The sequence below is a fragment of the Elephas maximus genome, chromosome 15 (assembly GCF_024166365.1).
Source record: "Elephas maximus indicus isolate mEleMax1 chromosome 15, mEleMax1 primary haplotype, whole genome shotgun sequence".
NCBI lineage: Eukaryota > Metazoa > Chordata > Mammalia > Proboscidea > Elephantidae > Elephas > Elephas maximus.
Window position 1 is genome coordinate 39,440,582 of NC_064833.1, and position 121,896 is coordinate 39,562,477.

General features: G+C 41.3%; 1 protein-coding gene and 2 long non-coding RNA genes across 3 annotated transcripts in view; 2 read left to right on the plus strand and 1 right to left on the minus strand.

Annotated features, from left to right (window-relative positions):
• ODF1 (outer dense fiber of sperm tails 1) overlaps positions 1–11,946 on the minus strand; it is a 13,053-nt gene extending 1,107 nt beyond the window's left edge. The window contains exon 1 of the mRNA XM_049854278.1: positions 9,741–11,946. Within this exon, the coding sequence (XP_049710235.1) occupies positions 9,741–10,060 (320 nt within the window). The 5' untranslated portion in view covers positions 10,061–11,946. The remainder of the gene's footprint in view (positions 1–9,740) is intronic.
• A 17,825-nt stretch (positions 11,947–29,771) lies between these two features.
• LOC126059042 (uncharacterized) lies at positions 29,772–32,460 on the plus strand. Its single transcript, XR_007513351.1, has 3 exons — positions 29,772–29,824; positions 32,014–32,146; positions 32,308–32,460. It is a non-coding gene; the product is annotated as an uncharacterized LOC126059042 (long non-coding RNA).
• Positions 32,461–80,151: 47,691 nt separating this feature from the next.
• LOC126058911 (uncharacterized) lies at positions 80,152–113,615 on the plus strand. The gene is made up of 3 exons (XR_007513323.1): positions 80,152–80,204; positions 91,457–91,541; positions 113,535–113,615. It is a non-coding gene; the product is annotated as an uncharacterized LOC126058911 (long non-coding RNA).
• The last annotated feature ends 8,281 nt before the right edge of the window (positions 113,616–121,896 follow it).

Genomic DNA, 121,896 nt, shown 5'->3' on the forward strand with positions numbered 1-121,896 from the left:
TAGATCTATTGGGAGGATTAGGTGAGATGATGTATTTTACTTAACACTGTACTTGGCATATTGTAAGTCCCATTTAGTTATCGTCATTATCATTATTACTGTAATTACTACTATCATGCAGATGCTTAAAGCTTCATTAAAAGAAAAATGCTATCCGCTAATAGAAACCATTTGAAAGCTGCAATTTAAAGACGGCCATCAGCCTTAGAGCTGGCCCTGGGCAACCATACAGGGACTCCGCCTAAAGCTCCATCAACAAACAGCATGACGGGGTGTGCTGGGTCTGGCTCTGCCCACCAGTCCTAGTGCTGCTCTCCTTCAGCTGTGAGGCTGCTCCAGATTGCTGTTGGCTGACACCAGCAGGGATCCAGTCCATTTAGAGGGGCTGTGTTGGTCAGATATGGGATGGCCCACAAGTGGTGTGTTCGATTGGGATCTTACCAGCTAGCAAAAAACTGATTGTTTATATCTCTTCCCAACCCCTCATTCAGTGATTCGTAGCTTGGAATTGATCATGGTGGGAGTATTTACACCACGAAAATTGGAAAATGCTACAAATTAGAGCTTACCCCCCACCCCTTTATAGTTAAAAAATGAAGCTATAAGCGTCTACATGATAGTAGTAATAACAGTAATAATAATAATAATCACTTCAACAGCAAGCTCTGACCCCCCTGGAGCAGCAAACATGAATTCACGGTTCTTCAGAGCTGCCTTGCTGCTACTCAGTGGTCCTACCATGTGGATTCTTAATAATAGTAATAAATCACAGCAGCTCGCACTAATGGATTACTTGTGATACACCAAGAGATGGGAACCCTGGTGGTGTAGTGGTTAAGTACTCCGGCTGCTAACCAAGAGGTCAGCAGTTTGAATCTGCCAGGCACTCCTTGGAAATTCTATTGGGCAGTTCTACTCTGTCCTATAGGGTTGCTATGAGTTGGAATCAACTCAACGGCGGTGGGTCTTTATACCAAGAGGTAGTGAAGGGGTGTGCCTAAGAGCACAGAAGCTGGAGCCGGATAATCTGGGTTCAAATCTTGGCTCTGCCATGTATCGGCTGTATGACCTTGGGCAAGTTACTTAACCAACTTGTGCTTTAGTTTCCACACCTGTAAAATCGAGATAATAGCAATAACCTATCTCATAGGGTTGTTTTGAGAAGCAAATTAGTTAATACTGAAAAGTGTTTAGAATAATGCTTGGCACTTGGTTAGGATTCAACAGGTGTTAAAAACCAAAAGGAAAAAAACAAAAACAAAAAAACTCATTGCCATCAAGGCAGTCGAGTCTGACTCATAGTGACCCTATAGGACAGAGTAGAACTGCCCCACTGGGTTTCCAAGGTTGTAATCTTTACAGAAGCATACTGCCATATTTTTCTCCTGAAAAGCGACTGGTGGGTTCAAACTGCTGACCTTTTGGTTAGCAGCCGAGCACTTAACCATGCGCCAGCAGGGCTCCTTCAATGGATGTTAGGGTTTGTTTTTTCTTTTTTTACATTGTGCATGGAAAGCTCTAAGCACATTAAAAACATTACTTTGTGTAATCTTCACAATAACCCTGTGACGTAGATATAATTATCACCATTTTACTGATGAGGGGTTGGTATAGGTAGTGAATGGCAGAGCCTAGACTCAAATTCAGGCCTGTTTCATGTCAACTTTAAAGTTTAAATCATCAAGTAGACTGAGTCCTTGAAATAAAAGCCCCTAATTCGGTCACTGCCTTCTGGCATTAGCCCTGCATTGTCTGGCCCTACTTAGGGACCATTTTCTTTCAATTTGCCTAACCCAAAAACCTGTTGCCTTAGAGTCAATTCCCACCCATAGCAACCCTATAGGACAGAGTAGAACTGCCCCATAGAGTTTCCAAGGAGTGCCTGGTAGATTCAAACTGCTGACCTTTTGGTTAGCAGCCATAGGGCTTAACCACTAAGCCACGAGGCATAACAATGACTGTAAGGATGGTGCAGGACCAGGCAGTGTTTTGTTCTGTGGTACATAGGGTCAATATGAGTCGGCACGGACTCGACGGCACCTAACAACGATAACTAACAGTCCAAAAACATTCTAATGTTCTAAAATGATCCTCTTTTTTCTTTTCAGTCACTTAGAACTATTTTTGAAAAGAACTAAATATGTTCTAAGAGACACTCCTGACAAATCATCTTGCATCTCTTAGCCTTCCAAGGAACGTCTTGGAGGGTGTGATTTCTATAACTTCTTTTAGTTGGTGGGGTCTGGACTCTATGATTAAGTGATTGGTTTGAGATACATTTTCAACTCTTACTTTTTACGCTGAATTTTTTTTATTTATCTACTTATTTTTGTTACATAATTTATAAAGGTTCAGTATAGAAAACTCAAAAAATACAGATCAAAACAAAAAGATATTTTAAAAATACACATAATCCCAAATAATACTTAACATCTTTTTATTAATCTGTGTTTTCCACTGATAAACCCTAACCTGATTGCTTGAACAACAGTATGACACCTTTTTCTGAAGGATACAAACCAAGACTCTTGTCTGGGGGGCTATTTACAATGTGAGCAAAGAGAAGTCATTCCTAGAAGACACCAAGGCAAATAGGAACGAACAACCTGTGCAAGTCCTCTGGATAGAGGACTGTATGGACATTCAGCTCTATTGCCAGGCCTGGCGCCAGTCCTGGGTATGGCCTGGGTTACGGCCGCCTTGTTGTTTTGGGTAAGCCAAGACACCTGTGGGCCATACGAAGGAAAAAGGAAGAGATTTGGACCCTCTTTAGAGTCTTTGTGTCTATGAGATAAACAGGAGACCAAGCACTGCTTCCCTAGATGGTCAGGTAATAGCTAAAAGGAGCAGCAGGAAACCAGCCCCAACTCTGTTCACTATGCTCTCTCTGAATGGACCACAGCCTTGAAGCGGGAATAGCCAAGGCCAAGAGTAGAGCAGAGGGCAGAATGAGCACTTGGTGAGTCTCTCAAGAATCTCCCACAGTGACCTTTCTCATCAGGGCTACAATAGATGGGCCTGGATAGAAGGGGAGAAAAACGCAGGACAGAGCTCAAATCCTTAGAAAGTCCACACTTACTGGACCAGTTAAGACTGGAGGACTCCCTGAGACTATTGCCCTGAAATGCTCTTTAAACCTTCAAACAAAACTATCCCCTGAGGTCACCTTTTAGTGAAATGGCAGATTGGCACACAAAATTAAGACTATTACCTGTGAGTATGGGGCTCCATTAAAAAAAAAAGCATCTACATGAGACCAAAAAGTCAACAATTACTCTAAAGCAAAGATGAGAAGACAAGGGGTGCAGGACACTAGAGTACTGGAAATGGGACGACCGGAATGCAGTTAATGAGAAGGTTGACACATTGTGGAAAATGTAACTAATGTCACTGAATAACTTGTGCAAAAATTGTCAGATGAGAACCTAATATGCTGTGTAAACTTTCACTAAAAACACAATAAAATATTATTTTAAAAAAAGAGTCTCCCACAGCATGTGCATAGGCTGAGAGTCAAAGGTCTCTCACTCAGCTCAGATATTTCCATACAAGATGAGAAACATCTGAACCTGCCATGAAGATGGGGCCGTGCCTCACAAAGAAGGGGCAAGGACACCGAGCAGGACTGCTAGGTGTCTAGGATTTACTACCATAGTTGATTCCACCAGACCAAGCCACCCTGGCCTCCAGAAGACATGGATCTGGGAGCCAGATTTATAAGCCAAAGTTGGCTCCCAGTTCCATATCTTCAAAAATATATGGTATCTCTTAGGAAAGATGTCACTTTGGGAACTAAGGTACACCTGACTCAAGCCATGGTATTTCCAGTCACCTCATACACATATGAAAGCATGACAATGAATAAGGAAGACGAAAGAAGAACTGACACCTTTGCATTATGGCATTGGCAAAGAATATTGAATATACCATGGACTGCCAGAAGAGTGAACAATTGTCTCTTGGAAGAAATACAGCCAGAATGCTCCTTAGAAGCAAGAATGGTGAGATTTCTGTTTCACGTACTTTGGACAGAGGGACCAGTCCCTAGAGGACATCATGCTTGGTAAAGTAAAGGGTCAATGATAAAGAGGAAGGCCTTCAATGACATGGATTGACACAGTGGCTTCAACAACGGGCTCAAGCATAACAACAATTGTGAGGATGGCGCAGGACTGGGCAGTGTTTTGTTCTGTTGTACATAGGGTCGCTATGAATATGAACCAACTCAATGGCACATAACAAAAGCAATAGCAATCTCTGAGTCCAAGGGTACAAATTTCATGTATTTTATTGTCTTGGGTTCCCCATTTTTCTCTACTCCTAAGTCACTTTGCCTCCCTTTGTCCTTGTAGCAGCTGCACCCCAAACCCATTACTTTCGAGTCAATTCTGACTCATAGCAACACCTATAGGACAGAGGAGAACTGTGCCATAGGGTTTCCAAGGCTGTAATCTTTACAGAAGTAGATGTCACATCTTTCTCTTGTGGAGTGGCTGGTGGGTTCAAACCACCAACATTTTGGTTAGCAGACAAGCACTTAACCACTGTGCCACGAAGTCTCTTTGCAGCAGCTCTACAGGGGCCCCAAAATTGTGTGTGTTTATGAAATTACCTAAAAAGTCTTGGTAGGTCAGGTTTCTCCTTCCTCTTTTACTGTCTGGATCCTCACTGGGAATGTGTGGTCTTAGGGGAAATTGCAGGAGCCACATTTTATTCATCATGCTCAACTCTGAACTTGTGACTTGAATCCTGCCTGCCAATGTCCTCATCACCCACATGGAATTTTCCATGACTCCATGGCCTTCTGGGTAAAGGGAGATTACTTCCTATACTTCTGTTATCAAGAGGGTGAAGCTTAGCCACAGTAAAGTTACAGAAACCAGCCCCTTTGATTCTTTGCAGAAGGGCCTTAGGAAAGCTGGGGAAAAGTTAGCGGTAGCCTTGTCTGGGTCTGCCTCTCTTCTCCCTGTTGAAGCTGACTTTCACCTGCACGTACAACCAAGCTCCTGAAAGTAAAACACACTGCCCACAGCAATGCTGAGCTGTCTATTCAGCCATTTTCACAATCATGTAAATCAGCTTCAGCCTGATGATGAATAAAGTCATGAAGATGTGAAAAATGCCTACCTAGGCCCGAGAGAAAAGGGAGGCAGGCCTCCCTCTAATCTTCCTTGGAGCTCTTCACTTTATCTCCCTGAATTTAAACCCATTCCAAAGGCCCATTGAGCCTCCATTCCTCCTTTGCAACCCATCTTTCCTGCTTTCTTCTTCTTACTTCTTCCCTTCTTTTTTCGCCATCCCTTTCTTCCATAAATTCTAAAGTGGTGTTCGGGCAGGATGACCTTTGGATTGATCCCAGAGAACAATGTCACTCGGCAGGGAGCAGGGTGTCCTAGGACTTGTGCATCTGAATCCTCCCCTCCCCGTCACCCATCACCCAAGCCTTGTTAAACACAGGTGGCTGGACCCCACCGCTGGAGTTTCTGATTCAGTAGATCTGGGGTGGAGCTTGAGAATTTGCATTTCTAACAAGTTCCAGGTGTTGCTGCTGCTGCTGCTGGTCCAAGGACCATTCTGAGAACCCCTGATCTGGTGGTTAAGCATATGGATTCCAGACTCAGGCAGACCTGGCTTCAGGTCTCAGTTCTGCCACCTCCTAGTAACTGAAAATGTTGCCCCTAAATCTGTCTCATCATCTTTAAGATGACTGATAAAATAATATCGCCAAACAGAGATGTTACAAGGATTAAATGAAGATGCAGTGTTAGGCACGTAGTTTTTACTCTATAAAGAGTATCATTTATCAGGCTGTATCAGTCTTCACCTTACACAAAAGTGTCCTGAATCTGAGGCTTTAAATGAGCAAGTCTCAAGCCCTGAATCATTAAACAATAAGGGTGAACCAGATCATAAGAATACATTTGGTTTTGATGGGCAGCAGCCCCTTCCCATGTAGCCACAGGGTAACGGGCTCTGAGACATGCAGGTGGGAAGAGATTGTGATGAGAGGGGACCGAGGGGATTAGCTTGTTTCCACCTCGGCTGGGAATACAGAGCAAGGGAAGCCAGGAAGCTCTCCTCTCAGAGGGGAAGCCATCCTTTCACCAGCCATGAAGCTCTCAGAGTTCCTCTCCAAGGGCTCTCAACTGTGCCCTGAACTCTGGGTCAGGGAGTTGGGAAATGAAGAGATTTTTCTGAGAGGATAGACCCAGGCGAGGCACTTGTTCACCCAGAAGGAATTCACCATGAGGGCTGACAATCATCAGCCTCACAGAAAAAGGCTGGATTCAAGGAAAATCTCACATTCAGCACAACGGGGTAAACAGGGGAAGAAACAAGAAGGCAGAGTCTTGAAGTTTAAGAAGATGGTGCGGGAATCTTTAGGAGAATTTCTCACTGAGATTTAAGGCCAACCACAGTTAAGTGAGTGGAAGGGAACCTGGTCTTGGGATTAGATTTAGGGTGCAAAGTGGAGCACCCTCTCCAATGGTACAGATGCATATGAAGATTTGTACACAAGGACCAGTGTCAGATGTTAGGGCACAAGGGACTCAGTAATCAGGTGATGAACGGAGAACAGGGAAGCCCACAGTGTGGTAGTGAATCAGGTTCAAACTTAAGCTGCTGGCATGACATCTTACAAAAGAAACCAAATTCAGTGACCTCTGTGCCTCTATACCCAGAACAGGGAGGAAGAGTCAGGGGAACCACTAGTGCTTGGTCAAAAGATAATTTACGGAGGAATGAAAAATATCAAAGAAGCTAAAGAAGAAAAGTGCTTACTTGGGTCTCCACTAGGGAGGACAATAGAGTCCCCGCTGCCAAGCTATCTTTTGAAGCAGCTGCTCAGAAAATGATGGAAATGGGATGGAACTTCTATGCTTGGTCAAAAAACCACACACACATTAATCAGATAATGTGCACTCAAGAATGCTAAAGAAACTTACAGGGAAAACTGAGAAATTGTTAGCCAAGACTTCTTACTAGTTACTAAAGGAGTACCCAGAGACAGAACAGAGTGACTCCACACAGAAAAACATCTCAGAGGGGTTGTGGCAACTACAGTTCAGGAAGCATCACTTTCCTGTTGGGCGAAGAACGCTCTCAACAACACAACCTGGCAGCCAAAAGGATATGTCATTCCTAACCAGACCACTAGCATTCAAGGAGTAAAAGACCGGGTGAATACACTTTCTGAACTCAAAAAGCCTCGGGCGAGGTTTCAGGCCAAAGACTGTTAAAAAAGAAAATTGAATCAACATGATATTTCAGGATCTAGTTAGTTGTGAGACTGGAGCTGACTTAGAGGTAAGAAAAAAATAAAGGGGCATTTGACTGGAAGAAAAATACCAACAGTAGGAGTCCCTTGGGACTAGGGCTGGGATCAGGGCTTAACATTTCCATCCATACTCTGTAAAATCAAATATTTAGGTCTGTAGGTGACACTAAGCCCTTCTGGGCAGTGAAATGTCAAGCCGTCAGAAATAGGCCATAGGAGGTGTTGTGACTAGAAAGAAAAGTGACCCTGAGGAGATATAAGAGGGCAAGCCTGGGATTACTTCTAAAATGAACTGAGAGTCATCAGTTAAGAACTCTGGGAATCATTGTAAAGACGCCTGCAGTTTCATATACTTCTGTGGGCACAGGAAAAAAAAAAAAAGAAAGAAATCAGCAAAGCCTGACAGGAAAAGTATCACAAACTAAAGAAAGCATTACCACTTGTATAAACTACACCGTGGAGAATTAAACTTGAAGTGGTGTCTATGGCACACCAAGAAAGTGAGCCTCCTGGAGAAGGTGGAGAGAGCCCAATTAGAAAAGGAGGAAAGTCATCCTCAAAAGGAGAGTCTGGGAGCAAGGACACAGCCAGGAGACAAAGGCTGAAAGGTCTTGGATCAAGAGTATTCAATATCTCCATGAACTACTACTTCTTTTGCCATGAGACCAAAAGAAATGGATGGTGCCCTGAACATTTTGATCAAGGAGCCAATGGATGGATCTTGATCAAAAGGAGGAAAAAATGTGAAACAGAACTTCAAATTCTTATTGAAAACCGGACTTACTGGATACTTTGACATTGGAGGAACCCTCGAATCTATTGCCTAGGAACAATTTTAAGCCTTGAACTGAAACTAACCCATGAAGTCATCTTTAAACTAAATAACAATTTAGCTCATTTAATAAAGAATGTTCACCTTGAGCATTGTGCTCTTTTAAAGAATTATCTATGTGAGAGTAAATGGACAACCAAAAAAAAAAACCAAACCTGTTGCCATCGAGAGTTGCTTTTGACTCATAGCAACCATGGTAACTCTAAAACACAATATGGGCAGAGACAGGGAGAATGGCGACACAATGCGAAGAATGTAACCAATGTCAATGAGCTGTACGTGTAAAAATAGCTGAATGGATGTGTGTTTTGTTGTGTACATTTTCACCGAAATTTTTTTTAAAGAAAAAAAAAAAGAGTATTCAGGTATTCAAAAGCACAGGGAAAGAGTACATGAACCTGCGCACAAATAACCCTTCGTTTGGAGCAAGTATTATAAAAGAATCCCTGCTTCACAGAGTAAACAATTTCTGTAACTTGACACTCTTAAGGAGTAAAAATACAAATTGGTTCAAAGACAGTGTAGATGAATTGATAGGTCAGATCCCTACCCCACACTGTTGAGGGAGGTCCATTCCTGACGTTTGGTGGTTGATGACCTGGACAATAATTGCCTTATTGCCCTTTCCAGTGAAACGTCCCTGTCACTGTTGTCAAGGGAGTATTCTTACCTATCTGCCAATCATCTGAATATGCCCCTCCTTTTAAAAATAAATATTACCATAATATTTTTTTGCACCTTGCTTTTTTCACTTAATAATACATCAACATGTAAAAGGTTTCATCAATCCTTTTTACATCTATGTAGCATTCCAATGTATGGATGTACCATAAATTATTTAACCATGGAAACAGTCCTTTCAACCATCTTTTTTATCAACGGTAACAGCCTAAATGGTATATGTAGAAAGTTAGAAGAGAAAGGCTTTCTCCAGGCAAAAAAGAAAATGTAATAAGAAACAAAAACATTTTTAAATTACCTAGTTCAGTTAAAACCTTTTTAAAAGTCTACTCAGAAAGTCATGACTCTCAGTTCTGTCATTGCATGGCATTTTCTAGAGTTGAATGGGGAGGCCAACATAACAGACACAACTCCAGATGCATTTTAAGTCTTTGTCTGGAATTGGGGGATGGGAGAAAGGTTTTCCTATAAAACATAGGAAATGCCTCTATTGTTCAATTTCCTCCCCTGCTTGTAAAGCCTCTGGCAAACATTAAGGATTTGATCAATTATTATTACTTTTCCTGTAGTCATTTCTGTAAGTCCAAATATACTCAATTCACTTTACGCATAACCAGAAAAAAATGTTTCATTTGCTGCTTCCAATAGCTTTTTAATGACACCCCCTGTTTCTTTCCCTCATTAAAGCCAGGTTATTTATCATGTTGGCATTCCTGCTATAAACCACCAACAACCTTGGCAATTGACATCGTTATAGTGCCTTTTGAGAATCTTACAATTCCCATCATGGACCCATTTACTCTTCTTTTCTTAAATCTTTGTTAAGTCACCAGAGTCATTAGCTTGAACCCTTTTCATCTTTGTTCAAGTATTGTCAAAAATTTTTCCTTATTCCAACTTATAAGGCTAATATACGAACTATAAAAGTCTAAAAATAAGTTCCTTTACTTGGCAAGCTCTCTCTTTTCATCCTCTATGGCTCTTATGGCTTTCCTCTCCAAACTTCTGAGAGATGGTCGAAGACAGTAAAGCTTGTAATCACACAGGCAACATGGATAGATATCACACAGGCCACAAGAACGTGATCGCTTTGAATAGCACAGGCAGTACGGATACGGGTGCAAGTCACAACAGCAATACGGGTGCATGTATAAGTCGCACAGGCATCGTGAGCTAAGTTCGTCGATGCATCTCAGTTGCCTCAGTTCTCTGTCCACCTTCTTTATGTCCCTTCTAACGCTGTCCAAAAGACAACTCAGTGCAGCCATTACAGTCACACCTTATTGTTCTGTGAGTACCTTTGGGAAATGGCACTCAGGGGAAAAAAATTGTTCTAAGCTCTTCTCAGGAGTTTCTTTTAAAATTAAATGAAGCACACATGATTCACTTATTTTAAAGCTTGTGTTCTATGACCTCACCACCCTCTAAGTATGTCATAGTCTTTTGGTTACCATGTGAACTGTAAACAGTCATGGTCTCCAGAGACCTTCCTGGGGTTAGAAAGCTACTCTCAGAACCATGCTAATGTTGAGATTTCGTTCACCTTGAGGTTGGGCAGGCCCCCCGCCAAGCAGTCACAACTCTTTGGTGCTCTTGGGAGCAACTTTTAATGTCTGACTTGTATATGCTCCAAGGACTAGCCCTGGCTGTGACTGTGTGTTTGTTGATTTTCATGTGGGTTATGGAAGGAGCTGCATGGCTCCTTTATCTGTGCCCTTCTGGCTCCAGCCCTGGCTTGAGGCTTAGATTTGCCCATTATACTCTAGAACTCATTCTGGCTTGAGGCAGGTAGAATACAAAGAACTATATCCCATGATTCGCCTAACCAAGTCATCCTCGAGTCAGTGTTTGTCTTTGATCTTCCAAGCTCCCAAATTGCTGGAATCCTGCCCATTTTTTACTAGCTGGGATCCTGGCTATTCAGTAACCTCAGTTGTCCAGTAGCAGAGGTCCTGCTCTTAAGCTCTAATCTCTCAGTGGTCAGGGTCTTGCTCTCCATCACCACTTTACAGCAGTTATACCTCTGGTCTTGTTCCAAGCCTTCAAATGCCTCATCCCAACCCCAGTTGCTTCCCAAGTGTTGCTCGTTGATACACGTTGTATGTTGTACAACTGCTTGTCGAACATTGTAGACAACTGCTTGAAGTTTCTTGGAGACAACTGTTTGACACCCCAACTTCTGTCAGTTTCTTGTGTTTTCAGTTGGATCACCATGCTGAACCTTGGACTCAGCTTCAGCCTTGGCTCATGGTATTTCTGTTCCTCTCAATCTGCTACATAACTCTCAAATCCTCTTTTTTTAGACTGAATCACACTTGAGGGGAAGTGGTTGGATATGACACCGGAGAGGGAGAACAAGGGCCATGTAGTGAAGAGATTTATAGATCAGACTAAAGAGTCTGAACTTTATTTTGAGCACAGTGAATAATCACCCATTTCTTTCTATTGAGGGGAAGTTGAAGGGTAACTAAGAAAGCCACACTGAAGCTTCATTTTAAGGAGACAACACTGAAAGTGTCTTCTGTTGGAAGGAAAGAAACAGTGAAAGTCTGGACTGGGGACTGTGGCTGTAGGGATGGCAAGGAGGAAGCCAATGGGATTGCCCTTTCCCCACATCTACTCAAGCCCCATCCAATCAGTTCTCCACATTGCAGCCAGAGATATTTTCAAATATAAGTGTCATCCCTTGATTTAAAACACTTCAAAATCTTCTCTGTTCTCTTAGAAGACAACCAAAATCTTTACAAGGCTGAAGAAGAGGACTCCTGCCTACCTCTTCAGTCTCATCTTCTACCATTATTACTTTAATTCATTATAGTCCAGCTACAATGGCCTTCTGTGAAGTCTTACCTCTTTCACTTCATTCATGACTTATACACACACTGTTCTATCTGCTTAAAAATCTAACTCCCCACCACATGTCCTTGGCCTAGTTAACTCCTAACTCATCCTTTGTATCTTTTCTTTAAACATCCCTTCCTCTGGAAAGTTTTCCCTGCCCCTCAGACTAAGGCCCCATAACTATGCACATTTCTTTCATAACTTCTTCTGTTTCCCCCACTAGCTTGTAAGCTCCATGAGGGCAGGGACCTTGTCTATTTTTGCTCACCTTAGATATCTAACACAAAGCACTTTGTAGGTGCTTAAAATTTATTTATTGAGTGACTGAATGAATAAATACAGCCTAGTCAATGGAATGAGGATGGAATGAGGGAGGAATCAGTAATGACGCCTAGATTTCTAGCTTGGCATAATCGTGGTACCACTGACTGACATAAAAAATACAGAAGGAAGAGTAACAATGTTAAGATAGAAATGTGGAGTAGGCTGTGGTTAAGTGGGTCTAGAACTCAAGAGAACGCTGGGCTAGAGATATAAATGTAGGAGCCACAATATCACAGGTAGTTGGAACCCTAAGAGTGGATAAGATCATTCAGGCTAAGGAATAGCTTGAGAAAAGAAGAAGGCTGTGGCAGGATCCTGGGGAATAATAACAAAAAATAGGGGAAATAAAGGAGCTCATAAAAGGTTCACAGAAAAAGGAGTAATCAGAGATGTAAGAGCCCCCTAAGCTGAAGTCCTTGTGTATCACTAAACCAAGCTTAGCATTCCCCAACTGCTCAATGTTCCCCAGTCCTGACCTAGGAGGCCCACTTCTGTGTAGATGAAGTGTATCAGCAAGGAAAACAAATTTCCTTGGAGGTTTTATAATGGGTGAATGGCCCCTTTGCCTCATGTGGGATGAGTCAGAATGAAAAGTTGAAAAACACTCTTCTAAGGACAAATGCTGAAGTTTTTGAAGAGTGAGTCCACCCAGTTCTGAGAGGTGGACTCTTATTAGGAATGTGGCCTACCCTTTCCTGACGATAAATTGCAGGAGTTTTATAGATTTCTCTAGCTCCAAGTAATAGACTTCTGAACGCATGTCACCATGAATTTCATCCCTTAGCAAATGTCAGCAAAGGTTAAAGCAGGCAAGCTCTTCATTTTAGATTGTTAAATACACAGCTTAAGGAATTTAAATACACACATCTGTGTATACATGGTACAATATTAAGATTGTAATAGCTGTATTTCAACTAGGATTCTCCCATTATCCAATCTTTCTAGTGATTTCATTCCTCATCATGAAGCATATTCCTGACATCATTTTGAATGAATGAAACAAGGTTGTGTCTTTTTTAGAGATCAGATGGAAATGTGATCTATTTGTGTTAGAAGGTCAATGTTGAAATTCATTAGAACTCACTGAAACCCACAGGAATAATCTAAGGTCACAGTTCCCTTGAAGCATAAACACAAGCATCTTCCTTGGCTCTAGTGTGGAGATGGGGGCCTTCTTTACACTGAACTATGTCTGCAGAAACTCCTATCTACTACTGTTGGTGTCCATACGGAGCCTCTCCTGAGACAGAGGGCAGACCTTGGCAACTTCCCAGGCTGGGCAATGTGGATGTGTGGCTGCCAGGGTTGACAGAACTGTGAGCCAAAGAGGTTCTCTTCTGCCTCTTCCACCAGGTAGGACAGCCACAGGTCAAGTTCATTCTCTGGACCAATGTTACAAAGATACTCCTCCGGCAGTTGTTGCATCAATATGCAGAGCTTAAATATCAAATACTAAATCATACACACAATGTGGCCTCAACTATGTTAAAAGAATACACAGAATGAAGGAAACACCCTGAAAATTTAACAGTGGTTATCTGTGAGTAGTGGGATTATAGATGATTTTTTAAAATTTTCTTTTGTAAACTTTTCTGTGATTTTTAAGTTTCTTCAATAAGCATGTTACCAATTTTATAACAGAACACTTTTTTAAAAAGGTTTGTTGTCCAAACCAATGACTGCTCTGACAGGGAACACAACAGGAAACACCTGAGGGAGCAGGAGAACAGTGGGATGCAGACCCCAAATTAGCAGGAGAACAGTGGGATGCAGACCCCAAATTCTGATAAAGAGACCAGACTAATGGTCTGACTGAGACTAGAAGGACCCCGGTGGTCATGGCCCCCAGACCTTCTGTTGGCCCAGGACAGGAACCATTCCCGAAGCCAACTTGTCAGACGTGGATTGGACTGGACAATGGGTTGGAGAGGGATGCTGGTGAGGTTTGAACTACTTGTATCAGGTGGATCCTTGAGACTGTGTTGGCATCTTCTGCCTGGAGGGAAGATGGGAGGGTAGAGGGGGTTAGAAGCTGGCACAATGGTCAGGAAAAGATAGAGTGGAAGGAGGGAGTGGGCTGTCTCATTGAGGGGAGTGTAGCAAGGTGTATATAAGTTTTTATGTGAGAGACTGATTTGATTTGTAAACTTTCACATAAAGCACAATAAAAATTATTTAAAAAAAAAGGCTTGTTATCCAGTACACTATCAGCTTTGCACTAAATTGCTAAGCCAACCTCTAGCCCTGTCTCCAAAAGCCAGATGGGCTTCAGGGCTATCCCTCTGAGTAGGTTTGTCGATGGAGAAGTCTTCCTGTCACGAACAGCTGCTGTTTGGCCTGCCCGTCACCCATGGCACATATTTTTGATAAAATAACTATCTCCCCCACCCACACCCACCCTTCCCCATTAGGTATTACCAGCAGAGTTGCTCAACCCTGTCCTGGCCAAGGAGCAGGCACAGAACCAAAGAACCAAAGCTGATCGATCTGGCTATCTTCTCAAAATTTGGTCTCCAGAAAAGAAATATAAAGCCTGAAGATGGTCAGGGCCGATTTATCCTTACTTTAATGCCTCGATTCTGTCGTTTTCAAGTTGGTTCTTCAGTTTTCTTTCGGGTGTGCGAGCTCCTCCACACCACTCCAGTAAAGTCCCGCTCTTCTCAAGTTCACTATGAGTTGGAATCAACTCGAGTTTTGTTTTTTGGTTCTTAAGTTACCCAGTCAGTTTCTGTTACTTGTAACTAAAGAGGCTGTTGGCAGTGCTTCCTAAGTGCTTCTTCAGTGATTGAAACCTTCTCTTTCTCTCCTTGACAACTGGCGTTTTCATTTCTCACAAAGAATATTGCTTACCAGGAATTCTTTCCCTCACGTGGCATGGATCACTTATTTTGTAGAAGAGCATGAACTGCCTCTGTCAATTTACACCAGAGAAGGTGCATTCAGAATAAAACATTCCCACAGAGGAAATTCTTTCTAGCAGGGTTCTCTGCATAGGGAGCGAATTTTTTTTATCTGAGTTTTCTACCTCCAGCTGGGCTTGTATTTAACCAGAGAACATGAAGTACCAAATCCTTTCTTTACCTGATGTTCTGTTTGATTCAGCTTTCTAGGGAAAGCTCCAAGGAGCTGAAGTACATTCAGATCCCTGACTCTTTCTTAACTTCCGCCAGGGGCCCAGGAGAGGGAACAAGGCGGGACTCCTGATGCTAGAAGCTGGAAAGGAGCCAAGATCCAGGTCCCTTCGAGCCGTGAGACAGGATGGTCCAAAGAGCAGGAGAATAGAAAATAGGAAGAGAGAGGACCCTGGAATCTGTCTTTCTGCTCTCATTCAGCTGTTCTCAAACTTTACACTCTTAAAAATTATTGAAGACCCCTACCACGGTCCCGGGGAACATCTCGCTCAATTGGCATAACATAGTTTATAAAGAAAATGGTCTACATTCTACTTTAATGAGTAGTGTCTGGGGTCTTAAAATCCTGTGAGTGGCCATCTAAGATACTCCACTGGCCTCACCCCTTTGGGGGCAAGAAAGAATGACAAAAACTGAAGATACAAGGGAAAGATTAGCCCAAAGGACTAATGAACCACAACTACCACAGTCTCCACCAGACTGAGTCTAGTACAACTACATGGTGCCTGGGTATCGCCATTGATTGCTCTGATAGGGATCACAGTAGAGGGTCCCAGACAGAGCTGGAGAAAAATGTAGAACAAAATTCTAACTCACACAAAAAAGACCAGTCTTACTGGCCTGACAGAGACTGGAGAAATCCTGAGAGTATGGCCCCTGAATACCTTTTTAGCTCAGTAATGAAGTTACTCCTGACGTTCACCCTTCGACCAAAAATTAGACTCGCCCATAAAACAAAAGAAGACTAAACGGGCACACCAACCCAGGGGCAAGGACTAGAAGGCAGGAGGGGACAGGAAAGCCGGTAATAGGGAACCCAAGATTGAGAAGGGTGAGCATTGACATGTTGTGGGGTTGTTAACCAATGTCATAAAACAATACGTGTACTAAGTGTTTAATGAGAATCTAGTTTGTTCTGTAAACCATCTAAAGTATAATAAAATTTTTTTTAAACATGTTGAAAATCCCAAAGAGCATATGTGGGTTTTCTCTGTCTATACGTACCATATTCAAAATGAAAACAGAAATTTATAAAATATGTATTCATTTCCAAATAAAAATGGTAAACTCATTACATGTTAATGTAATTTTTTTTAATGGAAACTTTATTTTCTAAAACAAAAAAGAGTTTGAGAAAAGTCATATTGTTTTATATTTTTACAAATCTCCCTAATGTCTGGCTTCATAGAGGACACCTGAAATATCTCCTTCTGTCTTCAATCTGTTGCAGTATATTGTTTGAGTTTAAGTATAAAAGGAAATACAGCCTTATAGAGATTTGTTGTTGGAAAAGGAAGGACCTCTAGGAGCATATCAACATTATTAGGGAATCATATGTTGAGAATCATTGCTCTAATTTATATTTCTAGAGGTTACACAGGACTACCCAAACCCACTGCCATCAAATCAGTTTCAGTTCATAGCGACCTCATGGGATTTCCAAGACTACAAATCTTTAGGAAAACAGATTGACACATCTTTCTCCCCTGGAGCCACTGGTGGTTTTGAACTGCTGATCCTTTGGTTAGCAGTTGACTGCTTTAACCACTGTGCCACCAGGGCTCTTACATGGTACCACAGCACTTCAGAACGACAATAACTAAACTTTTCCTAAAACATTTTATTCAGCCTTACATTGCAGAACTTTGTTATAGAGCTTTTTATGTTTTACGTGCCTAATCTTTGATACCCTTCTCTACGAACTCAATCCTACCCCACCCCATGATGGGGGCAGGGGGAGGTTGGAGAGGGATTCTGGCAGAATCCTTCTAAGACATGATGTGTCTTCTACCCTGGGTGTAGATTCTGCACCGAGAGAACCCTAACTCAGTCAGCCAGGTTCTTTTTTCTAGGGATTTGGCATTGGGTGACATGAACTGAGGGAGCTTGAACTTGGAAGTTGAGGCTGCCACTTGAGGCTGCTGTTAGGTCCTGCTTCAAATCTCTCCTGAGGCCTAACAGCTTCCTACTCTCAGACTTGTGAGATACCCTAGAAGCCTTTAGAAAGGCAGTTCAAATCCACCAGCTTCTCTGTGAAAACCCTATTGGGCAGTTCTACTCTGTCCTATAGGGTCACTATGAGTTGGAATTGACTTGATGACAATGGATTTGGCTTGGTTTTGGTGTTTAATATGGCTTGAGTAAGTTTCTATTCTTTGCCATCAAAGTAGTTGTGGCCAAGACACAAAGAAAAATTTGATGTTTGTCATGGATTGAATTGTGTCCCCCGAAAATATGTGTCTACTTGGCTAGGCCATGATTCCCAGTACTGTGATTGTACACCATTTTGTCATCTGATGCGATTTTCCTACTTATTGTAAATCCTACCTCTACGATGTTAATGAGGCAGGATTAGAGGCAGTTATGTTAATGAGGCAGGACTCAATCTACAACATTAGGTTGTGTCTTAAACCAATCTCTTCTGAGATACCAGAGAAAGAAGCTAGCAGACAGGCAGGGGGACTTTCTATCACCAAGAAAGCGGAGCCGTGAGCAGAGTGTGTCTTTGGACCTGGGGTCCCCATGCTGAGATACTTCTAGGCAAGGAGAAGATTGACCACAAGGACCTTCCCCCAGAGTCCACAGGGAGAGAAAGCCTTCCCCTGGAACTAGTACTTTGAATATGGACTTCTAGCCTCCTAGATTGTGAGAGAATAAATTTCTCTTTGTTAAAGCCATCCACTTGTGGTATTTCCATTATAGCAGCACTAGATATCTAACACGATGTTAAAAACTGTTTACAGAAAAATCACTAGATGATGACCTTCTTGGGAATCAAAGGGGTTATGTAGCAAATTAAGTCAGTCCCTTTCCAAAATCAGCTTATACTAAAACAATAACAAAACCAAAACCAAACTAAACTCATTGCCTTTGAGTCAATTCCAACTCATGGCGACCCTACGGGACAGAGCGAACTGCCTCATAGGGTTTCCAAGGACTGCCTGGAAGATTTGAACTGCCAGCCTTTTGGTTAGCAGCCCTAGCTCTAACCACTATGCCACTACAGACTGGAAAAATTTTTGGCTATGATACATCTAATAAAGTTCTAATCTCTAAAATCTATAGGAAAACCCAACGCCTATAATAAAAAGACAGATAATTCAATGAAAAAATAGGCAAAGATATGAACAGATATTCACCAAAGAAGACACTCAGGCAGCTAACAGACAACATGAGGAAATACTCTCGGTCACTAGCCATTAAAGACTCACTCAGTGCCGTCAAGTCGATTCACTAGCCATTAGAGAAACGCAAATCAAAACTACAATGAGATACAGTCTCACCCCAACAATACTGGCACTAATAAAAAAAGCAGAAAGCAACAAATGCTGGAGAGGTTGTGGGGAGATTGGAATTCTTATGCACTACTAGTGGGAATGCAAAATGGTACAACAATTTTGGAAATAGCTATGGGGGTTCCTTATAAATGTAGAGATAGAAATATCATATGATCCAGCAATCCCACTCCTAGCAATATATCCTAGAGAAACAAGAACCATCACACAAATAGACATATGCACACTCAGGTTCATTGCAGCATTATTCACAATAGCAAAAAGTTGGAAACAACCTAGATGACCATCAACAGATGAATGGATAAACAAGCTATGGTACGTACACACAATGGTATACTATGCAATGATAAAGAACAATGATGAATCTGTGAAACATCTCACAATGTGGATGAATCTGGAGGACATTAGGCTGAGTGAAACAAGTCAATCGCAAAAGGACAAATACTGTATGAAACCTCTATTATAAAAACACACGAAAATGTTCCCACAAAAAAAGAAACAATCTTTGATGGTTATGAGGGAGGGAAGAGTGGGGAGGAAAAAACATCAACTAGATAGTAAATAAGTGGTAACTTAGGTGAAGGCTAAGATGTACACAATACTGGTGAAGTCAGCACAACTCGACCAGGGCAAAGTCATAGAAGCTTCACAGACAGATCCGAGCACCCTGAGGGACCCAGCTACTACTGCCACTGGGCTGAGGGCTGGGGACTATGGTCTCAGGGAACATCTAGTTTGATTGCATAGCATAGTCTATAGACAAAATGTTCCACATCTGATTGTGGTGAGCATCGACTGGGGTCTTAAAAGCCTTCAAGCAGGCATCTAAAATACATCTACTGATCGCATCCCCACCGAAGCAAAGGAGAATGAAGAAAACCGAAAACACAAAGGAAAGATTAGTCCAAAGGACTGATGGACCACAACTCCACAACCTCTACCTGACTGAGCCCAGAACGACTAGATGGTGCCCAGCTACCACCACCGACTGCACTGGCAGGAATCACAATAGAGGGTCCCAGAAAGAGTGGGAGAAAAATGTTGGACAAAATTCAAATTCACACACATACACACACAAAGACTAGGCTTGCTGGTCTGACAGAGACTGGAGAAACCCCGAGAATATTGTCCCCGGACACCCTTTTGACTCAGTAATGAAGTCACCCCTGAAGTTCACCCTTCAGCCAGAGATTAGAAAGGTCTATGAGGCCAACTATAGGGTCGCTATGAGTCGGAATTGACTCGATGGCACTTGGTTTGGTTTCTTTTTTTTTTTTTTTTTGGTATAAGGCCAACAATAACACGCATGAGGGATGTGCTTCATAGTCCAATCGTGTATATAAGACTATTGGGCACAGTAGCCCAAAAGCACAGACGAGAAGGTGGGAAGGGACAGAAAAACTGGACAAATGGAAACAAACCCAGGGTGCAGAAGGCGAGAGTGTTGACACATTGCAGGGTTGGCAACCAATGTCATAAAACAATTTGTGTGTTAATTGTTTAATGAGAAACTAATTTGCTCTGTAAACTTTCACCTATTAAAAAAAAAATTCTGTTAAGACAGGAGTTCAAAACAGCAACGATAGCTCTATAAGCAGGCAATATTCTAGGTGCTGCTTATGTATTTATGCATTTGATCCTCACTGCCAGCACTTCGAGGTAGGTTGTTTGACAAGTGAGGAATGTAAAGCACAGAGAAGGAAAGTAACTTTTCCACGGCTTTCCAGCTGGTAAGTACCAGAGGCAGAAAGTGCACTGGCATTTGGCCCTGCAGCTCCAGGGGTAACTACCACACAGAGCTGCCACAGCCTGCTCTGTTGTTGTTGTGAGGTACCCTAGAGTAGATTCTGACCCTTAGTGATGCCATGTGACAGAGTAGAACTGCCCTGCAGGGGTTCCTAGCCTGTAATCATTATGAAAGCAGACTGTCACATCTTTCTCCCACAGAGCAGCTGGTGGGTTCAAACCACCAACTTTTCATTTAGCAGGAAAGCACCTAACCACTGTGCTACCAGGGCTCCTTATCCCTAAACACAGTGGGGTGCAATTTTATTTTTAAAAGATGACACAAAAAATTTCTCTTCTGAAGGGTACTGTCTTTATTCAAGAAGGGAAGGTGGAGAGTGGATCCTGGAGGAGTGAACCCCAAGGGGACAGGAGCAAGGTGAGGACCACTCACCTCCTGTGTTTTAAAAATAAATACAAAGAGGGAGGGGCTCAAGGAAGTGAGTGGAGAGGGAGGAGGATGAGGGTGTGGACTAACATGGCCAGTGGAAAATCCCTCAGTGGCAAGAGAGCTTTCTTTTATTTAATGTACATTTAATTGAAGAATAGTATACACACAGAAAAGTACACAAATCTAAGTGCACAGCTTGGTGAATTTTCACAAAATAAACATACCCATGCAACCAACACCTAGATCAAGAGACTGAACTTCATTGTTTGGAAAGCATTAAGGAAGGGAGGGAGGGAGGGAGGAAAGAAAGAAGGAAGGAAGGAATGAAGGAAGGGAGGGAGGGAGGAGAGAAGGAAAAGAAAAGACGGAAAGAAAGAAGAGAGGAAGAAAGAACATTCTCAGTATCCCAGAAGCCCCACTCATACCCTTTTCCAGGCAGGCATTAGCCTCTCCCCAAAGGTGTACTATCTTATATTCTAATGCCCAAAATTAGTTTTGCCTGTATTTGAACTTTATGTTAATGGACATATGCAAAAATATACTCTTTTGGGTCTTCTTTTACTCAACATCGTAGTTGTAAGTCATCTGTTATTGCCTGTATTGGTATTTTATTCATTTTCATTGCTGTATAGTATTCTATTACATAACCGTATCACAATTGTTTAATGTCTTCTATTGTAAATGGACATTGGGTTGTTTTCCATTTGATGCTGTTATTAGGTTTAGGGCTGTTATTGGTCACTTTTGTACATGTCTTGGTGGACATACATATTTTTTGTGGAATGGAATTTCTGCATCATAGGGTTTAACTACACTGTTGTTGAGGCGGTCCCAATGGTCCTTTCACACATACCTAGAAGCACTGCTGCTCCAGGAAAGATACTAAGGGCAGCACCAGCACCAGAAGCTCCAGGAGATGGCACCCTCTGCAAGCATGTCGAATTGTCAGCATACAACCAGCCCAGGAAAAGTAGTGGGAAAACTTTGAGTGACTTCTAGGCTAGAGGACCAGGAACCTCAGTAAAGTGAACTGGAGCAGGAGATGAGCAAAGTGGTGGGCTCTGGGTGGGGCCAGAGAGGGCTGTTGATGAGCTCCCAGAAATAACTGGTAAGAATTAGCAGAAGGCTGGGCTGCTCCACCACGGCTGGAAGTCACCCAAAACCTTAATACTGTTGAAGTTACCCCTCCATCCAGTGGCCAGGAACCCCATGATACAGTCAGAATACTACTAATACTTGGCTTTTGTTTCTTTAAAAAAAAAAAAACAAAAAAACTCTTTTACTCCTACTTTTGCAAACCAATGTTTGTCTCATATAAATAAAACTGGAGTGTTGTTTTCCTGATGTATCTCAAAATTCTATCCTCAAATCCCAGCCTTTACCATAGTCCTACCTCTACCACCCCACTGCAGTATCAGTCACCACTGGAGGCAGAAAAACTGGGGAAGGAGCAAGGTCCAGAGAAGGTAAAAACTTCCTTTAGAGCTTTCCCATGGTCTTAAATGGTGATGGTGAGGCCAAAGAGGGGCTGTAGTATTGAACACAGTCTTATTACCCAGCTCTTCCACTCTCTCCTCTGTGCGTTTATTTTGCTGGCTCTGTCTTCCTCTCCCCACTATCTGGCAACTACCAGGCAGGTATCAGTCTAGGTTCTTGATTTCTTAACTTCCTTGCCTTGAGGTACCTTCATCCTCATTCCACTTTATGGTCCCTCCAGCCTCTAGAACTGTTATATCTTCCAAACCTTAAATTTGAAACTTCTACTCTCTGATCACAGTCTTCTACTGTCCAGCTTTTTTACTCCCTTAATACCAGACTTTTTTTTTTTTTTTTAAGATTATCAAGGCCTTTGGTCTCTTAAAAATAGTCCCCACCCCTATCCTTTTTCCACTTTTCTCCTAGTCTGTGAGCTCTTCCTTGAACCACCTTGCTCATCCATGTTAGAGAGAAATTCCCAAGAAGGAGAGTTCTGATTGCAGAAGGTAGAACACACCTCACTGTTCACCTCAGGGCCTTTGCAAAGCTATTTGCTCTTCCTTCCCCCCATCCTTCACTCCCCTTTCTACTTAGCTAACCCTACTCATTGGTCAGCTCTCTGCTTAAATACCACTTCCCTGGAGTTGGACTCTTCTGTCCACCTGTAACATGCTCCTAAGCACTGTGCTAAGCACTGTGCACACATCGTGGTTGTAATGATTTGTTCACCTGTCTGCCCTCCTCTGTAGACAGGGTGCCTCGTCCCATGCAAACTTTCATGCCCGTACCTCCTAGCTCAGCGACTGTTATACAGCAGACACTCAGCAAAGACTGATGGCACGAGTGGATTGGCCGAGAACAGATAGCTACCTAGGCAAGAGGCTGTAGCTCATGGCAGAGAAGCAGAGGGTGGTGCACAGGGGGGTCCAACCCATAAGTCACCAGGGTCGGGTGACCTCAGTTGACTTTTAGATCACTCACAAGAGGGGAAATAGCCTCCCTACTTTAACATGAAAATTTTGGGAAGGATTTCATGGGGTGGCTTTGATGCATCAAGAGATCCAGAGATCATAGCAAAACTCTGACATCTTCTGCCCTTCAACACGTCAGTAGTGGTCCTGGTGGGGTGAGCGAGGTGTCTATCAGAATCAAAACAGAGACTTATGCTCCTGGGCTTCCAGAGCAGTCTGTTTGCTTCACTGATCTTCACCACTACAAGACCATCCAGCCAGTGACACTTCAAGGGATCACATTAGGTATAGGAGCACACCTTCCTTCTCTTTCTGCACCACCTCCTCCCCTAACATTTAGCTTTTCTATTCCCTTTTTGCTGTTGGCTGCTCCACCACAGAAAGGGACTACTTTCTTCCCACCCACCTCCTGACTCTGAGCAAGGACACATCCTTCTGAAGGTTCCTAACACGTGATCGAACAGAACATGGAAATTATCGAACAATATCATTAATATCACACACAAGTAAAATTTTGCTGAAGATTATTCAAAGGTGGTTCCAACAGTACACCAACAGGGAACTGTCAGAAATTCAAGTCAAATTCTGAAGAAGTTGTGGAACGAGGGATATCATTACTGAAGTCAGATGGATCTCGGCTGAAAGTGGAGAATACCAGAAAGACGTTTACCTGTGTTTTATTGACTATGCAATAAAGATGTTTACCTGTGTTTTAATGATCCACTGTGTGGATCATAACAAATTATGGATAACATTATAAAGAATGGGAATTCCAGAACACTTAATAGTGCTCTTGCGGAGCTTGTACATAGACCAAAAGGTAGTTGTTTGAACAGAACAAGGATATACTGCATGGTTTAAAATCAGGAAAGGTGTGTGTCAGAGTCGTATCCTTTCACCATACTTATTCAATCTGTATGCTGAGCAAATAACCCGAGAAGCTGGACTATATGAAGAAGAATGCGGCATCTGAATTGGAGGAAGCTCATTAACAATCTGTGATATGCAGATGACATGACCTTGCTTGCTGAAAGTGAAGAGGACTTGGAGCATTTACTGATGAAGATCAAAGATCACAGCCTTCAGTATGGACAATACCTCAACATAAAGAAAACAGAAATTCTCACAACTGGACCAATAAGTGTAATGGAAAAAAAAAAAACTTTTTGTTTCCATTACATAATGATAAATGGAGATGTTAAAGATTTCATTTTACTTGGATCCACAATCAACACCCATGGAAGCAGCAATAAAAAAATCAAATGACACACTGCATTGGGCAAATCTGCCGCAAAAGACCTCTATAAAGTGTTGAAAAACAAAGAGGTCACTTTAAGGACTAAGGTGCACTTGACCCAAGCCATGGGGCTTTCAATTGCCTCATATGCATATGAAAGCTGGACAATGAATAAAGAAGACTGAAGAAGGCTTGATGCCTTTAAATAGTGATGTTGGCTAAGAACATGGACTATACCATGGGCTGCCAGAAGAACAAACATGTCTGTCTTGGAAAAAGTACAGCCAGAATGCTCCTTAGAAGCAAGGATAGTGAGACTTTGACTCACATACTTTGGACATGTTATGAGGAGGGACCAGTCCCTGAAGAAGGACTTCACGCTTGGTACAGTAGAAGGTCATCAAAAAAGAGGAATATCCTCAATGAGATGGATGGACGCAGTGGCTACAATAACGGGCTCAAGCATAACAATTGTGAGGATAGCGCAGGACAAGGCAGTGTTTCGTTCTGTTGCATATAGGGTCGCCGTGAGCTGGAATCGACTCAACGGTACCTAACAGCAACAACAAAGGGTTCTCACACCTACTAGTACCTTCAAGGAGGTAACTGAAGAGGTAGTCCTTACAGTTCTATCTCTGTAGACCCTGTCCTAGGTAGAACTTTCCCAGCCTTTTCTTGCACCCATTCCTACTTCTCTATTCATGTTGACATGTGAACTGTTAGTTGGCCAAGATAGGGGCAGTAAGCTATTTGATGCATGATAGTATCACTGAAGTGTTGAACCAGTGTATCCAAAAAACCAAACCAAACCCAGTGCCATCGAGTCCATTCTGACCCATAGCGACCCTATAGGTCAGAGTAGAACTGCCCCATAGAGTTTCCATGGAGCGCCTGGCGGATTGAACTGCCAACTCTTTGGTTAGCAGCCATAGCACTTAGTCACTATGCCACCAGGGTTAGAATTACATAAATCCTCCAGTACTGCCTCCTCCCCGCCATGGCACTCTTGTATTATCATCTCTAACAGGATTATTTTGATTGTAAGTAATAGAAAATCCAGTGAAAACTAGAGTAGACAATAAAAGGAACTTAGTTATTTATATAATTAACATGTATAACCTGCTTATGTAGACATCAAGGTTGCAGGATTGCAGGCATGGTTTGATCAAGACTCTAGCTCCTTGGAAACAAGGATGGTGAGACTTTGGGCATTGTTACTTTGGACATTGTTATGGATTGAATTGTGTCCCCTTAAAAAAGTGTGTCAACTTAGCTAGTCTGTGATTCCCAATATTGTGTGATTGCCCACCATTTTGTCATCTGATGTGACTTTCCGATGTATTGTAAATCTTACTTCTACGTTAATGAGGCAGGATTAGGGGTAGTTATGTTAATGAGGCAGGACTCAATCTACAAGATTAGGCTGTGTCTTAAGCCAATGTCTTGAGATAAAAAGAAAGAAGTTAGCAGAGAGACAGGAGACCTCATACCATCAAGAAACAAGACCTATGAGAATAGTGCATCCTTTGGATCCTGGGTCCCTGCACCGAGAAGTTCCTTGACCAGGAAAGATTGAAGACAAGGAGATTCCCCCAGAGCCAACAGAGAGGGAAATCCCTCCTCTGGAGCTGGCACCCTGAATTCATACTTCTAGCCTCCCAGGCTATGAGAGAATAAATTTCTCTTTGTTAAAGCCATACACTTGTGGTATTTCTGTTATGCAGCACTAGATAACTAAGACAGACCTGTTATCAGGAGAGATCAGTCCCTGAAGAAGGACATCATGGTTGGTAAAGTAGAACATAAGCAAAAAAGAGGAAGACCCTCAAGGAGATGGATTGACACAGTGGCTGCAACAATGGGTTCAAACAGAGCAACAATTGTGAGGATGGCACAGGACCGGGCACTATTTCGTTGTTGTGCATAGGGTTGCCATGAGTTGGAACCAACTCAAAGGCACCAAGTAACAACTTACCCCCGGTAATCACTAATATGCTTTGGTCTCTATACATTTTCCTATTCCAGATATTTTGTATAATTGGGATCATACAATATTTGTCCTTTTGTAACTAACTTATTTCACTCAGCATAATGTTTTCAAGGTTCATCCACGCTGTAACATATATCTATCGGGCCTTCAGTTCTCTTTATGGCTGAGTAATACTCCATTGTATGTTTATCTATTCATCTGTTAATGGACATTTAGGTTGTTTCCACCTTTTGGTTATTGTGAATAGTGCTGCAGTGAACATTAGTGTACAAGTATCTGTTTGCATTCTTGCTTTCAAGTCTACTGAGTAGATACCTAGGAGTGGAATTGCTGGATTGTATGGTAATTCTATGTTTAACTTTTTGAGGGACCACCATACTGTTTTCCACAATGGCTATACCTATTTACAGCCCCAAGCAAGATGAGGGTTAAATTTTTCCACATCCTCTCTAACACCTGTTGTTTTCTGTTTGCTGGTTTTTGAGTTTTTTTAAATCACAGTCACACTAGCGGGTGTGACATGGTTTATCTCATTGTGGTTTTGATTTGCATTTCCGTAATGACTAGTGACATTGATCATCTTTCATGTACTGTTTGGCCATTTGTATTTCATCTTTGGTGAAATGTCTATTCAAATTGCTTGTTTCTTAATATGATGGCATTTTCCTAGCCTACCCCCACCCCCATCCCAAACGCACACACAATTGCTCCTACATACTCTGGGCCAGGGTTCTCAGAACAGGAAGAGGCTTGGAAACGTAGCAGTGAGTGTGTCCTATAGTCCCTCAACTCCCCACCCTTCATTCCTGAATCTGTCTGACACAGGAACGGGACACAGCAACAGAGCGGGGCGTACAGAGCCGCTGGCTTTTGTTGCAGAGCCCGCAGCTTTCGGTGAGGGCCGAGGGTGGGAGAGGTTTTCCCAGCAAGCTCTGGATCTGAGCTTTGAAGTTCTCCCCGTGCTTTCTCCACTCAGGCAAGTGAGGTAATTCCCAGAAACCTTGTCTTTCTTTCCCATAATTTACTAACACATTTTAACCTACTTGGGAAAATATGTGCTGATTTTATATCCATCACGGGTTTCACATCTCTCCCCAGAGCAGATTTTTAAAGTACTTGAAATTCATAACTGAGCATCATGGTTCCTTAGACAAACATTTGAATGATTAATTGGACATTTTCCATTCCACTCCAATTCAGGTTGTGCAGAATGTGCTAGACAGGCCTCTCCCCCTTCTGCCTTTGGCTGCAGCTGACTTTGAAAAATCTGCTTGTCTGAACACCAGAGCTGCAGGCAACATCTCCATTTCCTTTATTGTGAACTCTTTGTCTTTTTTTTTTTTTTTTGAGTGATTACTGGCAGAATTAAAAAAAGAGGCCCTTTCCCTCAGCTGAAATTCTTAGTTACTGTTTCCTCTGCCTGTCTCCAATTGTTGGTGAACAAGGCTCTGTCTTAGGCAGGCTGCTGGCTTTTTGTTCAGGGAGTGTGTGGTGCCCCTGATCTCCCTGGGCCTGTCAAGAAGCCAGGTCTGAGTGGCGCAGTTGGTGGCCCTCTGGCCCAGTGACTCTGCCTATGCCTGTCCCACAGGGATTGCTACAAATACAGATTTCAGGGCCCAGGCTCAGGGCCACTCAATCAGTGGCTCTGGGTTGGGCCCCAGGAATCTGTATTTTTCAGAAACTCTCCAGGTGGCTCTGGTATAACCAGACCAGCTCCAGGCCCTGGGTTGGGCTGGCATTTTGAAACCATGGCTACACTGTCTTCGAATATGCTAAGCTCCTTGCAGCAGCAGGGTAAAGACTCACTGGGCCTGTCCTCCTGTTCTTGGGGGTTGACAGATAACATCTAAGAGCTTCTTCTCTGTCATCATTCAGCCCACAGGCATCAGGAATCTCGGTGGCGACTTTCCTGATTACTCAGGGACACAAAGGCTGGCTGAGGTACAAGAGGGGGTAAGCTAATTAACTGCCTTGTGAAAAGCTTAATTACACATCCTTTCGAAAAGAAGCGCCAAGACTGCTCGGGAGAGCTCAGGGCACCCAATCGAAGGTCAGGCCCCATCAGTCTCTGGGTGACTCATGGAGACACCCCAGCCCCACAGTGACAAGTGGGTGTCTCCCATCTCAGTGGCTCCCGAATTTTGAGATGCTAATGAGTCACCTGGGGAGCTTGTTAAAAGCAAATCACTGGGCCCCTGCCCAAGCTCCCGTTTTTGGTAGTTTCAGGGTGGGGTCTGGTTATTTCCCCTTTATTAACAAGCTCCCCTGGCAAATTTATTTAGCTTTACTGAAGGCGAAAAGTGTTGCCTGAAATGTCTGCTCTTAAGGAATTCCCCTGAAGGAACAATGAATCAGCTTTTTCTTTCGCTCTTTTTAAAAATAAATACTGAGTTTCAGAAACCAAACCAACCAAACCATGCATTTCAGCAGAGAAAAGTGAGTAATGCTGGGGGCATCTGGCTGGCCACACTGCCACTCAGAGTGCTGGAGTATGGAGAGTGGCAGGGAACATCCCCAAGCAGGTGGGCTGCTCCCTTCAAGGAAAGGAGGGTGGGTCTCTGGGCAGCAAGTCTCCCTCTCCCACAACAGCTGGAAGGAGTGTTGTACCACCTTCATTCCAGTGGTTTCTTTTTGTGGAGTAATCACCAAATTAAATGTTTTAGTTACCGAAATTACCCATGCATTTCTTCTGAGACACGAGCATGGTCAGAACACAGTATTCACTCCTCAGAGGGGAGACCTCCTTTCCTGCCAGGAAAGGAGGGTCAGGAGGAGTCCATTTTCATTTTCTCATAAAACTAGCTTGAGAAATAAAGGAATAGGATTGACACGTATTCCCACCCAGCTGTGACTTAATGAGCACAATTCAAAACTTGGAACCTGCTAGCCACATCCATATTAATATGTCTGTGGAGAAAAATAAAATAAACACAACAACACAGAAAGAAAGTGACAAACTGCTATTCCTAGTATTTGAAATGAATTTTAAATGACTGTTAAAATGGCTGAGGCGGGTGCGCAGCACTTTGAGGCAGCCCAGCTGTCGGACCCCTTCCCGTCAACAATGCCCTTTGCAGCAGAGACAGGCTGGCCCGGGGAGGGAAGAAAATATTTTCACACAGATCAGCAGTGTCCTGTGAGTCCTGAGTCCTGGGAGACAGGTCAGCAGGTTTAGCAGCCGAGGTGTGTCTTCGTTCTGCTCCTAATTCTCAGATAGATCCATTCCCCTCAGCCCTGGTGCCAGGCAGGCCCTCTCCCTCTCCAGGGCTTTTATCTTGAATTGTTGCATAACCATCAAAGTCATCATGATCATAATAGTCTTTGTGATTTCGATTTCCCCAGTCATGAGCTCATGAAAGAATCAAAATGTCTTGTTAGAACATTTTGAGAGCCTAAAAATAAAAGGGGCTGGGTAAGCTTGTGGTGTTCATAAGTAGAAGGCAAGAGGTAGGCGGATGGCTCGAGGGACAAAGGAAATGACGCCCAAAGAGAAACCTTGATGTGTGTATTTTGGCATTCAATATGAAATTGCCACCTGGTCCAGCAGGGGAAGAGGGCCCTGGGCAGATGAACCATTCCTGTAGTACAAGGTGGGTGGAGGTCAGGCCTCTTCTTAGTTCCGGAGAACAGTGTGTGAATAATCTCAAAAAGAAGGTTTTTCATCCCCCTGAACTTGAACTCTGTTGAGTGTTTGTTGCTCTGTGTGTGAGGAGCAGGGTGGGGGGAGTGGGGGGTGGGGGATGGGGGGGTGGGGAGGGGGTAGGGGTTTAGCTGGGAGGAGGTCAGGATTCAGAGCCTGGACACTCAGATCAGACAAATCCTGCCTCCTCCACTTACAACAGATTCAGCTGGACAATGGGTCTCAATTTCTTTGTCTGGAAAATGGGGATACAATACCAACCTCACTGGGCATCTTTTGAGAGTTAAATGAGAAAATGCATGTAAGTGCTTAGACATGGGTACCTGGCACGGGATAATCCTTTGGTTAGTTTGTGTTACCATCCCTGACACATTGCTTGGTGGTGTGGTTTTTCCAGGCTATTCTCAGCTAAAAACATCTCTCAGCATATGTTGGGCACTTGGAAATCTGCATTTCAACTCATACCTTGTCTTAAAATTCTGACAGTTGTGACACCTTCGGGGGAAAAGGGCAAAATATTTCACTTTCGGTTTCATATAATACTCATGACCCAGGGGGTCATGTCTAAAGCCTGGAGAGGGCACTGATTGTCACCATCATCACGGACTAAATTATAAACCATAAACCTACCCAACAGGCCAGGAATAAAGAGGGAGCGGAGGTGACACAGTCCTGAATGTGAATGTAAATATCACCTTCTGTAGTAGGATACAGCCAGAATCGCAGATTGATCAAATCCTAGCCTATTGACCTCACTGGACCTCAGTTTCTTCATCTGTAAAATGATCACAGTAACATTTGCATCACAAGGGGATAGTGTGGATTTAGCAGAGTGATATTTGTGATGTGACTAATACATTGCATGGTGGTGGTGGTAATGTTGGGATGTGGGGAGGGCCAGACACCATGCGAGAAATGTCTACAAGCCAAGGAACCAAGAGACACCCTTCTAAGAGGAAGGAATCAACACAGCTGAGACACTGATTTGACTTTGTAACTTCCAAAACTGTGAGAAAATAAATTTCTGTTCTTTAATGACACCCATTTGGCATATTTATGTTACAGCGGCCCTAGGAAGCTATTTCTTTCCCATACTTTACTTATTTTATCAGCTTTAAATAGCAAGCCTTCATGACTTTGGTTGGGTTTTCTGTTGTTGTTTTGTTTTGTTTTTTTATGAATAGCTCATTTGGTCCTCCCTCACAACAGCCCTATGAAGTGGTGCTATTATTTATCCTCATTTTACGGATGAGACACCTAAGGCACAGAGAAGTCAAGCAATTTGCCCAAGGCCACATAGCTAATAAATGGCAGAGCTGGGATTCAAATCCAAGGAATCTGGCTCCAGGGCCTTTGTCCATAACTACTTCATTAAATTGTCTATAAAAACTATAACACACAAACATAAACAAGCACTCTCAAATGTCATATCAGATTTTAACACAGTGGAGACCACTACAGCACAAACTTGTGCTTCCAGATTAACATTTTTGGATAGAAAACCTCATTCATACAATTAAGAAATGTTTACTGAGTATGTACTACAGTAAAACCTGCGAAAACTAGAACGGGTGTAAAGTGGAAAACTGTCAGAGAAAGAAAACTCAAATATTTTCCACTAAAGCCAGCAATAGAAAAGTGATAAGATGGTACCCTGTCAAAGGTGGAAAATTTGCAAGACCCACAAAACAAGGCATTCCTACTGAGTTCCAGTTCTCATTGGTTACACGACATATACTTCTATGACCTTTTTGTAAAGACGATGATTAGGACTATCATAGCTCTACCCTTGGCTCTTAAGAAAATTCACCTCTGTGCATTTTTTCAGGTCTGATCGTTATATTCTACTAAGCACAAAGTGGGTGGTAGGCCGTCCATTTAGTTAAAACCTAACCCTAAACAGTGGTTTAGGAGAAAATGAGCCTAAGCGTGAGTTGTCCAGTAAGTGACGAATGCGATGCAAAGCACTTCAGGTGGTAAAAATACTGTGTGATTAATCATTTTATTGTTTATTATATGTTTGGGAGCTGTTTGATGGACTTTCATATGCGTGATAAGAAATGCCAGCAGTTATAAGAGAATGCTAGTGATTCAATTTTGAAACGAAACTTTTCTACTACTCTTCTTTCAATCTTTTAGGTCGGTTTAATTGAAGAGTATCCTGAGGTTGTAAGGCAAACTGTTAAACACTATTAGCATTTACAATCGCACGTATATGGATCTAGATTGATTCCACGCAAGCGAAGCATAATACAGCAGGACAAACTTCATGGTGAGGTTGCTCTAAACCCAACTTTAAAATCCTGTTTTTATCAGAACAGCCCCATTTCCCTTGTTTAATTACTATCCCCAGTTGCCATCAAGTCAATTCTGGCTTTATGGTGTCAGAATAGAACTGTGCTTCAAAGGTTTTCTTGGCTGTAATCTTTACAGGAAGCAGACTGCCGCATCCTTCTCCTGTGAAGCCACTGGGTGCTTTCAAACCACCAACCTTTCACTTAACAATTCGCGCCACGAAAAAATCAAACCAAACCTGTTGCCATTGAGTTGTTGCTGACACCACAGGACCCTGTAGGACAGGGTATAGCTGCCCCATAGGGTTTCCCAAGAGCAGCTGGTGGATTCAAACTGCCAGCCTTTTGGTTAGCAGCTGTAGCTTACCGAAGCTCTTAACCACTGTGCCAATTTTTCTTTTACATGTATAATTATATGTTATATGTACATACATAATACATTTCTGTGAAAATTATTTAATGGGAAAAAAGATAAAAATCGTATATATATTAATGTCACATTTTAATAAAAATTATATATTTTTGCATGTTATATATAAAACATATGTATTTGTTATATAATCATATTCTATAATTATATGATATCATGTCACATTTTTGTAAAGAATTATACACATATCTGCTTGTACATGATTTATGTTGTGTGTATGTTGTCTATAACACAACATATAACTAATATTTTATATACAGACATACCTTGGAGACATGGCGGGTTCAGTTCCAGACCACTGCAATAAAGCAAATATCACAATAAAGTGAGTCATATGAATTTTTTGGTTTCCCAGGGCATATAAAAGTTATGTTTACACTATACTGTAGTCTATTAAGTATGCCAAAACCTTATATCTGAAAAAACTATGTACACACCTAAATTAAAAAATACTTTATTGCTAAAAAATGCGATCTATCACCTGAGCCTTCAGCAAGTTGCAATCTTTTTGCTGGTGGAAGATCTTGTTGATGGCTGCTGACTGATCAAGGTGGCGGTTGCTGAAGGTTGGGATGACTGTGGCAATTTCTTAAAATAAGAGAGCAAGGAAGTTGGCCTCACTGGTTAACTCTTCCTTTCATGAAAGATTTCCCTGTGGCATGCAATGCTGTTTAATAGCATTTTACCCACAGTGGAACTTCTTTCAAAATTGAAGTCAATCCTTTCAAACCCTACTGCTGCTTTATCAACTAAGTTTACATAATATTTGAAATCCTTTGTTGTCATTCCAACGACGTTCACAGCAGCTTCACCAGGAGTAAATTCCATCTCAAGAAACCACTGTCTTTGCTCATCCACAAGAAGCAACTCCTCATCTGTTAAAGTTTTATCATGAGATTGCAGCAATTCAGCCACATCCTCAGACTCCACTTCTAATTCTAGTTGTCTTGCTATTTCCCCCATATCTGAACTCCTCAAAGTCAACCGTGAGGGTTGGAATCAACTTCCGAACTCCCGTTAATGTTGATATTTTGAACTCCTCCCATGAATCATGAATGCTCATGATGGCATCTAGATCAGTGAATCCTTTCCAGAAGGTTTTCAATTTACTTTGCCCAGATCCATCAGAGGAATCACTACCTATGGCAGCTATAAACAATCAAAAACCAAACCCAGTGCCGTCGAGTCGATTCTGACTCATAGCGACCCTATAGGACAGAGTAGAGCCGCCCCATAGAGTTTCCAAGGAGTGCCTGGCGGATTTGAACTGCCAACCCTTTGGTTAGAAGCCGTAGCACTTAACCACTATGCCACCAGGGTTTCCAGGGCAGCTATAGCCTTACTAAATGTATTTCTTAAATAATAAGACTTGAAAATCAAAACTACTCCTTGATCCATGAGCTGCAGAACGGATGTTGTGTTAGCAGGCATGAAAACAACACTAATCTCCTGTACATCTCCCTCATCTCCACAGAGCTCTTGGGGGACCAGGTGCACTGTCAATGAGCAGTAATAGTTTGAAAGGAATCTTTTTTTTTTTTTTTGAGCAGTGGGCCTCGATGGTGGGCTTTAAGTATTCAGTAAACCGTGCTGTAAACAGATGTGCTGTCATCCTGGCTTTGTTCCATTTCTAGAGCACAGGCAGAGTAGATTTAGCATAATTCTGAAGGTCCCTAGGATTTTTGGAATGGTAGATGAGCAATGGCTTCAACTTAAAGGTGTCAGCTGCATTCGTCCCTAACGAGAGAGTCAGCCTGTCCTCTGAAGCTTCCAAGCCAGGCATTGTCCTCTCCTCTCTAGCTCTGGAACTCCTGTATAGGGCTGTTTCAGCTGCACTGAGAATCCGCTGTCCAGTGCAGGTCCTTCATCCAGGACCTCAGCTAGAGCTTCTGGAGAACCTGCTGCAGCTTCTACATCAGCGCTCGCTGCTTCACCTGGCACTTTTATGCTATGGAGGCGGCTTCTTTCCTTAAACCTCATGAACCAACCTCTGCCAGCTTCAAACTCTTTTTCTGCAGTGTCCTCACCTCTCTCAGCCCTCATAGAATTTAAGGGAGTTAGGGCTTTGCTCTGGATTAGGCTTTGGCTTAAGGGAATGTTATGGCTGGTTTGGTCTTCCATCCAGACCACTAAAACCTTCTCCATGTCACCAATGGGACTGTTTTGCTTTCCTGTCAGTTGTGTGTTCACTGGAGTAGCAGTTTGAATTTCTTTCTAGAGCTTTTCCTTTACATTCACAACTTGACTAACGGTTTGGCCCAAGAGGCCTAGCTTTTGGCCTATCTTGGCTTTTGACATGCCCTTCTCACTAAGCTTAATCATTTCTAGCTTTTGATTTATTGTGAGAGATGCACTACTCTTCCTTTCACTTGAACATTTAGAGGCCACGGTAGACATATTAATTGGCCCAATTTCAATGTTGTTGTGTCTCAGGGAATAGGGACGCTCGAGGAGAGGGAGAGAGAAGGGGAATAGCCAGTTGGTGGAAGAGTAAGAACACACACATTGCCGGTTAAGCTTGTACTCTCTTATATGGACGTGGTTCGTGGCTCCCCAAAACAATTACAATAGTAACATCAGAGATCACTGATCACAGATCATCATAACAGATATAATAACAATGAAAAAGACTGAAGTATTGCAAGAATTTCTTTTGATTTGAAGAGGTCCTTTGCAGCAGATTTGCCCAATGCAATGTGTCTTTTGATCTCTTGACTGCTGCTTCCATGGCTGTTCATTGCGGATCCAAGTAAAATGAAACCCTTGACAACTTCAATCTTTTCTCCGTTTATCATGATGTTGCTCATTGGTCTAGTTGTGAGGATTTTTGTTTTCTTTATGTTGGAGTGCAATCCATACTGAAGGCTGTGGTCCTGGATCTTCATCAGTAAGTACGTCAAGTCCTCTTCACTTTCAGCAAGCAAGGTTGTGTCATCTGCATGACGCAGGTTGTTAATGAGTCTTCCTCCAATCCTGATGCCCCGTTCTTCATATAGTCCAGCTTCTCGGATTATTTGTTCAGCATACAGATTAAATAGGTATTGAAACGTGAGGAGAGGCTACAGAGATGGCCTACCCTACCCCTGAAGCCATTACCCATGCCCAAGTCACGCCCACGGCCTCTCCAGAGGCACACCTTTCCTGACTTTAAGCCAATCAGTATCCCCTTGTTCTGTCGGAACAACTGCCTCTTGATCATGATAAGTGGAGAAAAGATTGAAGTTGTCAAGGATTTCATTTTACTTGGATCCACTATCAACAGCCATGGAAGCAGCAGTCAAGAAATCAAAAGATGCATTGCATTGGGTAAATCTGCTGCAAAGGGCCTCTTCAAAGTGTTGAAGAGCAAAGACGTCACCCTGAAGACTAAGGTGCGCCTGACCCAAGCCATGGTATTTTCAATCCCATCATATGCATGTGAAAGCTGGACAATGAACAAGGAAGACTGAAGAAGAATTGATGCCTTTGAATTGTGGTGTTGGCGAAGAATATCGAATATACCATGAACTGCCAAAAGAACGAACAAATTTGTCTTGGAAGAAGTGTGGCCAGAATGCTCCTTAGAGGCAAGGATGGCAAGACTGTGTTTTACATACTTTGGTCATGTTGTCAGGAGGGATGAGTCCCTGGAGAAGGACATCATGCTTGGCAGAGTACAGGGTCAGCGGAAAAGATGAAGACCCTCAACAAGGTGAGTGGACACAGTGGCTGCAACAATGAGCTCATGCATAACAATGATTGTAAGGATGGCGCAGGACCGGGCAGTGTTTCCTTCTGTTGTGCATAGGGTCGCTATGAGTCGGAACTGACTTGACGGCACCTAACAACAACAACAACATTGCAAGAATTACCAAAACGTGACACAGACCCACGAAGTGAGCACATGCTGTTGGAAAAATTGTGCCGATAGACTTGTTCAATGCAAGGTTGCCACAAACCTTCAATTTGTAAAAAACGCAATATGTGGGAAGCACAGTAAAAGGAGATATACGTATATTACATATGTGTACACGTTTGTATGTGTGAATGTATATATATATATATAGCATGTTTGTGGAAAGCACAATGTTCTCCTCAAGATTTATACAGATTCTCTGAGCTCACATTCTCCCTGCAGCTCCTGGCCTGAGTTCCAGCTGCCACAGAAATCCGGGGCTCATTCTTAGCCCATCCAGGGGCCTTCCCTTCCCTCTTCACTGTCTCAGTTCAGAGGTGGGATTCGGCCACTTCCTGGGATTTCCCCAAACCACTTACACAAGGCAAATGTGTGTGAGGCAGATTTTTCCTAAATGTTTAGTGCATGGCAGTGGCAGCCTTCCCTGTTTGTAAACCTCTGACCAGGCCTTTTCTAAGGGGATCTAGGCCCTGACCATGGTGGGCTGAACATGGTCGTGGGTGTAATGTGGGAGTGGTCTTGGCTCTGGAGAGGCCGTGGGCGTGACTTGGGCATGGGTAATGGCTTCAGGGGTAGGGTAGGCCATCTCGTAGCCTCTCCTCACGTTTCAATTCACACCACCGCTCGTGCTGCCCCCCCCCTCCCCAGCGTTACAAACCAAGACTCCATGGTGTCTTCTGTCTGGTCTGGGACAGAAGAGTAAAACAAGGGAGAGGCTCTTAGCCATTTGTCCTCCCACATCCCCAGTCTCTGTAGAATGATCAAAAACTCACCAAACCCACTGCTATTGAGGGGATTCTGACTCATAGCAACTCTACAGGACAGAGTAAAACTGCCCCATAGTGTTTCTAAGGCTGTAAATCTTTACTGAAGCAGACTGCCACATCTTTCTCCCCCAGAGCAGCTGGTGGGTTCCAATCACTGACTTTTTGGTTAGCAGCCAATGCTTTACCCACTGTGCCACCAGGGCTCTTATGTAAGATGAAGGCAGCAGTAGAAATGATGCTGGCATAGCGCATGCTTTGACCGTAGACTCCAGCAAATCCCTGCTCGGCCACTGAACAGCTGTATGGTTTCGTACAGTTTCTTCCTGTGCCCCAGTTTCCATATTTATAAAAAGGGATGACACTAATATTTAATAGGGTTGCTGAGAATTAATAAGTTGAACACAGAGGAGTATCTCCTGGAGGTAGGCAAAAGTTTCTTAGAGTTAATATGAGCAAAGGGCTTAGCAATAGTGCCTGGACACAGTAAATACTATTAAAGTATTATTTATTATTTTTTCTCTACAGATATGATTAAGCCTTCATTTCACCTGTCCCCTGAATGCAGGAGCAACTACCAATATTTTTATGTAACTAACGCATGCCCTCTGTGTTTGTTTGCAGGCCATGCCTCCCCCCTCCCCGCACTGAGAGGCACCCTCACAAGTGCCAACATGCCAATCCTCTTCTACAAATTGCTGTAAAAACATTAGCACAGTGTGCTTATGGAAATACTCCCCCCCCCCACCACCAACCACAACCAGCAAAAGCAGAGGGCACTGTTATTTGCATAAAAATAGGGTAATCAGTTTTGGTTTTAAATTACATGTTTATTTCTACAACTATATCTAAAATCCAGAAGAACAGATTTCAAAAATGTAGGAAGTGGGATTATGATGTTTATTTTCCTTTTATTTTCTTTGTGCCTTTTAAATTTTTCCAAGTTTTGTACATTGAGCATTTATTTTTGCAGTTACAGAAAACACAATTTTTTCAAAATAAAAAGAAGCCTCACGGGATGATAATGAGTAGATTATGAACCTTTCCCCTGTGCTTTGAAGATGAAACCCCCAAAACCAGGCAAGGCTCCTTGGGAAGTGGGTGGATGTTAAAAATTAACAATTCCGTACTGTTTGTGTTTCAGAAGAAACCTGTAATTATTTATTGCTCTTCGGAATTGCCATTTCATCATCTTGAAAATAAACACAAACAGAGGGAATCAAAGTGGGTGGTTTGATGCCTTCCTACAAGCCAAATTGTTTGATATTTTCCCCCTTTGATTCCCAGATTTTTAAAGAGGCTTAGTCTGCTTGCCATCCCTAATTGCTCTATTAATTTAATCTGCCCAAAGTCTCCCAAGAGTCTTAAATCAGTCGGTCTTTGGGGCTAGTTCTGGCTGGTCTGGTCTGGTTTCTTCCACTGAGAGTAGAGTCGAGCTGTTTTACATTTACCCTGAGTTCTATTTTCCTAGCTTTCTCCTTCCAGGAAGGTTTCTTCTGACCTAATTAAATGAGCTCTGGTATTTGTGGGAAGTTGCACGTTAAGTGAAATGATGAGGACTCATTTTCCTTTTCTCCAGTAGAGCCTGGAGCTACACATTTGTCCTAATTTTCCTGTTTTGGTTCTTGATGATTTCTCTTTTGGGTACTCAGTAGCTTCATATCTGTTTAGCTTATGTTGGTTTTTTGCATAAAACGGATGTTGAGAATGTTAGTTCATCTTTCTGAGACTTTATTTCCTCATCTGTGAAGTGGGGATAAAAATATATGAACCTTGTTGAGCTGCTGTGTGAGTATTCAAAATATTAATGTATGTAATGCAGCTAGCATAGCACTATGCACATGTTAGGTGCCCAATCAATAACCGTAATCATAATAATGGCTACCATCAAGTGAGTACTTATATCAGCCAGGCCAGGCCTACATGTACCTCAACCCACTTCATCCTGACAAGGTGTCTGTGACGGAGGTAATGTCCCATTTTACAGAAGCGTTGAAGCTTAAAGGGGCTGGTAGTTCTGGGACTTAACCCCAGGTCTGCGTGACTCCAGAGCCCATGACCCGGTCCATTGCACTTGACTGCTTCAGTGCTCGTTGTCTTTGTACTTTGTACCCTTTGTACTTCCGTTTTGTAACCTGGACCCAGAGCCTCCCCTTCAGCCCCTACCACACTTTGCCCCTTGACCCAGAGCTGTGTTTGGGGATCTTCAGTGTAAAGGATTAGCAATGGCAAAGGAGCCGAAACCAAAAAAACAAACCAGTTGCTGTGGAGTAGGTTTTGACTCACGGCAACCCCATGTGTGCAGAATAGAACTACACTCCATAGGGTTTTCAAAACTGTGACCGTTCTGAAGCAGAAAAGCCAGGCCTTCCTTGCGAGGAGCCTCTGGGTGGGTTGGAATCCCCAAACTTTTGGTTAATTAAGCACTTAGTCGTTTGCCCCACCTAGAGAAAGAGAAGAGAGGAAAGTTTCTCTGAGCCTCGGCTCCCACATATGCTTGAGTGTCCTTGTGACAGGGCAGCTGGCTTGCCCCAGGGAGAGTGATCTGAGAGAGACAGAGAGGGAAAGTCAGAGTGCCTTTTATGTCCTCTTCTGAGGCATCACATGCCGTCACCTCTGCCGTACTTCCTTAGTTAGGATGAGGCGTCACACGCCGTCACCTTTGCCGTACTTCCTTAGTTAGGGGTGAGTTACTAAGTCCAGCCCACACTAAAGGGGAGAAGAATTAAGCGCTGCCCATTGAATGCAGGAGTATCAGAGAATTCATGGGCATATTTAAAAACTACCCCACTGCCCCATGGAGAAAATGGCCTTTGTCTAAGAGCTAACCTGGCTATTTAACCAAGTCCTCAGCTATGCAAAGGAGGCCAAGAGCTGAGTTTAGGGGCAGAGGCTGAGGAGAGCTAAGTTGTTCCACATAAACAAATGGAAAGAATTTGAATTATAGATTTAAAGAAGGAAGAGAAGAAGGAAAATGAGGAGAGAGAGGGAGCCAGGCAACCAACAGGGTGGCTGAAAGCCTTGTAAGAACAACTATGTTTGATGTTATGTTGACGCCATGAAAGACTTTACCAAACCACCAGTACGGTTTGTTGCACGCACAGAGATGCATAAACACACACTCACAAGTTGTTGTTGTTAGTTGCCATGGAGCTCATGGCAACCCCATGCACAACCAAAGAAAACACTGCTGGGTCCAGTGCCATCCCTGGTAGGCTGAGGATCAGACTGTTGCCAGCTATAGGGTTTTCATTATCTGATTTTTGGCAGTAGGTTATCAGGCCTTTCTTCCTAGTCCATCTTAGCCTGGAAGCTCCACTGAGTCCTGTTCAGCATCACAGCAACATGCAAACCTCCACCGACAGACGAGTGGTGGCGGCACATGATATACACTGGCTGGAGATCAAATCCGGGATTCCCATGTGAAACGTAAGAATTCGACGGCTAAGCCACCACTGCACCCACATTCACAAGTACCTGGTGTTAATGGCTTCTAATGGTGATTATTGCAAGGAACTGAGTTTCCTGTCAGGATTGATGGAGTGCCAAACAGGAATCACACCTGAAGGCAGCAAGCGCCTTCCTGATCCCTGTACTTATCTAAAGTTACAGAAGCAGAGGCTCAGGGCCGTGAAAAAAAAAAAAAAAAGACCCCTGGAAATTCTCAGAAATCTTAGAAAGTCGATAATATTGCCATGAGTCTGAAAAGAGGAGGCAGTCTTCAGAAGCAGAGAGGGCGAGCCAGTGGTCTCTGCCTCAGATCTGTTACCTACACAATGTACATGAGAGTGCTCAGCCTGGGAAGGACCAGGCCTGCTCCCATTCACAAAAGCAGTGTTCAAAAGTGTTCAGGCGGGAGGAAATTGTCATTAGCTGTTGGTGGTGTAGTGGTTAAGAGTTCTGCTGCTAATTAAAAGGTCAGCAGCTTGAATCCACCACCCGCCCCTTGGAAACAGTATGCAGGCAGTTATACTCTGTTCTGTAGGGTTGCTATGAGTCGGAATTGACTCAACAGCAATGGGTTTGGTTTGGTTTTACTCTACCACAGTACGAGGGATGGGTATGAACTCTTTGGGGTTAATTTTGCAATTAACTGTCTTTAGAGGATTCAATCTTTTTTTTTTGTCTGACAAGATCCTAAGGTACTATTTTGAGGTGTTTTTTTTTGCTTTGTTTTGTTATTCCAAGTCATTTGCTTTCAATTTCCATCACAAATGGTGATTTGTGGATGGATGTATTTGTGGGCTTCAGGCTTCATAGACACGCAGCCTGAAAAATAAGCTTAATGTCGCCCAACTTCCGGTACCCTCTAAGCATGATAATCCTTGTCATTATATGCTACGTAGTTACTGGCTTTTTACACCTCTTTTCTTTTGAAAACTAAGCCCTGTTGAGAAATGTCTTAAACCAAAGAACATTCCTGATATGTTAATTTTTTAACAAAAACCCTTTTGGCAAGGAAAAGCACCAAAAGAAAGGGGAGTAAGTGAATTGAAAATTGTATGAAGCTCAAATGTTAAACATTTCTCCAAGACTCTATTTGGCCAGGTCCTACCCGAATTGTCGTAAGTCAATGTGTTCTCCAAGGATTGGAGTGGATCTTAGAACTCTCTGTAACCCCAGTATCTGACATGGTCTATACTGAATAAATATTTGAGACTTGGGCACTTTATGGAGAACATTAACACTGGAGAAAGGGGTCAAAATCTAGTACTAGAAAATTCCAAAAGGTCAAAATATTTTGGAAGTCTCAATAAATTTTCTGCTCAGTGGTCTGAATTTTCTTGTTTCATAATGAATTTTGATCAGGATTCAGGAAGGAAAAAGGGCTGTTCCCAGGGTTGTATTTGGGGAGAAGGTGGGAGAAGATGGCTGGTACATTTACCAGGCTATGGACACACATTAAGGCTAAAGCTTTTAAACAGCCTGGTTGCCTGTTTTCAAACGCATCGTACAAAGTTCATTGAAAATAACTAAATGGTGAGTAGGCTTTGAAAGGGATCCAGGCCACATTGCTTCTTCCTTTTGACGCTGAGTTAGAACCTGTCTTGTATTACTCTTCCCTACTTTTCCCAGTACATCTTGTGTCCCCAACTAGATGTTGAATTCCATAAGAGTAGGAGGATCTCTTTCCTGTCTCAACTCCCTATAACCCTCCACTTTGGCCCCGACTCTGCAGCTATACCCCACTTCTAGCCCTTCCCCAAGTTCAGCCCACACTTCCTGCCTTCAGGCTCATACACTCATACCTTAAATAATAACACTCATACTCATATTCTAAATAATAGAAGTGTCAACTGTTGTCACCTGGATCCCTTCTAGATCCAGAGATTGCCTCAAATACCCCAATCCACAGACTTAAGAAAGCCCAGTACCTTCCCTAAGATTTCTGTTAGTTCTCAGTTACTTAAATTCTAGGTTTCCTCCTGCTCTGACCTTCTGCTCGTGTAAATTAGTTCATTTTGGGTTCATCTGGCTGTTCGTATCACATCAACCTTATTGTGAGGAAAAAAAAAAAACAATGTGAGGAGATTCAGCCATTTCCTTATTTTCCGTAAATTCACACTGACGTGCCTTTGTGTCTGCCCCATTAACCTGTTGCCATTGAGTCGATTCTGACACATAGCAAGCCTGTGAGTTTGTATTTGCAGCACACTTTATTTTTACCAAAAGGTCAGGAAGATGGAGGGATTTATATTACAGAAAAGCAGGCAACTTAAAAGTGAATATGAGCTATCCTTAAAAAAGAAAAAGCAGTTACTGTCAATTCCAACTCACGGTGACTCCATGTGTGTCAGACTAGAACTGTGCTCCATACGGCTTTCAGTGGCTAATTTTTTGGAAGTAGATCTCCAGGCTTTTCTTCCCAGGTGCTTCTTTGTGGACTCGAACTGCCAACCATTTGCATCACCCGGCAACTCCTTTCAGACATTGAGGCCTAAGTTAAGTGCCAGCACCCCCTTGAGACTTTTGTGAGCTTTCCCAGTCAGAGCTAATCCCTCCTTCCAATCACTCCCTCCTTGGCATTGTTGTAGCACTGGCCTTACACTTCCCTTCTGGCAGAATGTAATGCAAAGATGAAAAAAACAAACCCTCACAGAGGCTTATAATCTGGAGGGAAAGAGAGACATAGGCATATATACGAGGGAATGAACCAAAGAAACCAGGGATGGGGTGGAGGAAGGAAGAGCAAAGAGATAAATTACTCAGTTTCAAGGTCTTAAATTCAGAATCAGCAATGTCATCATGTTACCAAAATTGTCAGCCCAGAATGCCAGTATGTAGGTCTTCAGTCAGTTTTTCATCTAATGTCAGCTTTACCATGTGTAGCTTTAGGGCTTGCCAATTTTACATTGTATTCATTATTTCAACATGTGTGTATCAGTTGGGGTTCAATCAAGGAAGCTGAATCACTATGAGATATGGGATAAGAAATTTATTAGGGAAAATGGACCTTACACAATTTTGGGAGGAGCTAGGGAAGTAAAGGCCCAGGGAGGGGAGTTGAAGGATAAGAGAAAAGTCAGAAACCAGCCCTGGGGCTTGCCCAGACATCTGGATCCCAAGCTCATCCAGCTGCTGGTGTTGGACTGGGAGGCGGGCTGGTGTAAAAGTCTAAGAAGGGTTGTCAGCTCTTTATAACTACTGCCTCTGTGAGTTCACAGCAAAGCATCCGGTGGTAGGCCTGGGTTGCTGTTGTTGGCAGAGCCAGCAGACAGGAAGGGAGCTGGCTGTGGAGTGGGGAGGAAGTTGGGCAAACTGGAATCTGCTGGCACCTCCGTGTCTGTGTCTGTCTCACCACCTCTAACCAACGACAGCCTTTAGACTGTAATGGCGCCTGCTTCATTCCTGCTTCTTACATCTCACACAACTTCACTTTGGTTGACTGTAACCCGGAATCATTCAGTAAAAGGAATTCTAGGAAACATAGTTCCCAGTAGAACAATCTAGCACAACGATCATTATGAATCTCAGTATTCATTACAAGTTGGATACATGACTGATCATTAATATCTATTTCTTTGAACAAAGGATAAAGAATATTGAAAGTACAAGTCATAGGATCTGGGTAAATGACAGAGTCAAAATCTCAGAATGAAGAGTCGATAATCAGACTTACACACACATGGCGCTTAGTATTTGTTAGAGATGCTTCTGCAAAACAGTAGGGAAAGGAGAGTCTTTTCAAATAAATGGTGCTGGGTCAACTGGATATCTAAATAGAATAAAAAAAACCCCTGCCGTCAAGTCCATTCTGACTCATAGCGACACTATAGGACAGAGTAGAACTGGCCCATAGAGTTTCCAAGGAGCACCTGGCAGATTTGAACTGCCGACCTCTTGGTTAGCAGCTGTAGCACTTAACCACTGCACCACCAGGGTTTCCCTAAATAGAATAAGCATTAATATTGATCCTCTATCTCACAACGTATATAAGCATCAACTCCAAGCATATTATAGACCTAAATGTGAGAGATAAAACCATACACCTTGTAAAAGATAAAATATGAAACTATATTCATAATCTTGAGGTAGGGTAGGATTCTTTGAATAGAACACAAAAAGCACTAATCCTTTTTGGAAAGAATGCACGGCAATTGTAAGAGATAATTCTTGGTTGAAGTATAAATTAATTCAACCACTTCGCAATACTGTGTCATAGTATTTATTGGAGTTGAATACATCCATAGCCTATAATCTGGCAGTTTCACTTATAGGCATATATTCAGTATAAAGGTGTACATATGTGCACCAAAAGACTGGTATAAAATTTTCATAGCAGCTTTTTTCATAATAGGCAAAGCCAGGAAACAATCCAAACATGGACCAAAGGTAGAGCAGATAAACAAATTTTGCTATATTCATTACATGGAATACTATACAGCAATGAAAATGAGCAAACTACTACTACCGCTACATGCAACAACTTGGATGAATTTTGCAAACATAATATTGAGCAAAGAAGCCAGGCACAAATGAATACACAGAGTATGACTATACAAAGTTTTAAAAAAGTATGGTGTTAGAACTCAGAATAGTGATTTCCTTTCAGTAATGCGGTTTAATGACTGAGAGGGGTTATCAGGAGGCTTTGAATATGCTGGGAATATTCTGTTTTTTTATTTGGAAGGTGTTACTTGTTATTTGTGATAATCCGTTAAGCTATACATGTATGATTTGCACTTTTCTATACGTATGTTTTACTTCCATTTTTTCTTAAAAAAGCTTATTTTAAAAAGCATTTACATGATCTGTTTTATCCAGCACCAGTCGCCATATCAGGTAGCCTTTTTCTCGCACTTCAGTACTTTTTGTCCTCCCTACACTATTTCTTATACCCTTTCTTTAAAAAAAAAAAAGTTTTCTTCTCATAATTCCTTTTGCACCTTGGACCCCTAGATTCTTTGCTCAACAAATATTTCTTGAGTATCTGCTCTGTACCAAACACTGAGCCAGGCTCAGAGCTGATGATGGCGAAGAAAGCTGACAAGGAACGTGCTCTCATGGAGCTTCAGCTTCCAGTGGAAAGAGGCTTCCAAACAGGTTGTCTTAGTCATCTAGTGCTGCTATAACAGAAATACCGTAAGTGAATGGCTTTAACAAAGAGAAATTTATTTTCTTGCAGTCCAGTAGGCTAGAAGTCCAAATTTAGGGCGTCGGCTCCAGGGCAAGGCTTTCTCTCTCTGTTGGCTGTGGAGGAAAGTCCTTCTTGTCAATCTCCCCCGGATCAGGAGCTTCTCTGGGCAGGAACCCCAGGTCTACAGCATGCACTGCTCCCCGCCCCCCCCCCCCCCCCAGTTGCTTTCTTGGTGGTATGTGGTCCCTTTGTCTCTCTGGTTGCTTCTTTCTTCTTTATCTCAAGAGATTGCCTCCGGACGCAATTCAGTCTTGTAGATTGAGTCCTGCCTCACTAACACAACTGCCGCCCATCCTCCCTCATTAACATCATAGAAGCAGGATTTACAACATATAGGAAAATCACACAATACCGGGAACCATGGCCCAGGCAAACTGATACACACATTTTGAAAAAAAAAATTGGGGGGGACATAATTCAATCCATGAGACAGGTCATTGTAACACAACTCACTCTTCTTTCTGTCTCCCAAAACTTATCCCTCTCCCAAAGTTCTGGATTCCCTGGACTTAAGTCAGCTTCCCCCAATCCACACTTTGTGTCCCTTTAACACCCATCACCCTGTATCATCCCGGTATAAAACCTCAGCATCAACTTTGATGAGTCCCTCCATCCCACATCCAAAAATCTGCCTAATTTTGCCCATAAAAATTTTTTTTTTACCTTTGAAATGTGCTCATCCACTCCTTCTTTCCAGTGCTGCTGCTTCCACCCAAGTTAAAGTCCTTACTACTTGCTATTGCAATTTCCTCCTCATTTAGGGTTTATTTGCAGAAACAGAAGCCACTCAAGCTAGTTTCAGCAGAAACGAATCTTTATCAGCTTTAAATGGCTAAAAAATTGTTGAAAAATCAGGAGAAAACAGTTAGGCAGAGCTTCCAGAATGACTCCCAACTCTTGGAATTCTCTGCCATAAATTGAAGAGCCACCACTGCCACTGCAGAAGTCCCTGAATCAGGAAGCAGTGACCCCCAATACCAGGCTGCCTCTGCTATCATCCATGCCAACAAAGTGGATCTATGTCCAGAACTGCAAAAAAATCTGTGAGTTGTACTTTTCCGCTTCCAACCTTGGCAGTACACATTGGAATGGATGCTGAGTAAGCCAGTCCTTAATGTCTGCCTCACCTCCTAGCTAGCTTCCCTGCTCTTCCCCACAATATCGTTCCCTTTATTGCTGCCAGCTCTTATCACATCACTCTCCAGCTCAATCTCTCCACTCAATTGAGTTAAAATGCCCTTGCCTGTCATTCAAGGCCCTCTGTAATCTGATCCCAACTTGTTTTTGAGGTTTATGTCCTACCCTACTGCTACAAATCTCTTCTACTCTAGCCGTTCCCCTTCCCCCAAACATATTCTGCTCTTTCCCACCTTGTGCTTTTGTGTGCATCCTCTCCCCTTTCCACCATGATTTTCCACTAAAATATAAAACCACCTTAGGCCCATTCCCAATGTCACTTCCTTTCTACATTCTCCTCTGATCCCCTTAATCAAGGTGACCTCTCCGCCTCCATGTAGAGATCCTTCTACTGTATTATGGAGGCATAAAGGAATGATTTAGAGCATTGTGTCTGGAGACAAAAAGATGTGGGCTGGAATCCAAGATTTGCTAGGACAAGTGTGACCATCCTGAGCTCAAAGCCTCAGTTTTCTGTTCTGTAAAATAGGGATAATAATAATACCTACTTCATAGGCATATTGTGAGGGCTGGTTGAGATAAGAGCCTAAATTGCTAGTACACACCCTCCACAGATGGCGACTAAGTCTTTCTTAAGTCAAATAAGTGGAGCGGTTGCTTATTGCTCATGTCTAACGCCAGTTAGTCAAATGCTTGTCTTAGTATATAGTGTACCTTTCTATGCATAAAAAAATTAAAGAAACACTTCCAGATACACTAAAGTACCTTGAACATAATAATACAGTAGTAATAATAAAAAAATTTTTTTAATAATAATGTTTTGATGTTCATCACGAAGTAGCCCCCATTTGTTATTACAAACCATTGTATGTACCTTGAATTCTGAATATAACAGACTTTACGGGGATTGGTTCGTGACTATGGGTTGTACATAAGGCCGGCATCCATGACCCAGGGACTGCCTTTGCACCCCCTCAGTTAGGTGCTCAACAGATACTTGCGTAATGAATGGACAAGCCAAACCAAGCATCAACTTGAATTTAGATAATTTAAGATCAAACCAATGTGATATTTTGTCCCTGGCCAGAAACAGACCCCCGGGTGGGGTCAGTTTAGGACACAAGTTTGAGAAGATGAAGAGTTTCCATTTATATTATCAAGTCAGGAGAAAATAAAGGATAGGAAACTTAACAATTGGACTGGGACACAAACTCCATGGCATTGGTCCCAGCAAGTTACTGAGCGTTTCATGAGTTGAGAACAGTTTGGGAACTATTCCCCTAAAAGCTTTTATCTGGATGGCTCTTATCTCCCTGCTTAGAGAAGTGGCTACCTGAACACCAAAAGGTAGAAAGAGCTCAGAGGTTTCAGACCAGGTACATACCATCCTCATCTCAGCCTGAGTGGAAAGTACTCATGCAACTTCAGATGCTGCTGGAAGACTGGAAACTGGCACACTCCACTTTGGAGACCCATTTGGCAGTAATTTATCAGCTATGAAGTTACATATACTCTATGGCCCAGCAGTTCTACTTCTGGGTCTCCACCCTAGAGAAACATTCTCACAAGGAGACTGAAACAACCATATGTATTGCTGCATCGTTTATAAGATCAACGAATTAAAAGCAACCTGAGTATTCGTCAATGATAAATAAATAAATGTTAAACAATATAGCGGCCCAAAGGCATGAACTAGATTTTTGTATATCAATATGGATCAATTTCAAAAGTATAATTTTTTCTCTTGTAACTTTTTCTTTTTTAAAATAATTTTTATTGTGCTTTAAGTGAAAGTTTACAAATCAAGTCAGTCTGTCACATATAAGCTTATATACACCTAACTACATACTCCCATTTACTCTCCCCCTAATGAGTCAGCCAGCTCCTTCCTTCCAGTCTCTCCTTTCATGACCATTTTGCCAGTTTCTAACCCTCTCTACCTTCCTATCTCCCCTCCAGACAGGAGACGCCAACACAGTCTCAAGCGTCCACCTGATACAAGTAGCTCACTCTTCACCAGCATCTCTCTCCAACCCATTGTCCAGTCCCTTCCATGTCTGATGAGTTGTCTTCGGGAATGGTTCCTGTCCTGGGCCAATAGAAGATTTGGGGACCATGACCACCGGGATTCTTCTAGTCTCAATCAGACCATTAAGTCTGGTCTTTCTATGAGAATTTGGGGTCTGCATCCCACTGTTCTCCTGCTCTCTCAGGGGTTCTCTGTTGTGCTCCCTATCAGGGTAGTCATCGGTTGTGGCCGGGCACCAACTAGTTCTTCTGGTCTCAGGATGATTTAAGTCTCTAGTTCATGTGGCCCTTTCTGTCTCTTGGGCTCGTAGTTATCATGTGACCTTGGTGTTCTTCATTCTCCTTTGATCCAGGTAGGTTGAGACCAATTGATGCATCTTAGATGGCCACTTGTTAGCATTTAAGACCCCAGATGCCACACTTCAAAGTGGGATGCAGAATGTTTTCATAATAGAATTTATTATGCCAATTGACTTAGAAGTCCCCTTAAGCCATAGTCCCCAAACCCCCGCCCTTGCTTCGCTGACCTTCGAAGCATTCAGTTTATCCCGGAAACTTCTTTGCTTTTGGTCCAGTCCAATTGAGCTGACCTTCCCTGTATTGAGTATTGTTCTCTTGTAATTAAAAAAAATTTTTTTATTGTGCTTTAAGTGAAAGTTTACAAATCAAGTCAGTCTCTCATACAAAGACTTATATACATCTTGCAGTTGCTCTCCTTCTAATGAGATAGCATACTCCTTCCCTCCACTGTCTATTTTCGTGTCCATTTAGCCAGCTTCTGACCCCCTCTGTGCTCTCATCTCTTCTCCAAACAGGAGCTACCCACATAGTCTCATGTGTCAACTTGATCCAAGAAGCTCACTCTTCACCAGTATCATTTTCTATCCCATAGTCCAGTCTAATCCCTGGCTGAAGAGTTGGTTTTGGGAATGCTTCCTGTCTTGGGCTAACAGAAGGTCTGGGGACCATGACCTCTGGAGTCCTTCTTAGTCTCAGTCAGACCATTAAGTCTGGTGTTTTTATGAGAATTTGGGGTCTGCATCCCACTGCTCTCCTGTTCCCTCAGGGGTTCTCTGTTGTGTTCCCTGTCAGGGCAGTCATCAGTTGTAGCTGGGCACCATCTAGTTCTTCTGGTCTCAGGCTGATGTAGTCTCTGGTTTATGTGGCCTTTTCTGTCTATTGGGCTTATAATTACCTTCTGTCTTTAGTGTTCTTCATTCTCCCTTGCTCCACCTGGGTCGAGACCAACTGATGCATCTTATATGGCTGCTTGCTAGTGTTTAAGACTCTAGATGCCACTCTCCTAAGTGGGATGCAGAATATTTTCTTAATAGATTCCATTATGCCAAATGACTTAGCTGTCCTCTGAAACCATGGTCCCCAAGCCCCCACCCCTGCTACACTGCCTTTCTAAGCATTCAGTTTATTCAGGAAACTTCTCAAAAGTATAATTTTGAGTAATATAAACAAGTTGCAGAGAGATGCATTCAGTATGATACCATTTAAAAATATAAAAATATTATACATTGTTCATGTGTCAGAATTGACTTGATGGCAACTAACAAAGTATACCGTTCAGGGCTACATATATGTGCAAGCTTTAAATAATGGGCCAAGAGGAGACATGCAAACTTCTTTGCATTTCCTTTTGGAGATGAGAATCTGACTCGGAACCAAGAGGACTTAAATTTTATGTTAGGTTTTCTTTCTTCTACTTAAAATAAAAATAAGGAAAGCTTAAATCTCTAAAGGACAAATATTAACCACTGAATTTAGAACGATGGCTGGGGTATAAGGACACTTTTCTATATTAAAAAAATTTTTTCTCCAAAAACAAAAATATGGCTCATGTAGTCTGGTTCTCTGTACATGTATATGTGTTGTATTGAGTTGGGTTGAATGAGGAAAGATTGGTGAAAAAACGTTGACCGTGGTCCCTCCAGAATACCCACTTGCAGGAAACAGAAACAATAATTGCAGCGGATTTTAGGTTTGAATAACTTACTAAGATTCTTAAACATTCTGGCAAAAATTATGGCTTTTTGGCTCTAGGAAAAAACATGCACGTATAGCAATTAGGCATGTAATTTCAGGAGAATGTGGGCCTCTGGTTAAGAGTCCCTGCCCTTGCTGTTAGCTGCTGTAGGCAGTTGGCCCCTGATTCATGGTGACCCCATGGACAAAGAAGTAAATTGCTGCCTGGTCTTACACCTTCCCCACGATCGGTTGTGGACTGTACAGTTGTGACCCATAAGTCTTCATTGGCTGATTTTGTAAACAGATCACCAGGCCTTTCTTCTCAGTCCTTCTTAAGTCTAGATACTCTGCTGAAACCTGTTCGGCATCACAGCAACGTGCGGCAGGCCTCCCCTGACAGACAAGTGAGTGGTGGTTGTCTGTGAGGTGCATTGGCTGGGCCCCTACTGCAAGGATATTCTAAGGTTGGCTAAGTATCCACCAGAATAGCTAAGTAGAAATGCGTGGCAGAGAGACCAGGGAGACTTGTTAAAATACTATATAAATACAGTGCTCTCTTTGAAGAAAGAAGGATGTGTGTGTGTGTGTGTCTGTGTGTAAAAGCTGCTGAAATACTAGAAAAATAAGCACAGTTTCTCAAGAGCTCTCTTTTCCATCCTAAACTATAATGTAAATAAGTCAGGTCATTCTGGGAAATTTGAGACTTAGGAAGTTCAGCTTCTGCCAGTGTAAATGCCAGTACCCCAGTCCTTTGAATCAGCCTCCCTCAGGATTTTAGAGAAACCAGTCTGGTCTTACAGGAGAACTAGAGTTTCTATACCTCCCTCTTCCCAATCCCTCCCCGTGTCCCTCCCCCAACCCAGGGACTCAGTGGGGTGGGGGAGTGGGCAGCAGACTTTGTCTAAGCATCCAGCTCTCTGCTCAGCCAGCCTCTGTCGCCCCTTGCTGGAGGGCCTCAGGGTTTCACCCAATATCCCTGCTTGGGGATGGAACCCTCCCATCCAGGGTACACTCAGCCCCTCTCTACCACTCAACTTTAAGTTGGGACAAGTTTGCCTTTATAAACTAAGCTTTTTTTTTTTTTTAAACAATTTGGCATTTTTGAACTTGCCTTCTTCTAGCAAAGGAAGAAAAATAGAGAGAATTTAATAGAAAAATAATTCTGAAAATTTTATGTCTGGTGCATCCTTTCCAATCGATGCAAAAGTGACCAGCTGCCAGCATCTCTGGAGTGTAAAACTTCCTGTCAATAGCACTCCCGTTGGCTGCTCTGTGCCAAAATCCTAGAGAATGCATTAGGCATTTAGAGGAAACTTAATCTCTTCCAAAGGCCCAAAGTCAGATGTACCCTTAAATATTTTATTACAAAAATATTTGCAAAAAATGTGACTTGGCATAAATTACAAGATGGTACTTATTAAGGCTACTTGCCGATGGAGAACTGAACTCAGGATCCAGGCTGAGGTCTGGGGCCCTAAAAGCCCGGAATTATTTTCAAGCCATTAAAAAAAAAAAATCTATCTGTATGTATATACTGTATATCTTTTACCTGTCTATAAATGTATGTATGTTTTTTACATTGTCAGGGTGAATTGTTGTACTGAATTTAGCCAGATGGTCCCTAAAGCACTTTTATGGATTGAATTGCAACCCTCATGAAGATATGTTGAAATCCTAACCCTTGTACTTATGAATGTGACCCTGTTTGGGAATAGAGGTTTTCCTTTTGTCATGTTAGGTGGGTCCTAAACCTAATCACTGCTGAGTCGTATCTTATAAAGGGGAGAACAGACACACAGGGAAGACGCCACAGATGTGTTTGTAAGTAGTAAAGGAATGACAAATATGGGTGGCAGTCACCAGAAACTAGGAGAGAGGCCCACAGAAGGAATTGACACAGCAGAGACCCTGATCTGGACTTTTAGCCTCCAAAACTGTGAGAAAATAAATGTCTGTTCTTTAAAGCCACCTCCCTAGACCAACTGGTTTTGAATCCCTAGGGGCGGGAGGTACAATTTTATGTTGTAAAAAAGAACTCCGCTTGGAGAAATGGCTGACTCTAGGGCTTACACAGTGACTATACAAGATGAGACTGGGGCATCTTATAGTGCCAGAAAGTAAAAAATTCTCAAAAAAAAAAAAAGAAGGCTGAAGGCGTGTCAGAGGGACACAGGAGCCAGCTGAAAGAGTCCCAATGGCCAAAACTTGAACAATTTGAGAAACAAAACAAATAAGGTAGTAGTATGTTATATAACTCAAACTATTAAATAAATAGCTACAAGTTTATACTAATATAAATAGATAATTCAATAACAAATCTCCTATGCAAAGGAAAAGGCCAAAATGGATGTCAGAAGAGACTGTGAAACTTGCTCTTAAATGTCAAGTAGCCAAAGCAAATGGAAGAAACAAAGTAAAAGAGCTGAACAGAAAATTCGAAAGGGGGCAGCTCAAGAAGACAAAGTAATATATTATAACAAAATGTGCAAAGACCTGGAGTTAGAAAACCAAAAGGGAAGAACATGCTCAGCATTTCTCAAGCTGAACGAACTGAAGAAAAAAATTCAAGTCTCAAGGTGCAATTGTGAAGGATTCTATGACAAAATACTGAAAGACCCAGGAAGCATGGAAAGAAGATGGAGGCTATACACAGTCACTGTATCAAAAAGAATTGGTTGATGTTCAGTCAATTCAACCAAAAAAAACCAAACCCGTTGCCGTCGAGTCAATTCCGATTCATAGAGACCCTATAGGACAGAGTAGAACTGCCCCATACGGTTTCCAAGGAGCTCCTGGTAGATTCGAACCTCTGACCTTTTGATTAGCAGCTGTAGCTCTTAACCACTATGCTATCAGGGTTTCCTCAGTCAATTCAGGAGGTAGCATATGATTAAGAACCGATGGTACTGAAGGAAGAAGTCCAAGCTTCACTGAAGACATTGGTGAAAAACAAGACTCCAGGAATTGACGGAATACCAATTGGGATGTTTCAACAAATGGATGCAGTGCTGGAAGTACTAACTGGTCTCTGCCAAGAAATTTGGAAGACAGTTACCTGGCCAGCCAACTGGAAGAGATCCATATTTATGCCTATTCCCAATCAAGGTGATCCAGCCAAAAGCAGAAATTATTGAACAATATCATTAATATTACACACAAGTAAAATTTTGCTGAAGATAATTAAAAAATGGTTGCAGCAGTGCATTAACAGCGAACTGCCAGAAATATGTTGGATTAAGAAGAGACATGTGGAACAAGGGATATCATTGCTGATGTCAGATGGATCCTGGCTGAAAGCAGAGAATACCAGAAGGATGTTTACCTGTGTTTTATTGACCATGCAAAGGCCTTCAACTGTGTGGATCATAACAAATTACAGATAACATTGCAAAGAATGGGAATTCCGGAACACTTAATCGTGCTCATGAGGAACCTGTATATAGATCAAGAGGCAGTCATTTGAACAGAACAAGGGAATACTGGGTGGTTTGAAGTCAGGAAAGGTATGTGTCAAGGTTGTGTCATTTCACCATACTTATTCAACCTGAATACTGAGCAAATAATCTGAGAAGCTGGACTATATGAAGAACAGGACATCAGAATTGGAGGAAGACTCATTAACAACCTGCAATATTCAGATAACACCATCTTGCTTAATGAAAATGAAGAGGACTTGAAGCACTTAGTGATGAAGATCAAAGACCACAACTTTCAGTATGGATTGCACCTCAACATCAAGATAACAAAAATCCTCACAGCTGAACCAATAAGCAACATTACAATAAACGAAGAAAAGATTGAAGTTAAAGATTTCGTTTTACTTGGATTCATAATACCCATGGAAGCAACAGTCAAGAAATCAAAGCATGCATTGCCTTGGGAAAATCTGCTACAAAAGACCTCTTTAAAGTGTTAAAAAGCAAAGATGTCAGTTTGAGGACTAAGGTATGCCTGACTTAAGCCATGGTATTTCAATAGCCTTATATGCACACAAAAGCTGGATGATGAATAAGGATGACCAAAGAAGAATTGATGCCTTTAATTACGGTGTTGGTGAAGAATACTGAATATATCATGGACTTCCAGAAGAACGAACAAATCTATCTTGGAAGAAGTACAGCCAGATGCTCTGTAGAAGCAAGGATGGTGAGACTTCGTTTCATGTACTTTGGATGTATTATTAGGAGGGACCCGTCCCTGGAGAAGGACATCATGCTTGGTAAAGTGGAGGGTCAGCAAAAAAGAGGAATAACCTCAATGAGATGGATTGACACAGTGGCTGCAACTATGGGCTCAAACATAGCAAGGAGTGTATGGCGCAGGACCAGGCAGTGTTTCCTTCTGTAGTACATGGGGTTGCTATGAGTTGGAAACAACTCAATGGCACCTGATAATATAGTAATAATAACATTGTACCGGTATGTGATTGTCCCTCAACAAATGTTCATTATTCTTCCTCTGCAATGCCTCAGATATCCTGCATTGAATTTTATTGATTGATTGATTGATTTGTAATGCTGATCAGATTTCTGCCTTATCATCACTCTGTCAGATAACCCAAAGCCTGAAAGATGAACTTGAGTAATGCAGAGGGACTAAGCTAGGAAATGTTGATTTTTAAGACAGGGGTTTCCAAGAAGCTAGTTCCCCACTGAACAAAGGGAGAAATGGAGAACAGGAATGCAAGATATTACACATGCTGAGGTTGCTGTCTCTGAGACTAAACAGAGCTGGCATCTGCAAGACATGAGAAGATCTTTTATTCCAGCACAAAATTCCTTCCTACCTGTGTTTCATTCTACAGAAGTAAATAAATTAGACAGCAAAATGGGAGAATCGGTATGCTTCATAGCACTCTTAAAATTGAATTTATAAATAAAAATAAGAAAATGGGGCCTATCCTGGGCTCTTCTGAGGAATTATTGACAAACGTGGGACTCTACCATCAATCTGAAATGCCATTTTTATGTTGACTGTTCTTTAAAATCATTTCTGAATTTAGATTTTAATCTATTTGTTTTTGGAATGTCTTATTTCCCTAAAGAGTGAAGGAATTCTCTGAAAAGAAGCATGTGCAAAAATTAGCTGAGTGGTTTGCAACCATTTACAATTTAGATGCAGTGGCAGTAGTCTAAAATATAATATTTGCCTTCTTGTACAATTCCCATTATTTCAGAGGTACCTCAGAGAGTAAATCTCACCAGCCAGTAAGGGATTAAGGTCCTGATTTTCAAATGAGACTTATAACAAGACTTGTTACCTGATCAGAATCTTAAAAATCATGAACAGAATAACGAACAAATCTGGGATTTTAATTTTTGTGTTCCATATTCCAACCACATAGTAATAGCATTTCAAGAGAAATTTCTCATAATTTCAGTGAGGTGATGTTTGCAATTTTTTTCCTGGAATGGGTTAAATCCCTAGGATGTGTGATCATGTCTGCTGTTGTTAGGTTCCATTGAGTTGGTTCCGACTCATAGCAACCCTATGTACAACAGAATGAAACACTGCTGGTTCTGTCCCATCCCCAAAGTCTTCGCTATGGTTGAGCCCATTGTTGAGCCACAGTGTCAGTCCATCTCACTGAGGGTCTTCCTCTTTTTCACTGACTGTCTATTTTACCAAGCATGATCTCCTTTTCCAGGACTGGTCCCTCCTGATAACATGTCCAAGGTACGTAAGACAAAGTCTCACCATTCTTGCTTCCAAGCAGCATTCTGGCTGTACTTCTTTTAAGAGAGATTATTCTTCTGGCAGTCCACGGTATATTCAATATTCTTTGCCAACATCATAATTCAAAGCTGTCAGTTATTTTTCAGTCTTTCTTATTCATTGTCCAGTTTTTGCATGTATGTAAAAAAAAAAATTTTTTTTTGCATGGCTTGAGTCAGCTACACCTTAGTCCTCAAAGTGACCTCTGCTTTTCAACACTTTGAAGAGGTCTTTTGCAGCAGATTTTCCCAATGTAATACATCCTTTGATTTCTTGGCTGCTGCTTCCGTGAGCCTTGATTGTGGATTCAAGTAGAATGAAAACCTTGACAACTTCAATCTTTCCTCCGTTTATCATGATGTTGCTTATCGATCATGTCTAAAGGAGAAAAATGCTGATAGGCCTTGTCTTAATCGTACACATCCTCCTCGGGAAATCTTTAACCCAGAAATGAGAATGTAAGCATTAAAGAAATACTTAAGGCAACTATTGATTTGAGGACATTTGCTTTTGGAAGAGCAAGACTAGATATTAACAATAAGGCACAGTTGAAATCTAAGCTTTCTGACTCAAATGTCAGAAAATGTCTGCTTAAACTGTTACTTGCTGTGTTAGCTATCTAAATCAAATGATAATAATAACAACACAAAAAACCCATTGATTTCGAGTCAATTACGACTCAGGACACAGTCGAACTGCCCCTGTAGGGTTTCCAAGGAGCAGCTGGTGGATTCAAACTGCCGACCTTTTGTTAGCAGCCAAGCTCTTAACAACTGTGCCACCAGGGCCCCTCTTAGTGCTGCTATCATGGAAATACCACAAGTGGGAGGCTTTAACAGACATTTATTTTCTCACATTTTAGGAGGCTAGAAGTCTGAATTCAGGGTGCCAGCTCTAGGGAAAGGCTTTCTCTGCCTGTCAGTTCTGGGGGAAGGTCTTTGTCTCTTTTCAGCTTCTGTTCCTTGGCTCCTGGGAACCTCACGTTGCATGGCATCTCTTCTCCCCTCATCTCTGCTTGCTTAATCTGCTCCTTTATTACTCAAAAGGGATTGATTTAAGACACACCCCACACTAATACTGTCTTATTAATATAACAAAAACAATCCATTCCCAAAAGGAATTATAACCACTATGTTGTTGTTGTTGTTAGCTGTCCTCCAATCGGTTCCAACTCACAGCGACCCTATGCACAACAGAAGGAAACACTGCCCGGTCCTGCGCCATCCTTACAATCGTTGTTATGCTTGGGCTCATTGTTGCAGCCACTGTGTCAACTCACCTTGTTGAGGGTCTTCATCTTTTCCGCTGACCCTGTACTCTGCCAAGCATGATGTCCTTCTCCAGGGACTCATCCCTCCTGACAACATGACCAAAGTATGTAAAACACAGTCTTGCCATCCTTGCCTCTAAGGAGCATTCTGGCCACACTTCTTCCAAGACAAATTTGTTCGTTCTTTTGGCAGTTCATGGTATATTCGATATTCTTCGCCAACACCACAATTCAAAGGCATCAATTCTTCTTCAGTCTTCCTTGTTCATTGTCCAGCTTTCACATGCGTATGATGGGATTGAAAATACCATGGCTCGGGTCAGGCGCACCTTAGTCTTCAGGGTGACGTCTTTGCTCTTCAACACTTTGAAGAGGCCCTTTGCAGCAGATTTACCCAATGCAATGTGTCTTTTGATTTCTTGACTGCTGCTTCCATGGCTGTTGATAGTGGATCCAAGTAAAATGAAATCCTTGGCAACGTCAATCTTTTCACTGTTTATCACGATGTTGCTCATTGGTCCAGTTGTGAGGATTTTTGTTTTCTTTACGTTGAGGTGTAATCCATACTGAAGGCTGTGGTCTTTGATCTTCATTAGTAAGTGCTTCAAGTCCTCTTCACTTTCATCAAGCAAGGTTGTGTCATCTGCATAATGCAGGTTGTTAATGAGTCTTCCTCTAATTCTGATGCCCTGTTCTTCTTCATATAGTCCAGCTTCTCAGATTATTTTTTCAGCATAGAGATTAAATAGGTATGGTGAAAGGATGCAACACTGGTGCACACTTTTCCTGACTTTAAACCAATCAGTATCCCCTTGTTCTGCCTGAACAACTGCCTCTTGATCCATGTAAAGTTACCTCATGAGCACAATTAAGTGTTCTGGAATTCCTATTCTTCGCAGTGTTATCCATAGTTATGATCCACACAGTCGAATGCCTTTGCATAGTCAATAAAACACAGGTAAACATCCTTCTGGTATTCTCTGCTTTCAGCCAGGATCCATCTGACATCAGCAATGATATCCCTGGTTCCACGTCCTCTTCTGAAACCAGTCTGAATTTCTAGCAGTTCTCTGTCGGTATATTGCTGCAGCTGTTTTTGAATGATCTTTAGCAAAATTTTGCTTGCATGGGATATTAATGATATTGTTCTATAATTTCCACATTCGGTTGGATCACCTTTCTCGGGAATAGGGATAAATATGGATCTTTTCCAGTCAGTTGGCCAGGAGGCTGTCTTCCATATTTCTTGGCAGAGACGAGTGAGCACCTCCAGCGCTGCATCTGTTTGTTGGAACATCTCAATTAGTATTCATTCCATCAATTCCTGGAGCCTTGTTTTTCACCAATGCCTTCAGAGCAGCTTGGACTTCTTCAGTACCATCAGTTCCTGATCATATGCTACCTCTTGAAATGGTTGAATATTGACTAATTCTTTTTGGAATAATGACTCTGTGTATTCCTTCCATCTTCTTTCGATGCTTCCTGCGTCATTTAATATTTTCCCCATGGAATCCTTCACTATTGCAACTCAAGGTTTGAATTTTTACTTCAGTTCTTTCAGCTTGAGAAACGCCAAGCATGTTCTTCCCTTTTGGTTTTCCATTTCTAGTTCTTTGCAAATGTCATTATAATACTTTGTCTTCTCGAGAGGCCCTTTGATCGTCTGTTCAGTTCTTTTACTTCATCAATTCTTCCTTTTGCTTTAGCTGCTCGACACTCAAGAGCAAGTTTCAGAGTCTCCTCTGACATCCACTTTGGTCTTTTCTTTCTTTCCTGTCTTTTCAGTGACCTCTTGCTTTCTTCATGGATGATGTCCTTGATGTCATTCCACAGCTCATCTGGTCTGCAGTCACTAGTGTTCAATGCGTCAAATATACTCTTCAGATGGTCTCTAAATTCAGGTGGGATATACTCAAGGTCATATTTTGGCTCTTGCGGACTTGCTCTGATTTTCTTCAGTTTCAGCTTGAACTTGCATATGAGCAATTGAAGGTCCGTTCCACAGTCGGCCCCTGGCCTTGTTCTGACTGATGATATTGAGCTTTTCCATCGTCTCTTTCCACAGATGTAGTCAATTTGATTTCTGTGTGTTCCATCTGGTAAGGTCCATGTGTATAGTCGCCATTTATGTTGGTGAAAGAAGGTATTTGCAATTAAGAAGTTGTTGGTCTTGCAAAATTCTATCATTTGATCTCCAGCATTGTTTCTATCCCCAAGGCCATATTTTCCAATTACTGATCCTTCTTCTTTGTTTCCAACTTTCGCATTCCAATCGCCAGTAATTATCAATGCATCTTGATTGCTCGTTCAATCAATTTCAGCCTGTAGCAGCTGATAAAAATCTTCTTTCTTCATCTTTGGCCCTAGCGGTTGGTGCGTAAATTTGAATAATAGTCGTATTAACTGGTCTTCCTTGTATGGATATTATCCTATCACTGACAGCGTTGTACTTCAGGATAGATCTTGAAACGTTCTTTTTGACGATGAATGCAACACCATTCCTCTTCAAGTTGTCATTCCCAGCATAGTAGACTATATGATTGTCCGATTCAAAATGGCCAATACCAGTCCATTTCAGCTCACTAATGCCTAGGATATTGATGTTTATGCGTTCCATTTCATTTTTGATGATTTCCAATTTTCCTAGATTCATACTTTGTACATTCCAGGTTCCAATTATTAATGGGTGTTTGCAGCTGTTTCTTCTCGTCTTGAGTCATGCCACATCAGCAAATGAAGGTCCCGGAAGCTTTACTCCATCCACGTCATTAAGGTCGACTCTACTTTGAGGAGGCAGCTCTTTCCCAGTCATCTTTTGAGTGCCTTCCAACCTGGGGGGGTCATCTTCCAGCACTAAATCAGACAATGTTCCACTGCTATTCATAAGGTTTTCACTGGCTAATGCTTTTCAGAAGTAGACTGACAGGTCCTTCTTCCTAGTCTGTCTTAGCCTGGAAGCTCAGCTGAAACCTGTCCTCCATGGATGACCCTGCTGGTATCTGAATACCGGTGGCATAGCTTCCAGCAACACAGCAACACACAAGACCCCACAGTACAACAAACTGACAGACACGTGGGGGATAACCACTATACCAAACCGAAAAACCAAACCCACTGCCGTCAAGTCGATTCTGACTCATAGTGACCCTATAGGACAGGGTAGAACTGCCCCATAGAGTTTCCAAGGAGCGCCTCGTGGATTAGAACTGCCAACCTTTTGGTGAGCAGGCATAACACTTAACCACTACGCCACCAGGGTTTCCATACAACCACTATAGGGGTCAGGATTTGCAACACATGTTTTGGGGGGATACAATTCAATCCATAACACTTGCCATTTCTAATTCTCCACTAAAAGGGTGCTTTTAGGTTAATTTTCTTAATATATAAAGAAACTTTAATAAATTAGTAAGAGAAAGTTTAACAATCCACCAGAGAACATGAATAGGCAGTTCACAGAAAAAGAAATACAAATGCCTTTTAAACATGCAACATGCTTAAATGTACTCATAATTTAAAAATGCAAATTAATTTCATGGTGAGGTACTATTTTTCACCTCTGATGCTGACAACAGTAATTGTGGGGAATTAAGCACTCTCAAACACTTTTGATAAGAGTGTGAATAGGTACAACACATTTTAGAGGGCAACTTTGCAGTATCAAAATGTAAAGTCCACATATAAAATATACTTTTTTTTCTTCTGTTTTGTTCATGCTGTATCATTAATGCCCCAAACAATGCAAGTCAGATACTCAATATTTACTGAGCAAAGGAGTGGGGGCAAAAATGTGTATACAAGTGAAGTCATTACAACATTGTTTTAATATTAATAATCTGGGAGAAAAAAAAAAACCTAGTGCTCATCAAGTAAAAAATAGGGACTGGTTAAATGAGTTTTGGGACCTTCCAGGCAAGGAGAAGAAAAATTCTTTACCTGCATAGATGTAATCTGCCACTGGTGTCCCCTTGGTGTGTCCGATGTCCAAAGCTGACCCAAGAGAGAACCCCATCACTGGGGATGTTTTACTTCCACTTCCTTTGACTTGGGAGATGCCTCATTTAGCTGGCCACTGACAACTGTTTCCCTCAGCACCTGGCTTCTGGTACTGGTCGGTGGGTGTTACGGATTGAATTGTGTCCCCCCAAAACATATATTGTAAATCCTAACCCCAAACACATGGGTATAATCCTGTTTGGGAATAGGGTTTTCTTTGTTATGTTCATGAGGCCATAACAATGTAGGGTGAGTTTTAAGCCCATCATTTTTGAGATATAAAAGGAGCAGCAAGCATGAATGGGAAAAAGAGACACCACGTGGAGATCTTAAAGGGCCACCAAGAAGAATGCTGGAGAAGCTGAAATGTGGATTTTCCCCCAGAGTGGACAAAGAAAACCTTCCCCTAGAGGCGTGCCTAGGGGGTAATGGGGTGCAGACTGCACCCAGTAACACTGTCAGAGGGGGTGACACCAAAATGACTGTAAAATTTTTGTGCAATGTTTCAGCAGGAATTTATTATTGTTTATAAAAATATCCCTGTAGTTAGTTATAACAAAAAAATTTTTGTAAGCCCAGTTTACATGTATCAATATACCTATAAGATTAAAACTCCATGCTAGTTTGCTCTTTCAACCGTCTAGCGGTTAAGGTGCTCCAGGCAGAGCTGCCATTATTACCCAATGACAAGGGTGCTTTGAATCACGCAGTTTCGACTGCTAACCCTACAAGCGTGTGCTGTTTTTCTTCTGTTGCTGCTGTGTTTTATAGCTGCTGATTTTGTCAAATTTTCTGGTGTTTTAGCTACAATATTGTGGGAATTAGTATCTGTGAACCTATAGCAGTAACTTTTTTGAGAATGAAGTAGTAATTAAAGGAAAAGAATTTTAAAAAAGGCTTCTGATGAGTTACTAAAAATGTTGTAATTCAATGTAGAACGATAATACGAAACAATTTTGTTGTTATCATTCGTGTGATCTAAAAAATATTACATTTAAGCAATTTACAACTATATTTACCACATAGTATTCCATTCTATGATTAAAATTGATAATAAATTTACGTGGATAACAATTATTGATTTTATGACTCTTTGATAACTAGAGAAATCAACAGTTTAAAACACGAAGTGAGGGAAATGCTATGTTTCTTGAGTCATGATTAGAAACATAACTTAAATTCAGTTTTGAAAAATTTTAGTCTTTTTAAAATTTTCTTTAAAAACATCACTGTCTTGCATATATATATCTGACTTTAGTGAAATTTTCAAGGTTTAAGTTTGAATTATGGCTTTAAAAAACGGTGACTCATTGAAAAGTGAGTTGGCAGAGAGAGTGAAAGGAGGGAGCGGGCTGTCCAATGGAGGGGAGAGTAATTGAGAATATGTAGCAAGGTGTATATAAGTTTTTATGTGAGAGACTGACTTGATTTGTAAACTTTCACTTAAAGCACAATAAAAATTATTCTTAAAAAGTGAGTTGGCAAAAGGCATTGATTTCGATGAAGTCATTCACAAGTTTGCAGCTTTGACAGCCAGGAAAGGAAAGTTCTGATTTAGTCGAGATGTTCTACGTGCTGAAATGCTTGGGTATTTGTTTCTGTTTATTTCTATGATGTTATGTCATTTATTAGTGTATTTCCGTATGCATTTGTCTACAACTTCTACATTATTTGGGCCATTGTTGATTATGCAAACCTAATCCGTTAACGTATCTCATGTAGTGGTAAAGTTCAACATTAAAATGAACATAATTTTGTTGTAGTTCTTAAATGTTTCTACTTCAAATTCTATTGTTTTCTGACCAAATTTTCACTTTGACCACATGAAACTATATAAATGTAAATACATTTAGGCTATGTATATGCTTTGTAATTTAAAGGTGTGATTATAATTTTGCTAGTTGTTTATGTCCCTGGTATTCAGAGATACATGGGAATCACAATTTATGAGCAACATTAGTACAAAAAACATTTCTAAGGATTCTGTATGGTCTAGTACGGGAGGAGGTCCATGGGGAGGGAAGCGACACCATGAATTAACGCTCTGGGTGACATCAACCCTAGTGACGTCACTAAGAGCCGGCATCCTGAATTCAGACTTTAGCCTTCTAAACTGTGAGAAAATAAATTTCTGTTCATTAAAGCCACCCACTTGTGGTATTCCTATTACAGCAGCACTGGGAAACTAAGACAGTGAGAAACTTTTGAAAGCAACCTACTGCCAGCTGTCTTCCACAGAATGCAATCTAAGAGCCACAGAGAACCACACTCTGGCCCCACTAATCCATGGAAACGCTGGTCAACCTTGATTCTTTGTTCTGCCATGAGGTAGCCTGCTCCAGCCAGCTTTTTTCCAGCCAACCTTTTCCTCCCCAAACTTCAGGGAACGCTTGTCATTCTCTCCGAGGGTTCTCTTGAAATCTCTCTCAGTTTAGGGTGAGTGGGAGGCATCCTTCTCCTCTCAAACACCGGGACTGAGGGGGGATAACTCTGATAACTCTCTCCAAAGCAGTCTTCAGTCAGGTGCCTCGAGCCCTCTCATTAATTCAGGGCTTTTCTTCCATAGACTGGAGGTAGGTAGTGGCCGAAAGAATCAGCTTGGGGCCATCCCATTTGCAAAAGCTAAGTGAATTGACTAGGATCACTATTTAGAATGTGGGGGCTCTTTCTACCTATTGTGCTCAGCTTTGAAGTTTCAGTTGAATCTCAAAGACTTTAAAAATCTATTTTAACTATCTGTTACATAACTTAAAATGGTTATATAATCATGTTGTTAAGAGGACAAGATGGGAAGTGTGTTGTGTGCGCGCACGCGCGGGTGTGTGCATGCACACATGCATGTGCGCAGGGAATAGGGGATTGTCATAGACCAAAATCCTCATTTATCATAACAGGAAGGAAGAAGACAGTGTCTAAAGCTGATAGATCAAAAAGTAGCAGTAGAAGTATGTTATTTCAAAACATGAACATAAATACTAGAAAGAATATTTAAGTGAATGAAAATACTTTCCTTTAGGGAGTGAGACTGGGAATTTGAATATGAGCGGAGAAAAATACTGATATTTTTCACTAAAACATTTTAATATCAATGATTTCTTTAAATAATATAAGGTATTTCTTTGATAAAAGGAGCCCTTGAGGCACAATGGTTAAGCTCTCGGCTACTAACCAAAAGGTCACCTGTTCGAGCCCACTAGCTACTCCGCAGGAGAAAAGACCTAGCAATCTGCTGCCGTAAACACTGCAGCTTAGGAAACCCTGTGGGGCAGTTCTACTCTGTCCTATAGGGTCGCTATGAGTCAGAATCAACTCAACAGCACACAACAGTTACTTTGGTAATAATAAAGAGTAACTTTAAAATGACAAATTTTGCCACAACCACAAATAAAGCATTATGCAGTGTTAAGAGGAATGAGGCAGATATACATAATAATAATAATAGCTAACACTTATGTAGTATTTGTCCAAACTCTGGGCATATATTGATTCATTTAATCCATGCAAAGGAGTTCCTGGGTAGTACAAATGTTTACCACACTCACCTGCTAACTGGAAGGTTGGTGGTGCAGTTCAAGTCCACTCAGAGGAGCCTCAGAAGAAAGGCAGGGCTATCTACATCTGAAAAATCAACCACTGAAAACCTGCTGGAGCACATTTCTACTCTGACACGCATGGGGTCGCCATGAGGTGGCATCGACTTGACAGCACCTGGTTGGTAATCCATGCAAGGACCTATGAGAAAGGTACCATTATTAGTACCATTTTACAGAGGAGGAAACTGGAGCGCAAAGAGATTAGATAATTTGCACAAGAATACATGGCTAGTAAATGGTGGGATTGAGATTTAAACCCAGGAAGTCTGGCTTCTGATACCTGTGTTCTTAACATTAGACAGCATCCTGGATATATTGGTCAAGGTTCTCTAGAGAAGCAGAACCAATAGGTTATATATATATGTGTGAGTGTGTGTGTGTGAGTGTGTATGTGTGTGTGTGAGTGTGTGTGTGTGTGTGTGGAGAGAGAGACTTATTTTAAGGAATTGGCTCAGGCAATTGCGGGGCCTGGCAAGTCCAAAATCCATAGACCAGGTGGTCTGGAAATTCCAACAGATTATGCATATCTATGCTACAAACTTGAGTCAGAATTCCTTCTCCCTTGGGAAACCTCAGTTTTTGCTCTTAAGGCCTTCATTGATTGGATGAGGCCCACCTACATTACAGAGGGTAATCTGCTTTCCTTAGTCAACTGATTGTGTTAGTCACATGTAAATACCTTCATGGCTACATCTAGACTAGTGGTTGACCAGATAACTGGGCACAATAGCCTAGCCAAGTGGACACATAAAATTAACATCACGTTTTACATTAAGTGCACAAAACAAGGTGCAGAGCAATGTGTAGACTATGCTGTCATTTATGTAAAAAGAAATTAGGACGACTATTACATTTTTTATTACATACATACTTGCAATGTCCAAGAGACCGACAGCAGTGCCACCTCTGGGGAGGAGAATTTGGGGATGGGGGGGTGAGCCTTTCCTTTATTATATTCTTGTGAACATTTTGAAGTTTGCTGATTTTTTTACCATGTATAGAAATAATTTAAAATATTTAAATCAAAATGAAAATAACAGCAATGTCCTTTTTTTAATGTGGTAAAATTACATTTAAAAAATTGTTGTAAATTGTATACAACAAAACATTTGCCAATTTAAAAAATTTTACAATTCAGTGACATTTTGTTCCTCGTGCAACCATTGCCACTATTTCTTTCCGAATTACTCTACTATCAGGGCAATGTTCTTTTACTAATGCAGTCTCCCTGGAATACAGGGGCTACTTGGATAATGTTTTACAGAAGTGTGTAAGAAATCTGTCTGGGAGAAATGATCTAAGCATTGGTTTTCAGAAAATCTCTTTAAGAAAGACGATTCTTTTAAGAGATTGTCTTGGTAGCTACATAACTTTAGTTAGAACCATGTAGTAGAGTATTATGTAGCCATTAAACATTGTTTTAATATTTTATTTTATTTTTTCATTGTTGCTGAGACTATACATAGCAAAAACATATACTAATTCAAGTTTCTACATGTACGTTTCAGTGACACTGATTACATTCTTCGAGTTGTACAACCTTTCTCACCCTCCTTTTCTGAGTTGTTCCTTCCCCATTAACATAAACTCACTGCCCCGTAAAGTTCCTGTCCAATCTTTGGAATTGCTGTTGTCAATTTGATCCCATAAAGATAGTTCTTAAAAGAGCATAATGCAGGCATTCTTTACTAGTTGAGCTAAACTATCGTTTTGTTTTGAGACTTCAGAGGGTATTTTTGATTAAAGGCTTAAAGATTATTTTTGAGGAATAGTTTCTGGAGTTCATCTAGCCTCAATGGCTCCAAAAAGTATGGATTCCATGAGAATTTGAAATTCAATCTTACATTTTCCCCCTTTTGATCAAGATTCTTCTATAAAATCTTTTTTTCTTAATTTTTATTGTGCTTTAAGTGAAAGTTTATGAATCAAGTCAGTCTCACAAAACTTATATACACCTTGCTACATACTCCCAGTTGCTCTCCCCCTAATAAAACAGTCTGCTCCCCTCCTCCACTCTCTCTTTTTGTGTCCATTCCACTAGCTTCTAACCTCCTCTACCCTCTCATCTCCCCTCCATACGGGAGATGCCAACATAGTCTTAACTGTCCACCTGATCCAAGAAGCTCACTTGTCACCAGTATCCCTCTCCATCCCATTGCCCAGTATAATCCCTGTCTGAACAGGTGGCTTTAGGAATGATTCCTGTCCTGGGCCAACAGAAGGTCTGGGGACCATGACCACTGGGGTCCTTCTAGTCCCAGTCAGACCATTAAGCCTGGTCTTTTTATGAGAATTTAGGGTCTGCATCCCACTGCTCTCCTGCTCCCTCAGGAGCTCTCTGTTGTGTTCCCTGTCAGGGCAGTCATCAGTTGTAGCAGGCAGCATCTAGTTCTTCTGGTCTCAGGCTGATGTAGTCGCTGGTTCATGTGGCTCTTTCTGTCTCTTGGGCTCGTAATTACCTTGTGTCCTTGGTGTTTTCATTCTTCTTTGGTCCAGGTAGGTTGAGACCGATTGATGCATCTTAGACGGCTGCTTGCTAGCGTTTAAGACCCCAGATGCCCCTCTCCAAAGTGGGATGCAGAATGTTTTCTTAACAGATTTTATTATGCCAGTTGACTTAGAAGTTCCCTGAAACCATGGTCCCCAAACCCCCACCCCTGCTATGCTGGCCTTCGAAGTATTCAATTTATTCAGGAAACTTCTTTGCTTTTGGTTTAGTCCAGTTGTGCTGACCTCGCCTGTATTGTGTGGTGTCTTTACGGTCACCTAAAGTGGTTCTTATCTACTATCTAATTAGTGAATATCCCTCTCCCACTCTCCCTCCCTCCCGCCTTCTTCTATAGAATCTTTTATCAAAATATTGAGTTATGGTAGCTGGACACCATCCAGTTCTTCTGGTATCATGGAAAAGGAGACAGTTGTTCATGAATGCAGCCATTAAACTTTACATTTATGGGGAAAAACTTAATGATATTGAAATAGGTTTATGATAAAATATTAAGTGAACTTGTATAGATAAATATTCAGATCTCTTTAAAAACAATGCTGAATTGAAAAAGCTAGAAGGAAACATACCTAAATATTAACCTTGGGTGGGGGTAGGAGGAATTATGGACAATGTTTATTTTCTTTTTTGTTATGTTGCTTAAATTAGAAGATAGAATTCAAAACATTTCTTAAAATGTGCTGGAAGTGCTCCTGGTGAACAGGAGCCATGCCCACATGAACCACACTCATTATCCCAGAAGAGATTATAATGACAAGAGAGTGTGTGGGCCTCAGAGATATTTCTCCTTCACAAATCAGCCTAGGGATCCATTTTCCTATGTAGGCACTTCTATTCTTAAACTACTACTTCTCCTAACTTGATCCTTCAGCAAGATTTTTTTAAAGGGAGAATCGCAGCTATGAGAATGCTGTGTAGAAGAGTAGAAAGTGCATGTTTTGAGGTTAAAGCCAACTTGCTCTGTGTGACTGTGGGACTGTTGTTTAGCCTCTTCGTGCCTCAATTTTCTCACTTGAAATGTTTAACTTAAGTATTTACTGAGCACCTTCTCTGTGTCATGGACTGTTCAAGGTGATGAGGACACAATAGTGTCTATATGAGACAAAGACCCTGTCCTCGGGGAGCTAAGTGGAGAAAAAGGATTCTCTCTCACGTGATTGCTGTTGTGAGGATCAATGAGAGAATGCAGAACTAAAGAATCAGATGTCTTTGACCCCAAAGTCCTCCAGGCTGATAGGGTCACGCTGTCCTATACCCTTAAAAGAAAAGTGGTGCAAAGTCTCATTCCTTATGGAATGAGAAGCCCAGTAGCTCCCCTTATCTCAAGGGTTCTCACAGGGCTTCTGGAAGCATTTGAGTTCCTTACTCTTGCATGAACAGACGTCTTGCTGTGCTGCCCCCTTTCTACAATAGACTGTCCCACCATGGACACTGCCCCAATGCCTGCCCTCCCACAAAGGGCCACTGAGAATCTTTGCAGGAGGCTCAGACTTCTTCTGAAAGTTTGAGGATAGGGAGGGGGGTTACATCTCAGGGCAATTAAAAAAAAAAGAAAATTAGAACAGAATATTCCGTATTCCTGTTCTTCACAATTCCTCATTGTCAGCACATTCACCCTTCTTTTCAGGTGGGCATTAAACTTGTCCCAGGCCTCTAAGCTCCTTGTGCCACTTTCTCCCTCCTCTCCTTCCTGCCAAGCCACCCACCTCTCTGTCCCTAAATCCAGTTGCAAGGGGAGCGAAGTGAAGAGTGGAGCTGTACTTTTTTCCCCAAAGGGGCCCAGACAAAATACAACATTTCTCCCCAAAAGCAACTCTGCCTCCCATTTTCAGAGGAGCAACTTTTTCTCCCCACGACCAGTGTAAGTAAAACGTTAAGAGCCTGGGACACACGAGCTGCTCAGTAAATGCTAGTTCCTGTCCCTTCCTTTCCTGGCAGAGAGTGGCAATAAGAGGATGGATGCCAATCTGTGTGGTTTTAAATATCACTCCTCTGTGTTCTCCAGTCTGCATCTTTCAAGTGGAGGATCCTGTAGTGCTTTTTTTTTTTTAAATAATTTTTATTGTGCTTTAAGTGAAAGTTTACAAATCAAGTCACTCTCTCACACAAAAACCCATATACACCTTGCTACACGCTCCCGATTACTCTCCCCCTAATGAGACAGCCTGCTCTCTCCCTCCACTCTCTCTTTTTGTGTCCATTTCACCAGCTTCTAACCCCCTCCACCCTCTCATTTCCCCTCCAGGCAGGAGATGCCAACATAGTCTCAAGTGTCCACCTGATCCAAGAAGCTCACTCCTCACCAGCATTCCTCTCCAAACCATTGTCCAGTCCAATCCATGTCTGAAGAGTTGGCTTCGGGAAGAGTTCCTGTCTGGGCCAACAGAAGGTCTGGGGGCCATGACCACTGGGGTCCTTCCAGTCTCAGTCAGACCATTAAGTCTGCTGTTATGAGAATTTGGGGTCTGCATCCCACTGCTCTCCTGCTCCCTCAGAGGTTCTCTGTTTTGTTCCCTGTCAGGGCAGTCATCATTTATAGCCAGGCACCATCTAGTACTTCTGGTCTCAGGATGTCTGGTCTCAGTCCCTGGTTCATGTGGCCCTTTCTGTCTCTTGGGCTCATAATCACCTTGTGTCCTTGGTGTTCTTCATTCTCCTTTGATCCAGGTAGGTTGAGACTCATTGATGCATCTTAGATGGCTGCTTGCTAGCATTTAAGACCCCAGATGCCACTCTTCAAAGTGGGATGCAGAATGTTTTCTTAATAGATTTTATTACGCCAATTGACTTAGATGTCCCCTGAAACCATGTCCCCAGACCCCTGCCCCTGCTACGCTGGCCTTCAAAGCATTCAGTTTATTCAGGAAACTTCTTTGGTTTTGGTTTAGTCCAATTGCGCTGACCTCCCCTGTATTGTGTGCTGTCTTCCCCTTCACCTAAAGTACTTCTTATCTACTATCTAATTAGTGAATGCCCCTCTTCCACCCTCCCTCCCCTGTCTCGTAACCACAAAAGAAAGTTTTCTTCTCGGTTTAAACTATTTCTCAAGTTCTTATAATAGTGGTCTTATACAATATTTGTCCTTTTGCAACTGACAAATTTCACTCAGCATAATGCCTTCTAGGTTCCTCCATGTTATGAAATGTTTCACAGATTCCTCACTGTTCTTTATCGATGCATAGTATTCCATTGTGTGACTATACCATAATTTATCCATTCTTCCGTTGATGGGCACCTTGGTTGCTTCCATCTTTTTGCTATTATAAACAGTGCTGCAATAAACATGGGTGTGCATATATCTGTTCGTGTAAAGGCTCTTATTTCTCTAGGATATATTCCAAGGAGTGGGATTGCTGGATCACATGGTAGTTCTATTTCTAGCTTCTTAAGGAAGTGCCAAATCGACTTCCAAAGTAGTTGTACCATTTGACATTCCCACCAGCAGCGCAGAAGTGTTCCAAGCTCTCCACAGCCTCTCCAACATTTATTATTTTGTGTTTTTTGGATTAATGCCAGCTTTGTTGGAGTGAGACGAAATTTCATTGTACTTTTGATCTGCATTTCTCTAACGGCTAATGATGGTGAACATTTCCTATGTATCTGTTAGCTACCTGAATGTCTTCTTTAGCGAAGTGTCTATTCATATTTATTGCCCGTTTTTTAATTGGGTTGTCTTTTTGCAGTTGAGTTTTTGCAGCATCATGTAGATTTTAGAGATCAGGCGCTGATCTGAAATATCATAGCTAAAAACTTTTTCCCAGTCTGTAGGTAGTCTTTTTACTCTTTTGGTGAAGTCTTTGGATGAGCATAGGTGTTTGATTTTTAGGAGCTCCCAGTTATCTAGTTTTTCTTCTACGTTTTTTATAATGTTTTGTATACTGTTTATGTCATTTATTAGGGCTCCTAATGTTGTCCCTATTTTTTCTTCCATGATCTTTATCATTTTAGATTTTATATTTAGGTCTTTGACCCATTTTGAGTTAGTTTTTGTGCGTGGAGTGAGGTATGGGTCTTGTTTCATTTTTTTGCAAGTGGATATCCAGTTATGCCAGCACCATTTGTTAAAAAGACTGTCTTTTCCCCATTTAACTGTTTCGGGGCCTTTGTCAAACATCCACTGCTCATATGTGGATGGATTTATGTCTGGATTCTCAATTCTGTTCCATTGGTCCATGTATCTGTAGTTGTACCAGTACCAGGCTGTTTTGATTACTGTGGCAGTATAATAGGTTCTAAAATCAGGTAAAGTAAGGCCTCCCACTTTGTTTTTCTTTTTCAGTAATGCCTTATTTATCCGGGGCCTCTTTCCTTTCCATATGAAGTTGGTGATTTGTTTCTCCATCTCATTAAGGAATGTCCTTGGGATTTGGATCGGAATTGCGTTAAATGTATAGATCGCTTTTGGTAGAATAGACATTTTTATAATGTTAAGTCTTCCTATCCACCAGCAAGGTATATTCTTCCACTTATGTAAGTCTTTTTTGGTTTCTTGCAGAAGTGTACTGTAGTTTTCTTTGTGTAAGTCTTTTACATCTCTGGTAAGATTTATTCCTAAGTTATTTTATCTTCTTGGGGGCTACTGTAAATGGCATTGATTTGGTGATTTCCTCTTCAATGTTCTTTTTGTTGGTGTAGAGGAATCCAACTGATTTTTGTATGTTTATCTTGTATCCCGATACTCTGCTGAACTCTTCTATTAGCTTCAGTAGTTTTCTGGAGGATTCCTTAGGGTTTTCTGTGTATAAGATCATGTCATCTGCAAATAGAGATACTTTTACTTCTTCCTTATCAATCTGGATGCCCTTTATTTCTTTATCTAGCCTAATTGCTCTGGCTAGGACCTCCAACACAATGTTGAATAAGAGCGGTGATAAAGGGCATCCTTGTCTGGTTCCCGATCTCAATGGGAATGTTTTTAGGCTCTCTCCATTGGCTGTTGGCTTTGTATAAACGCCCTTTATTATGTTGAGGCGTTTTCCTTCTATTCCTACTTTGCAGAGAGTTTTTATCATGAATGAGTGTTGAATTTTGTCAAATGCCTTTTCTGCATCAATTGATAAAATCATGTGACGCTTGTCTTTTGTTTTATTTATGTGGTAGATTACATTAATTGTTTTTCTAATGTTGAACCATCTCTGCATACCTGGTATGAATCCCACTTGGTCATGGTGAATTAATTTTTTGATATGTTGTTGAATTCTATTGGCTAGAATTTTGTTGAGAATTTTTGCATCTACATTCATGAGGAATATAAGTCTATAATTTTCTTTTCTTGTGGTGTCTTTACCTGGTTTTGGTATCAGGGATATGGTGGCTTCATAGAATGAGTTTGGTAGTATTCCATCCTTTTCTATGCTCTGAAATACCTTTAGTAGTAGTGGTGTTAACTCTTCTCTGAAAGTTTGGTAGAAGTCTGCAGTGAAGCCATCCGGACCAGGGCTTTTTTTTGTCAGGAGTTTTTGATTACCTTTTCAATCTTTTCTTTTGTTATGGGTCTATTTATTTGTTCTACCTCTGTTTGTGTTAGTTTAGGTAGGCGGTGTGTTTCTAGGAATTCATCCGTTTCTTCCAGGTTTTCAAATTTGTTTGATTGTATATAGTTTTTCATAGTAATTTGATATGATTCTTTTAATTTCGGTTGGGTCTGTTGTAATATAGCCCATGTCATTTCTTATTTGTGTTATTTGCTTCCTTTCCTGTTTTTCTTTTGTCAGTTTGGCCAGTGGTTTATCAATTTTGTTGATTTTTTCAGAAAACCAGCTTTTGGTCCTGTTACTTCTTTCAATTGTTTTTCTGTTTTCTATTTCATTTAGTTCAGCTCTAATTTTTATTATTTGTTTTCTTCTGGTGACTGTGGGTTTCTTTTGTTGCTCTCTTTCTATTTGTTCAAGTTGTAGGGATAATTCTTTGATTTTAGCCCTTTCTTCTTTTTGGATGTGTGCATTTATTGATATAAATTGGCCTCTGAGCACCGCTTTTGCTGTGTCCCAAAGGTTCTGATTGGAAGTGCTTTCATTCTCATCGGAGTCTCTGAATTTCTTTATTCCATCCTTAATGTCTTCTAGAATCCGGTCTTTTTTGAGCAGGGTATTGTTTAGTTTCCAAGTGTTTGATTTCTTTTCCTGTTATTGATTTCCACTTTTATGGCCTTATGGTCAGAGAAGATGCTTTGTAATATTTCAATGTTTTAGATTCTGCTAAGGCTTGCTTTATGACCTAATATGTGGCCTATTCTAGAGAATGTTCCATGTGCACTAGAAAAGAAAGTATACTTGGTTGCTGTTGGGTGGAGTGTTCTATATATGTCTGTGAGGTCAGGTTGGTTGATTGTGGCATTTAGATCTTCCGTGTCTTTATTGAGCTTCTTTCTGGATGTCCTGTCCTCCACCGAAAGTGGTGTGTTGAAGTCTCCTGCTATTATTGTGGAGGTGTCTATCTCATTTTTCAATGCTGATAGAGTTTGTTTTATGCATCTTGGAGCCCTGTCATTGGGTGCATAAATATTTAATATGGTTATATCTTCTTGATGTATTGTCCCTTTAATCGTTATATAGTGTCCTTCTTTATCCTTTCTGATGGATTTAACTTGAAAGTCTATTTTGTCAGAAATTAACATTGCTACTCCTCTTCTTTTTTGCTTATTGTTTGCTTGATATATTTTTTTCCATCCTTTGAGTTTTAGTTTGTTTGTGTCTCTAAGTCTAAGGTGTGTCTCTTGCAGGCAGGATATAGATGGATCTTGTTTTTTAATCCATTCTGCCACTGTCTGTCTCTTGGTGCATTTAGTCCATTGACATTCAGGGTAATTATGGATAGGTATGAATTTAGTGCTATCATTTTGATGTCTTTTTTTGTGTTGACAGTTTCTTCTTCCCACATGATTTTATGTGCTGAGTAGATTTTCTTTATGTGTTGTCTTTCCTCATATTTGTTGTTGATTTTGTTTCTGCTGAGTCTGTATTTTTCCCTTGTATTTTATTTTGATGAGTAGGATAGTTTGTCTCCTTTGCGGTTACCTTATTATTTACCCCTATTTTTCTAAATTTCAAACTAACTTTTATTTCTTTGTATCGCTGTATCATCCTCTCCATATGGAAGGTGTATGATTTAGTCCCTCTTTATTATTTTAATGTTGTCTTCTTTTATGTAATAACATCGCCATTACCCTGTGTTGGGCTTTTTTTTTTTTTTTTTACAGTCTTGCTTTGTTTTTTGGATTTCCCTGTCTGGGTTGACTTCTGGTTGCTCTGCCCAGTGTTCTAGTCTTGGGTTGATACCTGATATTATGTAGTGCTTTTATTAGGATGGGACCAGTTACTGCATGTAAAGTGCTAAGAGCAAAGGCTGACATGTAAATGCTCAGTAAATGCTGTTATTATTATCAGCTGTTATTCTTGGGAAAAGGAATTTTGGTGGCACAGTAGTTAAGCGTTCGGCTGCTAACTGAAAATTTGTCAGTTTGAACCCACCAGCTGCCCCTTGGTAGAAAGATTTGGCAGTCTGCTTCCATGAAGATCACACCCTTGGAAACTTCATGGGGCAGTTCTACTCTGTCTTATAAGGCTGCTATGTGTTGGAATTTTGGTTTTGGTATTATACTTGGAGCTGAAGGGCCTTGTGGCACAATGGTTAAGCAGCTTTGCTACTAACCAAAAGGTTGATGGTTCAAACTCTGTGGAAGAAAGACTTTTTGATTTGATCCAGGAATGATTACAACCTAAAAAACCCTGTGGGGCATTTCTACTCTGTCACATTTGTTCGCTGAGTTGAAATCAACTCAACAGCACCTAACAACAATAACAACATACTTAGAGCTGCCACCATAACTCATGACCACACACTGGGTGGTTAAAACAACAGAAATTTATTCTCTGTCAGTTCTGGAGGCCACATGTCCAAAATCAAGATGTCAGTGGGGCCATGTTCCCCATGAAGGCTCTAGGAAAGAGACTTTCCTAGAGCTTCTCTCTTTCAGCTTCTTGGTGGCCATCGGCAATCCTTGGCATTCGTTGTCTTGTAGACAAATCACTCCAATTTCTGCTTCTGTTGTTACATGGCCATCTTTCCTGTGTGTCTTCTGTGTGCCGTTGGATTTAGGGCTCAACCTAGTCCAGCATGACCTCATCTTAACTTTATCTAATCTGTGAAGATCCTGTTTCCAAATCAGGTCACATTCTGAGGTTCTGGGTGGTCATGAATTTTGGGGGACAGTATTGAAACCAGTCTAGTCAGGAAGGCCATATCTGAAGCTTTGGCTTCTATGAAATGCAACTCAGGCCAGAGCTGTTGGGGACAGGTGCTATTATACACTCTATTTATGGGTTTCTTCAGATTTCCTCATCTCTCCTGCCTCTTAGGTATTTGGCTGCTTGCTGCATGGACGGTCTTGCCTGTCACCCCCAAAGCCTCATCTCTGATACCACGGGCAGTATCTGCCGTCCCTGAGGTGAGGGCTCCATCACACCTGAGCTCCTGACACCTTAAGACTCTGGCTCCTTCCACTACCTCAGGACTAAGAAGAAGCCCCAGGAAGTATAGGACCTGACACTCTGAGGGGTGAACCTTGATCAGTGAGGGTCAGGACACAAGAGGAATCCAGAGAGATTCCTTTCCCTTTCTCCTCTCAACAGGCTGTCCCAAGATGTCCTGTGTGACTAAAAAACCCAATGGGTTCTCTCAAGAAACTCTGGTCAGTTCAGTAATGTACTACCTTGTGTTTGCTTTCCTTCTTTCCTTGCCTCAGTTCCCTTTTCTCTCATTCTTGCTGCCTGGGATTGTGGCCCCAAGAAAGGGTTGGCATGTAAGCTCTGTCTCAGCTGTTTTCTAGAGAATTTGGGCTAACACAAGCACCCTAGAAAAGAACCTCTTCGGAACAAGAAATGAAGACCAGGCTCCAACCAAGGCAAACACGAACAATTAAGTGAGAACACAAGTGGAAGGGACCATCCAGACCCAAGAATACATAGAACTGGAGGCTCAAGGAGGGCAGAGACTCAGAGCCTGTTCGCTGAGCCATGATCACTAGGTTACTAAAGTCAAGTCCAGCCAAGCTTCAAGAATGCCAAACTCTAACCATAAACTAGGGTTGAGGGTAGACGCCAGGCTGGAGTAAGGTCCTGAAGGAAGTAGCAAGCAGGTCTGAGCCAGGGTACGAAGCCCAGATCAGAAGCAGAGGCCTTCAGAGGCAGATGCCCAGACTGTCAGACACGGCCCCTTGGAGGCGTTATGCAGCCAAATGCTCATCAGAATTTGGTTAGAAACCTTAAGAACTAAGGTGCAACATTAGTACTTTTCTACCTTTCTCTTTTTTTCCAGGAAAAAAAAATGTGGCTATCTTTAGACTGATCAATTTCAAAAGAAGTTTATAAAGTTCATAATGAGATAAGAACTCTTTACCAAGTGCCTTTACAATATAGGCTGCCTGCAACAACACAGTCTGTTTCATCAACCAAAAAACCCTTTGCTGCAGGTCAGTTGAGTCAATTCATGGTGTTGCAGACTAGGACTGCACTCCATAGGGTTTTTAAAGCTGTGATCTTTTGGAAACAGAGCACCAGGCCTTTCTTCTGAGGTGCCTCTGGGTGGATTTGAACCACCAGGCTTTCAGTTATACGCTTAAGCATTTGTGCAACCCACGAATTTTTATTTCATCAACACAGACCCTTAAATAAGAATTTGAGAAGGGGAATTGTTATGGTTTGAGTTATGTCCCCCCAAAAATACATGTTGCAAATCCTAACCCCTATACTCGTGGTTATAATCCCATTTGGGAATGGGCTTTCCTTTTGTCAATGAGGCAGTATTAGTGTAGGGTGTGTCTTAAACCAATCTCTTTTGAGATATAAAAGAGCAAATCGAACAAGCAACCAGGCAAGCAAACACAGATATGGGAAGATAGATGCCACGCTGCGTGAAATCTCCAAGGAAGCAAGAAATGGAAGCTCAAAAGAGGCAAGGACCTTCCCCAAGAGCCGACAGAAAGAAAGCCTTACCCAAGAGCCGAAAAAAACCCTTTGCTGTCTAGTCAGTTCTGACTCATAGTGACACTATAAGACAGAGTAGAAACTGCCCCATAGAGTTTCCAAGGAGCGCCTGGTAGATTTGAACTGCTGACCTTTTGGTTAGCAGCCGTAGCACTTAATCCCTACGCCACCAGGGTTTCCACTCCAGAGCCAGCACCCTGAATTCAGACTTCTAGCCTCCTAAACTGTGAGAAAATAAATTTCTGTTTGTTAAAGCCACCCACTTGTGGCAGTTCTATTATAGCAGCACTAGATGAATAAGACAGGGATTATATTTACCGGCCCCTTGGGTTGTGATTTGCAGGAGGAGTCTGCCTGGCATGTGTATGTATGTGTATGTCTGTACAGTTCAGGGCACCAGGCTCTCCAGAGGGTATGCTCCTGGAGCCTAACCCTGTTCAGGAAATACTGGCTCTGAAGATCTCCCTCTCATTCAGTTCCTGGCTCAGCCAGCCTCTGGCTCACTTTCTTCTGGTGATGAGGACACCTAGACTTGACTCTCTGGCCCAGGTTCTTTCATCTGATGACAACTGATAAAGGATGCAAAGGTGAGTCATCACTCGAGCTGGTTTGAACAAGGGGAATCAGGTGAAGAAACCACTGTGTGTCTTTATCATTGCCAGTAATACACCCCTGAGCAAGGCTGCATCCATTAAGGATCTAAAACAAAGGTTCACTATTATTCCACTTAGAGTAATTCAGTCCTTAAAATTCCATAGTAAATGTAAGCACTTTCCACTAGCAATGTCACGGCTGACAAGAGGAATTATTGTCAGCAGCATAAATAGTGTTCATGAACCCAGTCACAAGAAGGGGGTCACATTTCTGTCTTTGTCACCCATTATCACCCCATGACAAAAATTAAAAATCTAGAAACACTGATAGAAAACAGACAAATACAGATTGTTCAAAAGGAAGAATAAAAATTATTTTCACTTATACACATCGGTTTGTATAAAATAAAGACTAAATGTAAATTTTTTAAAGTAACATCTAGCTTAGTGCCTGTAGGTACAAGCGCAATGTTATGTAGGAGTGATTATTTAGAAAATAATTTGGGGCCTTGTCTAATATAGAACATGGAAGAAAACCCAGAGCCTCCACTCCCATAGCAACACAGAATTCATCTTGATCTTGAATGGTTTTAGAGAAGTTATACCAATGACCACATGGGTCAACAAAAGAAAAAATCTTTATAGATTTCAGCCACATGACTTATTGGGGTGGCTTCCAAGATAAAGTGCAAAATATTTTCTCGTTAGTAATTGTAGGCTACTGTGCAGCATCCCAAAAGCTCGGAAAAAGATGGTGCTCTGAGAGATAATCTATAAAATCAAAACATAAAGAGGTAGAAATATTCAAAATCACCTAAAGAAAGAGAATGACACCAGGCTATGCTTGGGTACCCTCGAGAAAGTAGAGCCATGGAGGGAAATATGGGCAGGGCCTAGCCAAGCATTGCCTAAACCCAAAAAATCCATTGCCATCGAGTTGATTCCGACTCACAGTGACAGAGTAGAACTGCCCCCACAGGGTTTCCAAGGAGCACCTGGTAGAGTCAAACTGCCAGACTTTTTTGGTTAGCAGACTGAGCTCTTAATCACTGCGCCACCAGGGGTCCATAAGCATTGCCTAGGGGAGCAGAAACCTTAGCCAATAGCTTTTGAATCTTGACTGTTCTCGTGCTTGGAAAGGCCATCCCCAACATGGGAGTAGAAGCAGGGACTTCTTGGTAAGTGACTATCAGTACAGTACTATCAGATCCCATAGATGAGGTCTTCCTAATGTGAGCTGGATGTACCACACTATGTGTGCTTGATAACATTAAACATCCCATTAATCTGATGCCTCTTATCGCATGTTTTTCAGCAATTTCCTGATTACTCTGGCTTCCCGTGTCAATGTCCCTACAGTGAAATTTTGAATGGAAGATACGGGCGCCGTGTATTCTCATCCTCATCATAAGTACATTCGACATTGTAAATAAATTTGTTATTCAGCTTATGATTCGACTCCCGATACAACTTGACTCCAGGGAGAAAATGGACTGTCCATGCCCACTCAGGTATTCCAGTCTATAGCATCCATTATGTTTTGATTTTGTAGTTTAGCTCTCAGAAGTCATTCTTACTTCCTTGTTCTTAGAAGATACCTTCTTTGTAGTACCAAAGTATTGGTGAAAACACTTAGGGGACATGTCTCTCAGTAAATTAATGCATTGGTGTTTTGGTTTTATAGCTATTCTCATACACCGTTAAGGTGAGTGCAATTGACAAAATTAGATTTCTAAGCCTGGAAGGCTGAAGATCACCTGCTGGCCGTAAGAAATTCTCAAAGGTAATGGGAGCCACCTGAGGCCTCCCTGAGTAACAGCCTAATCACCTTCCCAGGAAAAGCACCTTGCCTCTGGATGGACAGAGCATGCCACTCTTCCTTTGTTACATGAATCAGGGACAGAAAATGAGCTTACTGGTCATATGAGATTACTAAGACAAACTAGTAAAAAGTCGAGGGATAGCTGCTCAAAACAGTGTTCATTTTTGCATAGTTGACCTGAAGCTCTTCTTTTTGGAAATAACCATCAGGATCAAATGCCTGTTAAGGCCACTCCTAGATCATCATAATAAATCCCATGTGTAGTCTGCATAGGAAAAAGCCCTGGTGGTTCCACAGTTAAGCGCTTGGTCCTAATCAAAAGGCTGACAATTCAAACCCACCCAGCGACTCTGCAGGAAAGAAGACCTGATGATCTGCTCCCGTAAAGACTACAGCTTAGAAAGCCCTGTGGGGCAGTTCTACTCGGTCACACGGGTTTGCTATGAGTTGAAAATGGACTTGACAGCACCTAACAACAATGGCCCGCATACAAGAGAATGCTGGTCTTTCTATTCTCCATAACAGGAAGTTATGCATTCAGCTGACCAGAAAGTAGTAAAATATTATGATCTAAGTCTAAGTCTAAAGGAGAAGTAGTCAAAACAAATTCCTGTTTTATTCCACTAGGAATTATTAACCTTTCTGCCAAGAGACTGTTCCTGCTCTGATTCTCAAGGTGACTTATGGTATAAACTCTTAGAACACCACTAGTCAAGAGTCATGCAACTTAGCCAATCCAGTTGAGGTCCATAAGGTCACAGCCCAAGGAAAAGTCTATAAGAACCACCATTTTATGTTGACAGATTTCAGGGTAGTAAAAAATACAACAGTGCCTTACGGTGGAATAGTTATGCCTAAGACCCTTCCCCCCATCCCCCCCAGCTCTTCATGTTAAAGACTGGCACAAAAGCTCAAACTTACACTTTATGGAGCAAAAATAGGTCTACCTTTTACATAGAGCCCTGGTGATACAGTGGGTAAGAGCTTGCCTGCTAACCAAAAGATCAGTGGGCAGTTTGAATCCACTGGCCGCTTCTTGGAAACCCTATGGGTCAGTTCTACTCTGACCTATAGGATCACCAGGAGTCTGAATCAACTTGATGGCAATGGTTGTTTTTTTATTTTGTTTTTTCACATGGAACATCTAATAAATTAATAGATCTACAGTCAGGCAGGAGGGAAGTTTTGGCTATTTAAAAAAATTAAACTTCTTATTTTGAGATAACTGTAGATTCATATGAAGTTTTACAAAATAATACAGAGAGGTCCCATGTTCCCTTTAGCAGTTTTCCCCGATGGTAACATGTGGCAAAACCACACTATAAGATCACAACTAGGATATTGACATTGATACAGCTAAGGTATAGAACATTTCCATCACCACAAGGGTTGTCATGTAACTCTTTCATAGTCACACCCGCTTGCCCCTCCACCCTTTCCTTTACCCCTGGCAACCACTAATCTATTCAATTCAATAATTTGGTCATTTTAAGAATGTTGTATAAATGGAATCATATAGTACATTAACATTTTGGGATTAGTGTTTTCCATTCAGCATAATTACCTGGAAATTCATCCAGATCGTTGTGTACATCAATAGTTGGTTCGTTTTATTGCCGAGTAGTATGCCATGGTGTGGATATACCACAGTTAGTTTAACCATTCACCCACTGAAGGACATATGGGTTGTTTCCAGTATTGAACTATTATGAACAAAGCTCCTTTCGGTATTTGTGTACAGGTTTTTGTGTAAACATTGGTTTTCATTTCTCTGGAATTGCACTATTCTGTTCAGTAGTGCAATTGCTGAATTTATGGCAGTTGAATATTTAGTTTTTTAAGAAACTACAAAACTTTCCCAGAGAGTCTGTACCATTTTATGTGCATTTGTAGGCTACTGTAGTGATCCAGTTTCTCCACATTCTTGCTAACATTTGGTATGGTCACCATTTTCTATTAGTCATTCTGATGGGCATATAGTGATATCTCATTGTGGTTTTAATTTGTAGTTCCCTAACGATTAATGGAGCCATGGTGGTGCAGTGGTTAAATGATATGACTGCTAACCAAAAGGTCAGCAGTTCAAATCCACCAGCTACTCCTTGGAAATCCTATGGAGCAGTTCTATTCTGTCCTCTAGGATCACTATGGGTCAGAATCAACTTGATGGCAATGAGTTTGGTTTTTGGTTTTTGTTTTGTAACAGCTAATGGTGCTGAACATCTATTCTAGGTGCAGGAGAGGAGCTTAGAGGATTGATTTGAGATTTTTTCTTGTGTCTAAAGTGTGTGTTAAAAACAAACCAGACAAGGGGGTCCAGATGGCTGACTAGGTAGACACTACCTCAGATCCCTCTTGCAACAAAGACTCAGAAAAACAAGTGAATCGATCACATACATGACAATCTACAAACCCTGAACAACAAACACAGATTTAAAGAGTTGACCTGAGTGACAGAGACAGAACGAACAACTACGGGGAAACAGTGACTGTTTTCGGAGCCTGGAGCCAGCGTCCCAGTCAGGTAACCTTGGCACCGGGCTTAGGGCTGGGCCCAGGGGAGCTGAACACAACATCTTGTGACAGCACAAACACTGGGCGCAGCCCTACCCCCCTGAACTAACCTCGGGAGGGGGCCCAGCCGGTCTGCGGAGACTGTGCGGCAACGCGGCTGGCAGGACGAGAAGTCCCCGGGAGGCAGCGACTGATTTTGGAGCTGGGAGTGCAGCGTCTGAGCAGGGGAACCTTGACGCTGGGCTTTGGATTGGCAGCGGAGGATCTGACCGCGGCTTCAGCAGGCCGGACCCTCGGAGACAATCTCCACACAGCCAGCACACATAGGTGACATGCCCCTCGGGAATCTCAGATAAAATAGTCATCCCAAGCAAGATAAGCAACTTTGGCTATATTCCGGGGTGCTACTCTCTGCTGTTTTTCTGAACCCTCCCCTCCCCTTCCCAGGCGGCTTCATTAACATTGGAATTTCCTGAGCCAGAGGGAGAATGGCTCCGGCTCCGTGGCTTTGCTTTTCCCTTTTTTTTTTTTTTGGTCTTTTCCTAACCCATTCTTCCGGCCTGAGAGAAGCAACCACAAAAATCCCAGGGACCAAAAATCCTTCCCTAATTGGACTAAAAGCACAGAACCAGCTCCAGCCAAGAATATATGATCCAAATCTCGGGCTTCATCCTTACAGGGAACAAGGTGGCTGTTATAAGGCAAAGGCAGTTCTCATAGGGATCTGACTGCATTTTTTTTGGCGGATTTACTGGAAAAACAAGTTTCCCAGGTCTGATATCTCTGCTTATTCAACAGAGCACTAACTGACCTACAACAGGGAACTGAGGGCTGAAGCTCCCCCCAGACCACCTAGCCTCTTGCCTTAGGGGTCTAAGGAGGGTGACACCTACCAATCAGTAGAGGTACTTGCATTGGGGGCCTAAGGTACAGCTGCAGAGCCCTGCCACCAAGGTGCTATAGGAATAGAGACACACCTACCTCACTGACACTTGGGGGAAGCCTGTCAGCATCCTGCCACCCCTGGAGTGTGAACCCCAGCTGCTAATAGAATCTGGTGCACACAACTAACACCACTACTTCTCGAGGTGGATAGGTGTTAGGGTGCAGCACACACTTGATGACCCGAAATCAGATTCTACTCAAGAATAGTGAATAGACTCAGGCATGTATACCTGGCAACAGCCCAAACCAGCTGGTAATAGGTCGTAAGTAAGTCAAGGGCTACAACAAACAAGACAGCACAATCTAGTAGCCCATCCATGTATATTGAAAGAAAACAAAACAAGATAAGACTCAGTGAGCAATTATAGAATAAATCACGGCTCGGAGACAGTAGACGATATCAAACCACATAAAGAAGCAGACCATGACAGCTTCTACAACCCCCCAAACAAAAGAATCAAAATCTTTCCCAAATGAAGATACAATCCTGGAATTATCAGATACAGAATATAAAAAACTAATTTACAGAATGCTTCAAGACATCAGGGATGACCTCAGAAATGAAATAAGGCAAACTGCAGAAAAAGCCAAGGAACACACTGATAAAACAGTTGAAGAACTCAAAAAGATTATTCAAGAACATAGTGGAAAAATTAATAAGTTGCAAGAATCCATAGAGAGACAGCATGCAGAAATCCAAAAGATTAACAATAAAATTACAGAATTACACAATGCAATAGGAAGTCAGAGGAGCAGACTCGAACAATTAGAATGCAGACTGGGAAATCTGGAGGACCAGGGAATTAACACCAACATAGCTGAAAAAAAATCAGATAAAAGAATTAAAAAAAATGAAGAAACCCTAAGAATCATGTGGGACTCTATCAAGAAGGATAACTTGCGTGTGATTGGAGTCCCAGAACAGGGAGGGAGGACAGAAAACACAGAGAAAATAGTTGAAGATCTGCTGACAGAAAACTTCCCTGACATCATGAAAGACGAAAGGATATCTATCCAAGATGCTCATCGAACCCCATTTAAGATTGATCCAAAAAGAAAAACACCAAGACATATTATCATCAAACTTGCCAAAACCAAAGATAAAGAGAAAATTTTAAAAGCAGCCAGGGAGAAAAGAAAGGTCTCCTTTAAGGGAGAATCAATAAGAATAAGTTCAGACTACTCAGCAGAAACCATGCAGGCAAGAAGGCAATGGGATGACATATACAGAGCACTGAAGGAGAAAAACTGCCAGCCAAGGATCATATATCCAGCAAAACTCTCTCTGAAATATGAAGGCGAAATTAAGATATTTACAGATAAACACAAGCTTAGAGAATTTGCAAAAACCAAACCGAAGCTGCAAGAAATACCAAAGGAAATTGGTCAGAAAACCAATAATATCAGATACCAGCACAACACAAGGTCACAGAACAGAACATCCTGATATCAACTCAAATAGGGAAAGCACAAAAACAAATTAAGATTAATTAAAAAAAAAAAAGCTCAAAACAGGGAATCATTGAAGTCAATATGTAAAAGATTACAATAATCAAAAAGAGGGACTAAATACAGGTGGCATAGAACTGCCATATGAAGAGGGATACAAGGCGATATAGGACAATACAAGTTAGGTTTTTACTTAGAAAAATAGGGGTAAATATTAAGGTAACCACAAAGAGGTATAACAACTCCATAACTCAAAATAAAGGCCAAGAAAAACGTAACGACTCAACAAACATAAAGTCAAATACTATGAAAATGAGGATCTCACAATTTACAAAGAAAAACGTCTCAGCACAAAAAAGTAAGTGGAAAAATGAAATTGTCAACAACACACATAAAAAGACATCAAAATGACAACACTAAACACTTACTTATCTATAATTACGCTGAATGTAAATGGACTAAATGCACCAATAAAGAGACAGAGAGTCTCAGACTCGATAAAGAAACACGATCCGTCTATATGCTGCCTACAAGAGACACACCTTAGACTTAGAGACACAAACAAACTAAAACTCAAAGGATGGAAAAAATATATCAAGCAAACAATAAGCAAAAAAGAAGAGGAGTAGCAATGTTAATTTCTGACAAAATAGACTTTAAACTTAAATCCACCACAAAGAATAAAGAAGGACACTACATAATGATAAAAGGGACAATTGATCAGGAAGATATAACCATATTAAATATTTATGCACCCAATGACAGGGCTGCAAGATACATAAATCAAATTTTAACAGAACTGAAAAGTGAGATAGACACCTCCACAATTATAGTAGGAGACTTCAACACACCACTTTTGGAGAAGGACAGGACATCCAGTAAGAAGCTCAATGGAGACACGGAAGACCTAATTACAACAATCAACCAACTTGACCTCAATGACTTATACAGAACTCTCCACGCAACTGCTGCAAAGTATACTTTTTTTTCTAGCGCACATGGAACATTCTCTAGAATAGACCACATATTAGGTCATAAAACAAATCTTTGCAGAATCCAAAACATCGAAATATTACAAAGCATCTTCTCAGACCACAAGGCAATAAAACTAGAAATCAATAACAGAAAAACTAGGGAAAAGAAATCAAATACTTGGAAACTGAACAATACCCTCCCGAAAAAAGACTGGGTTATAGAAGACATCAAGGAGGGAATAAGGAAATTCATAGAATGCAATGAGAATGAAAATACTTCCTATCAAAACCTCTGGGACACAGCAAAAGCATTGCTCAGAGGCCAATTTATATCGATAAATGCACACATACAAAAAGAAGAAAGAGCCAAAATCAGAGAACTGTCCCGACAACTTGAACAAATCGAAAGTGAGCAACAAAAGAATCCATCAGGCACCAGAAGAAAACAAATAATAAAAATTAGAGTTGAACTAAATGAATTAGAGAACAGAAAAACAATTGAAAGAATTAACAAAGCCAAAAGGTGGTTCTTTGAAAATATTAACAAAATTGATAAACCATTGGCTAGACTGACTAAAGAAATACAGGAAAGGAAACAAATAACCTGAATAAGAAACGAGAAGGGCCACGTCACAACAGACCCAACTGAAATTAAAAGAATCATATCAGATTATTACAAAAAATTGTACTCTAACAAATTTGCAAACTTAGAAGAAATGGATGAATTCCTAGAAAAACACTACCTGCCTAAACTAGCACAATCAGAAGTAGAACAACTAAATAGACCCATAACAAAAAAAGAGATTGAAACGGTAATCAAAAAACTCCCAACAAAAAAAAGCCCTGGCCCAGATGGCTATACTGCAGAGTTCTACCAAACTTTCAGAGAAGAGATAACTACTACTAAAGGTATTTCAAAGCATAGAAAATGACGGAATACTACCCAACTCATTCTATGAAGCCACCATCTCCCTGATACCAAAACCAGGTAAAGACATCACAAAATAAGAAAATTACAGACCTATATCCCTCATGAACATGGATGCAAAAATCCTCAACAAAATTCTAGCCAATAGAATTCAACAACATATCAAAAAAATAATTCACCACGATCAAGTGGGATTTATACCAGGGATGCAAGGCTGGTTTAATATCAGAAAAACCATTAATGTAATCCACCACATAAATAAAACAAAAGACAAAAACCACATGATCTTATCAATTGATGCAGAAAAGGCATTTGACAAAGTCCAACACCCATTTATGATAAAAACTCTCACCAAAATAGGAATGGAAGGAAAATTCCTCCACATAATAAAGGGCATCTATGCAAAGCCAACAGCCAACATCACTCTAAATGGAGAGAGCCTGAAAGCATTTCCCTTGAGAACGGGAACCAGACAAGGATGCCCTTTATCACCGCTCTTATTCAACATTGTGCTAGAAGTCCTAGCCAGAGCAATTAGGCCAGACAAAGAAATAAAGGGCATCCGGATTGGCAAAGAGGAAGTAAAATTATCTCTATTTGCAGATGACATGATCTTATACACAGAAAACCCCAAGGAATCCTCCAAAAAACTACTGAAACTAATAGAAGAGTTTGGCAGAGTCTCAGGTTATAAGATAAACATACAAAAATCACTTGGATTCCTCTACATCAACAAAAAGAACACTGAAGAGGAAATAACCAAATCAATACCATTCACAGTAGCCCCCAAGAAGATAAAATACTTAGGAATAAATCTTACCAAGGATGTAAAAGACCTATACAAAGAAAACTACAAAGCTCTACTACAAGAAATTCAAAAGGACTTACTTAAGTGGAAAAACATATCTTGCTCATGGATAGGAAGACTTAACATAGTAAAAATGTCTATTCTACCAAAAGCCATCTATACATACAGTGCACTTCCGATCCAAATTCCAATGTCATTTTTTAAGGTGATAGAGAAACAAATCACCAACTTCATATGGAAGGGAAAGAAGCCTCGGATAAGCAAAGCATTACTGAAAAAGAAGAAGAAAGTGGGAGGCCTCACTCTATCTGATTTCAGAACCTATTATACAGCCACAGTAGTCAAAACAGCCTGGTACTGGTACAACAACAGGCACATAGACCAGTGGAACAGAATTGAGAACCCAGATATAAATCCATCCACATATGAGCAGCTGATATTTGACAAAGGCCCAGTGTCAGTTAATTGGGGAAAAGATAGTCTTTTTAACAAATGGTGCTGGCATAACTGGATATCCATTTGCAAAAAAATGAAATAGGACCCATACCTCACACCATGTACAAAAACTAACTCCAAGTGGATCAAAGACCTAAACATAAAGACTAAAACGATAAAGATCATCGAAGAAAAAATAGGGACAACATTAGGAGCCCTAATACAAGGCATAAACAGAATACAAAACATTACCAAAAATGACAAAGAGAAACCAGATAACTGGGAGCTCCTAAAAATCAAACACCTATGCTCATCTAAAGACTTCACCAAAAGAGTAAAAAGACCACCTACAGACTGGGAAAGAATTTTCAGCTATGACATCTCCGACCAGTGCCTGATCTCTAAAATCTATATGCTTCTGTCAAAACTCAACCACAAAAAGACAAACAACCCAAACAAGAAGTGGGCAAAGAATATGAACACACACTTCACTAAAGAAGATATTCAGGCAGCTAACAGATACATGAGAAAACGCTCTCGATCGTTAGCCATTAGAGACACGATGAGATTCCATCTCACTCCAACAAGGCTGGCATTAATCCAAAAAACACAAAATAATAAATGTTGGAGAGGCTGCAGAGAGACTGGAACTCTTATACACTGCTGGTGGGAATGTAAAATGGTACAACCACTTTGGAAATCTATCTGGTGTTATCTTAAACAGTTAGAAATAGAACTACCATACAACCCAGAAATCCCACTCCTCGGAATATACCCTTGAGAAATAAAAGCCTTCACACAAACAGATATATGCACACCCATGTTTATTGCAGCTCTGTTTACAATAGCAAAAAGCTGGAAGCAACCAAGGTGTCCATCAACGGATGAATGGTTAAATAAATTATGGTATATTCACACAATGGAATACTACGCATCGATAAAGAACAGTGAGGAATCTCTGAAACATTTCATAACATGGAGGAACCTGGAAGGCATTATGCTGAGCGAAATTAGTCAGAGGCAAAAGGATAAATATTGTATAAGACCACTATTATAAGATCTTGAGAAATAGTATAAACTGAGAAGAACACATACTTTTGTGGTTACGAGGGGGGGAGGGAGGGAGGGTGGGAGAGGGTTTTTTACTGATTAATTAGTAGATAAGAACTGCTTTAGGTGAAGGGAAGGACAATACTCAATACGTGGAAAGTCAGCTCAACTGCACTGGACCAAAAGCAAAGAAGTTTCCGGGATAAAATGAATGCTTCGAAGGTCAGCGGAGCAAGGGCGGAGGTTTGGGGACCATGGTTTAAGGGGACTTCTAAGTCAATTGGCAAAATAATTCTATTATGAAAACAATCTGCATCCCACTTTGAAATGTGGCGTCTGGGGTCTTAAATGCTAACAAGCGGCCATCTAAGATGCATCAATTGGTCTCAACCCACCTGGAGCAAAGGAGAATGAAGAACACCAAGGTCACACGATAACTAAGAGCCCAAGAGACAGAAAGGGCCACATGAACCAGAGACCTACATCATCCTGAGACCAGAAGAACTAGTGCCCGGCCACAATCGATGACTGCCCTGACAGGGAGCACAACAGAGAACCCCTGAGGGAGCAGGAGATCAGTGGGATGCAGACCCCAAATTCTCATAAAAAGACTATACTTAGTGGTCTGACTGAGACTAGAGGAATGGTCATGGTCCCCAAACCTTCTGTTGGCACAGGAGAGGAACTATTCCCGAAGACAACTCATCAGACATGAAAGGGACTGGACAGTGGGTAGGAGAGAGATGCTGATGAAGAGTGAGCTAATTATATCAGGTGGACACTTGAGACTGTGTTGGCCTCTCCTGTCTGGAGGTGGGATGGGAGGATAGAGAGAGTTGGAAGCTGGCATAATTGTCATGAAAGGAGAGACTGGAAGGGCTGACTCATTACGGGGAGAGCAAGTGGGACTATGGAGTAAGGTGTATACAGACTTATATGTGACAGTCTGACTTGATCTGTAAACGTTCACTTGAACCTCAATAAAACTTAATAATAATAATAAAAAAAAAAACCCATTGCCATTAAATAGATTGTGACTCATAGTGACTGTATAGGACAGAGTAGAACTGCCCCATAGTGTTTCCAAGCAGCATCTGGTGGGTCTGAATCGCTGGCTTTTTGATTAGCAGTGAAGCTTTTAGCCACTGTGCCACCAGGGCTCCATGTATGTGTTAGTGCTGTAAATTTCCCTCTCAACACTGCGTTAGCTGCATCCCACAAAGTTTGATGTATTACCTTTTTTCAATCAACTTGTTGTATTTTTTTATTTCCCTTGAGCCGTCCTCTCTGACTCATAGATTATTTAGAAGTGTGTTGTTTAGTTTTCAAGTGTTTGAAGATTTTCCGGTTATCTTTCTCTTAATGATTTCTAATTTGATTCAGTTGTGGTCAGAGAACACATTCTGTATAATTCAAATTATTTTACATTTTTGAGGTTTGTTTTATGACTCAGGATGTGCTCTATCTTGGTATATGTCCCGTGGGTACTTGAATTTTGAGTCTACTGTTATTACTGTGGCTCCCCATGTACTGTCAACTGAACTGGTGAAGGGGTGAGTGGCTTGTTACCTCTCAGTAGGATAAAATTTCCAGCCTCCTATTCTGTCTTCTTTCACACCACCCCGGCAGGAGCTTGAGGTGCCTTGTTACAACCTGCCAAGAGCGGAAATCTATGCTCCTCCACTCAAAATTGCTGGTGTTGGTGGGGGTGGGGCCAAGTATTTTCTGTAGTAATTGGCTACAGTAGGACAGTTTTCAACTAAAAGTTTTTTGTCCTGCTAGGCTGTTCCTTTGGCTAGAGAGACCACACTTTTATTGGGGCTTTATTTTTTTTTCAGAGCATGGTGGCATTCCCAGGTTCCTGACTTCTTCAGGTTCAAGTCTGACATCTATGAGGCAAAAGAAAACCCAGGGAAGTCACCGGTATGTTGTCCCTTGGGTTCCAAGGTCTTTCACTGGTCTGTCTTCTTCTCTGCACTTCTCAGAGTCCTTTTATGTTGTTTTATACATAACATCCAGAGTTTTTAGTTGTACTTGAAAAGAATAGGGAAAAGTATATCTATTCCATCTTCCTGGGAGCACAAATCCTGAGTTTGTCTTTTCAAAAAATGTACAAAACCCAATATCTGGGACAAACCAGAAAGAACCATACCCATGGGATTTATGAAGATGACCAGGTTAATAATCATCTAAGCTGACTGTTCAGGGTAGTCCTCCAAGTAACTTTGGGGCCAGGAATCTCCTCTAGGTGTGTATTAAGCTTGAAGTTTTTGATAGCTACTTAAAAGGAGGGACAACTACCAGGCTTCAATCAGAGAAGAAGACTTGAGTAGGTGACCTTGTTTTTTAAATCAGGGAAATGGGAGTTGCTCAAGTCTCACACAGGAGCTTTGTTCCACAACCTCAGTCACCAAGTTTACATCTTAGCTAAGTGTGTACCAAATTCTACCCTCATTACTCTCTGTGACAGCCAGATTCATGGCTTCCCACTGGGATTTACAGTTCCCACTTTTTTTTTTAGGTAATGAGAAATTTTTAAAAAGAAATTCCTTTTTAAAAAAAATTACTGTACTTTAGATGAAGGTTTAGAGAACAAACTAGCTTCTCATTAAACAATTAGTACATATTGTTTTGTGACATTGGTTACCAACCCCACATGTCCACACTCTCCCATTTTCAACCTTGGGTTTCCTATTACCAGCTTTCTTGACCCCTCCTGCCTCCTAGTCCTTGCCCTTGGGCTGGTGTGTCCCTTTAGTCTCATTTTGTTTTATAGGCCTGTCTAATCTTTGGCTGAAGGGTGAACCTCAGGAGTGACTTCATTACTGACCTAAAAGGGTGTCCAGGGGCCATATTCTCAGGGTTTCTCCAGTCTCTGTCAGACCAGTAAGTCTGGTCTTTTTGTGTGTGTGTGTGAGTTAGAATTTTGTTCTACATTTTTCTCCAGCTCTGTTTGGGGCCCTCTATTGTGATCCTTGTCAGAGCAGTCAATGGTGGTAGCCGGGCACTATCTAGTTGTGCTGGACCCAGTCTGATGAAGGCTGTAGTACTTGTAGTCCATCAGTCATTTGGGCTAATCTTTCCCTTGTGTCTTTGGTTTTCTTCATTCTTCTTTGCTCCAGATGGAGTGAGACCAGTGGAGTATTTTAGACAGCTGCTCAGAAGTTTTAAGACTACGGACACTATTCATCAAAGTAGAATGTAGAACATTTTCTTTGTAAACTATGTTATGCCAGTTGAGCTAGATGTTCCCCGAGTAGGTAATGAGAAATTTATAATAAGCTTCAAGTTTGACAATATTTTAGCCACATGTATAGCCTCAATCTTTGTCAAAGCAGAGTTTTGAAGAGTATCAGGTTCACCAAGATGCTTTGCAGGTAAAACTGATTTTTCATAATCAACAATTCTTTGGTAAGCGATCAGAGAAGAACTTGCCTCTTAAAGGAAGAGCTTTAAATAGATCTCAGCTACTAATAGGTCACCAATTGCGTTGAAAGTCCTTGGGTCTAATCTCTCCATTCCAGTCACATGAGCATTCAGAGTCTGCATTAGAAACAGAAAATATCACTTTCTGCCTGGTCCAGAATATTAATTCTAAACATAGGAATACCTTATCTGTTAGTATTAGTTTCAGCTGCAAGTGATAGAAAAATCACAGTAAAAGTGGCTGAAACAAATAATAGCTTATTTCTTTCTCATATAAATGTCTGGGAGGATTTACAGGAACTAACTAGAATAAGCAAATGTATAGAGACCAAAATTTATTAGTGGTTGCCAGGGCCTGGAGGGAGGGGGAAAGAGAGAGTCATTGCTTAAGGGGCACTGAGCTTCTGTTAAGGGTGTTGGGAAACACTGGCGATGGATAATGGTGACCATTGTACAACACGAAGAACATAATTAATGTTACTAAATTGTACACGTAAAAAATATTGAAATGGCAAATGTTTTGTTATATATACCTTACCACAATAATAATAAAAAAAAATTCTGATGATTCTGTCCAATCCTCAACAACAACAACAACAAAAATGTCTGAAAGGGGAGTCCAGAACTGCTATGTCACCTCTACACTTTGCAGGACCCAGACTCCTTTTACCTTCTTCTTCCATCTTCAATCTATATTTTTACCTCTTGATTCAAGAGAAGTACGACGCATTCCTTTCTTTTAGTGACACTTCATAGAAATCATAAATAACCTTTTCTACTGTCCTAAACTAAGTCACAACTGGACCAATAAGCAACATCATAGTAAATGGAGAAAAGATTGAACTTGTCAAGGATTTCATTTTTCTTGGATCCACAACCAATACCCATGGAAGCAGCAGTCAAGAAATCAAATGATGCATTGCATTGGGCAAATCTGCTCCAAAAGACCTCTTTAAAGTGTCAAAAAGCGAAGATGTCACCTTGAAGACTAAGGTTTGCCTGACCAAAGCCATGGTGTTTTCAATTGCCTCATATGCATGGGAAGCTGGACAATGAATAAGGAAGACTGAAAAAGAATTGATGCCTTTGAGTTATGGTGTTGCCAAAGAATATTGAATATACCACAGGTTGCCAAAAGAACAAACAAATGTGTCTTGGAAGAAGTACAGCCAGAATGCTCCTTAGAAGCAAGGACGGTGAGACTATGTCTCACAAACTTCGGACATGTTATCAGAAGGGATCAGTCCCTGGAAAAGGACATTATGCTTGGTAAAGTAGAAGGTCAGCGAAAAAGAGGAAGACCCTCAAAGAGATGGATTGACACAGTGACCTCAACAATGGGCTCATACATAGCAACAATTGTGAGGATGGCGAAGGACTGGCCAGCATTTTGTCCTGTTGTGCATAGGGTCGCTATGAATTGAAACCAACTCGGTGGTTCCTGACAACAACAACAAAGAGAACATAAGTTTAGTCATACTGTATGTCTTAGTCTCTTAATGCTGCTATAACAGAAGTATCATAAACAGGTGGTTTTAAAGAACAAAATATTTATTTTCTCACAGTTCAGAAAGCTAGAAATCTGAATTTAGGGCCCCAACTTTAGGGGAAGTTTCTCTCTTTTTGCTCTGGGGGAAAATCCTCGTTTCAGCTTCAGTGTTCCTTGGAAGTCTCCATGTGACATCTATTTTTTGCCCATTTATGCTTGCTTCTCTCCATATCTTTTTATCTCTCAGAAGTCAATAGGTTTAGGACACACCCTACACTGGCATGACCTCATTAAAGTAACAAAGAAAATCTTATTTCCAAACAGGATTACATCCACAGGAATAAGGGTTAGGATTCCAACACATATTTTGGGGGGACACAATTCAATCCGTAACCAAGAAGATCTTTGAATAATTGAAAAGTGATACCCTTCCTCTTTGGCATGGAAAAGCATTAAAATACAAACATTTCTCTATACTCTTCTAGGTGTTTTTCATTATTTGCATGCTTGACCAATGCCAAGAAGAAGAAGAAAAAAAAAAATTCCTGAGTCCATTTTTGAAAACACAAACAGTACCAACTTCTTCAAAACTGTGAAAAGTCTCCACCAAGCAAACTTTGATGGAAAGAAAACTCCCAGCTCAAGTCATAAAGGGCACTGTGGCCGTCTGGAAGCACTGACTTTGGTCATGCTGAATCAGGTAAATCTTTCAGTTCAAGGTCCTGTACTCACTTAACATGGTTCTGCTGAAGAAAAGAAAAACCTACAAACTCTTTTGGCCAAGCCCATATACTTGGAAGAATAAATTGGAGGGATAAAACGTCAAACTTTCTATCACTGAAGAAATTATTTCCCCAGGCTAGAACTGACAGTGATAGAAAAGATTTCTCGATTACTCTGTAGAGACCTGAAAACTCTCAGAATATTTTTAAGTGTTACTTCTGCTTAAATGGAAACCCTGGTGGCATAATGGTTAAGAGCTATGGCTGCTAACCAAAATGTTGGCAGTTCAAATCCACCAGGCGCTCCTTGGAAACTGTATGGGGCAGTTCTACTCTGTCCTATAGGTCACTATGAGTCCATAACCGACTCAGAGGCAGTGGGTTTGGTTTTTTCTGCTTAAACAATCTTCAAATGGAAAGTGAATCTGTGATCCTTTACTTGTTGACATAGATGGCAGTAATGAGGCAGACCTTGCCAAAGATGACTTCATTGACTTGTGAACAAAGGAAATGAAGTAACACGAATTCAACTTGAAGAGTTATACAGAATCCTAGTATTCTTAAGCCAAGCTCATCCTTAACTGGCCACGGGATTCCATTTGCTACCACAGACCTTTGTGAGTCAGGGTTTTAATGCTCATTATCATCGAGGCAACAGTAAAAATCAATTGTATGACAATGTAATGGCTATCTTTTCTTTAAAAAAAAAAATCACACAAATTCTTATTAAACCAAAGGAGCAGCATCTAAATTACTTTGAACAGAATTCAAACTATGTGCATACACTTATTTATTTTCTTTTTTCAAGAAGTGGCCATTAGTTTTTGCTGGAAAAAAACAAATTAGAAAAGCATACTTTTTTTCATACTTCCCTAAGAGAAGAAAAAGCATTTCCATGGCAATAAAATTAATTTTACGCAAAGTTTTGTTTATGTGTGTTTTTCTGGGAGTGAATTCCTTAGCTTTCATTAGATTCTCAGAGTGGTCCATGAATGGAGCTTCCTACAATTTTGAGCTGGCTCCCCAGAAAACTAGATATGACTTGTCTTAACATTTATATTTCCCCTGCCAAGGGCATGCTATTTGCTTGGACTTGGGAGCTCTTGGGCATGATATTTATTCTGTATTTATTCCACAAGCCCCATGGCAGAGTTCATCATTCTGGGAACCTGAGGACTAAGCCTGGTAGTGAGTCTGATCACCCTCATCTGAAGCTACTAGAGCAGAGGAGGATTGCTCCCTTGTAGACCCCACTCTTAAAGACAGATGTAGTCATCTAAATGGAAAAATCTTCAACTTCTTTATGAATGACAGCATGTGAAGGTAAATCAGGGACAGGGGCTGGGGAATGGTTTACCCATAGCTAGCATTATAGATTTTTATCATTGTTAGTCCCTGTGACAAAAATTGTTTTTTTCCCCAAAATGAGACAAAGTCTCACCATCCTCACTTTTGAGAAGCATTCTGGCTGTACTTCTTCCAAGACAAATTTGTTCATTCTTTTGGCAGTTCATGATATATTCAATATTCTTCACCAACACCATAATTTGAATGTATCAATTCTTCTTTGGTCTTCCTTATTCACTGTCCAGTTTTTGCATGCATATGAGGTAATTAAAAATATCATGGTTTGGGTCAGGAGTACCGTAGTCCTCAAAGTGACATCCCAAATGTTCTTAAGTCTTGGCTTACTTAAATTTAATTGTGAGCTTTCTGTTAATTTTCCATTCACGTGAGCAGCTGTATGGTAGGCATAATCATGCATTTTATTCATATTGACTCTGATTTATTGGAAATAATTTTATAACCACGATAAGCTACTCCTGGCCAATCTCTTCACTGTCAGTGAAATAGACTTTGATGTTTTCTGTGGTTAGCTCACCTAAGTCAATAGTTGTTTTATCATTGCACCATTAGTTGTGTTATAAAATAATATTGAATAAGCTGAGGAAAATGATCTTATTTATGACATCGTGCAACAATGCTCTCCTTATCATTCCAATGATTGTGAATTTGTATAGAGATCAACTCCTAAACTCTAAAAAGTTGCTTTTATACACAGACAAAATAGGCTCTTAAAAGCAAATGTTGTTTGCTAAGAAAAAAATGAATACTTTCACCTATGAATTTCAGATATTTTATATTCTTTTCAGGTTGCCTCAAATGAGCAGAAGATAATCTATTAGCAATGGTTTTGCCACACAATTCAGTATTCATTCTCAAGTTGCCATATTCTCAAATGTATTTCAACTTTTATATGCTTTCAGAAAATTTTCAGCACTTTATAAAAATTTCCAAGATATTTTCTATCAGAATTCTTCATGACTTATTTTTTGAATACGAAAATACAGCAAGCGTACCCATCCACATCTGTTGCCATCCAGTTGATTTCGACTCATAGCCACCCTAGAGGACAGAGTAGGACCACCCCCAGGCTTTCCAAGGAGTGGCTGGTGGATTTGAACTGCCGACCTTTTTGTTAGCAGCCAAGCTCTTAGCCACTGCGCCACCAGGGCTCTACAAGAAGCATAAGCAACAGAATATTACAGTCTTTGTAATAACACATTCCAATGATTAAAACAAAGTTTCCTTAAAGCTTTGCCATTTATCTGAGGTTTTTTTTTCTAATCTAAAAGTAAATTTCTTTTGATGCCGACTAGCTATTATTTCATGAATTTCAACCTATATACAAGATCCCGAGTGGAAGCTGAATTGCTCTCTGACCAATACGCGAACTCTGGTTAATTATTGGTGGTGATAAAGTCATCCATTGCTTGCTACCATCACTGACATGATTCCTCAATTTACAGCGAAAGATAAGCATATTTCATAAAAAAAATTATAACAGACTTTTGTTTTGACAATGTTTAAAAATAATTGCAGCTCCAAAGAAAACAACTCACACAAGCACACACTGATCGTGGTCGAGATATCAGACTGCCAAAGGAGAACCAAAGGAGCCCTGGGGATGCAATGGCTAGAGTATCCAGTTTCTCATCCTAAATCGGCCTTTGGAATTCACTAGCCTCTCTTAGGGAGAAAGATGTGGCAGTCTGCTTCTGTAAAGATTACCTCTGGGGTAATCTACAGAAACTCTATGCAACAGTTCTATTCTGTCCTGTAGTGTCACCATGAGTCGAATTGTCTCGACAGCAACAGGTTTGGTAAAGGAGAACAAAGGCGCCCTGGCGGCTTGGCTGCTAGCTGAAAGGTTGGCGTTTGAACCCACCCAGCAGCTCTGCAGGAGAAAGACCTGGCAATCTGCTTCCATAAAGATTACAGCCAAGAAAACCCTATGGGGCAGTTCTACTCTATCACACGGGGTCACTATGAGTCAGAATTGACTCAACAGCATCCAACAACAACAAAGAAGGAGAAAAGAACAACAACAAAAGATGTGTGTACCAAGCCTTGCAAAACTGTGCATTTTTGGCAGGAACGCGTAAGTCTAGGTTGGGTAGACCAACAAAACATCAACCACCATTACATGTGAGATGCTCAGTTGTTTTTATTTTTTGTCTGCATGAAAAAAATTGGATAATTTTGTATTATCACAAGACAAGTAGAACCATGCCTTACCTTTTATAATTTATATAGTTCATATGAGAGGTAAAATTATTTTTCCCTCTGGAATGTTGGGAAGGCCCATGCCAGCCCCCTCCCCGAAATCTCCATCACTACCTCATCCTCTCCCAACCTTGACGTTGTATTTCTGTAGTTCTTCCAGAAACCAAATAATACCTGCTTAGGCATAAGCCTGGCTTTTAGTGGATGCTGTCTTTTATAAAATCTTAACTACTTTATTACTCCAGAGTTGAGAATGCAGGATGATGGCCTTCTCCTTTGAGGCGATTAATCAGTAAGATTTTAAAGTATGTTTTCAAGTGCATTTGACAATGATTTCAGGGAAGAAATGACAAGATTACGAAAGAAGCTAGGAAAAAAAGAAACAAAACCTAGTAGCAAAATATCAAGTGCCATTGGATTTGCCACAGATCTGTAATTTAAGTGGCAGGAATATCACAGGGGTCCAGAGAATGGTTTCAGAAGCAACTGAAGTACTCTAGGCAGAGTTAAGAACTTTGAAAGATGTGCTTGAGATAGTGCACACCGTTTCACATGCAAATCAGGAGCTCAAAGCCAATTAAATTGATAGTGTGTTACAGCTTATACAAACACTGAGGAGAGGTGAAAATGTGACCAGTGGAAGCAGCAACCGTTGTTTTAATGACCTCTTTATAAAATGTGCACATAGGTACGGACTAGAGCATGGTGATGTCCACTGGGACATATGTTCCCAGGTTCTGAGCAAGAGCTTCATGCCCAGTGGGGTACTCCTTAACTCGTAAATTCTCAAGGACCCTTTGGGCTTGGGCAACCACTTCTTGCAGAAAGTTTGTGCCATGAATCCAAGCAACAGCTAAGTACAGAGTAACCAAAATGAGAAGCAATATCTCAAATATAGACTGGGGATTCGTGCTGGAAAATGAAGACTAATAAAACAACATTAAAGAAAAAAGAAACTAAAATGTAAAAGAAGGAAGGTATTCTGAAAAATATAATTAAAAGTAATAAAATATATAGTTAAAATACCATTTTTAATGTATTTTCAACGTTTATTGCTTGTTATGGTTGTTTTGTTTGTTGCTATGGTGTTTAAAAACATTACATTCAAATCATAAACATGTTTTCACTTTAAAAGCACACCCCATGAAGTCAGGATAGCGGTCACCCTTGAGGGTGGCAGTGACTACAATGGAACAAAAAGTATCTTCTGGAGGATTGGTTATGTTTCTTCCCCTGGGACTGGCTGCATGGGTGTGTTCCAATGGTGTGGTAGAATCAGAGGGAGGTAGCACTGAAAGCTGATGGTTTTCATTTTCAGGAATTTCGTGAGCCAGTTACTAAACACAGTCATCATTAAAAATTAAATTATATAAACTTATAATCAAACAAATTATACTAAAAGCAAAGGTACTCAAGACTTCGTAATTATTTTACTATTATCTATACTCTTTATTCCAACTTGATGGCAATGAGTTTTTTAATACTCTTTCTGTATACTGTATCTGTATAATGGAAATCCACCACCCATCTGCCAGTTTGTTGTACTGTGATGGTTTGCATGTTGCTATGATGCTGGAAGTTATGCCACCCGTATTTCAAATACCAGCAGGGTGACCAATAATGGATAGGCTTCAGTGGAGCTTCCAGACTAAGACGGACTATAAAGAAGGGCCTGGTGATTTACTTCCAAAAAAAAAAAAAAATTAGCCAGTGAAAACCCTATGGACAGCAGCAGAACATTGTCTGGTATGTGCTGGAAGATGAACCCCCTAGTTGGAAGGTACTCAAAATATGACTGGGGACAGAGTGGCTACAACAATGGGGTCAAACATATCTACTATTGTGAGGATGGCACAGGACCAGGCAATGTTTCTTTCTGTTATATATTAGGTCACTATGAGTTGGAACTGACTCTGTGGCACCTAACAAGGATGTAATGGAAATGCATGTCTTGTTATAACGCATCTCTTCCCAGCTCTGCACTTAGCAATGTCATGTTACCCATTGACATTTTGAGTCAAAATAGCTTGAAATAGGTCTCCAGGAGTCAACTCTTCGGCAATGGGTTTGGGTTTTGGGTTTTGGGGGGTGTTTGCACCAAAGAAAATTGACAAATGCTGCAAGTCAGGGCTTGATTTATTGTTTTGTTGATGGTCTAGACTTAAGAAAGTGATGAAGAAAATGTTCATAATGCAGATTAAATGTAAAAATGTATCCATAGCCATTACATTGTAAGGAGCAAAAAAAAGGGAAACTTTTTCCAGCATTTGAAAGCTATTATCCCAACCACAAAGAAGTAAGCTGCTTTCTAATATAATTATATATTTCTGTTCCTACAACTTGGGTTGTTCAGTTGTTTGTTCCCAAACCGCTTTTGTCAATTATACTTGTTATTTTAAATATTAAATTGAACCAAATATTTTATAAATTGGTAAAATATGAGCATGAAGGAAAAAAAAAATTTTTTTTTTTGAAAGGCACTATTAATTCTGTTTATAGTAGAGAGAATTTTAAAGATGTCCTCCGAGATTCTCGTGCCCTGCTTATTCAAACAATAATCTCGATACTGCTGTGAAGGGACTTCACAGGTGGAATTAAGGTTATTAATCAGCTGACAACATGGAGGGATTAGCCTGGATTATATGAGTAGGTCTAATGTAATGACATGAGCCCTTGAAAGGAGAAGAGTAATTAAGATAGGGAACAGAGGGCCCCCCAAATCTGTAAACAAAGTACAGGAAATGGGCAAGAGCGCAGAAACAAAGCCATTCCCCAGGACAATGGGGCAAGGTATCAGAAAATAGCCTGCAAACTTCTTTAAAGCTGTCTTTCAGAAGCAGCTGGAGAAAACCAGCACCAGGGACATGTGCAGAACATCCCCCTGTGACTGCTGTGTGACCTTCCACCGGGGACAGTGAGGGGCTGCAGTGGCAGCCAGGGATTTGAACCGGGGGAGCAAGAGACTGCACAGCCACGACACCCCATAATAAGTCCTGCTATGAATCCCAGAGGCCTCTGGGACAGGAGCCATCTTAGAAAGCTGCTGCATGCACACCGTAGTTAACATATCACCACCTGTGCCTATGAATAAACATGAATCTTTTCCCACCCAAGAACCTTTAAAAACCCAGGCCAGTCTTTTGTTCTGTGAGATGGGGATAAGCTTTGCTCTAGGCCCTCCTTGTCTTCGCTTGCAAACCTCTTTAATAAAGCTTTGCTTGTGTGGAAAACTCTACGTGCCTCACCTGCTCATTCTTGACCAGTGAGGCAAGAACCTTATTCGGTTCTGGTAACGTAAGGAAGAAGAATCAGTCAGAGAGCTGAGCAGAAGAGGAAGACAAGAAGAATGGGGCAGAAGGGGAGTCAGAGGTACTCAAAGCATGAGAGGACTCAACCTACCGTTGCTGGCTCTGAAGACGGAGAAAAAATACCAAGAGCCAGGGGATCCAGGCAGCCTTTAGAAGGTGAGGATGATCCCGGCCCACAATCAGCAGGGAGACAGGGACCTCAGTCCTACACTGCATAGAACTGAATTCTGCCAACAACTTGAATGATCCTGGAGGCTGATTCTTCCCCAGGAACCTCTAGTAAGGATTGTAGCCCTGCTAAAACTTTGGTTTCAGCCTTGCAGGACCCTAAGCAGACCCCATCAATCTTCTGACCTACAGAATTATGAGATAATAAATACCAACCTGTTGCCGTCAAGTCGATTTCAATTCATAGCGACCCTATAGCATAGCAGAACTGCCCCGTAGGGTTTCCAAGGAGCCGCTGGTGGATTCAAACTGCTGACCTTTTGGTTAGCAGCCAAACTCTTAACCACTGTGCCACCAGGTCTCCAACAGATGTTGCTTTAAGTTTCTAAATTTATGGCAATTTGTTACAGCAGCAACAGGAAACTAATACACTATTGAAAACTAAGTTTATTGCTTTGAAAAGATTTGATAAGGTGAGTTGCTGAAACAAACCGCTTTTGAATTAGATGTGAACAAGACAATTGTAAAACATTGGAAAGAAGATTGTAAAAACCCTGAAGAATAATAGATTCTATTTGCTTCACAAATGCCTCTGAATTTTTGTTCCACTTTAATACAGCCCAAATTAGAAATTGAGGGCAACGCATTATGGGTATGGCTTACACAGAAAAATAACTTGGAATTCCAATCCATTGATCGATATATAAGAAAAGAACTTAGCCCCACATTTAAAGACTGGAGTTTATATATTTTTTAAGTTAAGTATATAACCAAAAAGCCAAACCCGTTGCGGTTAAGTTGATTCTGACTCATAGCAACCATGAAGGACAGAGTAGAACTGCCCCATAGGGTTTCCAAGGCTGTGATCGTTACAGAAGACAGCTGCCACATCTTTCTCATGCAGAGCAGCTTGTGGGTTCGAACCGCCCACCTTTGGGTTAGCAGCCCAAGCGTTTGGCAGCCAAACCCTTAACCACTGTGCCACCAGGGCTCCAACTTAGCCCTACATAATGTTAAAAAAGAAAAACCAAGGAACTGGAATTGACAGATTCCTCCAAATGTACAGTGTTAAAAATAATCAAAACTCAAAGAAATTGAAACATTAGGTTTATTCTCAGCAGTTATTCTATACGCACATAGGGAGACAACTCTGACTTCAAAAAAAAGCAAATGGTTGAAAGTAGGCTGGTTACAATGGGGATTATAAAGAGAAGAGGCGCGAGAATAGAGGATCGACCATTGGCTAATCTTCACCTGACTGATGAAACCCTGCCCTCCCCCCTTTTACTGAGGTCAACTCATCTCCAGTCACTAAGGTCTCTGGCTCTCCACTCACCTGCAGCCACAATATCTTTTGATATTTAAATTGAATAAACCTGGCTTCTAACAGGAAAGAAAAGATTAGCAATTTTGATTGAAAAAAAGCCACTGGCAGGATTTGATTTTGTGGGTAAGAATAAAAACCCTAAAATCAAAGTAAGATGTCTGTTATTAATTTTTCTCTTTGACAGTAGGAACATTCACAAAGTTCACTGACCAATGTGAAATGCATCTAAGAACAGATAAAAAGAAATAACGTGGAAACAGGTAATCATAAAATAGCAAACTCCCTCTGAGACAAGACAATTGTGATAACTATGAAGCTCTTTAAAATTTATCTTGTGCAAAGAATTTAGGCAATTTCTAATGAACGGGGGCCACAGAAACCACCTAGTAACCTGACCATCAGCTGATCTCAGAAACTCGTTTCAGCCTAGGCCATTCCAACTCATATTAACCCTATGGGACAGAACTGCCCCATTTGGTTTCCAAGGCTGTAATCTTTATGGAAGCAGATTGTCACATCTTTCTTGTGTGGAGCGCCTGGTGGGTTCGAACCGCTGGCCTTTCGGTTAGCAGCTGAGTGCTTAGCCACTGTGCCACCAGGGCTCCTTGATCTCAGAAAGGGGAATATGATTTCAATCGATCATATTGAGACCAAAAAAAAGCAGTGGTCAATTTTGTCTGTTTCCTTCTCTTCTCCTTAAAAGCCTCTTTGTAACTAGCTTGCATTGAGCCATTTCATTTGTTTTTAGGAACAAAAGTCTCGCTGTATGCATACAGATAACTGCTGGAATAAACCTTGTGTACATTAATTTATTTGTGCCTTGATTTTTTTTTTTAACAATATAAAGACTGGTATTTTAATATGTTTTAAGTTAAAATAAAACGCATAAGGTATCTATGTGTCATTTTTTTAAAGCATCCATGCTCCAGGCAAGTTTTTTGATTACTAGATAAACTACCAGTCCTAGCTGCCTCTGAGACAACAGCTGCTTCTCTAAGGTTCTGCACACCTGTAGCTGTGAGCCATACTTCTTCTCCTTGTTGGGTGCCTTGAGTCTATCCCACTCATAGCAGCCTCATGAGTCAGAGTAGAACTGCCCCTAGGGTTTTAGGCTGTAATCTTTGGCACTCTGGTGGTGCAGTGGTTAAGCGCTCAGCTGCTAACTTAACGGTCGCTGGTTGGAAACCACCAGCTGCTTTCACAGGAGAAAGATGTGGCAGTCTGCTTCTATAAAGATTACAGTCTTGGAAAATCTATGGGGCAGTTCTGCTCTGTCCTATATTGTCGCTTTAAGTCATAATCCACTTGATGGCACACAACGACAACAATCATTACAGAAGCAGATCATCAGGTCTTTCTCCTGCAGAGCAGCTGGGTGAGTTCACACCGCCAACCTTTCCATTAGCACCCGAGCGCTTAACCATTGCACCATAGGTCCGTGCAATGCTGTCCTTCACAAGAAGTTTGCTGCAGAATGCCTGGTGCCTGTTACCCTGGGAGGACTTCCCTTTCTGGGCTGTCCTCCATGTACATCTGCAGCTCTCTAATCTATGCTGTGAATGTGAGAAGGTTTAATTGGTTGCCATGAATTTTCAGTTTGCAGGTTGGGTAGGAGCTGAAGTCATCTCCCCACTGCAGAGAAGTCCCTGAGGTGCTGAGTTGATACATCCCTGGTGTCAGCATCTCAGGTTTTTACTGTGTCAGGGGTTGTAAACTCAAATGCCTTCAGGGTGAGGCAGGTATCTGAATGAGAAAAGCAGAGGGAAGGGAATGAAGTGGGTTGGTGAAAGCAATGAGGAATAGTAAATTCTGTGACTTGTGGTACAGTGGTTAAGTGCTCAGCTGCTAACTGAAAGGTCAGCTATTCGAACCCTCCAGCAACTCAGTGGGAGAAAAATGTGGCAGTCTGCTTCCCTAAAGATTCAAACCAAAGCCAAAGCCCACTTCCGTGATGTCAATTCCAACTCATAGTGACCCTCTAGGACAGACCTCATAGGGTTTCCAAGCTATAAATCTTTATGGAAGTAGACTGTCACATTTTCTTCCTACTGAGCGGCTGGTGGTTCGAACAGCAGACCTTTTGGTTAGTCCTCCCTGTCCTTAAAGATTACAGCCTTGGAAACACTATAGAGCAGTTCAACTCTGTCCTAGAGGGTCGAGTGAAGTTCTTGACAAACCGAACAGTGCAAAAAAAAAAAAAAAAAGTAAGCTTCTGTTAAAGCCAGTTGCCGTCCAGTCAATTCAGACTCATTGCATGTCAGAGCAAAACTGTATTCCATAGGGTTTTCAATGGCTGGTTTTTGGAAGTAGGTTGCCAGACCTTTTTTCCAAGGTGCTCTGCGTGGCTACATTCTTTCAGTTAGCATCCAAGCCGCCTTAATTGTTTGCACCATCCAGGGACTCCTACAAATAACTAAAAGTTATATTAATTAAAAGTAACTGCCTAAAGAGAGGTTGTATTTTGTCATTTAGTAAAACATTACACTCCACATTTAGAGAATAACTGGTATGCTATCCTGTCGTTCTACATACAATGCGAAGGAACCAGAAGGTCTTGGAAGCCCCCTATTCATTTCTTGGAGAGAAAGTTGAGAAAAGACTACTGGAAGTTAAATAAGGTAGAAATAAAAAAAAATTAAGGAAGAAGAGCAAAATAAGCATTATGAGAGGCAGTAGGAAAAGATCTTTGAAAAGTTTAATCACTACCTCAGAAAATAAAGTTTTCTGGATTGTAGGTACAGAGCCTGCTCAAAAGTAAATTCAAATTATATTCAACGCCTGTTTTTATACAGTTTTATACCCTGAAGAGGGCCATGAAAATTTTCTATGCGTTTTTGATGAATTCTTCTTGAGACACTCTTCTCTAATCATTGGTGAGAAATCAATTTTAAATGGCTTCTGAATCCCTTTGAGAATGAGCTGTGTGTATTCTTTCCTACAGCTTAGTTAGCTGCATTGGAGCGTTAGCGCAGAGATTTTTGGCAGAGCAAAAGAACTAGTGTATTTTGACTATTTAAGTGTTAAAATTTTTAGGGCAAGGTTTCAATTTGTTATATGAAGTCTGCCAAACTCTGGCTAAAACAAAACAAATAGGCCAGTAGTATAAAATTAGATCCTAGTTACAAGTCTTTTCCAATGAAACCAATTGTAAATAGACAATGGTGTAAGAAGACTCCAGATTTGTAGGGATGATTACAAAAAAAAATTAAAACTTACTAACGAGAGTTCCTGGATGGTGCAAACAGTTAATGCGTTCAGCTGTTAACCTAACCTAAAGATTGGAGGTTTGAATCCACCCAGAGGCTCCTTGGGAGAAAGGCCTGGCAATCTGCTTCTGAAACTCAGCCATTGAAAACCCTATGGAACACAGTTCTACTCTGACACACACATAGGGTCACCATGGATTGGAGTGGGCTTTACGGCAACTGGTTGATTTGGTTTAAGTGAGTTATTATCGTTCTTGTTTTATATAATCAATACTTACTTGAATTTGCTCAATGTTTACTGGTTCCATTATAGTTGTTTCTTTTTTAAAATAGTTTATTTTTTACTGTTGTTGATGAGTACATGTACAGCAGAACATACACCAATTCAACAATTCTACCTGTACAACTGATTACATTCTTCAAGTTGTGAACCATTCTCGCCCTCCTTTTCTGCATTGTTCTCACAATTGTTTCTTAAATGGTATTCTCTATTTCTGAGTTAAATTTCCTTCCTCCGGACATACCTTTTTTCATAGTTCCTTCAGGAGGATTTCTTCTGGTAAGCAGTCTTAAAAACCAAACCCAAAACTTATATGTCTATAAATGTCTACATTTCATTGTTTATCTACTATGGTAGTTAAACTATGTAGTCGTTTTCTCTCAGTGCTTTGAAGACATTATTCTACTAGCTTCTGGTTTCTGTTGTTGCTTTTGCCGTCTGTCTAAGCATTGTTCCTCTGTGGGTAAACTGTTCTCTCTCACACACTCTCCCTCTCTGATGGTTTGAAATTTTCTGTGTCCAGGTGTGGATTTGGTTATATTTATTCTACTTAGGACTTACTGTGAATTTCGAATCTCCTTCTGTAATCTCATCTTCAGCAGGGTTTTTACCAGAAGAGCCCCTGTACAGCCTGGGTTGAAGACGTGTTTTACGGAGATGTGTGTGTATTTGCTTCTCCCAGAGATGTGTGTCTGTGTGTCTGTGTGTGTGTTTGCTTCTCCCAGAGTCCTAGGTGTATCATTGTCCTGGGACCACATTATATGTTAATATCTTAACTTGAAAAGTTGAAAATCACAGAAATAGCATACTTTGGAACCCCAAACTCAAGTGAGGGCAAGTCATAGTGTTACCGGAATAAGGCTCTTGCCTCTCACTGGTCAAGAATGAGCAGGTAAGGCACATAGTTTTCCACACGAGCAAAGATTTATTGAAGAGGCTTGCAAGCCGAGAGGAGGAGGGCCTAGAGCAAAGCCCACCCTTACCTTATAGAACAAAAGACAGGACCGAGTTTTCAAAAGTTCTTGGGCAGGAAGATTCATGTTTATTCACAGACACAGGCAGGGATGTGTTAGCTAAGGTGCAAGCGCAGCAGCTTTCCAAGATGGCTCCTGTCCTGGAGGCCTCTGGGACTCGTAGCAGGACTTATTATGAGGTGTCGCACCTGCATAGTCTCCCACTCCCCCGGGTTCGATTCCCCGGCTGGGGCTGTAGCCCTTCACTGCCCCTGGTGGAAGGTCACACAGCGATCACAGGTGGATGTTCTGCGCGTGTCCCTGGGCCTGCTTCTGAAAGGCAACTTTAAAGAAGTTTGCGGACTATTTTTAGATAACCTGCCCCATTGTTTCTGTGCCCTGGCCCATTTCTTTTTACTTTGTTTGCAGTTTTGGGGGCCTCTCTGTTCTCTGTCTTATTAAGTCTCTAGGTTCCACACTCAACCCCCTAGTACCTCCGTTATAGTATAGCCTATTTCTCTTTTACTTGCTTCTCCTCTAACCACACCAGTCTCTTCGTGATTTCTCAAACAGGCGCCCTCCGATCTCAGGGCCTTTGCTCCCTGTGTTGATAGTGAGAATTATCAGCTGTGACCCATTTTTATCTCCACCCAGAGCCTGGGCTGAATCGGTCATGTTTCCTTATCATCTCTCTACGCTGGTGAGTGGATAGTTTCTATAGTTCTCCCTTTCAAAAAGGACATCACCCTTTAAGAGTACTGCTATAGGTAGGGCTGTCAGTTCCAACTCTCTGCCTGCTCTACTGCCCCCTTGTGGACATAGAAACCCAAGTGCCCTGGTTACATAAGGGGGCAAATAACCCCCATTCAAGCTATTTTAGGCAATTCTCTCTCTACTTTTCAGTACCTTCTTTGATTTGAGTCTTTGGAGATTTATCTTGCTTTCTTGGTAATTCAGCTACACATTTAAAAGGATGTTTGTTATGTATTATCTAAGATTTCTAGGAGTTGGTGACAGGAAAGTTTTTATGTAATCTAACCCCTGGTGGTGCAGTGGTTAAAGTGCTCAACTGCTAACTGAAAGGTCGGTTGTTCCAACCCACTAGCCGCTCCATGGGAGAAAGATGTAGCAATCTACTTCCTCAACAATTACAGCCTTGGGAAGCCTATGGGGCAGTTCTACCCTGTCCCATAGGGCTGCTATGAGTCAGAATCCACTTCACAGCAATGTGTTTTGAACCCCAATAGTTCTGGAAATGGAAGCCCAGGTAGTTTCTCTACTCTCCACTCTTTTTTCTTTTTCTCCACTGAATCTGTGAACCAGACAAAGACTCCACATCTGGAGTATGGATGGAATGCCAGGTGTGGGTTGGCATCCTTCTTACACCCTAAATCCTATCACAAACCTCCTGGATTAAATTCCAACTACAGTTAATTAGGACCATATGAAGAAGAACAGGGCATCAGGATTGGAGGAAGACCCATTAACAACCTGCGTTATGCAGATGATACAACCTTGCTTGCTGAAAGTGAAGAGGACTTTGAAGCACTTATTAATGAAGATCAAAGACTACAGCCTTCAGTATGGATTGCACCTCAGCATAAAGAAAACAAAAATCCTCGCAACTGGACCAATGAGCAACACCATGAAAAATGGAGATAAGATTGAAGTTGTCAAGGATCTCATTTTACTTGGATCCACAATCAACAGCCATGAAAGTAGCAGTCAAGAAATCAAAAGACACATTACATAGGGTAAATCTGCAGCAAAGTACCTCTTTAAAGTGCTGAGGAGCAAAGATGTCACCTTGAAGACTGAGGTGTCCCTGACTCAAGCCATGGTATTTTCAATCACATCACATGCATGTGAAAGCCAGACAATGAATAAGGAAGACCGAAGAAGAATTGACGCCTGTGAATTGTGTTGGTGAAGGATATTGAATATACCATGGACTGCCAAAAGAACGAAAAATCTGTCTTGGAAGAAGTACAACCAGAATGCTCCTTAGAAGTGAGGATGGCAAGACTGTGTCTTACATACTTTGGACATGTTGTCAGGAGGGATGAGTCCCTGGAGAAGGACATCATGCTTGGCAGAGTACAGGGTCAGCAGAAAAGAGGAAGACCCTCAACGAGATGGATTGACACAGTGGCTGCAACAATGAACTCAAGCATAACAACGATTGTAAGGATGGCTCAGGACCAGGCAGTGTTTTGTTCTGCTGTGCATAGGGTCGCTATGAGTCGGAACCAACTCGATGGCACCTAACAACAACAACAGTTAATTAAAAAAAAAAAAACAAACACCCCAGAGAATACATTTCAGGGAAAAGATCCCATATCTTCTTCCTCTCTTATTCTAGTCTTTGCAGGTTCATTTAGAATGAGAAAAACATTTTTTTAAAAATTCACATAACTCCTATAAGCGTTAAATCTCATCCATATTTTAGAGATTCTCAAGAGGTATGGAGACAACCCTTTTTACAGGGTAGGTTAAATTAGCGGAAGGGTCTAGTTCAAGACAAAATTGCCCTTTGACACACTGCTTTTTGATTTGCTTTACATTTATTTTGCACTAAATTTACTTTAAAAGAGGGCCTGACAATTCTGTTTGTTAAAGGGTTTTCTTTTAAAGTCAAGAAGCATTACCTTCTTGACTTAATCTATATGAGATCAGGGTGAATTACTTTCGTATAGATTAATTGGAATGACCAGGATAAACACTAAAGGAGTTGGTGTCTGGATTTATTCAGAGAGGAGCCAAGGGAAAAGACTGGAAGCTTTGCTTTTGTTGAGTGAGGAATAGAGGAGAAGGAAAACAGGGAGGAGCTTAGTAAAAGGGGCAGAAAGTAGACACATAGACAATCTGTAAGCTCAGGAGAAGCAAACTTTGGAGTGTGGAATGGTTACGGGCCTGCCTGGAATCAGAGGACATTCTCAAAATGAGTAATTGAAGGAAGTTCAATGAAAGGACAATTTAGAAAAGCCAGCGAGGGTTGGTGAAGCACCCTGGGGTAGCAACAGCTAGAAGCTGTTACCACCCTCACACCTGAAGAGGGAAGAAGGAGCAATGGCTGGAACCTGGGAGAGCCATAGCTATAGAGACAGCTGCTGAAGGGGCTTAGGCCTTCAGTGGGCTTGCTTAAAGCCACAGTCAGTAGTGAGGGAGCTGGGAGAATACATACCTCATCTCTCTCTCCTCCAGCCCTCATCTGCCTCCCATTGACCCAACATTGTTAGAACCCACAGGCCAAGGGAGCCCCATCGATGCAGTCCAAAGAGGTCACCCTCCTAGAGTGGAGAAGGGCATAGAATGAACCCGGAGAGGGAGCTGGTGAATATCCAGCACAGGTGGTGCCGGGCCATTAGTTGCACAACTGGGTAGTTAGTGTGCTGGGCAAATACATACAAGATTATCAGCCTTTGACTACCTTCTTTTCATTTCCCCCAGTCTTGCTTCCATACTAATTTAGCTAATGAATTTCCACTTACACTCTTTACAACCATGATGTCAAAATAATACCTTAATAATTTTATATGTGAGAGACTGACTTGATTTGTAAACTTTCACTTAAAACACAATAAAAATTATTAAAAAAATAATAATAATACCTTAATGATTTTTGAAAAGGCATCAGTTTTAGAGACTGTCCTCAGGGGGAGTAAACATTCTCCCTATTCCCTGCTTATCCCTCTCAGCAACACTTCTCCTGGAATGGTGACAAAAACCAAGCCTGTCCCCTGGCAATTTGCTTAGCATCTCAGTGGCAGTCAGGATGGCACTAAACAGTAGAAGCAGTGGTAAATTGCCCACACAGGGGTTAAAACATAAGGGGTAATCTAGAACTTAACTAACCTTATCATTTCCCCAATTAAATCCAGCCTCCGAGGTCCACTCATGAGTCTAGTACACCCTCTCCAATTTGGTCTCTAGTGTCTCCATTTAATCATTGACCTTTTAGCTATAGAGAAATGAGAGTGAAGAAAGGAGGAATAAGAAGTGACTAAAAGATAGTATGTTGCCTGTCTCTCATCATCTCTTATCAGTGAAACAATGTACTGTTGGTCTTCCTATGCATAGGCCGTTGAGCACTTGAATCTATTCGAGGGAGGGCTCCAGAGCCAACCTTTAATCATTGGTTGATTCAATAACTGTGGCCCTGTAATATCATTCTCAGCATTTGAAGATGACATTACTCATGGTGGTTGGTATCTTTGTGCGTGAATATGGCTTCTCCACCAAGGCTAGGCTAATGTTCCTGTTTAGACTGAACATGTAAAATCTAGTTTTTAAGCTGTGGAAACAGCCACTAATTAAAATATCTGTTGCTATTCGTGATCCTGCCTTTTTGCCCTGTAGGAGGTCATTACCATTCTACAAAACTGGGCACCCCATTTCTGATTACGAAATACTGGATTAGTCTATCTGTCTCAGCTAATGGCAAATATGATGACCCAATTCTGCGAACAGTGTATGTGATGGTTAAGATTGTGTGTCAAATACTGGGGAAGACACCACAACTTGGAAAGGTCATGGAAGCTCCATATACACATCCAAACTCCCTGAGGGGCCAAATTACTGGGCTGAGGGCTGGGGGGGACCATGGTCTTGGGGAACATCTAGCTAAATTGGTATATAGTTTAAAAGAAAATGTTCTACTATCTACTTCGGTGAGTAGTGTCTGGGGTCTTATAAGCCTGTGAGCAGCCATCTAAGATACTCATTTGGTCTCACCCCTTCAGGAGCAAGGGAGAATAAAGAAAACTAAAGATACAAGGGAAAGATTAGTCCAAAGGACTAATGGACCACAACTACCATGGACTCCACCAGGCTGAGTCCAGTATAACTAGATGGTGCCCAGCTACCACCACTGACTGCTCTGACAGGGATCATAATAGAGGGTCCTGGACAGAGCTGGAGAAAAATGTAGAACAAAATTCTAACTCACAAAAAAAGACCACACTTACTGGACTGACAAAGACTGGAGAAATTCCAAGAGTATGGCCCCTGGACACCCTTATAGCTCAGTAATGAAGTCACTCTCAAGGTTCACCCTTCAGCCAAAGATTAGGTGGGTCCAGAAAATAAAACAAGACTAAAGGGGCACACCAGCCCAGGGGCAAGGACCAGAAGGCAGGAGGGGACAGGAAATCTGGTAATAGGGAACCCAAGATTGAGAAGGGAGAGTGTTGACATGTCCTGGGGTTGTTAACCAATGCCATAAAACAATATGTGTACTAACTGTTTAATGAGAAGCTAGTTTGTTCTGTAAACCTTCATCTAAAGAAAAAAAAAAAAAGATTGTGTGTAAGCTTGGCTGGGCCATAATTCTCAGTGTTTCTATGTGATTACCCCCATGAAGGGATCTGCTGTGAGTAGTCGATCAGTTGAAAGGGAGTTCCCTTGGGCGTGTGGCCTGCATCTGAATATAAATGGACATTCTGACTTTTGCCTTCTCTGGATCCTGCAGCTGCCTCCTGTTTATCTGACTTCCAGCTCTTAGGACTTGAGCTAGCAGCCTACCTGCTGATCTTGGGATTTGATGATCTTCACAGCCTGTGAGCAAGAGCCCTACTCTGACCTGCTAATCTTGGGTACACCAGCCCCTGTAGCTCCGTGAATCAGGAGAAGCCTCTATGCTGATCCACAGACTTGGGACGTTCCAGCCTCTACAATTGTGTGAGCCATTTCCCTGATATAAATCTCTCTATATATTTATATGCGTTAGTGGTTTTGCTTCTCTAGCGAACCCAGCCTAAGACAGTCTACCAGTGGAATCAGGAGTGCAGAAATCATAGGCTCTGACTAAATCAATGAATGTTCTTGAGAGATGTGTTTACTACTCCGAGATGAAAGGGTACAGTGATAATATGGCTAAGAATTTAAAAACAATGTTGGGATAATAACAGTTCCTACTTCACAAGGATTGTTGAAGATTAAATGAAGTACTGTAATATATGTGAAAATGCCTTGTAAAACTTTAAAACCCAAAAAACCAAACTCGTTGCCATGTAACTGACTCCAACTCATAGCAACCATACAGGGCAGAGTAGAACTGCCCCCACAGGGTTTCCAAGGAGTGGCTGGTGGATTCGAACTGCTTATCTTTTGGTTAGCAGCTGAACTCTTAACCACTGTACCACCAGGGCTCCTAAAGCCTTATACACACATTAATTATTGTCATTATATATAGATATTGTGGTAGTCTTTTTGGAAAAAGCATAAGATTTGGAGTCAGAAGATACCCTCCACCACCCACCACCACTAATTGTGTAACCTTGGGAAAGTTTCTTACTCTCTCTTAGCCTTTTCTCATCTGTAAAGTGGGGATATTAATATCTTTATTTCCTTTCCACATATAGCTCAAAGGGTTGTTGTGAAATGCTTTGAAAAGTTGTAAAGCACAATGTAGATGTTGATTTTTGTTTGTGTGTGTGATTAGTATACTATGCTTCAATGAACAGTCTGTCAACATGATACACTCTATTACCCCAGGAGTGACAATAAATTCGAAAAGATACACTTCTCAGGAAGTACGTATATTGATTTTGTGCTGAGGCCCTATGATTACTGAAGTTGTGGACCACTCAAGGGTGAACTCCACGGTCTTGCTGCCAAAGTGGGATGTTCTAGCCAGCAGGGCTGACAATTAGATCTATGGTGTCATGGATTGAATTGTGTCCCCCCAAAATATCTGTCAACTTGGCTAGGTCATGATTCCTAGTATTGTGTGATTGTCCACCATTTTGTCATCTGAAGTGATTTTCCTATGTGTTGTAAATCCTATCACTATGATGTTAATAAGATGGATTAGCGTCTGTTATATTGATGAGATCTACAAGATTAGATAGTGTCTTAAGCCAATCTCTTTAGAGATAAAAGGAAGGGGAAGTGAGCAGAGAGTTGGGGACCTCATATCACCAAGAGAGCAGTGCCGGAAGCAGAGCATGTCCTTTGGACCTGGGATTCCTGCGCAGTGAAGCTCTTTGTCCAGGAAGGACGGAAGACAAGGAACTTCCTCCACAGCAGACAGAGAGAGAAAGCCTTCTCCTGGAGCTGACACCCTGAATTTGGACTTTTAGCCTACTAGACTGTTAGAGAATAAACTTCTGTTTGTTGAAGCCATCCACTTGTGGTATTTCTGTCATAACAGCACTAGATAACTAAGACATATGGATAACTCCTCATTCTAAGATCTGGTACCCACTCTCTCAACCAACTCTTTCCATGACTTCTAACGGATAGCAAAATCAGGAAATTTGCACTCCCCGATGGGTTTAATAATAACAGCACCAGACAGAGAATTGGAAGCTGGGTTCAAGACCCAATTTTTGTACTTTCCGGCTGTGTGATTGCAGACTAGTCATTTATCATCGCTTAGCTGGAAAACGACAATAATGAAATATATGTACTCCACAGGACTGTTAGGAGGCTAAAATAAGTTTGTATGTATAATGTCATTTTGCAGACTGCAAAGCACTAAACAAATGTAAGTGTTAGTATTCTTCCCAGACACTAAGGGAGATGCTACTGAGCAGTAAAATTCCTTCACCCACAAGTAGCAGAGAGGGAAAGAAGAAAAAGAAGGCCTGGATAATTCACCAATTGGAAGAACCAGCTCCTGAGTCACATAGACTTGGTTAGATCAAGTCTAATATACAGCCCTAGTGACAACTTCAGTGGCTGCAAAATAGGGCCCCTAAGGAGAAGCTGAAGGGGTTAGTTCTTCTTCAGAAAATATAGGTGAAGAGAGAACTTAGTGATTGTCACGTACACATAGGGCAGCTATGGGAAGTGTGTTAAGCAGCTGTACTTGTGCCATTCCACAGAGAACAGGACTTGCAGGTGGCTGGGATGAGGCTCTGTTTGGGTCAGCAGAATGGAAGAATTCTGTACAATAGGGCAATAGGGCAGAACCAGAGCTGCTGTCAGCCCGTTACTGTATTTTTCACAAATAACACACCCACACATATACCGCACATAGCGCACCTAGGAAAATAGTGCACAAAGGGGTTGCGTGGTTGGCAAAAAAATGTATAACATGTGCATTATTTGCAGAAATACTGTATGTTCATACTAGACTGCCCCTTCCAGACCTAGGCTAAAAGAGAAAGAGAACTTCATGGGGTTTAATCATGTTGAGCAAACATGGGCTGACCCCTAACAGTAGAAGGTTTACCTTTGTGAGATGGAGCTTAAAGGTGGCCATGGGACAGAGACCTTACTTTGGCAGGCAGCTCATCTCAGACCTAAACTGTACTTTAATCCCTAAAAGAGTTACTTGGGACAATTTACTACAGCCTTAAATAACCATCTTAAAAATACAAAATGAAATTCTGAGATAGGCATCATTCATTCGTTCACTAATTTCTTATCTATTAAGCAGGTACTAATGGCAGAAACAAATTAATCGCTTGGCTACTAACTGAAAGGTTGGTGATTTGAACCCAGCCAAAAGTTCCTCAGAAGAAAGGCCTGGCAATCTGCTTCCAAGAGGTTACAACCATGAAAACCCTATGGAATGCAGTTCTACTCTGCAATTCACAGGGTCACTGTGAGTCAGAATCACCAACTTTTTTTTTTTTTTTTTTTAACGACAGTTACGGAATCCTGGGGTGGGGCAAACTATTAAAGCATACAGCTGCTAACCCAAAAGTTAGAGTTCAAGTCCACGGAGAGGTGTGGACCCTCAGAAGAAAGATCTACTTCAGAAAAATCAGCCATTGGAAACCCTATGGAGCATAGTTTTACATAGTACTACTCATGGAATTGCCATGAGTAGGAATTGACTTAAAGGCAACTGATTTAATGACAGTTACATACTGACAGAAAAACCACGGTGAATATGAATAGTTCTTTCCATAAGGAAGAGCACTGAGTAAAGAGGGCCTTAAGCCCCTAAATAACTGTGATCTACAGCAGAAGGGGAGCCCTGGTGGCACAATGGTTAAGAACTTGGCTGCTAACCAAAAGGTTGGCAGTTCAAATTTACCAGCTGCTCTTTGGAAACCCTATGGGGTAGTTCTATTTTGTCCAATAGGGTCGCCATGAGTCAGAGTCCACTCGATGGCAAGGGAATGGGTAAAGCAGAGGGAGAGAGGAGAAGTACAAAGAGTGAATCATGCAGGGTGCGGGAGGGAGCAATCTCACCTGACTGTGGAGATAAGGGGTAACATCATAGAGAAAATGGCATTGGGGTAGGGGACAAAGGATAGGCGACTTTTTGGCAGAGGCGTGATCTGGAAGGAAGGTATTTGGGGCAGTGGGTATCTTTGGGTGGTGGTGAGCATTTGATTTTCTATTTTCATGGTTTTTGTTGTGCTTTGAGCCAATGCGTAGGCTCATCAGGAGTAGTGACTGTGCATTACATTTCTTTACAACTTGCACAACTTCTAGCACAGTCTAGAACATACATACCTGTGGAATGAATGTCCCATCCTGTCCTTTTCCAGCTTCTCTTCCATAATTTCTCCTCAGAGACTCTGCTGTAACCAAACCCTTTCCTTAGCCTTTTATCTGTCATCTACATGTTCAACTCATACCCATCTTATGAGACTCTCTTCTCTCCTGGGAAGAAAGACTCAGCCTCTAACTCCTATTTATGAAGCTGAACCATATGAAATTGCTGTTTTGTAGACGAAAAGTGGTCAAATATTGACAATTTCTTATGGTTTGACTAATACATTCTCTACCAATGACTTAGTCACTTGCTTGGTACTGGCTTTGTAGTTGCTGCTATTATTAGCTGCTGTTAACAGCTAGTGGTGACTCCAACTCATGGTGACCTCATGTGTTTTAGGGCAGAATTGCTCCATAGGGTTTTCTTGGCTGTAGTCTTACAGAAGCTGTTCATCAGGCCTTTCTTCTGCAGAGCCGTTGGGTGGGTTTGAACTGCCCTCCTTTATGTTAGCAGCCGATCACTTTGTAGTACTTCCACTTACTAAAGTTTAAATTAGCTTGTTTCTTTTTACTTGGCTTTTCCCTCCCTGTACCCTTGCCCTTGCCAAATGTAAGCCTCATGAGAACAAGAACCATGCTGTCTTATTCTTCACCTATATACAATAAAAAAAATTGTATATGGTGCTCATTATTGGCTTAATGAAGGAATGAATGCTTTGTGCCAGGGTTTGGGCTTTGAACAAATTTTATCTAGTTGTGGGATTAGGTGAGTCTCTCCAGGTCTTGCTTTTACCAGTTCTGAAAACTGGTAAAAGTTGTGGTGTACCTAGGTCAGTTGTTTCCAGACCTGGCTGTTCACCAGAATTACTGCAAAGACTATTGAAAGCACAGATTCAAAGGCCCTACTCCAGACCTATAGGATCACATTAGCAGGAAGGATCCCAGAAACCTGTAGGTATCTTCGCCTCCCAAGATGGCTGTTAGTTAGCCACTCAAACACCTGCCAACTTCCCCTTGGGAACCACCAGATTCTGTGAAGCCATGGGGCAAGTATAGCATCTGTCTTGATTACTAAATGTGGCATGATGCCTAGCATGTGGCAGAGAGCAATGGATACTTTTTGAACACAACTTGGAAGTCTTTTCCATTTCTGAGGGGCACCTTGGACTGTCCATTAGGCCTATTAGATTACTTAAAGAGGTCTCAGATGCACTGACATTGAGAGTTTTCTTGGGTCCTCTTGGGCCTCCAAACTGAAGATGCTTGTATATTTGTGGCAGTGGGTGTTAACAAGCCATGCTCCAAGGGCAATTCAACCTTTCTGAGCCTTAGGTTCTTCCATAAATAATGGCACTGGGCTAAATGACCACTAGGCCCCATCAGACTTGATCTTGCTTTCCATAATGACTCCTCTGCTTGCCAACTGGGTGACTTTGGGCAGCTGACTTAACCTCTCATTGAAGTGTATATGACCCACCACTGGATTATAAGCCCTGTGAGGGGAGAGGCCTTGCGTTTCCCATTGCATTTATCTCTAATACTTAGTGCTTGGCATACAGTAGTCACTCAATGAGTCATTCTTTGGATGAATTATGGAGACTTCTTTTTTTAATGCAATGAGAAGGTAGAAAGTATCTTAAAACCTGAAACTCTATACACTGCTGGTGGGAGCATAACTACTTTTTAAAAAATTTTTATTGTGCTTTAAGAGAAAGTTTACAAATCAAGTCAGCCTCTGATACAAAAATTTATATATAGCTTGCTATATACTCCTAATTGCAATAAATACTTTTCTTAGTGACAGATTTATTGAGATATAATTCACATGCCTTTTGTGTCTGCCTTCTCTCACTTAAATCAAATACTTCCAAGGTTTATCCATCTTGTAGTATAAATTAGTACTCATTTATTTTTATGGCCAAATAATATTTCATTGTATGGATATACCACATTTTGTTTATCCATTCACCAGTTAGTTGATGGACATTTGGGTTGTTTCTACTTTTTGGGTATTATGAATAATGCTGCTATGAACATTCACATACAAGTTTTTGGGTGGACATGTGTTTTCAATTCTCTTGAGTATATGCTTAATGAGTTTTGAGTATTTGTTTAATGAATGAATGAATGCTTTGCACCAGAGTTTGGGCACAAACCCGCAAGTTCTAAAAGTAGAATTGACAGGTAGCTCTGTTTGACTTTTTAAGGAACTGCCTTCCAAAGTGGCTGCTCCATTTTACAATCCCTCCAGCAATGTATCTGGGTTTCAATTTTTCCACATCCTCACCAACACTTGTTATCATCTGTCTTTTTTTTTTTTTCATTCTATTCTTGTTGTTGTTACTTGCTGTCTACTTGATTCCAATTCATGGCATCCTCATGTGTGCAGGGTAGAACTGATCATAGGGGTTTCAGGGCTGTGATCTTGTGGAAGCAGATTGCCAGACCTGACTTCTGAGGCTCTTCTGGGTAGGTTCTAAACACCAACTTTTTGCTAGTAGTTGAGTGCTAAATTGTTTGCACCTTGTCTTTTGCACCACCCAGGGACACCTAATGGGTGAGAAGTAGTATCTAGGTGATTTTGATTTATATTTCCCTAATAACCAACGAGAAAACCCTGGTGGTGTAGTGGTTAAGTGCTACGGCTGCTAACCAAAGGATTGGCAGTTCGAATCTGCCAGGCGCTTCTTGGAAACTCTGTGGGGCAGTTCTACTCTGTTCTATAGGGTCGCTGAGTTGGAATCGACTCGACGGCACTGGACTTGGGTTTGGTTTTTTGGTAATGACTAATGAGTTGGAATCCACTCGACAGCAACATTTTTTTTTAGTGACTATGATTAAGAAGCCCTGATGGTGCAGTAGTTAATTGCTCGGCTGTGAACAGAAAGGTCTGAGGTTTGAACCCACCAGCTGCTCCGTTAGAGAAAGATGTGGCAGTAGGCTTTTGTAAAGATTTATAGCCTTGGAAACCCTATGGGGCAGTTCTACTCTGTTCTGTAGGATTGCTATGCATCAGAATTGATTCTATGGCAATGGGTTTGGTTTTTTAGAAATGACTAGGATGTTGAGCATCTTTTCTTGTGCTTACTGACCCATTTCAATATATAAGCTCATTGCCCTCAAGTCAATTCCAACTCATAGCACCCTATAGGACAAAGAAGAACTGCCCGATAGGGTTTCCAAGGAGCCCCTGGTGGATTCGAACTACTGACCTTTTGATTAGCAACTAGCTCTTAACAACTAAGCCACCAGGGTTTCCCATTTGAATGTAGACTTTGGATAAATGTCTATTCAAATTCTTTCTCCATTTTTAATCGAGTTATTTGCCTTTTTATTGTCGAGTTGTAAGTAAGAGTTCTTTATATATTCCAGATGCAAGCCCCTTATCAGATACAAGATTTGCAGCTATTTTCTCCCATTCTGTGGGTTGTCTTTTTACTTTCTTGATCGTGTCCTTTGAAGCACTAAAATTTTTAATTTTGATTAAGTCCAATTTATTTTTTCTTTTCTTGTTTGTGCTTTTGGTGTTAATCTAAGAAACCATTGCCTAACCTAAGGTCGCAAAGATTTACTCCTATGCTTTCTTCAAAGAATTTTAAAGCCTTAGCTCTTACTTTTAGGTCCGTGATTCATTTTGAGTTAATATTTCTATACAATATGAGGTGGGGCCATTTTACTTTTTTAAAAATCTTTTTTACTGTAAAATTTAGCACACATACAGAAAATTTTAAAAATGTACACCTCGATGAATTGTCATAAACCAAACACCCTGTAACAAACACCCAGGTCAAGAAATAGAACATTGTCAGCACCCCTGAAGCCACCCCCTCCGCTTTGTGCTATGTTCAAATTAATACCTCTCCTTCTTCCATACCAACTATCTGCTACCCTTTGAGGTAGCCGCATCTTTGTTTTTCTTAGATTTACCACCTAAACAAGCATCCCTAACAACGTAGCTTCACTTTGCCAGTTTTTGAAGTTTATAACAAAATTGTGCTATTTCTGGCTTTTTTCGTTCAACATCATTTTTGTGAGATTCATTCAGGTTTTGCAAGTAGCTGTAGCTCCTTCATATTTATTGCTATATGGTATTCCATTGTATGAACATACCATGATATTTTTATCCATGCTATTTTTCATGGTCATTTGGGTTATCTCCAGTTTGGGGCTATCACAAATAATGCCGTTAAGAACATTCTCGTTATGTCTCTTGCTGCACAGTGCATATGCTTCTATTTGGTGTGTACTTTGGAGTGGAATTGTTGGACACAAGTATCTTCAACTTCAGTAGAACATGGCAAACTGTTCCAAAGTGGTTAAATGAATTTAAACGCTCACCAGCTGAAAATAAATTTCTTGTTCCACACCCTTGCTAACACTTGTTATTGTCAGTCTGTTTGATTACAGCCATCCTGGAGGGTATGCAGTGGTAT